Source organism: Lotus japonicus, chromosome 4, assembly GCF_012489685.1.
Source record: "Lotus japonicus ecotype B-129 chromosome 4, LjGifu_v1.2".
NCBI lineage: Eukaryota > Viridiplantae > Streptophyta > Magnoliopsida > Fabales > Fabaceae > Lotus > Lotus japonicus.
Genome location: NC_080044.1, coordinates 79,017,941 through 79,158,263, shown reverse-complemented (window position 1 = coordinate 79,158,263; position 140,323 = coordinate 79,017,941). Strand labels below are relative to the sequence as shown.

The 140,323-nt window shown below is 35.4% G+C and overlaps 14 protein-coding genes and 1 non-coding gene across 24 annotated transcripts; 10 read left to right on the top strand and 5 right to left on the bottom strand.

The window, feature by feature from the left end:
- Positions 1-4,130: 4,130 nt before the first annotated feature.
- On the bottom strand, positions 4,131-7,724 carry LOC130711457 (patellin-3-like). 3 transcript variants are annotated; one of them, XR_009010705.1, is made up of 5 exons: positions 6,196-7,724; positions 5,958-6,082; positions 5,709-5,844; positions 4,924-5,075; positions 4,553-4,691 (listed from the first exon to the last, which is right to left on the bottom strand). XR_009010705.1 is itself a non-coding variant. In XM_057561082.1 (4 exons), exons 1-4 carry the CDS (start codon positions 7,447-7,449, stop codon positions 4,434-4,436), a joined length of 1,773 nt encoding a protein of 590 aa, XP_057417065.1. In that variant the 5' UTR covers positions 7,450-7,627; the 3' UTR covers positions 4,131-4,433. The 3 variants fall into 3 exon arrangements, 1 of the variants encoding a protein (XP_057417065.1); XR_009010706.1 differs by having other exon boundaries at positions 4,924-5,070; positions 6,196-7,719; XM_057561082.1 differs by lacking the exon at positions 4,924-5,075 and having other exon boundaries at positions 4,131-4,691; positions 6,196-7,627.
- Positions 7,725-12,419: 4,695 nt separating this feature from the next.
- On the top strand, positions 12,420-17,016 carry LOC130711030 (serine/threonine-protein kinase SAPK7-like). The gene is made up of 9 exons (XM_057560464.1): positions 12,420-13,163; positions 13,711-13,785; positions 13,880-13,981; positions 14,147-14,200; positions 14,291-14,383; positions 14,471-14,563; positions 14,858-14,962; positions 15,045-15,143; positions 16,489-17,016. Exons 1-9 carry the CDS (start codon positions 13,044-13,046, stop codon positions 16,813-16,815), a joined length of 1,068 nt encoding a protein of 355 aa, XP_057416447.1. The 5' UTR covers positions 12,420-13,043; the 3' UTR covers positions 16,816-17,016.
- Positions 17,017-18,677: 1,661 nt separating this feature from the next.
- On the top strand, positions 18,678-24,618 carry LOC130712105 (ferrochelatase-2, chloroplastic-like). Of its 2 annotated transcripts, none has more exons than XM_057561945.1 (11): positions 18,678-18,837; positions 18,933-19,086; positions 19,998-20,325; positions 20,528-20,671; positions 21,272-21,373; positions 21,750-21,853; positions 21,948-22,074; positions 22,478-22,630; positions 23,427-23,527; positions 23,661-23,862; positions 24,038-24,618. In XM_057561945.1, the coding sequence occupies exons 2-11, from the start codon at positions 18,980-18,982 to the stop codon at positions 24,260-24,262; spliced, it is 1,593 nt and encodes a 530-aa protein (XP_057417928.1). In that variant the 5' UTR covers positions 18,678-18,837; positions 18,933-18,979; the 3' UTR covers positions 24,263-24,618. The 2 variants fall into 2 exon arrangements, with proteins under 2 accessions (XP_057417928.1, XP_057417929.1); XM_057561946.1 differs by having other exon boundaries at positions 18,695-18,842.
- A 1,090-nt stretch (positions 24,619-25,708) lies between these two features.
- On the bottom strand, positions 25,709-31,169 carry LOC130712037 (TOM1-like protein 5). Of its 2 annotated transcripts, XM_057561861.1 has the most exons (11): positions 30,731-31,169; positions 30,458-30,506; positions 29,813-29,925; positions 29,262-29,340; positions 28,924-29,022; positions 28,704-28,817; positions 28,298-28,455; positions 27,972-28,047; positions 27,521-27,606; positions 26,540-26,707; positions 25,709-26,308 (listed from the first exon to the last, which is right to left on the bottom strand). In XM_057561861.1, exons 3-11 carry the CDS (start codon positions 29,917-29,919, stop codon positions 25,945-25,947), a joined length of 1,251 nt encoding a protein of 416 aa, XP_057417844.1. In that variant the 5' UTR covers positions 29,920-29,925; positions 30,458-30,506; positions 30,731-31,169; the 3' UTR covers positions 25,709-25,944. The 2 variants fall into 2 exon arrangements, with proteins under 2 accessions (XP_057417844.1, XP_057417845.1); XM_057561862.1 differs by lacking the exon at positions 30,458-30,506 and having other exon boundaries at positions 29,813-29,927; positions 30,731-31,150.
- Positions 31,170-45,042: 13,873 nt separating this feature from the next.
- On the top strand, positions 45,043-50,008 carry LOC130711900 (uncharacterized). Its single transcript, XM_057561673.1, has 8 exons — positions 45,043-45,398; positions 45,634-45,769; positions 46,620-46,689; positions 46,770-46,863; positions 47,351-47,564; positions 48,149-48,290; positions 48,576-48,746; positions 49,624-50,008. Exons 1-8 carry the CDS (start codon positions 45,122-45,124, stop codon positions 49,810-49,812), a joined length of 1,293 nt encoding a protein of 430 aa, XP_057417656.1. The 5' UTR covers positions 45,043-45,121; the 3' UTR covers positions 49,813-50,008.
- A 3,287-nt stretch (positions 50,009-53,295) lies between these two features.
- Positions 53,296-59,757, bottom strand: LOC130714493 (uncharacterized). The gene is made up of 11 exons (XM_057564388.1): positions 59,650-59,757; positions 58,451-58,593; positions 58,105-58,277; positions 56,331-56,749; positions 56,092-56,161; positions 55,123-55,436; positions 54,549-54,997; positions 54,289-54,433; positions 54,050-54,211; positions 53,882-53,970; positions 53,296-53,693 (listed from the first exon to the last, which is right to left on the bottom strand). The coding sequence occupies exons 2-11, from the start codon at positions 58,561-58,563 to the stop codon at positions 53,543-53,545; spliced, it is 2,085 nt and encodes a 694-aa protein (XP_057420371.1). The 5' UTR covers positions 58,564-58,593; positions 59,650-59,757; the 3' UTR covers positions 53,296-53,542.
- A 4,249-nt stretch (positions 59,758-64,006) lies between these two features.
- On the top strand, positions 64,007-68,359 carry LOC130711734 (phosphatidylinositol 4-phosphate 5-kinase 2-like). The gene is made up of 7 exons (XM_057561455.1): positions 64,007-65,290; positions 65,443-65,607; positions 65,758-65,923; positions 66,093-66,203; positions 66,305-66,498; positions 66,596-66,748; positions 67,720-68,359. The coding sequence occupies exons 1-7, from the start codon at positions 64,203-64,205 to the stop codon at positions 68,003-68,005; spliced, it is 2,163 nt and encodes a 720-aa protein (XP_057417438.1). The 5' UTR covers positions 64,007-64,202; the 3' UTR covers positions 68,006-68,359.
- Positions 68,360-79,904: 11,545 nt separating this feature from the next.
- Positions 79,905-84,351, top strand: LOC130713712 (uncharacterized). 2 transcript variants are annotated; one of them, XM_057563511.1, is made up of 8 exons: positions 79,905-80,250; positions 80,490-80,581; positions 80,930-81,077; positions 81,267-81,398; positions 81,496-81,645; positions 82,111-83,601; positions 83,691-83,860; positions 83,953-84,351. In XM_057563511.1, the coding sequence occupies exons 1-8, from the start codon at positions 80,131-80,133 to the stop codon at positions 84,041-84,043; spliced, it is 2,394 nt and encodes a 797-aa protein (XP_057419494.1). In that variant the 5' UTR covers positions 79,905-80,130; the 3' UTR covers positions 84,044-84,351. The 2 variants fall into 2 exon arrangements, with proteins under 2 accessions (XP_057419494.1, XP_057419493.1); XM_057563510.1 differs by having other exon boundaries at positions 79,907-80,250; positions 83,949-84,351.
- A 4,731-nt stretch (positions 84,352-89,082) lies between these two features.
- Positions 89,083-95,246, top strand: LOC130710884 (MACPF domain-containing protein At4g24290-like). The gene is made up of 7 exons (XM_057560268.1): positions 89,083-89,541; positions 89,822-90,060; positions 90,157-90,358; positions 91,078-91,140; positions 91,508-91,700; positions 92,806-92,972; positions 94,122-95,246. The coding sequence occupies exons 1-7, from the start codon at positions 89,281-89,283 to the stop codon at positions 94,806-94,808; spliced, it is 1,812 nt and encodes a 603-aa protein (XP_057416251.1). The 5' UTR covers positions 89,083-89,280; the 3' UTR covers positions 94,809-95,246.
- Positions 95,247-97,443: 2,197 nt separating this feature from the next.
- LOC130711086 (protein PSK SIMULATOR 1-like) lies at positions 97,444-105,871 on the bottom strand. The gene is made up of 12 exons (XM_057560545.1): positions 105,095-105,871; positions 103,495-103,808; positions 103,268-103,360; positions 103,072-103,162; positions 102,170-102,263; positions 101,237-101,334; positions 100,944-101,013; positions 100,483-100,586; positions 99,988-100,104; positions 98,690-98,766; positions 98,506-98,550; positions 97,444-98,401 (listed from the first exon to the last, which is right to left on the bottom strand). The coding sequence occupies exons 1-12, from the start codon at positions 105,377-105,379 to the stop codon at positions 97,897-97,899; spliced, it is 1,893 nt and encodes a 630-aa protein (XP_057416528.1). The 5' UTR covers positions 105,380-105,871; the 3' UTR covers positions 97,444-97,896.
- Positions 105,872-107,443: 1,572 nt separating this feature from the next.
- LOC130713894 (DEAD-box ATP-dependent RNA helicase 27-like) lies at positions 107,444-112,236 on the bottom strand. The gene is made up of 12 exons (XM_057563719.1): positions 111,677-112,236; positions 111,273-111,458; positions 110,993-111,178; positions 110,652-110,735; positions 110,036-110,077; positions 109,643-109,714; positions 109,260-109,559; positions 108,997-109,035; positions 108,786-108,890; positions 108,482-108,550; positions 108,262-108,387; positions 107,444-107,893 (listed from the first exon to the last, which is right to left on the bottom strand). The coding sequence occupies exons 1-12, from the start codon at positions 112,019-112,021 to the stop codon at positions 107,717-107,719; spliced, it is 1,731 nt and encodes a 576-aa protein (XP_057419702.1). The 5' UTR covers positions 112,022-112,236; the 3' UTR covers positions 107,444-107,716.
- Positions 112,237-114,070: 1,834 nt separating this feature from the next.
- Positions 114,071-118,733, top strand: LOC130714494 (probable magnesium transporter NIPA6). Of its 4 annotated transcripts, none has more exons than XM_057564392.1 (9): positions 114,071-114,416; positions 114,511-114,547; positions 115,198-115,288; positions 115,400-115,560; positions 115,661-115,788; positions 115,897-116,034; positions 116,662-116,754; positions 116,856-116,973; positions 118,203-118,733. In XM_057564392.1, exons 2-9 carry the CDS (start codon positions 114,523-114,525, stop codon positions 118,331-118,333), a joined length of 885 nt encoding a protein of 294 aa, XP_057420375.1. In that variant the 5' UTR covers positions 114,071-114,416; positions 114,511-114,522; the 3' UTR covers positions 118,334-118,733. The 4 variants fall into 4 exon arrangements, with proteins under 4 accessions (XP_057420375.1, XP_057420373.1, XP_057420374.1 ...); XM_057564390.1 differs by having other exon boundaries at positions 114,511-114,567; XM_057564391.1 differs by having other exon boundaries at positions 114,071-114,428.
- Positions 118,734-119,228: 495 nt separating this feature from the next.
- TRNAH-GUG (transfer RNA histidin (anticodon GUG)) lies at positions 119,229-119,300 on the top strand. Its single transcript has one exon. It is a non-coding gene; the product is annotated as a tRNA-His (tRNA).
- A 2,592-nt stretch (positions 119,301-121,892) lies between these two features.
- Positions 121,893-125,977, top strand: LOC130715903 (ammonium transporter 3 member 1-like). The gene is made up of 3 exons (XM_057566053.1): positions 121,893-122,591; positions 123,927-124,212; positions 125,250-125,977. Exons 1-3 carry the CDS (start codon positions 121,938-121,940, stop codon positions 125,762-125,764), a joined length of 1,455 nt encoding a protein of 484 aa, XP_057422036.1. The 5' UTR covers positions 121,893-121,937; the 3' UTR covers positions 125,765-125,977.
- A 4,995-nt stretch (positions 125,978-130,972) lies between these two features.
- Positions 130,973-136,326, top strand: LOC130711796 (probable LRR receptor-like serine/threonine-protein kinase At5g63710). 2 transcript variants are annotated; one of them, XM_057561537.1, is made up of 11 exons: positions 130,976-131,177; positions 131,551-131,691; positions 132,001-132,133; positions 132,235-132,306; positions 132,878-133,021; positions 133,459-133,524; positions 133,622-133,692; positions 133,835-133,978; positions 134,220-134,561; positions 134,832-135,226; positions 135,754-136,326. In XM_057561537.1, exons 2-11 carry the CDS (start codon positions 131,583-131,585, stop codon positions 136,063-136,065), a joined length of 1,788 nt encoding a protein of 595 aa, XP_057417520.1. In that variant the 5' UTR covers positions 130,976-131,177; positions 131,551-131,582; the 3' UTR covers positions 136,066-136,326. The 2 variants fall into 2 exon arrangements, with proteins under 2 accessions (XP_057417521.1, XP_057417520.1); XM_057561538.1 differs by lacking the exon at positions 132,878-133,021 and having other exon boundaries at positions 130,973-131,177.
- Positions 136,327-140,323: the final 3,997 nt, after the last annotated feature.

Below are 140,323 nucleotides of genomic sequence, written 5' to 3'. Positions count from 1 at the left end.
AAAATGAGTGACACGTGTATATAGATCAAACAAAATGTAAACCTCTCAAGTGCAATAGATTATGAAAGAATTGAATCATTTCAAGTTCTTTCTTCTAAAAAATAGTTCCAACCTATGACTCTTTAAGTATGTTATTATCTTTAAATTTTACAATTAGTATCAAAGAGTCTTCGACTAATTGTCCCTCGGGCCAACCCGGTCCCGTCCTACATAGACCCGTCCTAAATTGGACCCGCATAATGTCGGGTTGCTTCGGGTCTAGAGACGGGTTAGGGTCTATAAATTGGTCCGGTCAATATTTAGGGTCGGATTATGGTTAACCAAAACCCGTCTCAACCCGTCACTTGTACACCCTACTTCTTGGCTTATTAAAAAAGAACTCATGCTTCTTGCAGCATTTTTTTTTTCGCTTTATCCAAAAAGATACCGATCCTTAGCCTAGCACAACGACAGTTAGATTAATCCATTAAAGGCCTGAATATTAAGTGTTGGCCCAAAGTCTTAAATATAAGAATGCGTTTTGTTTTTGTCAACACGGATGGGTATCTTGTTTTTTAGCCTAGCCCGTTAATGGATTAATCTACACATTTTGACCAAAAACAAAACCTAAAAATTTTTCTCTTTAACTATTGTTACTTACATTTTATCGAAACATATTGTTTGATATGAAGTGTTTCAATTTTTAATTATATGCCTAATGGCTATGGAAAAAAATATTTTTACATTTTTTTACATGGTTTATCGATGGACCACTTAGTACCATCATCGTTCAGGTCCATAATAGTTATCGTCTCATTTACAATAATTGAATTTGAGACCTTACATACAAGAAATCACACACTCCCCTATGAATATAACACAAGTTGGTGTCTTAATGTTCTCATTAAAAAAATGTTTAAAATTTATTTTAAAAGAAAAACAGATTGGTTAAAAATGGATATTTAATGAACCAAAAAGAAAAGGATTATGAACTACCATCACTCTCAAGCACCGGGAATGCTAATTAGTCAAGAAAGTGGCACCTTGTTGCTATCACTTTGTTGCTTTGCCTGCTCAGACAGGGACACTGCTCATAACATCTTTCATGATCTTGGGCAGGCATCTATGTATACACGCCTTTGGCTTTAGCACTTTACCTTCTCAACTTTCCTAATCATAGTGAATAATTCTTTATCATTTCATTAACCCTTGTGAATTGTGAACAGATAACTCTGACCCAAAAATAGTGATATTTTTGTTGTCACTTAACATAAATATAAGTAATGTAAGTAGATGCCAGGTAATGGGGAAATTAAATGATAGTTGCAAGGATTCCAAAAGGCTTCAATTGTTGTATCACAAACTCATGAGTTTATATAAGTGACGTATTCTTGATCTGACAATCCTGATCAATGATGAAAAAGTACTAAGATGTTTTATTATTTTAATTTTAACTAACTAAAGAAACATAAATATCTATAAAATTTGGTGCCTCCCTGGTCTAAATGATGGTCATCTGCATCCTCCTCGTCAAGCACTTGATGCCTTGAAAGGATCAAAAGTTTGTTCTAAAAATTAAAGAAACATAAAGCATATTTAAACAGATTAAAAGGTAGGAGTAGATAGCTAGGTTAGTAATCAGTGAGTGAGTGGGGTTTATGATGAAATTCGGTGCACAAAAAGTTAAAGTAGGTGCACCATGCTGCTGTGCTGGACAATCAATATATTTGGGGCCCCTGAACATGTCTTCATATTTGTCAATTTGTTATTGTTCTGCCATGGGCATGGCTATTGGCAGGCATATTATATGGAATGGAACTCTAAAATCCAATGGTCAAAAAAACTTGTATGGTACAATTTTAGGACCAACACACACATGTTCCCTCCCTCCCTTCGCAAAAGAGGACTTACTTATTATTCAATTTGATTTACGCAGCTGATATGAAGATTTATCTTCATGAATGATATGTACACTCTGCCTTAGTATAGTGACTAGAACCGAATACACCCAATATTTTATAAAAAAAAAATAGTCCAATTTTACTACTAAAAGCATGTGATAAGTGAAGAGCAAGATAAAGAAAAGATGGCTTAGAGCAACTCCAATGCTAAAGGGCTCTTAAACACTATCCTGCACTATTCATGTGGGCATGTACTGCCACATCAGACTTAAGAGCATGAAGCAAATTTTGTTCCAACTCATGAGCTCTTAAATTACTATTACAAGGATCCCACCTGTATCCCACCATACAACATTAATTTATAATATTTACTTTCACCCAATTTAGATTTAAAATTTAATATTAAATCAATACTATAATTAAATTTAATTATTTCCTTTTAATTTCCTTAATACTACAATTAAATATTAATGTTTGGGCTGAAAGTAAAAAAAAAATTGGGCCGAAAGTAAAAAAACAATTGGACTGAAAGTGAGATGACCGGGTAAACCGGTCAACTCATCCCTAAAGGGAAAAAACCGGCTCCAACCGGTCCACAACGGCTTGATGACCAGCTCAGCAGGTCACCCCATATATAAACCTCATTTCCTCTCCCTTCCTCACATTTTAACCTAGCCGCTCCTCTCTCTTTCTCTCTGATTCTTCATCTTCTTCCGCTTCTCTTCCTCTGATTTTTTCCTCTTCTTCTGGTCTTCTTCAAACCCTATTCTTCCTCTTCCTCTCCTCTTGCCCCCTCCACCATTTCCGCCCCCAACCGCCGCCAAAGCTTCAAACTAGACCCAACCCTACCCCAACGCCCCCAAGCAACGATTTTTTCACCAAATCGAAGTCAACAAGCACATGGATCGGAAATGCAACGATCTGATAATGAATTTTTTTAATGCAAATATCAATGTGCAGGGTAAAAGTTTGATTATTTATTGTAAAATTTTGAATTTTTGTTGTAAAGTTTGATTTTTATATGTAAAGTTTGAATTTTTATTCATAAAGTTTTGATTTTGTTTCTATTAATGGTGCTTCTTCCCATTCTGTTGTTGATTTAGCATTTAGTTCCTTCCCTCTAAAATCAGTTGATGAATAAGTGAGAGAAAAAAAATATTTTAACTAAGAGCCCAAAAAGCAAAGGCTCTTGCGCAAGAGCCTCTGCACTGTAGCTAAGGGCTTCTTCCTGCCAACTCAGCACTTTCCAATGCAGGAAAAAAATAAGAGCCGACTCTTAGCAACTTCAGCTGGGCTAAGAGCCCAGCGTTGGAGTTACTCTTATAGTCTTACACAATTGTCTTCTAATATGGATTTTTGGTTATTGATAAAATAAAAATAAAAAACTAGTAATTAATTGTCAATTGTGGTGATTGGTGACTAACCGTATCTTTGCTTGTGATTGCATAAAGCATTAAACAATTAACTATAAAATATATTAAATTGTTATGAGTGAGGATCAAATCCTCAATCTCACAATAAAGAAGGGGGGCATTCACCACACATTGGGTGATCCTTCTTAGTAAAATGAAATTAACTAAGGTTAATTTAGTCTGTGAGGCAATGTTGTCTCTCTCTCTCTTGCTTAAAACTTATGTATTTCAGTAGGAAGTGAAATCTTTTTGGGACTTGTTGGAGTCTTCTAATAGCAAAAGAACTTCATCACCGTTAACTTGAAACAAGTTATAATGATTTCAACTCTAGGATCTCATTTTATGAAAGTAAACAATGATTCCACACTCCTAAGTTTTTAATGAATGCCTACAACTCTTTCTATGATAAAATGGAAGGCAATTTTGGTCATCTCCCAAAATTGAAAAGTATTTTTAGTAAAGACATCCAACGCTTCCAATGTGCCAAACTTATTTTTGTTCTTAATTGAGATAGATAAAATGACAAATATGATCTAACTACAATGTGTTAGATAATTCACATCACCTTTCCCCCTGGTGGGAACATGCAACATGACATCTTTCTTTTAAAAACATTCAAACTTAAATGCAGACAGAGTAACAGGAACAGAGTTAGCCCCCAAAATTTACACTCACTAATATTGTCTCTAGTTCTTTGCGAATTCTTGGCTTTTAATTCTTATATTAAATGGTTTAAATCGATTCATAAAAAACTAAATTGGTCAAAAAAATTATTAGTCATTTTGCTGCTGCACTGCATATGCAGCTGGAGGAAGAAGATTCATATTCAAGATCAACATATATACCATCCTATACGGAAAAGGAAGCCTTGATATTTATCCTCAATAATAACAAACCACAATAAATAATAGCATGAAGAACACAGAAAGAGTATACATACTAAATGATTGAAAACAAAATAGTCATCAAAATTAAAAGGTCAAAAGAGAAAAAGAGAAAAACTTTATATTCATATATGAACAGCAGGGGAACTTAAGTCTGGTATCTTGGTGGTGAAAATGGATGCAAGAACTTAAGCAAACAATGCAGGTACTGGTCTTCTTCTTCTTCTTCCCACTCGCACATATACATGATGATATTCTCAGTCAGAGGGGGTAAGCTTAGTCTTCAAGCGGTACAAGAGCTTCTTCTTCTTAGAGCTAGTGTTGTTAATGGTGAGAACAACTTTCCCAGGTTCCTCAATTTTGAAACTGTTGAAAAGCACTGGTTCCTCCGAGGATGCAACCTTTCTATCTTTCTGGACAATTACAGTGTAGCTTCCTTCTGAGCTTGGCACAAATTCAGCACCATAGCTTATATCCCATCCTATTACTCTCAGCTCCCAAGAGAGTAAGCATTTCTGTAGGTTCCAATAAAAACAAACTTAAGAACTTTGATACTCTATCAACTCATTATACGTGGCTTCTGAAAATAATGAAAAGATGCATAGCTCATTTTTTGAAATTCTTCTATAATTAATTCTAAGATTAAAATTCAGGAGTGAAACTTATATCAGTAACTTTTACATATAAGAAATTAAGAATTGATTATGAGTTAAAAGCAGTTGATTCAAATTTATTCTATTTGAATACCCAGAATTGTTGGAAAGAGCTGGGAAGCTCCTAGACTATGGGGAAGGCCAAAGCTACTGACTTTCGCCTTGCAACTCGGCTCTGAGCCCGATGCCTTTAGCTGCTCTTCTGTCTTGCCTTGTCCTTCCGATTTTGAACAAAGAGAAGCTGCTCTAAACATGGCATGTGCATATGCATGTAATCATATAAATGAATCAAAACATCAACATCATTAGGTGTAGCTATACAGACTGTGAAAGGATTATAGGCTGTTGACTTCTATCTTTTATATGCTGCCTAGTCTTTTTCATGTTTCATATAAATCCCTGTTAAATGTTTATGCTTTTGAGATGAAGGTAATTTTCATCAATCATTACAAGGCAAAATGGAAATAGCTATGGAAATAGCTGACAAATTTTATATTCAAGGTTACTTTATAGGTTGAACAACCTAGCAAATAAAGCACCAAAGTGGTCCACACATGGTTTATTGGTTTGATAAAAGCAATAGAAATTTTTGGCTCTTAGCAATATCAAGAATCAAATTAAGTAAGATTCCATGCCCTCGTCCAAGCAACGGTAACAAACAGCTACAAAATAAGCTACTTTCTATGTTTACTTTGCTTTTACCCAACTATAGCATGTTCTTTGTGTTTATATTGTTTATTGTTTATTCCTAATTAACTAAGAAAACAATGAATTATACAATGTTGACAACAGTACTGGAATCCTATGAAAGATTCCCCATTTCAATGCTGCATTTTCCAATTAATTCAGACAAAAACAGAAGAAAAGTGGAAAACCAACCTCAGTTACAGGAAATTCCACAGTATGTTTTGCAGCTGGCCTTATTGTAATCTCAGTAACAGCTTCAGAATTTTCAAATTCCCCATCTTTGCTTAGTCCACCATACTTGACAGGGAGTTGCTCTGGAGCTATGTATCTGAAAGAAAACAAAAAAGGGTAAAATCTAAAATTATCCTAAAATCCAAAGGCAAATCAAACTGAAAGTTAAAGGAGAAAGCAAATTTTGAATTTGAATCTTTATGTCTTCACCTCAAAAGGGTCTCCACTGATTTGGAAGGACCTGCAAAGACAAACTTGCTTTTGGTTCTCTGGGTAAGAAAAGGGCTTATCATCCTATTCACTGCAAGGTACCACCATGGCACATTGATGAACACCTAACAAATTAGAATTAAAATTAGAATAAGATACTATTTGAATAACAACTGCATTACACATTTAAATTTTACCAGCACAGTCAATGAATTGAATGATGAAAATTGTATAGTACCTGTTTGAATACAAATTCAGGGTAATTGTCCTGAAACAACTGCAGGGCTTGATTGGTAGCTTGTCTTAGTTCCCATTTTCCAGGTCCAGGTGAATTCTTGAGATCATTGACCTGAACAATGGTGCATATGCCACCAGGGTTGAAATCCAGTTTCCTAATACTCTTCTCAAGAAACTGAATTCTCCATCTGAGGAAATTCTGCCTCTTCTCCTCATCAGAAAAGGCCTTCTTGTACAGCTCCTTGTCCTGGAATTCTCCATATATGTTGTAACACACAGGGTGACCTTCCTTGTCGAACCCCTGCATGTACACCACCTTCTCCAACTCATCACCAAGCTTCTCCTCCAGCAACTCATCCATTTTAAATTCCTTTCTCCAGCGGATTGTGTTCTGGATCATGGTGAATGCTTCCTTCACCTTGAAATCTCTGGCGCGCAGAAATTTCAAGAGAATCAGGTCGCTCCTCTCGTCAGCAAGGAGCGGTATCCCCCAGATGGATACTTCTTCCGGTGGAGATAATGTTAGCGAAGCTTCATCCTTGGCTTCAGCCTCTGCCACCTTCTCTGTTTCTCCCTGCTGCTCTGCCAAAACAGAGGAAACAGAGGAGGAAGAGACAGCAACAACTGTCTCTTCAATGGCCTCCACAGTTTTTGCTCCATCATCATCCACAGATGGAGCAGCAGCAGAAGCTACCTCAGCTTCCTCCACCTCTTCCTTCTTCTCTACTTCTCCTTCTCCTTCTCCTTTTTCCTCTTCCTTCTTCTCCCCTGTTTCCTCTGTTTTCTCTGCAACATGCTCCTCTGTTTTCTCTGCAACTGGCTCTTCTGTTTTCTCAGCAACAGGTTCAGAACCTTCTTTCTCAAGGGGTTTTTCCTTTTCTTCTGCAGCTACGGTGGGTGGTGGTTTAGCAGGGGTAGAGAACTCGTGCTTGTTGAGTGCCTCCTGAATGAGATTCTTAAGCTCATGCAGTGCTTTGTTCTCATTCTCAAGGGTTTTGTCAGAAGACAGGTTGGTGCTTTCTTCCTTGGACACCACTGTTTCAGGGTTCTTGTCATCACCGTTGTTGTTGTTGTTGTCACTGCTGTCAGTGTGTTTGGAGAGATGGGTCCCCAGAGTAACAGTTTCCTCAACATTGTCCTTCTTCTCTTCCTCCTCCTCAGGCTCAGGGTTTGGAACTTTCTCTGCAGGTTTTTCAGGCTGTGGTGGAACATCACTGACCACCACTTGCTTTGCAGCCTCCTCTACTTCAGCCATGTTAGATGATGAAGATGGTTGTAAACTAAGAAAAGATATAGACAACTTTGAATAAGAGAGGTGAATGTGAGAGATAGATATTGGGAGAGAGGAGTTATAAAGAGTAGTGGTGTGTCATGAGTGTTGGTTGAGGGAGAAGAGTAAGAGAAGATTGTGATTGTGATGAGCTGGAGTGTGTTGTGCCAGCTTGGAAGGTGGACCCTATATGCAGAAATGTAGGGCCTGTTTTGTTGAATATGAAACCATGAAGTTGTATGAGTGTGTATGTTCATTGGAATGAAACGGTTGTTTGCTGGAATTTGGAGAATCAGCGGCGGTTTTCCAGGGCAGAGGAATCAATTATGCAACGGAATGGCCTACTTTACAGATACTCAGTCAGTCCCAACTAGAGATGTTGATGGTATAGGTTGTGCTCAACTCAACTTTCTAAAATATCATGAGTTTTCTTTATTTTATAAGTTAAGGGTCTTATGGTTGTTGCAACTTGCAACTTTTTTATTTTTTATTTTTAAATAATTCGAAAATAAAATAGGTTCGACAAATGAATGACTTGTTTGATTAGAGTTATTGAAAATTGTTTTCTATTTTTTAAAACTGAAAATTTTAAAACCTATTTGTTTTTAAAAAAGTTCTCAATTTCGGTTTTTAAAATTAAGATACTATAATAGTTAAAAGATATTATTTGTTTCAATTTTAGTTTTCAAATAAAATTGCAATACATCTAACGGGGGGAGTTGCGCGAGATGCCACGGGTAGCTGGATTGTTGGGTATGTGGCGGGGAGCACGAGTGTGATCCGCTCTTTGGCTGAGATTAGAGCGTTAATGATGGGTTTGAATCTTTTGTGGGAGGGCTAATATTCGTTGTGCTGTGTGTGAAGTGGACTGCTGGGAGATAGTGAAGACCTTGCAGGATGGAAGGTTTCATTCCACGAGCTTGCGTATGAATTTGGAGACCTTCATGGTTTGATTCACCGGGCTTGGGATATTCAAGTTGTGCATATCTTTAGGACTGCGAATGATGCTGTTGATTGTCTTGTTGGGTTGGGAGTTGTTCGTCAGTGTGCACAGCTTCGGTTTGAGGACCCTCCTCCTGAGCTTATCCCAATTGGCTCGGGATCTTTTAGCCTTGTAGTTTCTTTTCTTTTTCTTGTACTTTTCTGATGTACAAAAAAACACTTTAGTTTTTAAAATAGTTTTTATAAACTGGAATCAAATTGGTCCGAAATGATTTTTTATTTAATTTTGAAACAATTTTATTCTAGTTTTTAAAACTGAAAATGTCTAACGATTTATTTTAAAGAAATTTTCATTCTAAGAGATTTCTTTTGCCAAAAAATAAAATAATAATCTCTATGGATCCTTCTTAAGGTTGTCTAGTGGGCTCATCATTCATGAACAATGGATCACTAAATGGCGCTCTTGGATTCGGCCTATAATAAGAAATAGCCAAAATATTCCATCAGATGGAAGACAAAAAAGGAAGACAAGGGACCAACTAAATGATACTATGCTTTGGGCATTATGGCATTCAAATGTTTTATTTGAGGCCCAATATTACATTTTTCAATGTTTAATTCTAATTTTGATTTGTTTTAAATTAAATTGTGTGTAATTTTGATTCTTTAATTTCTTAACTAATTTAGCTGTATTACTTTTTAAATTAAATACATTTTCCAATTTTAATTTACATACCCTTAAATATTTATTTTATTTTCATATATTTCAAGGATTTATGATGAAATTGAGATATAAAATAGTGAGAAAAAGTTTCATGTACTGACAGTGTAAACTTTTATTTTTACACCGTCAACCAATCGAATTTCGTAAATGAGGGAAAGATGATTTTTTTTATTTAATTAAATTGACTGACATGACAAATCTTAGAAATCTAATTGGTGAAACGATGACTAAAATCAAACAATATTCCACAATTAATAAATATGTTTTTAATTAATAATGCACATGTCATTCAACATGAATCCGCCCTGGGTCCAAGTCTTTGAAAGGAGGACTAAAATCAAACAATATTCCGCAATTATATGACCAAAATGCAATTTTGCTCATTGGTTATCACTAAATAGTATTCAATCTTGTATTCATACCCTTAAAAAAAATTATACTATCTTTCTTACTTAGTCATTCTTAACTTTATTTAATGTGTTAGGCTTTTGTTCCCCAATTCATATTTTATTGTTTCTGTCCCTTTTAAGAATACATGTAGCATGCAAGGAACTATACCTTTTTTTTTTTTTTTTTGATAATTTGGAGGGTCTGAGACCCAAAAAACAAAACTAAGATACTCTAAGGGAAGATTTCCCAATTACATCATCTAAGGGACCATACCTACTAGCAGGCTACTATTGATGGGGCATATAAGGACTTGATCCATTTAAGACCATATACAATGGTTAAACAAAAAATGTTTTGTTTAACCCTTTTCTACCCCACTTTTTCTCTTCCCAACACTCCACATCATCTTCTCTCTCTAATTCAACAAACTTTCAACAATTACCCACTCCAATGGTTTTGTTTAACTCTCAACACCCTACCCCACCACTCACCACTCACCCTACCCCACCACTTTTTTATTTCACATTTTTATTTAATTTTATATTTTTGTTTTTATAATTACATAAAATTTCAATTATCGATTTAAATTAAATTAAAACAATAAACACTTAACAATTTGTTTTTTTTTTAATATAGATTTTTTTTTAAAAAATATAGACTATAATTTTTTTTTCTTAACTTAAAATGCAAGACAACAAACTAAGCATACAACACTGTTTGTTCCGCAATTAATCCACCCACTAATTAGCACTAGATTTTGTGCAGTGTTTCATGCGGGTAAATGGGCTTTTTTGCTCTTAGGAGTGATTTCATTGACTTCATTATCAGCTGACCCGCCACCAAGATTGACTTGTGTTGAAAATTCCGAAAATTCCGCTACATCAACACTCGGAACATTTTCAGGAACCACTGGCATATAACCACTATACTGAGGTGTTTGAGATGAATATCTCACAGATCCATAAGATGGATGAGAGTTTGGAACAATTGATGACTGGTTAAAATTTTGTATGTTTTGAGGAGGTTGGTACGAATATTGATTCGGATCTGGATAATAGTTTGGATTTCGAGGACGTTGGTTGGAGAATTGATGGGGGACTTGATAATAGTTTGGATTTTGAGGACGTTGGTTGAACAATTGATGTGAGACTTGATAATTGGTGGGATTTTGAGGATGTTGGTAAGAAATTTGATTTGGATCTTCATAGTTGTTGTGGTTTTGGTTGTAAAATGGGTTGTTTGAAGAATTCTGGGTGTTGAAATGGGGATTGTTGGGATCCATTTCAATACAAATGCTAATAGATAGATAAATAAGATGGTGAGAGAGATAATAAGAGAGTGAAAAAACTTGGTTTTTTTTTTCTGTGTCCAAATCAAACGAACCAAGTCTCTATTTATAGAGAAAAAAAATCATGAATTTTGGTATAATTTTTTTTTTCAGAAATTTTTTTTTTTATGAAATAATTGAGTTCAAAAGATAAGGAAAAACGAAATCCGGACGGACCAACCAGAAGCAGCCACGTGGCAGGGCACGCGCCTTGTCTGGGCGTGCAGGCCACGCGCCTGCGGTGGCCACTGGCCTTGCGCCACGTGGCACACCGCAGGCTGTTTCAACATGTTTAATTTTTTCAACAAAATCACCCTCTCTCTCCCCTTTCAACCAATTTCAACAAACCACTAAACCTATTAAACACAATCAAACACATTTTAACAAAGGATTCAACCATCCATTGTGCATGGTCTAACATTGCTTATGAACCAAGGTCAAGACATGCATATATACTGGATATATGTCCAAGTCCCTTGTATCAACCTCAGTCCCAAAATGAAATCAAATGAATGGTAGAGATGAAGAAGAACTCAAAAGACAAAATAGAAAATATTGGTGAAGGCAATAAATGGGAGCAAATGATTGATTGATGATGATGAGTAGGATGAACATGAAAAATTGCAGAACCTGGCCATGCACATGACTACATGAGTCGCAGGTACAATACATGTGGCGTGAACTGCTGACAACACGTACTAACATTGCATTGAGAACAACAACAACAACAAGTTATTTATGGGCATTGATCAGTTACCATATAATTGTTTGAGGAAAATTAATGAGCCAATCGCTCTCACGCGACGGTGGTGACCGAGTGCTCCGTGTCGGCTGCGGCCAACAACGGGAGGAAAGTCCGGTTGGATCATATGATATTACGTCCCTACTGCCTCTTGGTCAACGCGTTTTCACCACATTCACATTCCACTTTCAATTTAATTAATACAAGACAAAACAGATATTTCTTGTCTAGTCATATGTTTATCAAGAATGTTAAGTTAACTCATCAAATTAGTTTTGAAATATCTCCTATCACTAAAATTAGATGGATTTTTTTAAAAATTTATTGACCTAATTATTCAATCCTCAAAAACATTTGACCGAAGTTGTGTAAATGGCATATGATTTTTTATATGTATTGCTCAAAAATCAAACGCTCGATCATACGTTTAATGAACATAGGTATCAATTTACCAATTGGGTTAGACTTTGTTAGTTTTGATGTGTTTTATTTTTTTGATATATACATCCGGAATTCGATCACCCTTTGGATGCCGCAAGATTCGAGATTTAATCACAATTATTACTTATTATCCCTACCTTTAGTAAGGACTAAATTCGATAATTTTTCTCACACACTCAACCTACGTTGTCAATTGAGTAAAGATTATTAAAGGAATAAAATCATATTGTTTCTAAAACGTCAAGTATCAAAACTATTCATGACTTATTTACGTATCATAAGATTTTTAGTAGAAGTAATGAATAATTAATCAAATAAATGATGGAGTGGTTGCTGAGTAAGGCAAAGACACCGTTAAATTAAAATTAAAGAAAAAGAAATTAAAAAAAGGAAGAAAGAAGATAGATTGTGAAGACGACAATGAAATTGATTGAGGAATGAAGAGAAAAAGGTGTGTGTCTCCTACAGCAACGGCGTTGTTCAAGATCCAATTCCAAAATTCCAATTCCCAATTCCAATCACAGTTTTGCAGAGAACTCAAAAACCTGATTCAAAATTCAATACAATACACTACACTGATCAATCAATCAATGGCAGTGAGTCATGAATAACTGGTTTCAACAAGCTTTCATTGATTTGATTTGATTGGATCTCCATTCTCCATACCCATTTGCTTCAATTTTCTAATGCTTTCTCTCTCACTCTCCCACGTGCTGCACTCTCTCCTCTTCTTCACTCTCTCCCACTCTTCAATCAAAACCTAAATTAATCTACCACCTTCTCTCTCTATCAATTTTCATTATTATATAAATCACAGATAGAACCGTTTTTTCAGTGAAAGCTGCCTCCTTTAAGATACCCTTTTGATCAGAGTACAATATGGTGTTTTGATTCTTAAAGGGTCTTGCCTGCATGCCCATTTCAGATTTTCAAGTTTTCAACAACCTTTTACCTTTTCCATTGATAAGCATAACTGGTTGTGTTGTTGTTGTTTGAGTTTTGAGGATTTGATCATGGATAAGTATGAGACCGTGAAGGATTTGGGAGCTGGGAATTTTGGGGTGGCCAGGCTCATGAGGAACAAGGAGACTAAGGAGCTTGTTGCCATGAAATACATCGAGCGTGGCCTTAAGGTTTCTTTCTTTCTTTTGGTCTTAATTAATTGATGTTTTCATTTATGTCTGTCTTTTGATTTTCAGATTTATCTCTATCATGTTTTGCATTTGGGATGAAATGAAGGAATGTAGGAGGGGGAGAGTTTGATCATTTTAGCTCTTCAATTTTTTAGACATGAAATAGTATTTTGTATGTTTGGGAATCCTTCTTTCATTGATCCTTGAAGTCAAAATCAATTATGGGGAGAAACTTATGTGAGTAGCTTCGGGTTTCAATATTGATTCTGATGAAGGAGAAGCGGATCCGAACATGTTAATAGCTCCTTGTGATTCCTGATCAGAATTTAGAATCTCATAAGTTATCACCTATACTTTGAGTTAGCAAATCCAACATATGACATATGGTTGAAACCTAAGCATGCTGGATAAAAAGGCTTATCCTCCTATTTTCTTTCCAGTTCCCCTGCTGTTTGTTGTTTCTATTTTTATTAAATGAAATTGAAAAGCTATTATATTTTGACATCTTTGATTTCAAGTTCTTTTACCTGCTTTCCCTCAATTCCAGATTGATGAGAATGTGGCTAGAGAGATTATCAACCACAGGTCCCTTCGGCACCCCAATATAATTCGCTTCAAGGAGGCAAGGACTTTGTTTACTTGTTGGATCACTTTGTGTTGAGTACTCTGTTTGATTAATTTGGAGCTCTTCATTTAATGGGGTTTTGATTTTACAGGTGGTTTTGACCCCCACACATTTGGCAATAGTAATGGAGTATGCAGCTGGAGGAGAACTCTTTGAGAGGATATGCAATGCTGGCAGGTTCAGTGAAGATGAGGTTAATAACTTAACATAATCTAAGGATTTTCTGCTTTTTTTTCTCACTTTTTCAGTGAGGTTAATAACTTAACATATTCTCATGATTTTCTGTGTTTTGTCTCACTTTTTCAGTGCCATTAGTTCTGTAACCATCTCTCATTTGTTTTCCCCTTTGATTGTTCAGGCTAGATATTTCTTTCAGCAGCTGATATCAGGTGTCCATTACTGTCATGCCCTGGTACAATCATGCTCAAGTTTTTGAAAATAGATAGGACTTTCTGTATTCAGAAATAGACAAAGAACTTATGCTTTTACACATCTTTCGCAGCAAATATGCCACCGAGATTTGAAGCTAGAAAATACCCTTTTAGATGGAAGCCCTGCACCCCGCTTGAAAATTTGTGACTTTGGTTACTCCAAGGTACTGTAATGAAACCATTACGTTTTTAAGTTATGATACTATTTGGTTTAGCATTCATATCTCTGAATGTTTCTTATTTTGGTGTAGTCATCTTTGCTTCATTCACGACCCAAATCAACTGTTGGAACTCCAGCGTATATAGCACCAGAGGTGCTTTCTAGGAGGGAGTATGATGGGAAGGTATGTACTCTCTACAGTACTGATTCTTCATAGTAACTTACATTTTGGCGTTAACTTCACTTTCCAGCCTACTGCATTTCAGAATCTCTTGTCTTTTTTTTGGGTCGAGTCGGGGGGTTGGATTTGTTTTAATTCCTCGATACACCTTGCAGGTCTCTAATTTTATAGCTTTATTCCTCTGGTCATGCTACCTGGAAAAGTCTTTTTGTATGAATCTAACGAATAAAGGATTTATACCCTTCTGAACCGATATATTAATGATTCCATAATGTTCTATTCTAAAAATTGTTTTAGCTGGCTGATGTGTGGTCATGTGGAGTGACTCTTTATGTCATGCTGGTTGGAGCATATCCCTTTGAGGATCATGATGACCCTCGGAATTTTAGGAAAACTATTCAGGTATCTTATCCTCCCTTTTAATCCTGATTTTCATGTTGTTTCATGTTATTATCTCATCCCCATTTCCTGTCCTCTTCTGCAGCGTATAATGGCTGTTCAATACAAAATCCCTGATTATGTTCACATATCTCAAGATTGCAGACACCTCCTTTCTCGTATATTTGTAGCAAATCCGTTAAGGGTATGTTATGATGTTTAAGTAACTTTTATTTGCGATGATTAGTTTATTACAATTTGGATAGATTGTCATGTCATTTCAGTTCATGTATGTCTTCTGTGTTATATTCCAGAAGTACACATCTGTTATTGTGTTCACTGGTTATTGTGGAAAACTATGGCAATGGATAGAAAAATAATCGAAAGAAATTTTGCTCGTAAAGTGAACCTTGTTGACTGAAAGCTATATCTATCGAGAAAATCTACATCCAACCCCTATTTTATATTCATATTTGGTACCCTCGTGTGTAGTTGATTTGTTATTTTTAGAAGCTGAACACTTGATTAAAGAACTAAGGATAGGAACTTATGCAGAGGATCATATAAAGTTTAATTGCTTGGCTCCATGAGTAAAGCTTTAGTGTGACAGAAAATTCAAATGCATCCTTTATTCTTAAGAATAACTACCATAATTTCAATCTTAAAAGTCATTCTGAAGACTAGAAACAGAAATAAGTTCTTACACTTGTGAGTTGTGGCATCTTGTTTTTGTGGATGATTAGTTTGGTTTTTTTCTTTTGCAATGAGGGAAAGGTGGAGAGACTTTATTGTTTATTGTTTTTGTTACTATCCTTGTTCTCACCACCATTATTGTTCTGGGGTTTGGCTTGAAAAGCACTCTCCATAGGTCATTCTTCTCTCATAAGCCTTCTTTATCTTGTGCCTACAATGCATTCGACACTTCTGTGAAAGTGATGCTTGACAGATCTTTTGACACTTCTAGAGATGAAATTGTAGCCTCAAATATTTCTGGAATTGTAGCTAGGGTTTTCTGAATTATTCAAGAATTAGAAAATTTAGTAGTACTGAGGAGTCTTGCACTGTTCAAAATGGCAAGGAGTTTGTCAGAGTATTCCTTGATTGATTTTGATTCTTTCAATTTCTGACTTCTGCAACGTGAACTCTCAAATCAAATTCATCACTTGTATGCCTTTGACCCTTTCATCTCCCTCATATTTTTGCTTCAGAAATCCCAATTCTCATTGGCTGCCTTCAATGTCATTATTCTACTGAAAATGATAGATGAAACAGCTGCAAACTTGGCTTGCTTTTGATTTTTTCTGCTTCATTTCCTTCTGCTTTCTTATTCGAGCAAGAGTTGGATTGGCTAGCAAACAGATGTAGCTAATGTGTCTTCACTCTTCAGTTCATTCTCCCCAGTTTTTTTAATGCAAAATTCAAGATTTTAAATGTAATTTATTTATGTAAAACAAGATGCTTTTGAAAATATACTTATTACATTGGATATTAGGAATTAAGTTCTTGTTTATATCAAGCTAACTTCCTGATCTTGTTCTTATTGTTTACAGAGAATCTCTCTTAAGGAAATCAAGAACCACCCATGGTTTTTAAAGAATCTTCCAAGGGAGCTAACTGAATCAGCTCAGGCTGTCTATTACCAGCGAGGAGGCAACCTGAGCTTTTCTGTTCAAAGCGTGGAAGAGATAATGAAGATTGTGGGAGAGGCAAGAGAACCGCCTCCAGTATCTAGGCCTGTCAAAGGTTTTGGGTGGGAAGGTGAAGAAGAAGATGAAGAAGATGTGGAAGAAGAGGTTGAGGAAGAGGAGGACGAAGAAGATGAGTATGACAAGAGGGTGAAAGAGGTTCATGCAAGTGGAGAATTTCAAATCAGTTAAGCAGTGTTATTGTTGTGTATTTGCTAAAGCTATTGTTTATTATTATGCTAGAACTCACCTATTTATGTGTACTATAATTTATTAGAACTCCTATAAACCAGTGAACTTATGGCACTGTTCATGTAATGTAATACCTGTATCACCATGGAAGCCGTGTATGAGAACAGTATTAGCTGTCTGATAATATTGTTAAATTACTCATCCTTTTTGTGACCAAGATAATTAAATGCATGTTTGGATACTTGGTAGAAAGCCATGGTGAGCCGAAATCATCACGGCCAAAAGGAACTTTCCTTTGCTTGTGTGGCTGTCTATATTGTGATTTTGGCTTCACAGTGATTTTTCATCGTGTATTCAAACATGCACTAATCCCCCCTTTTATATCCCCCTTTTATAGTAGATGAAGGAATGGGCAAACAAAAACACATGGTGTGAGTAAACACACATATTCTAGAATCACATTTGATTAGAAGTTACGAGTCTTAACTTTTTTTTTGTTGAACTTGGGTCTTAACTTGAGTAAACGTGCATTGAAACTATCTTCGTACTAAACCAACTCTTACAGGAGAGATGTAGCATTATCAAACGTTAACATGTGTATTTTCTGATTCTGACTATATTCATTCCAAGCTGGGACCAAAATATGGCCAATGGCCACAGGGTAAAGGAAAAAATGGAAATCAGATTGTGATGTGTCATGTTTTGCTTGATGTATTGTCAATTATGGTTTACCTAACAAATGCAACCTTCAGGATTTATGGCTCATGTTACATGACACCCGAGTGAGGTTGCCTCTATGAGAAATAACCATCAAAGTAAGAAATAATGTAGTATACAATTTTCAACAAAATAACAATTAACACACGATCAACGGAAGCTAAAAGAGTAAAAGACCTTGTACATCTTAATTTTATATTGATGATATTTTTTCTCAATTTTTATTTGCATTTTAAATGTGAATGTGATCCCATCATATTTTACAGAACATTTTAAAAATGCTATTTAATCACAAATTTTTTTTAGAAACCAAATTTAATCACAGCTTAGTTTATAGATATTTTTGTTATTAATATTATTATTAAAATAAATAATATTTTACTGATGCATATTTGTTTTTGAAAGTACTGATGCATATTTATAATCAATCAATGGTTTTTTTTAAATTAATTTTTTTATTTCCTATAGGAAAATTAAAATATTACTCTGAAATAAATCAATTTTAACTCGAATTTATTGTAAAATTTAAAACATGGATCGTTTTTAGTTAATTCAGTAAATTAATTGCAATTCATGAATCATTTTTAGTTAATTTGTAAATAAATTATAAAAATAAATATATACCATTTATCATTCATGGGCACAATGCTCATTTTGGTACAAACCAAAAATTTTCCACACATCACAAAAATAGCTTGTGAAAGTTAATTTTCAGAAATTGACTTTCAGAAAGTACAATGGGAGTTTTAGGGTAGCACCAAAAGTTACCCCCAATTAGAAACTTCCTTAATATAATTTTATTTATATATTTCTTTATTAATTTATTTGAAAGGTATGTATAACAAATACAAAAATTAGAACAAATAAGGCCAAAAAAAGTACATCCATCAAGGGAAAGGGTCAAATGAAAAACATTAATTTCTTTCAACATGCTTGTTCATATAATGACAAGGATCCAAAGATTATCATGAAAAATGGTGGGCAGTAAAAAATGTTGGAGATGACATGATAAACAAATAGAAAAGGAGAGGTGGTGTGGGCTTTTTCAACCCCACAAGTCACTCTCAACCTCAAGGGTCCCTCTCTTCATTTAGATTTAGATGCATAGACATTTATGACATTGATTTTTTCTACTTGTGCATCCAAACCAAACCAGTCCATTAGGCAAAACCCAAAAAAATAATAATAATAAGAAAAAAAATAAAAGAAAAAAAGAAAAGAAAAAATGAATATTTACATGGTCTTCATTCACAGTTCATCCTCTACTAGTGCTGGCTCCTTCTCTTCCAAGTTTATGGGAATTTGGTAAAGTTGGTTTCTTTTCTGTAAATTGAATTCTGGGTTGTGTTCTTTGAGGCTTGAATTTTCTTGCTAATGGCTTAAAACATGATTTAGTGCAGAACCAGAAGGACAAGTAAAGTTGTGAAAGTGCTTTTGCAAGCTAGCTATGAATTCTGCAATTCATGCACCGTCTTCGCCTTCATCTTCTTCTTGCTCCTACATTCGTCCTCTTCCATGCATCACTTGTGCTTCTCGTAATTTCAAGTTTCCTATGTAAGTGTTTGTTTTACAGTGATTATGTTCTGTTCTGGATTTTTCAGTAACTTGCTCTTATCTTAGTTTTTGAGAGAGAGAGAGAGAGAGAGAGAGAGAGAGGTTCAAGAGTGTGCTTATTTCTTGTTTGAGGTTTAGTTGTTTGGATTTGAAGATGGAGTTACTTAAGCACCATATTATGATTTCTAACATCTGAACTAGTGGCCTTAGCTATTATAAGATGGATTTTCAGCTTCAGGTGTTGATCATGAAAGTACAATTTTCTTCATTTTTTAATGGCATTAATGGGGGGGGGGGGGGGGTGAAAGCTGCATTCTATGGTCTGATATGCATTTCTATAAGGTTTTGGTTTTTATGACAAACTTCCAATTTTAGAATGAATTATTCATATGTTTTGAATTGTTGGTTGTGAATGCTATTTCAGGGAAACTATTCCTTTATTTTAAAAATATGTGAAGATTTTCCTAAATCTAAATCCAACTTTATTTTAGTAAACTGGAGTTATAATATTTCAACTACCCTTGGTTAGCTCTCAAGTTCTGGGACTGTAGATTTTGTATTTTAAGCGGACACGGGCAAACATGATCCAAACTTGTGTTCCACTCTTTTCCTTGTCTTCCTGTAGCTGTGAAGTGCTGCACTATCATCCAAGTGCTTTCATGTATCAATTTTCTTTCCAGTTGTGCATCCAAGCATTTGTCTTGTCTTTCTAAATTTGCATGTGATGTATGCAAAGATATGACTTCAATTTGCTTGTTCAAATTTGTTAATATTTATGGTTTCACCGTAATACAAAACATACACTTTACTTCTTCATCATGTTAAATTGTGTTTTTTCTTGTATCATGACTATTTTATCACAAAATTTTAGTGGAGTTTTCCAGTGCTTTTAACATCCTTTATTTTCGAAGGCTGTTGCCGCAGGCAACATGTACCACTCAAAAGATGCATCGCTGCTCTGGAGGCAACATGGAAGCTTCTACTAACCCTAGTCCATTGAAAAATTGTATAGTTGGCAAATATAATCCAGGATGGTCTGAAACACAACCCTTGTTTTCCAAGCAATCACTCAACAGACACTTGTTGCCAGTGGAAGCTCTAGTCACTCCAACTGCTCAAGATGTATCTGATACACCTTTTCTTGGTGATGATAAGATTGGAGTGTTACTGTTAAACCTTGGAGGTCCAGAGACTCTAGACGATGTGCAGCCTTTTTTGTTCAATCTTTTTGCTGATCCAGTAATTCTCTAGCTTTAGCTAACTGTTATCCTTTTTATCACTAACTTGTTTAGGTTTAGATAACCTTAAACTTTCAATTTCTGATTCTTATTTATGTCCAGTTATATTTTATGTACATTCCTGCCAGTTTTCTGGTTTATGAGGAAAACTTTGAATTTCTTATGCTTTGATTGTTACTTATGTTTTCCGTACAATTTTGCAGGATATTATTCGTTTGCCAAGGTTATTTGGTTTTCTTCAAAAGCCATTGGCCCAGTTTGTGTCTGTTTTAAGGGCACCAAAGAGCAAAGAAGGCTATGCTTCAATTGGTGGTGGTTCCCCCCTTAGACGTATGACTGATGCTCAGGCATGGCACTTCCTGTCCTGCTAACAGATATTATTGCATATATTTCACTTCCAACTGTTTGATAGTTCTTTAGAGACTTAAAATTTAAATTTATCAGATATTGAATTGGTTATGTATGAGATAGAGAGGTCTTGAGCTCTTTATATATGTATCTAGTGTATATAATTGATATCTTGTATCCATTTTAAGTTTTAGGAATAAAATAAGCAAATTGGTTGATGGCAAAGAAGTTATGGATCTCTTTGAGAAAGTCAGTCTTTTGCATAACAAATTTTCTGCACAATAGAAGTTAAGAAGTTAGAACTGTTTCATGTAGGCAGACATATTGTTTCAACAGGAAATTTAAAGTTACCAGATTGTAGAATTTTTATAGTCTTCTCATGTAATTAATGTTTTTCCAACCATTTCAAGCCAAATTTTAAAATTTTCACTAGTTCATTGAGATTTTACGATCAGCATGTTATATTTTTTCTAATGTTTTTAAATGCTTTTTAATGCTACACAATATGCTTTGGGGTACATAACATGTCCACTCCATAAAATTATTCCTTTTGTTGTTTTAACTCTCTTATTGTTCTTGCTCCGTTGATGATCTAACAGGCTGAAGAGTTGAGAAAATGTCTTTGGGAAAAAAATGTCCCAGCCAATGTGTATGTTGGAATGCGTTACTGGCATCCATTCACCGAAGAGGCTATTGAGCAGGTCTTGCATCATATTGTTCTTAGAATACAATGTGAAATTGGTTAGCATTTGATTAAGATGATGCCACTCGTAATGACATATTTTACAATTTTCAAGAGGATGTCATCTGATTTCTCTGATTAGTTGTATATAAATGCATGGCAGCCTTTAGAACTGTTTTGAAAATATAAAATCTGTTTTAAAGGGTGGTTTGCAAGAAACAGTTGCTATGTTACTTATCAAATATATGCAGTCTTACTGGTTATCTTATTGAAAAAACTTTTACCCTTGAACTAACTCGTGGGTGAACTAATTCTTTTGAAATTAGTTGATATAATTTTATATTCCATTTGTCTATCTGTGATTATTCATTTTTCCTTTGAAATATAACATGTAGATTAAAAGGGATGGAATCACAAAGCTTGTTGTGCTTCCACTTTATCCACAATTTTCAATTTCAACCAGCGGCTCAAGTCTGCGTCTCTTGGAGAGTATATTCCGGTGATTACTATAAAAATGAACTGTTATCACATCATTATGTTCCATTCTATCATCTAACATTCGGTAATGTTATGAATTGTTTTTGGTTCTTTAGAGAGGATGAGTATCTAGTCAACATGCAGCACACGGTAATACCTTCATGGTACCAGCGTGAAGGATACATAAAGGCCATGGTAAATTTAATTGAAAAAGAGCTAAAGGGTTTTGACTGCCCTGAGAAGGTACCACTTCTTTTTGTGTAAATGACAGAGATGGTTCTTAAACATTTTTATCTTATCATTGTTACTCTTCTTCTCCAAATGTTAGGATAATGCAATGGTGATGGTAAGAGTAACTTACTCGACTAACTAATGAGCATTGCAATGGTAACTTTAGTTTCAAAAAAAGAAATGGAAGGACTTACCTATATTGTGGGATTTAAATGCAAGTGAAGAATTATTTGGGGATCAAAATCACATATTAGCCATAGTGGAGGGGCTGAAAGTGCAATTAAAACTCATTTTCTCTTATTTTGGCATTGCTTATAAAGTTTTTCCTGAACTTTGAGTTCCCTTAAGATTGAGGTTGCAGGTCACGTTTCTGTAAATATATGTTCTTACTCCTAGTGACTGATGCACGTTGCAGGTCATGATATTCTTTAGTGCGCATGGGGTGCCACTTGCTTATGTAGAAGAGGCTGGTGATCCATACAAGGCAGAGATGGAGGAATGCGTAGATTTGATCATGGAAGAGCTTGAGAGAAGAAAGATAACTAATGCATACACCCTTGCTTATCAGGTAGTCTTTTTTTATAATAAAATTGCTCATCCTCGCTCTCTAGTTTAAAAGTATTAATACATGATATTGATTTATAAAAAAGGCACCAAGTACTGAGGTGTGTATGGTACAATCAGAGAGTTCTCTTTGAAAAATATGGATCCGAGTTTGAAGAAGGGGAAAGAGTCCTTGACCCGGAAAAGATATAGGAGGATTTATCCAATCACATAGTTTGGGCTCCTAGAATATGGTGCCCATAGGGCTTTCTATTTGATTTTATCGAAAGGCCCATTGAATTGGGATTTCCCTATTGGGCCAGGTCATTTCAGGGCAAGCGGATCATTTATGATAAAGAGTATGAGCTTCAAGAGAATGATTCGGAGTTCTTGCAGGGTGGAACCATGCAGTACAACATATATCAAGAGGGCAACTCTATCTTTCGAAAAGTGAACATTTTTGTCAAGAATGGGAATTTTCCAGCATAAGAAAGTCAATGTCTAGACTCTGGAGTGAGACTTCTTTTCAGCTTATGTATAAAGTACAGCCAGTATAGTCCTCACCAAAGTTACCATTGGGGTTTCTCTATCAACTAGGCAATAATATTCCTAACAGTTTGTGTGATTCACCTGTTATTGCATAAAGAAACCTCTTTGCAATAAAACGCTCCTCTTTGATAGGGATCTCAGGGAACCCCGCGGAGAACTGATCCCTATGCAATTAATCTGTACCAATCTCTTCCTACTTCCAAACCTGACTACTGCTTTTAGATACATCCTTTTACAAATTTTCTAACAATTGACCATGATTCTTGTTACAGAGTAGAGTTGGACCTGTGGAATGGTTAAAACCCTACACCGATGACACAATAGTTGAACTTGGGAAAAACGGAGTAAAAAGTCTGCTGGCTGTGCCAATTAGGTAACACCAGCCTTCCTTGTTAATGATTTTAGTTCACTTCTATCTGTTCAGTGGCTGCCTTCTTTCTCCCTATCTGTCTCAAACCAACACAGTGAACAAGTGAGACGAGCATTTTTTCCTATTCTCTTCACAGCTTTGTCAGCGAACATATTGAAACTCTTGAAGAAATTGATGTTGAATACAAAGAGTTGGCTCTAGAATCCGGTATAGAAAAATGGGGTCGTGTTCCTGCACTGGGATGTGAACCCACATTCATTTCAGATTTAGCAGATGCTGTAATTGAGAGCCTTCCATATGTTGGTGCAATGGCAGTTTCAAACCTTGAAGCTCGACAGGTATTCTTCTCAACTCATATGTATATTTTTCTATTCTAGAAGTACACACTTTCCAAGTCAGGGAACTGTTGATATCAAATTATAAATTGAGTCATATTAGTTTATATAGATACTGTATTCTGTAGTTTCATACTTTCTTTGTGTGATCTAACAGAAAGTTTTGGCTCTTTGGCAGTCTTTGGTTCCCCTTGGAAGTGTAGAAGAATTATTGGCGGCATATGACTCGCAGCGTAGGGAGTTGCCGCCACCAGTACTGGTGTGGGAATGGGGGTGGACAAAAAGTGCTGAAACTTGGAATGGAAGAGCAGCTATGCTTGCTGTGCTTCTTCTGTTGTTTTTAGAAGTCACCACTGGTGAAGGATTTTTGCACCAGTGGGGAATATTGCCCTTGTTTAGGTGAATGAGTCCTCCACTGCCCTCAATTGCAGTGGAATATAGTTTTGCATGTATATGTATACCATTAGCATCACATGTGCCCCTTAAGATATAAGGTTTGCACTCGGGAGTTCTCAAATTTAATACATGTTTGGAAACCCTTCTACTATTGATTCTGACGGCAGAATCAATTATGGGAAGAAGCTTTTGTGAGTAGCTTCTAGTCTGATGAAAAAGAAGCTAATCCAAACATGCTTTTAGTTTAGACATAGCATTTGTGGATGGAGTCGAGATAAAAATAATGTATAGTGACTTCCTCTTATGTGTATCTGAAGCATTTTTACTTGGGTTTCATTACACCTGATAGGTGTTACCTGAAAATAGCAGTTGTTCACATACCATGATACCAACATTCACACGCATAATAGTCTCCACTTCATTTCCACTTCCCTTTTCTCTTTCTCTTTCTTCTCTTTCAATCACATCACATATCACATTCTTTCTAAATCGGTGTTGTTCTTACACTTGGGTTTCATGCACATCACATATCACTATCTCATTTACAAACACGCTCTTGACAGAAGTTTTTTCAATATGAAAATATTAAATACTAATAATGGTAGTTTTCCAAGATAGGCTTAAGGTTTTCAAAAATAGTAAGAATTTGTAAAAAGTTGTGTTTTTTTAGTTGTACTTTTCAGTAAATAACTTCCATTGCATGATTTATTAGCTGGTGTCTTTAGATCATTCAAAATCGTCATTGAGTAATTTAAAAGAGGTAAATACTAAATAACCCCCCTCGATTGCTCATGTTGAATATGAATATCTTTCCAGTTGTAAACATGAACTAATGCAATTATTAGAGCATAATAATACTTTCCTATTCATGGTAAGTAGTTAGTTGATCAGTTAGGTAAAATACATTTATGCAGATTGGTTGACATAAATTATAATTAGCCTATGGAGCGAACTTTATTAGCCTTTTCTGTTTGTTAAACTTTAAATTTCATGGCAGATGAATCAATTGATGATTTTGCTTTCCAACATATCAAAACTCATCTTATGGCATTAGAGCCCCAAAGCATCACATAACTAATCATCCACTCTCTTTCGTCGTATTAAAGAGAATCTGAGCATTTTCTGGTTCACCTCCAATAGATGATACCAATTACCATTTATGGAGTAGATCTATGACAAGAGACTTGTTGTCCAAGAACTTCAAATTTATGATGTACGGAAAATGTTCAATTTTATGATGGTACCATGGATCACTCAAACCCTCTCTTATGAAATTGCTTAAGGCATAGTATACATTGAAAATGTTATGGAACTCTGGAAAGATCTTGCGGACCGTTTCTAAAACAACATCATTTTCAGATTTCAAATCTCTTACAAGAGATATATTCATTCAAGCAAGGTGATAGGAGCATTTCAGGTTTCTTTGGTGAAGATTCTTCGGAAAGAGCTTGAATCATTGCAAGAGGAGTATATATTAGACAGAAAAAGCATCACCACACTAGCACCTGGAACCTAAAAAACCTCAGGTCATGGCGCAAATGATGTCAAAAAGGAAAAGTTCCTTATTACATTAGCATGAAAAAAAAAGGTTTATATTCAAAGAAAAACAAATTTCATCAGCATCGACTTTAATTCTCAAAGGGAATGAAAAAAAAGGTTTAAATAAGATCCTTCTGTTAAGATATACTATCAATCACTAAAATCAAAGCTTCCACTGTGAGAGCTGCTGCCATTATAACTATGCAAGGAGAGGCCTCTCAAGTGTCCAGCCAAAGTTGTACCATCCTTCTTATTCTCCTGAAAATATCTCTCCCTCTCAATGTGCTTTGTAGGTGGTGGAGGAATCGCCAGATGAGAAAGCTCCCTGCCGTGATTTGAATTTGGAGGAGGAACTACAGCAGGCGCAGGACGAGCATTAGCTTCACGAGATGGCTCCGAAGCGAGTGGTCTGATTAGAGGACGGTTGAGTCGCTCTTCAAGCAAACCCAAGGAAGGGTACTCAGGTTTAGTCTCTTCATCTTGAGGCTTTGCACAAGCCTTTCCTTTGCGTAATCTAAGAGGCATTAGTCATACATACATCAATGAATACTCGAAATCCAGTTTGATGCTTCATAAATAGCTAATAACTCACATTGAAACTAGGTTCCTAGTGACCAAAACTGCTTTCATTGTATTGCACTATTTATTGGTAATCAAGACAAAAACGGAATGAATATCCAAGCTCCAGTTTCATCCTTCATAAAAAAGCGAATAAATTTAGCATGTTCAAGAACAGGAAAGGCACCTTCGGAACAACTGTTCAGCTTCCTCCTCCTCCTCCTCCCTTGCTTCTTCACGGTCAAAGTGTTTAGCAGTTGCTGTAGCTCTGCCAAAGAGAAGTTCATCATGTCTAGCAAGAACTTTCTGAAGCTGCTCATTCAATTCAATTGCTCGGGAAACAATCCGCTCATCTCTACAAACAACCAAAGAAAAAGCAGTTGAAAGCACAAGGTGACCATAGAATAATGCATTCATGAGCAAATTTTGTTCTTATTTATCTATTCAGAAGAGAGAATGAAAATTTTGTTCTTATTTATCTGTCCATGTAGTAGTTCAAGTTACAGTGATTGTCATTTTTCCATTTATACTCAGTTATCCAACATTGTAATTCTAAAGTACAATAAAAAAAGCACTTCCACAATTAAGTTGTCCAAATAAAGGGTTAAACATGAAGTCTACAAAAAATAATACCAACAAAATAATTGCATTCCTGGGTATCTGTGTTTTCTTCTCTCAGTAGGGAGTAAATTGCATTCCTGGGTATCCATGTTTTCTTCTCTCAGTGGAAAGATAAATAAGAATGGAGGGAGTAAATACTAGGGAATTTAGCAAGAACAAGTTTTCACAAATATATTCAATTTTAAGAATAATAACCACTAAATTAATCTATGGTATACAAATCATGATTAATCAGGAGCCACTTATTGCCATAATTGTTGCTAAACAAAGAAAACTATTTGCCAAGATTTTTTTGTGATTCACTTAAATTAGTATATTAATTTTTCCATTATACTATTAATTAATATAGTAAATAACATATTCATCTGCGATTCTGATTACATCTTAGAAAATAACAAGCAACATGGAAAAACTGAGTTATGCTTTTCTAGGCCCAATAGCAAAACTTCGTTGCACATTGGCTATTAACATACGAAAGATGAAGTATCAAAGCAAAATCTTATACCAACATCCCAGCTGGAATAAAAAACATTTAAAGCAGCCTTACCGAGAAGCCATCACAAGATGCATTACCCTCTGCTTCTGAAATGAACATTGTTCCACAAGATCGAGGGTGAACTCATCTCTTCCTGCCTAGAAAAGAAAAAAACGTAAATTCAGAAAAAGGTGGAAGTGATTATTTACATGTTTCATAAGTTCATCTCAGGGTATTAGGTTGACAAGATAAATAAATATTTAGTGGGCATCATCATCATTTGACAAATTCCTTCTTCAGCCTCATTGTTTCAAGTTTTCTGTACTATTTTGAAGAAGTTTGCGATGTTTCCATTTTGAGCCTGTCAATCTCAAACCCAGAAGCAAAACAAATTTGAGAGGCCTGTAACTTTGACTGGAGAAGCATCTCAAGACACATGAATGCAATTATGAATCAAGTTAAAGTGCAAATCAGGTTCTTGGAGTGTGAACTTCTAGTTTCAGTATGAAAGATCTTGGCTTACCTGAGGATTTTGGGCATCAACAGCATCAAGGACTTCTTTTAGAACTTCCAATGCATTACTAGCTTTTTGAATGATGCTGAAAAAAAAACAATTACAAAATAAGAAATGTTCTTAGCTAGATGAAAATGATAACTAGAGTGAATAAATACATAACAATTCTTATCATAATAAATCTAGGCAAAGAAGGCTTTCCAAAGATCATGTAAATAATATAAAAGAAACAATGAGATTTCCGTGAAGTGGAGGGAAAATGTGATTGCCACTAAAAAGGGTTTTGAAAGATCCTGTCAGCCATAAGTTTAATAAAAGTGAGAACCACAAATCACCTAGATTCTGGAACAGTTTGGGACTCTGGCTGAGCAAGCACTTCATGTCTAAGTGAGGGCTTCTCCCTGTTTGGTACATTATTAGCCCTATTAGGTTGTGATCTAGGACGATTGGATTGGACAACTTCAGCCCTTTGAGGAAATTGCACCCCAGCACTCTGCAAAAAGTAAAACACAATTTAGTATTGGCATTGAGCAGACAAATAATGAACTAGCATATACAAAGGGAACAGTAAAGTAATAGCTGTGATGTTTAGAAGCAAAAAGAACTTAGATTTTAAAAATCATAATGTATAAAGAACTTCACATCTTTTTACTCCGATAAGACAATACTCCAGCCATAGTATAGATCAGAACTAAAAAGAAAACCCAAGGGTTGTACTTCACATATCTGTACTGTACCTACCACCAATTCATAATATGCATTATAATACTGTGGAAACTTTCCAGAAGCACCACCAAGGGATGTCTGTGTTGCATCTAGTAGGAGAAATATCCGCTCCCTCACAGGCAAATCAGACTGAAAGCAAAGAAAAAGATCAGACAGAGAGAGAGAGGAAGAGATTGAGGAAAATTTAACAGTGCTAAAGAACAATAGTCTGTATAGTGTATGGAGAAAAACTCACCTTTTTCTTCACAATTTTCACAAGTATAGGAATAATTCCTGTATCAATCACCTGCTCATGAATACGATCTCCAATATTGTTCATCAACATTTCCAGTAACTAGAAAATCAGCAGATGAAACATGAGTTCCTAGGACTCCATATTACAGGAAAGCAAGCCATTTAAATATTCAAGAACAGGAAATCACATAACCAATGTCCTATGCTTCATGTACAGTGGAAACCATGTGGGACCAAACAGTCATCACATGAGTTGTGGTATACGTAAAATGCTTTAGAAAACTTAGCTTAAAAATTATAAACATGCAAATTTATAATAAGGTTATACTAATTACTCACCTTGACAGCATAAAGTTGAGTGTCGGGGTTTTTGTTACCCAGTCTCTTTTTTATACCTTTGACAACATCTCTAGCTTGCCTGAACACCAAAATAAAAAATGACTGTAATAACAGCATCGCTGGGTGCGTTAGGATAATATGGCACATTATTGAGTTCATAGTCAAGTGAAAGTGACCAGGCTCAAGTATCACGTGGGCATAGTGGTGAGCAAGTACCATAATTAACATAATTCCAATTGCTATTATCTTATCACCAAATATCAGTTTACCACATTACGGCTTCTAAATTCTAATTTAAATTTTCTTTCTGAAAAATAAAACAGAGTGACAAACAGACAATGTAATTGAAATGAAAAAGAAATACCCAATTTGGCGTGACAAATACGGAAAATTCAGTTAAAATCAAATTTGGAATGAGAGATAGAAGCATGGTTCATGAGGATTATCTTCCAATAATAAAGAAAGTAATGAAGTGCAATTAAAGATGAAAGAAAATAAATGATTTTAGTTTCATGAAACAATACCACATAAGAGAAGAATTTTGGGGGTACCTTGGACTTGGATCATGAGCAACTAATTCACAGATTTCAATATTTTTTATCCAATCAACTTCAGTCAGTTTCTCACTTGTTGCAGCATTGATAAACTCAGCTGCCATCTTTATCTACATAAAGATTTTTAATGGTCAAATAGATATAAAATCAAAATCAGAGTGAGAGCAACTATATATCAAAATCAAATAAGGTGGCTTTATCAACTTTCACTGACTAGATACAGAATGAGAGCAGCTAATGGAAAATAAGGGTCTGTTTTCCCTTCCTTGTTTTTGACTTTCACTTTCAATCACAAAAATGTCACTTTATTTCGTTTTCATATGCATCAAACAGCAAACCACAATATATGATTTCTCTAGGAAAGTGGAAGGTGATTAATGATTGATCCACAAAGTATAGAAAAGTTGCTATCACAAGAATCAGTAATTTGTATTATGTGAAACCATCTTCCACCATTAGACAAGTAGATTAACCTCAGTTAGAGATGAAATTTAGTACATGTTTGGAAATCCTTATTCAATTTATTGTAAAGCCAAAATCAATTAGAGAAGCTTCTGTGAGGAAAATGAAGCTGATCCAAGCATGCTATGACATGTTTGCAAAAGCAGAAGGGTAGTGCTGAATCAAATGCAGTGGTCTTACCTATCAGGGCAGCAATCAAAGTCTGAACTGCTAGGATGTCAAGAACGGCCTGTTGAAAAATCCATGTAATCAAATTCAGCTAAGAAATGGAATTTAGAAAAATAAGCAGAAATCAACAACACCCTTCGATCAATTCTCTATCTCCAGAAACCAAATGATCATCAGACATCAAATACATGTTCAGAACAGAAAACTTAAAAACCAAAACTTTCGTGCTTCTGATTCATGGGCAAGTGAAAATTACAGACAACAACAAAGAAAATGCATTTGTACCTGGAAAGATGGATAAAAAGATGGAGATCACGAGCAAGAAGCTGATGATGCACTGATAAACCCTAACAAGCTTCAGCATTTTTTATAGCTACCGACCCAGAACCCAAGATTAAATTTTTCCTCTTCTTCTTCTATCTCAGCGTGCTTTACTTTTACCCTGAACTTTAAAGTTTGAAGCTTTGTAGCATATGGCTATGAAATTGTTAATTGGGGAAAATTTGTGAGCTTGAACAGCTACTCACGGTGATGAGAGAGACATGATTGTTTGTTTTGAAAGTTGTTTTATAATGATTTGATAATTGAAAATAGGTGATTGTAAGAATCTAGTATAGGGTAGGATTGGATTGGGTTTGTAGATTGTTGTTAAGGTAAGCACCGCCCTGAGACCTGTCCTTGTCCAAGTCTACACACAGCTATGTAGGACTATATAGTAGCTTCTTTTCCAAGGAGAACTGGAATTTGTTAACTTTACCTACCTTTCATCTTCTTTTCATGCTTCATCCTTTTATCTATTGACACCTGTGTTTCAAGAATATCATCTTCATCCATCCATCAACAAGCCTTATGATACTAGGGACTCCTGACGGGTTAAGACGAGTTGAGTTTGTCTTTCATCCGACTTTAAATGTTGGTTGTGTAAATTTTTTTAACCAAAACTTATCTTGAATTTAATGAAACCCGATGAGGTGCGAGTTTAGCAAATATTGAGTTATAAGAGAGCGGGTTCGATTGGCCTCAAATGTAAATTTCACAAAAAAAAATGATTGTAGATATTTTCCATTTCTAATATAACTATATATTGAGATACATTTCTACAACAATATTTCATTATAAATACATGTTGGATTGTTGGATCTTGAAGCACTATAACATAAAGTTTTCTACGTCTCATGTTAATTTAGGAAATTGTAATCTTCGTACACATTTTCAAAAAAGTAATGTTTTTAAACTAGTAAGTAAGGAGTGTTTGTGGGATAGGTTGTGTTTATCTCTCACCTGACCATAAATATTGACCACATCAAATCGTTAAACCCGAACTCCTTCCTAAACTCGACGAAATCCAATAGAATGTGAGTTTGGTGGACTTGGATTAGAACAAGTTAAAAGAACAAGTCACGTCCTATCAACCCTACTAGATAGGCAACGCTTTCTCTCCTGTCTTGCGTTTCAGCCTTTCAGGTAATGCTTCTTAAGAGAAAATTAGGGGTTGGACGTTATGTTTGATTTAATTGATTTAGTCTACCAGTACCACTCACAATTTGCATTTAGACATCTCTCTCAAATTCCCATTTCTTCTTTTGATCTATTTCCGTTTCCTATTTGCCTATCGGTGTTCCAGAACCAGAAGTACTCCCCCTGGATTTGTAAGCTGCTCGGCAGACCCAATTTCTTTGCAAAGGCGGAAGTTTTGACTTGAGGACTTCGATTCCAAGCGGTGGTGGTTGAGGGTTTTGATTCCGAGCAGTGTGAGGAAGACTATCCAAAACATCAAAGGAGATCACGGATAATCACAGGGAATATGAGATCTATGCAATTCTCAATGACTGTTCCATGGATACCAACGAGACTGCACAGAAGCTCCTCCTTCAGGGTATAATCATTTCCTTATGTTTCTTTGCTGCCGGGTTATTTTGATCTTGATGTTGATTCTTTGTTTTATCGGTCAGATGCATGTTTATAATTTATATTGTTGTTCATTTTTCAGCTTCCAGTTTTGAAGATATTGTGAAGCCGTGTAAATCTTTGTTCCTCGAAAGTTAAGAATTTCTCACAGCAATGTGAGAGCAATTGTACAAATGATACTCAATATACTCTAAAGTCTAAAGTAAGAGGTACAACACCATATTTTTTTGCAGAGGTTCAATCAGCTTTTTGCTCTCTTCTACTGGCTTGGCATATTTCTACATGATAGCTACCTGACTACCTTTATTTTGTCTTAAAATTATCTCTGTGCCAGATTCTGCAATTAGAAAAAATACTAGAAGACCAATTTGAGGTTTGAAGCATGTTGGCACTTGGATAGAGACCCAAGGTTGGTACTTTTAATTTTAAGCATAGTTTTTATCTTTTCTCCAGTTGTGTGCAACTGTGCATGTTCCTATGAAATTTATTTACTTCAAAAGGTTATTATTTGATATATTGAGTGCTATATGTATAGGAGGTGGATGATACACCTGAAGTGAGAAAGGTAGATTACAGCTAGAAACTGTTGTTGCTCTAAATTTTTTTTTGTTACATCAAGCCCCGGAGAGGGAAGAAGGGAACAACCCATGCAAGCTCAACACGCCAGTTCCAACGGAGCATGTCATGAGTCTCAGTGTGAATGGAGAAATGAACATGATCATGTACTCACTCCATGCTCTAAAATTTATTAAATTCCCCTAAAGTTATTTTGGTGCTTAACTTTCGGTTAAAATTTGGATGTCATTTTGTGTTGTTATCTTTCGGCTATCCTTTTACTAAGTTTTATGTATTATATAATGTGTTAGAAAAAGTGTATATTTCTTTTCTAGAACACTTGAATTAATTCATTTAAAATTGCAGGGGCATGCTTGCAGAAACTGGCGTCTTCCCAGACCATGTATTGGTTAGGGTAAGTTTTAGTCTCTCTCTCTCTATCTCTCGGCATATTTGCATTTAGTTTTTCTTGATTGTCAGCAACTCTTCAGTGTGGGACTTACAAGTCACAAGTCCCCTTCTTTTGTCTTCTATGATTTTGCCTTGAATGTTGGTAGTTATTGATAGTTAATTTGTTGGAAGGTAAGTTGACTATGCATTAGGAGAATTTAAGAGTATACTAATTATTTTAGTTCTTTTGATTCACTTTTCTTCTATCCAGACTTGATCAGTCCTTCAAAGTTAGGAAATGGGCCAAATAACCAATTTGACCACTCATGAGCAAAGACATGCGTGAGATTAAACCATTAAGCATAATAATCAGACAAGGCAAATAATTATATCAATTGATGGCATGAAAGGTGAAATCAAGGAAACAGTGCAATCTATCTAAGGCCACATCTGATGTGGTGCCAGTTCAGAGACAAGGTGAATCGACTTCAGCTACTAAAATTGTTGATACATTGCATGAAATGAACCTGAAGAGCCACCAGGTTTCACTCTCCTACATAGTCATCTGAATAATAACAATCATGAGAAATAGGACAAAAGAAAGGCGTAGGTTCAGAGACAAGGATCCCTGCATAGAAGTTGAAAGATTCCCAGCCATCAGATGAAGCACCTGGTGGGGATGATAATAGCAATGTTCCTCCTGAACTATTAAGAGATGTGGAGAACAATGCACCATCTGATTGTAGTGATGAAGATCCTGATGTACCGCCTGGAGTTGGTTAATAAATTGGATGGTGTTTCAATTTTTGTCCTCAGGGCTGAAACATTTTAATGAAGTGTAATGCTTCAAATTGGATCCAATACTCACTATCACATCCCATTACAACTAATGAAGGGTTCTGATTCTCTCACATGATATGGTCATGTGGAATAGACACATGAGAGGATCCAAATCCCATGTGTCTATCTTACACGACAATGTCATGTGAGATGATCGAAACCTTTTATTTGTTTCAATGACATCTGATGATATGTATCTCTCCAAATTTAATATTCTCTTTCTCATGAATGTAACTACAATCTCCCTTAGTTTTCCCTCTTTTGAAGTTTTTCCCATTGAAGACGAAAATCAAAACAGTAGTGAGCAGAATGATTTCTTCTATCAATTGAATCATTTTAGAAGAAAATTTGAATTGTTCCACAACCACTTTCAAAAAGTTTTTCTTAATCTAGAGGTAGAGGAAAACTTCAAATAGAAAATTCACCGGGAAGATAACAAGATTAGCAAGTCCTCATTGTACTTGAATTATGTATTCACGAATTGATCCACATTCCATTAAATTCATTGAATCAGAACTCAGAACATTAAAACACAAGAATTATTTCACTAGCACTACACGGGTAATGTTTTCTATTCCTTTTATTATATGCTTTTTTTGAGCTACTTCAGTTTTACTTGAAATTCATGAAATAATTAAATAGGGAATCAAGATTGTTTTTAATCTTTATTTTTACGAAAATTTTGTTTGTTGTGTTTTTTTTATAAGAGGAAGACGCTTATTTTGTGTTTAGTTAATATTAGTTACTCCATACTAAATAAAAAATTTAATATTAGTTATACAACTCCATGGGACATGGTAAGTTATTTTTTATTTATAGAATATTTAATTAATACTAATCTTTAACAATTGAAGGTAGGAGTTTTAACATTAAATTTGATATGAATGTCAAAATAGACTAACCCTTTCACCTTCACCAATTTTTGTTTTTAAGATCATAGTTAATATCAGTTACACACTAAATAATGAGGTTAATATCGGTTACAGAATTACATAGGACACACACATAATTGATGTTGATTTATACTACCTCCGTTCCAAAATGTTTGTTGTTTTAGTTTCTTCGCATTTTCCTGCCTTTTGACTTCGTCATCCTGAACTCTCAACATTTTCTTGCGATGGTGTAGTTTCACAGAGGGGCTTAGGTTAATGGAAACATTGGCGAGAAAGGCTAAGCTCAGCGAACAGAGGGGGTTATGTTATTTGCTGCTCTACCATTTTAGTTTGAGCATTCTCTCTGTTTCTATCTCAAATATATCTTTTACATGCTGGCAACTTCATATAAATTTCTATTGCATTAACTTAACTTAATTGATTCTAATTTAGCTGTTTTTATTTTCAAATATATAATTAGTTTTGAATATTTTGTACCATATATATTTCCTTTAACCTTAATTTCCTTTTCTTTGAAGTAAATGATTTTCTTGATGAACCTAGAACAAACAAGTATGAACCTGAAATAGTTTCAAGAGACGCTTTGTTTGTGCTTTCAGCCGACTGAGTACATGGTTAGCTCTGTCTTCTAAGTTAAGTCGGTAGTCCAATCCACGCTTTGGTTTTACCATTTTTTTGCCCCATTGGGCATGGTAGTTCTGAGACTATTCATAGAGCTCTTCATCTTGGTGTTCATTTCAAGACGAATACTTGGCCAAAATAATTAAATACAAACCGCATAAAGTTCCACATGGATGAGATCTAATTGAGTCCATGTTGAGTGAACTTCAAGCAAGTATGAAGGAAACTGGAATTGATCGATGGGAAAAGAAAATGTGAGTCCTTATTGCCTATATTTCAAATTTCTCACAAAAAGAGCCCCTACATATTTGAAGCTGATTGCAAAATCGAAGAAGTTTGTACAGGTTATAGGGAAGGAGGGAAGGTTCAAGTAGCTGCAGTTTTTCAAAAATTTTGTGTGGTGGATTTTTTGTAGGTGAAGCGAGTTATTGATTCATTTTACTGGGCTATCATTGTTTTGGTGAGTTTTCACTTTTGATTTTAGTAGATGTATTATGAACTTTCTTGATGGGTTGTCCTCGAGATTTTTATCTATTAATAAATATTACTTTTGATTAAGAAAAGCATTGATATTTTCTGTTGTGGGGGTGTCGGAAGTCTAAGGAAAATTATAGAATGACCACTAATTTGAGGCAATTGATAGTATTAGTAAATCCTATCAAATACAAAGGAAACATAAACGTAATCAGAATTCTCCTCTCGGGCCAGGGTAAATTTGAGGCCCCTAATTACATATATCTTAAAGAATTAAGAAGAAAATGAGGTCTGCTAGGGTTTGCGTCTTTCACCCTAGGTTTCTGCGCCGCCTTTGCCTTTTTCAGACATAGACCAATCATTGCACACGCTCTGCCGTCGTGTCTCTAGCTTTGCGAGTACGAGGTTTCTAATTCTGCTCTCGTTTTCTCTACGGCTGGGGGTTGTTTTCTCACGAAAATCGCCCTATCTAGCCTTCCTTTCTACCACTTTCTGCATCTGGCACTACACCCTTTTGCTACAACCATGGCCGAAATGGCACTTGATGATCTGATCCCAGATTTTGAGTTAGAAGGAGATGAGCTGGTGGCTCTGGATATTGGAGAGGCTGAGTTGGACCCATCCCTGGGGGTAGACGTCTGGTTGGTGGGTAGAGTTCTATCACCAAACAAGATCGAACCGCGTGTGTTCCGTAGCGTCATGAAGAGATACTGGGAATCACGTAACTGCTTGGAGATCTGCAACGTTGGGTATAATCTCTTCTCCATCAAGTTTGGTTCAACGCGAGATCGCGACCTGGTTCTCAACGGAGGCCCATGGTTCTTCAGTCGACAGTTAATAGCGCTGAATACTTTTGATATCTCTGTCAACCCTACAACCATTCCCATCACTCGGGTACCTTTCTGGATCCAAGTGCATGGGCTGCCGTATACCCTCCGCACGGAGAAAATGGCACGGTCTATGGGTGAATCCCTTGGAGGCTTTATTGACTGGGACAGATACGAAACTAATAGGTATGGGGTGTGCTTGCGCGTCCGAGCATGGCTACAGATTGGTTCGCCTCTACGCCGGGGTCAGATGGTCACGGCAAAAGGTCGCCCTTCCTTGAAGGTTGCCTTCAAGTATGAAAAGCTGATAAACTTTTGCTATCGCTGTGGCAAACTTGATCATGTTTTTAAGGACTGTGACATGCCGGAGAATGGACAACCTAACAGATTCGGCAACTGGCTTAGGGCAGAGGGAGAAGGAGAGAGACGTCACGGTGTTCGCCGCGAGGAAGCTGGTTGCGAAGGGGATGAAGATCAGTTTGAAAAGGGGGAAAACGAGGCTCTCATTGATGGTGTAGATGAGGAGATAAACAAAGATGGCAGCAGCTCAAAAGCTTTCAGCACCGGTACTAGAACACAGGACAGAAGTAATATGGAGCGTGCCTTGGGTGGTGGATCACGAGTTGATGAGCGGGGCAAGGGCGTGAAACAGATAGCAACAGAGGGCCCCAATGACAAAAAGGCTTTTATTTTTGGAAGTCATACCAATGGTGATAAAACAGTGGCACAAGACTCAAGGTACAAGGCTAGAGGAGTGGTTATCAGAGAAGGAGCAGCGCATGAGAAGGGTACTAAAAGTAACACGACTCCAATGAAGCGCCCGAGTGGATCGTCTTCCTCCATCCTAGGGCCTTTGAGCACAGGTTTCTCACCACCTTTGAAGAAGACAAATACTGATGATGGATTGGGATTGGCGGCGGCTGCGGAGGAGCAGTCCCGCCCACCTCAATGAAGATCCTAGCGTGGAACTGTCGTGGGCTTGGGAACCTACAGACAGTTAGGGTCTTGAAAAGGCTCATCCACTCAAAAGATCCCGATGTGGTTTTTCTTATGGAAACAAAATTGTATACAGTTGAGGCCCTAAAACATAGGGGCATTTGTGGTTTGTCTAATATTTTTCCAGTGCAATGTGCAGGGACAGGTAAATCTAGAGCAGGAGGGTTGTGCCTATGGTGGCGTAGCGATGTCCAGTTGGAAGTTCTTAATGCATCTTTGCATCATTTTTTGTGCAGAATATTGCACCCGGACGAGCAGATCCCTATGACCATGATTTGTGTGTATGGCTTTCCAGATGTCAGGCGTAAAAAAGAAACTTGGAATCTTATTAAGCGTCTGATGCCAAGCACTCCTATGGCATGCGTGTGCATAGGCGACTTTAATGATATCCTATCACCCTTTGATAAATTGGGAGGGGATCCGCCTGATATGGGCCATATTCAGTGGGTTAATCAATTATGCTCTGACTGTGGTTTGTCTGATGTTGATTTTTCAGGAAAACGTTTCACTTGGGTTAATAATAGAACAGCTCCGGGAACTATTGAGGAGCGCCTTGATTTGGCTCTAGTAAATGAGGAGTGGAATGCTCTTTGGCCAGTGACTTCTTTAGTCCATTTCCAGAGGCACCAATCTGATCATAGCCCTATTCTCTTATCTTGTGGAGCTCGCAGAGGACGGAAAGAACTAAAGAGGACCCGCTTATTTAGATTTGAGGAGATGTGGCTGCGTGAAGGGGAGGAGTGTGCAGAAGTGGTTACGGAAAGTTGGTGCAATAGTGGAGAGGATCTCCTGTCCAGGCTTTCTTATGTTAGCTCTGCTCTTGATGGGTGGGGGAAAGCCAAGTTTGGTGACTTGCCTAAAAAGATTTCTGTTCAGCAAGCCTTACTCCAAGATCTCCAGAGGAAAACCCAAACGACACAAGTGCAGTTGGCTTCTCAGGAGGCGGCAAAGGAATTGGACTCTTTGTTAGAAGAGGAAGAGATATGGTGGAGCCAGAGATCTAGAGCAACTTGGCTTAAGCATGGGGACAGGAACTCGAAGTTCTTCCACCAAAAGGCGTGCCAGCGGCGGAAGAGAAACATGATTGAACTTATCCGAGATGATAGAGGAAGAAAGTTTGAGGATGACAAAGATATTTCGAGTGTCCTGATGGACTATTTTACTAATCTTTTTGCTACTTCCCACCCCTCAGGGGTGGAGGAGCTCTCCTCTCTGGTTGCAGGTAGAATCACACCAGCCCACTTGGGTACCCTTTCAGAGGCTTTTAGTAGGGAAGAGGTGGAGGAGGCGCTTTTTCAAATGCACCCTACTAAAGCTCCAGGTTTGGATGGGCTTCCAGCTCTTTTCTACCAGAAGTTTTGGCATGTTATTGGGAACGAGGTAGCGGACTTTTGCTTACAGATTCTTAATGGTGGCTTATCACCAGGTATTATTAATAATACTTTATTGGTTCTCATTCCCAAAATAAAGAAGTCTGAACATGCGACTCATTTTAGGCCAATTAGCTTGTGCAATGTTATCTTTAAAATAGTCACGAAGACTATTGCAAATAGACTTAAACTGATTCTGCCTGATTTAATTTGTCAAACTCAGAGTGCGTTTGTTCCCGGGCGCTTAATCACAGATAATGCCTTGATAGCATACGAATGTTTTCACTATATGAAAAAGAAAATTACTAGCCGGAATGGCATTATGGCACTTAAACTAGACATGTCCAAAGCATATGACCGTATTGAATGGTCCTTTCTGGAGGCTGTGCTTACAAAGATGGGTTTCCCGATATCCTGGGTAAGCCTCATCATGAACTGTGTGACATCGGTGTCCTTTTCTATCATGTTAAACGGAAACCCTCAGCCTAGCTTTGTCCCTGAGCGGGGGCTACGGCAAGGGGACCCGTTGTCACCATTTCTGTTTATCCTTTGTGGAGAAGTTTTCTCGGCTTTAATTGAAAAATCAATTCTATCTTCTGACCTGAGTGGTATTAAAATTAGTCGGCATGCTCCTGTCATTTCTCATTTGCTTTTTGCAGATGATAGTATTGTATTTGCTCGAGCTAGAGTGGAGGAGGCCCAATGTTTAAAGTCCATTCTGACATCTTATGAACGAGCTTCTGGGCAAATGATCAACCTTGACAAGTCTATGCTCTCGGTGAGCCGAAACGTACCTGAGAATTGTTTCTATGAGCTTAAGCAGCTATTGAATGTAAAGGCGGTTGAAGGCTATGACAAGTATCTGGGTCTACCTACCATCATTGGTAAGTCCAAGACTCAAATATTTAATTTTGTCAAGGAAAGGATTTGGAAGAAGCTTAAAGGGTGGAAGGAGAAATTCCTATCAAGGGCGGGTAGGGAGGTTTTGATAAAATCAGTAGTTCAGGCAATTCCATCTTATGTAATGTCTTGTTTTATCTTGCCTGATGGCTTGTGTGCAGATATTGACCGTATGATCTCAAAATTTTTCTGGGGCGGTGATCCAACTCGCCAAGGAATACATTGGACCAAGTGGGAAAACCTTTGTAAGGGAAAAATGGAAGGTGGCCTGGGATTCCGCGATTTTAAAGCTTTTAATCTGGCCCTGGTGGGCAAAAACTGGTGGCGTATCTATACAAATCCCGAGTGCTTAATGGCCCGTGTGTTCAAAGCAGTATACTTTAATAATTGTGACTTGCGGGGTGCCAAGAAAGGCTACCGTCCAAGCTATGCATGGACAAGTATTATGAAGACAAGTTGGGTCTTTGAAAGAGGTGGCATGTGGCGTATTGGCAATGGAGCTCAAGTGAATATTGTTACAGACAACTGGGTGCCGGGGGCTACCTCAATTATTTGTAGGCAGGACCTCCTTGAGGGTTTGGCTCTATCAAAAGTGGAGGATCTAGTGGACAGGGAGAGACTTTGTTGGAGGAAAGACTTGATTGAATATGTATTTAGTCCACGTACAGCAGCTTTGATACTTACTATTCCCTTGAGTTTGCATGGTGGCCGTGACTTATTTTACTGGCCAGGTAATTCTGATGGCAAGTATTCTTCCAAGGCAGGTTATTCCTTTGTGCGTGAGCTGCAATCCCGTGAGGTGCCATCCTCCTCAGCAGCTGCACGGCACGGTCCCAGGTTCTGGAAGCGTTTTTGGGCAACCTCAGCTTTGCCCCGTTGCAAAGAAACGTGCTGGCGTGCTGTTTCTGGTTTTCTGCCGCTGCGTGAGCGTCTCTTCCGTCGCCATGTTGATGTTGATCCTGGGTGTGGGCTATGTGCAGCCGTTAGCGAGACGGAGGACCACCTGTTCATGTCTTGTCCCTTCGCTCGCCAGGTTTGGTTTGCTTCCTCGATGTCCCTTCGCGTGGATTCTTTCCCCAACTTTGCAGAATTCTGGCTTGCGGTTTGTGAAATGGATGACAGTGAAAGCTTGGCTCTGGTTCAGACCTTTGTGTATGCTATCTGGGAAGCACGAAACCGGGTTGTGTTTCAGCAGGGAGAGACCTCTGTTGCGCTTGTTCTACGGCGAGTTGCAGATCTGCATGGTCACGTCCGAGAGCCAATGGAGGGCCAGCGAATGCGACAAGCACAACTCAAAGCCACTTGGTGTCGACCAGCTCGAGGTATCATCAAATGTAATTTCGATGCTTCTTTTCGTGATGGTGGAATTGCAGGCCTGGGCATGGTTGCCCGCAACTGTGATGGCGAGGTGATGGCTTCCGCTTGTTCATCCCCAGTTTCCATAAGCTCTCCTCTCCTAGCTGAAGCTTTGGGGTTGCGGTGGACAATGCAGCTAGCTACTGACTTGGGCTTTCGCCGGATTACTCTTGAAACAGATTGTTTGCAGCTTTTTAATACTTGGAGATCACAGGAGGAGGGACGCTCTTATTTGAGTTCCATTATTAGTGATTGTCGCATTTTAATTTCAGCATTTGACTATGTTTCAGTTTCTTTTGTTCGACGCACGGGTAATACTGTTGCGGATTTCCTAGCTAGGAACTCAGATACTTATGCCAATATGGTTTGGGTAGAAGAGGTTCCATTAGCAGTAGTTTCTTTGATTGATGCAGATGTAATGAACTCTTTGCCTTCTGGCTTTTAATAGATTTGATGTTGAATTTCAAAAAAAAAAAAAAAAAAAAGAAGAAAAGTTTTTTCTCTTCTTCCGTTATAAAGTGTATTGATAATTAGTCATTGTGGCTTCTATTGTGATTATTCAATTTAACAACATAAATGGGAGTTACTGTTAGAAGTAAAGTCACTTCTAACTAAAAAAAATGTAGGTTCCATAGTTATAAAAATGAACAGTCATTAGTTAGTATTCATTAAGGAGAACCAAATGTGTTTAAGGGTCATCATTATTTGTTATGTAACCATTAAGCATTAGTTTTATGTTTATTTAGTATTTTTAATTGAAGTGTTGAGTATGGTTATGAATTACTCTTGAATAAATGGAGTACCATATGAAGTTATGAGATAAGAGTTCTTGCTATCACTGTCAAATTGAATCCTAAAAAGATATGTTATGTGTTAATGTATTGTTTGATAATCAATATTTATATCCACTGAAGAAATCAAATGTAATATTTGAGGGCATCATTTTGCATTTTCGATGAGACTAGGCCTTCAGAATATTTTTTATTTTATGGAGGGTGGGTTTGAAATTTGCCAAGATGGAGGCGAGAAGTTGATCAGTCTCTTGGTAAATTTTATGATCTTATCTTATAATTTGTCAAGATTGAAAAATTGAAGGTTATTATGTTAAATTACCAACCATCAAACAGTTTTCCATTTTTTGAAATGAAGGATGCAGACTCAGACGATGATCTTGATCAAGAAATGAAGGATGTAGACGATGAGATCTATAAAGGTTTTTCAACTTTCAATATGCCTTTGAAGAAGGCGAGTCGAGAGCCATAATTCTTCTTACATTTCTGAAGGCAAAAAGGCAGCAAGAATGCAAATGGAACGGACAGTTGTGATTGAATTTACGAAAAAGAATTGAGCTTCTACAAAACTAACCATGGTGAAATATCAAATGCAGTGCAATGAATTATTTAATTATTGAACTACCCTTCCCTATTTATTCTTAGTTTATTTTCAATGTTCCAGATGAAAAAAATGAAAATCTTCTCAGTGTCGTCTATAATTATTAGCTCATATATATTACTTCAACTCTACAATAAACTATTAAATATTATATAAAAGATGCAACATTTAGATAAAATAATGAAAAAGACCACAAATAAAAAAGTTGTGCTTCAACAAAACAAAACAAAACAAAACAAAACAAACACATTTATGATGGAAAAAAAACTTACAAAATTATATTTTCCTATATCAAAAGTTAATTTTGTTCTCTTAGTTCATAAATTATCTATTAATAAACATAATAAAAATAACACAAATTTTAAAAAATTTACGTGATACACAAAAATGAATATCCCCGTGCATCGCACGGGTAAAAGGACTAGTAGAATATGAAAAAGGAGAAACAAAAATAAAGAGCAGCGTAAACGGTGAAATGATATAGTGCTGGAGCTGGACCAAGTCCAAAACCTTGATCCTGGTTAGCCCACGTGTTGGTGCCCAACACTTGTCTTTTTCTCTGTGGCTTACCTTTACCTTATGTTCATTTTCAACTAGTTCTATTCTATGAACTCAATGCAGATTAAATTAAGAGTTTAATGGATATGCACTGTCAGTGTAAAACAGTTTTACACTAACAACCAATCACAACATGCCACATAGGAGGAATAGTAAATATCATTTTAAATTCTAATTAAAACAAAGATATATTTTATGATGTGGCGGAATTCAATTGGGCGTCTGTGTAAAAAAAGTTTATACCGACGGTGTATTTCCATTAAACTCTTAAATTAAATGTATATATAAAATAAAAATACAACGTAGATGTCACTCATATACTCATTGTTACTTTAGGTTTCTTCATTATTGCGTCAGTGTATGGATTGATTAATCAGTCTTTCAATTCCTTTACTAACCTTTGCTTTTTCTTTTATCTATTATGGATGATGGAGGAAGGGTTGTTGAGGGATTAGGCGGAGGAATTGAAGTGGTGTGGTTGTTGCTCTCTTTGGTGGTGGTGGAGTCAAGATTGTGTCACAGAGGTTTCAATAAGATTTGAGGAAGAGAAACAAGGGGAATAGATGAGCACAAAATGGATGTAAATTTTGAAAGAGTCCCAACTAATAAAAAAATTCTGCATAAACACTCTTTCATCATGTTAGGTTCAATGAATTTACCACGTTGGCTGATGAATGAGGAAAAAATGGTTAAAGTCGTAGTTTTTTTTTTTTTTTTTTGTAAATCAGAGGTATAAATTGCACCCTTTAGAAACTTCTCTCAACCAACTCATATGTCCCTCAACTCTTACCATTTGAGCTAATACTCGAAACCGTTCAAGTTGTAGTTATAATGCTATGATGGACTTTTTTTAATAAAAAACTTTTAAAGGGATGAACCAATGTTAATTTGACTCTATTTTTACACGACCTAAATAATTATTATTTTTGTCAAAAGCTAAAAACAGATTTAACCCGTTACAATTTTGTTGGGCTAGGTTATGTTTTATGATTCAATCAAGCCCATTTGTTAATTTTTTTCAAAGATATTGATAAAGTATGTTTAAATTAAAATTGGACCAGGCCCAATAAAAAAAGATTTGGCAAATGAGGCCTAAACTCATCTCAAATTGTGATCTTTTTTTTCTAAGGTAAACTCTCACGGACGGCCGGCCGTCATGATATTATTTCTCCGAGACTTTTAGATCATATTAAGTGAGTAAGTCTCTCTCAACAAATGTTTTTCCACACGTACCGCTCAGGAATCGAACCCTGAACTAGATGCTTAAGGAGTCTAACTATCTACCAGTTGTGCTACACCTTGTCGGTGGATTGCTTTTCAATTATACATTTTATCAAAAACAAACTCAAAACAATATAAGTAATTATTTTGTTATAAAAACAAATATAAGTAATCTTTTTCTTAAAAAGTGATTATTTGATACTAATCCTTATCCAAATCCGTACATGCAATTGTAATAAAAAATGTTTTCCATTTTTGTTGTGTTTGAAAAAAAAAAACATCATAAGTCAATGTCTTACAAAGTCGCATAGTTCCCGCAGGTTGTTGCTCTGATCCACTCACTCACCCTCGCATTTTTCTCACTGAAATTCTCAAATGGCTTCTTCTCTGATTCGTAGGACCATCACCACCAACATCAAAAAGCTCCCATTGTTATCTTCTCCGATCTGCAATAACAACTGGGTATCTCACCATTCCTCCATCCACAAAGCTATGGCCGTTTCCTTTCATTCCGAAGCTGTTGCTGGTGGTGGCGCAGGGCTACCATCGTACATGCGTGGAGCTGTGTTTTGGGAACCCAACAAGCCTCTCACCATCGAAGAATTCCACATGCCTCGTCCCAAGGCTGGTGAAGTTCTCATCAAAACCAAGGGTACTCTTCTTCTGCTTCTTCAATTCCTCTGCAGCAACAATGATCTTCTAATGTTAATTTTTTATCCAATTATCCACTGCACCTTTGTCTTGATCAAATCTATTTAATGCAATTTTGACATATAGAAATATGATTCTGATTTTTGTGATTTGACCAAGTGAACTGAGACATGAAAATTACTATTAAACTTGCATGTCATGGATCTTCTCATGTGATGTTGTGATTATGAATGCAGCATGTGGAGTATGCCACTCTGATCTACATGTCATGAAAGGTGAAATTCCGTTTGCTAGTCCTTGTGTTGTGGGGCATGAGATTACTGGTGAAGTCGTTGAACATGGGGCTCTCTCTGATGGAACAATCATAGCAAGGTGAAAGTTATTAGAGCTACACAATTCTCTTATTACTTGTATGTTAATGTTCTAGTCAATTTTGCATTCAGTGAAAATGTAATGAGAAGTTAGAAATATTGAGACAAGCCTTGAATTCTCATGGCGTCTGCCTTAGTAGAAATAAAACAGTAAACGGTTTGCAAGTTTAGTAATAGGCACACTAATTTAAATACAGAGGTGAAACTTGAGCATAAAATTCCACATGTCTCAATGTAAACCTTGAGTCTATCATAAGATTCAAGCAGGGTGGTTGAAATGAAGGAATGCTTCCGGTGTGATATGTGATAAAAGATTACTCGAACTGAAAGGAAAATTTCACTGCATAGTTATAATACCTGCGATGCTACATGGGACTTAATTTCGGGTGATTAAGAGCCAACAGAAAAGTAAGCTTGGTGTTGTAAATGTGAGAAACTTATGTAGGATGAGAAGATATACAAGACAAGATATGCTTAAAAATACAATCACTATAGAGTTAGGGTAGCTCTGTTTGAAGAAAGAATGGTCTGTCTTAGATGTTTAGTTTATGTGTGGATAAAACCCATAGCAGCACTGATAAGGAGGATTGACCAGATGAAAGAGATGGAGGGTAGTCAAATAGTTAGAGGTAGAGGAAGATCAAGAAAAACAATGAACCAAATCATTGAGAGAGATTTAGAAATACAGGATTTATCTTTTAAATTTAATACATGATGGAAAATTGCGTTGTCATGCGATCCATGAAACTAACCCCACCTAGTGGCAAAAGGCTTAGTTGTAGCTGTTGAAAATATTATTGTTCTAGATGACCCCCAGATAGGAATATCAATTATGCATCTCCATGTTTCAGGCTGCCAGTTGGATCTCGAGTTATTGGAGCCTTCATCATGCCTTGTGGCAATTGCTCCTACTGTTCTAAGGTAACATTGTATTGGACACTCCCTATCTATGTCTACTGAATTCTTTTTCATTCTTGATGTTGTCTCCAAATGGTGTCCAGGGCCATGATGATCTATGTGAAGCTTTCTTTGCTCATAATCGGGCACATGGTACCCTCTACGATGGTGAAACACGGCTCTTTCTTCGGAGCAGTGGTTAGTACGAGTTACCTATTGTTTCAATCCTAACAATGGCTATTGCTTTCACCCAGTGTACTATTGTATACCAGCTACTGCAGCAATATTATGATATGCATGTTAATAAAGACTTGCATTTTAACTTATTTCAATATGTTCCTTTTCTATTTTGTTTATCAGCTGACTACAGGCCGCACCACCAAAAGCACCTGCGACACTTGTACTTGATTCACATATTACTGATATTACTAATCTGGATGAACAACAGATCAACATCTTTTTCCTGAAATAAATGCATGGTCTCAATATTCCCATCTAAACAAGCTTAATTGAAATGCATTTTAACTCCTTACCGCATGTATCTATTATTCCCTTTTTTCCCATGCTATGGCATTTCATGTCAGCTGATACAAATTCCATTTATTCCAATGTTCTTCAAGTGTATTTATCTCTAATAGTAGAATCCTTCTTCATTGGAAAACTGAAAATAGTTGTCAATTTATAGGAAAGCCAATATTCATGTATAGTATGGGAGGTCTTGCTGAATACTGTGTTGTGCCAGCAAATGCATTGGCTGTATTACCACACTCAATGCCATATATCGAGTCTTCAGTTCTAGGATGTGCTGTTTTTACTGCTTATGGTGCTATGGCTCATGGGGCTAACGTGCGTCCGGGTGATTCCGTTGCTGTTATTGGAACTGGGGGTGTTGGTTCTAGGTAAATAAAGCAATTCACCAATGAGAAATAATACACTGTTAAGTCTTCGACTAGCTGTGCCTGCTTCCTTTTGCAAATGTTTTTGTCTTCATAATGCTTGCTTGAGCTACATTAGGTTACATGGTATAGTTTGTAACTTCCTTCAAATAATCATGAAGTTACAAGTCAATAAAGCAAAAACAGATAGTTCTTGTTTGTGGTACAATACATTTTAACTTCAGCCATATGGGTGATGCTCAAGTGTTGGGGACTTTTGGTACCTATTTTGTTTACATCTGGTTATTAATACTCCGCCAGGATTGCTTTTCAAGTTTATTTTATGCATTGTTTATGAATACTTAAAAAAATTCTGGGAACTAGACATTAAGTGTCTGATATGATGCAAAACTTTATATACTTGAGGAGTATGAATTCTAGAAACCCCTTTGGAGGACAAGAATTTGGAGAAATCCTAGATTGTTTGATACTCTCATGTACATTACAATTGCGAAGCAGGAGATTTCCTAATTTAACCATGTTATACATTTGAGAAATTGGTTCTAATTGAATGCACTTGTACCTTTTAACTTTGTTATCTGTTCCAGTTGCTTGCAGATAGCTAGAGCATTTGGCGCTTCAGATATAATTGCTGTGGATATTCAGGATGAAAAGCTACAGAAAGCAAAGACGTTGGGTGCTACTCACACTATAAATTCAGCAAAGGAAGATCCCATTCAAAAGATAATTGTATATGCATTTCTCTTTTGCCTCAATCGCTTAACATCATGCTGTGCAGCACCGGCGATTGTTGCGCTAACTGCCATTTAAATTAATTAAGAAAATGTTTTTTTCATATATAGAAATTACCTGTCTACATTAACCTTTTCATACTTTCTGGTTTGTTTACTCTGCCAAATCACACTCTTCCTCTCTGCCTATTGGCGAACATGTTTGTTATCCACTCCAACGATCATGTCATCATTCTTTCACTCAAAAGACCCTTTGTTTAATTGTTTGCACTCATTCACACAGGAAATTACTGGTGGAAAGGGTGTTGACGTTGCTGTGGAAGCCTTGGGGAGATCACAGACATTTTCTCAGTGTGTACAGAGTGTGAAAGATGGAGGAAAAGCTGTGATGATTGGACTGGCACAAGCTGGTACCCTTGGAGAGGTGGATATAAATCGGCTTGTTCGTAGAAAGGTGTGTATGTATATATATGTAACGGTTGTTATTATAATTAACACCTCTGTTCCCACATTCAACCACTACCTCCATTCAGATTGGATTGGAAGTGTTTGTCATGGTTATAGCATATTAAACTGTGTTTTGTTAGAGATTTTTGTTCTCCTTTTTCCAATTTGTCCTTCTATTCTTCCTCTTCTAACAGCCCAGCCAAAGTTCAGATTTTAAGGATTATAGAAGTATATTTATTTGGCTTTACTTATAAAATGATTGAAGATAATATTTTGGCTTAAATTGTACATGCCAATGGCTTCTTTGAAACCTAACTCATTGCCAAGGATGAAACGTTTGAAGACTTTTTTTTTGTTGTATTTTTTTAGTGATGTTTGTTAATGACAATAGTTTTCCAACAAAAATGAATTCAGGTGAAGTACTAAAAAATATCAGTATGTATTTCTAAATGACAATAGTTTCTTCTAGTTCAGCCTTATTTATTTTACTATATATCAATAGCTTATGTTAATGGGAAAAGATCCTCTAAAGTGAGATTGTCACTATAGCTACAAAGGGAAGTTTATTGGGTTTGGATTATGATGGTCTTTAAATTAAATAAAAGGTTTATACACCCTTGCTCACTTTGGAGGGGACTTGTCCTATTTGAATACACCTTCAGTACATAAAATGAATATATTCAAACATTACAAAAATCTTCAGTTTTATTACACACTTGTGGTGTTTTGGGTTTTGTTAATGTGTGCCCTTAGAAAATAGGTTAAGAATTAAAAGAGAAGTTATTAGTGACAAAAGATCTTTTGACCATTGTATTTTCTTCTCACATATATTTAAAGACAAATGCTCTTTACATATAAACATATTAAATTTGTATTTTGGACAGATACAAGTTATTGGCTCCTATGGAGGCAGGGCGAGGCAAGATCTTCCTAAGTTGATTAGATTGGCAGAAACAGGTATCTTCAATCTTGACAATGCTGTTTCCAGAAGATACTCTTTTGAGGATGCAGGCAAAGCATTCCAAGATCTCAACGAAGGGAAAATTGTCGGCCGAGCTGTGATTGAGATATAGGTCTATAATCCAAGCAATGCTGTTCTGCGGTGACAACTCGGCTTCTCACACACCTTACAAGGTATATATGGTCTGGAGTTGCACCATGTTGGTGCCCTGAGAACACATGTAAAGGTCTTCTGATGAGTTATGTTGTCCTAATAAAAGAACTAATTGCAAGGACTTGTTCCAATAAAATCTTTCTTTTCTTTGTGCATGTCTGTGCTGTCAACTTTGCTTCTGGCTTTCCTTCTAAAAAAGAAAAAAAACCTACATGCTTCAAGAAAGGGAAAAAATCATTGATACTCCCAAAATAAGTTCATATTGCAGAATTCACGTCAGATGAGTAAGATTTTAAATAGTCTTGTTGCTCTGTGCCTTTTTGAAAAGGAGGCTTCTATGGTATTCTTAGTCACTACAGCTAACAGCATTGTTGATTTCTAGTTTTTTCTCAGAATCAGTTCTAATCTAGCCCGCAAAAGATACGCACAAAAGTTTCTCTCCGGAATTTATTTTGGTTCTAGAATCAATTGTAGAATGATTTTCAAACCTTCACTAAATATAAATTGCAGAATTCATCTTTGCTAAATGAAAAGTTATCTACACTATCAACTATCAAGTCAAAAATTATCTTCGGAGGCACCTTCTTCAACAGGTTTGTCGCTACACTGAATGAGCCATTGAGTTGTCAATGCTTCTTCAATACAAGCCAAAGGCATAGTTGATGTTGGTGTCCGTTTTATAAATAGTGCTCTTTATATTGGAGATGGTGCTTTGTTTTCTGTGTTCTAGTCACATGAGAGGTTTCTATCAAAAAATTGTTTTATCAGGCTTTTTTGCGCTCTATGAGGTGTCTCAATGTACTCTCTTGAGAAAGTTGTTTACTTCACCTATGAAATAAAATGTCATTTTGCTTAAAAAAAATAGCAATATCGCGTTGGTGCAAGTGCAAACGCTGATATAATTTCACATATCTCAGTAATGAATAAGCTCGAATTTATCATATTAAATTTAACGTGGATTGAAGTAGAATTTTATCACGTCGAATTTAACGTGGATCAACGTTGAGTACAACAGAAATCCTAACATCCGCATTAATATATAGTTATTTACTTTTTTTTTTGTCAAAATAGTTATTTACATTTACCTTGTGATAAAATCCACTGCTGGCAGAAGCAGGCCCATACTGTTTTAACTCGTTTCCTTTTCTTGGAAATTTGAGTCCAAATTCCCATGCAATGCATCACACAGATATGCTTCTGAATTTACTTGACTGAGGAGGCAAAAGATTAGAGGACAGAAGAGAGAAAAAGGTTAAGTCACATTACTTGTCCTTTATCCTTTCATCACCATGCACGCCCCTCCCTATAATATCACTTTGTTATCAAGTTACACTTCCTTCAAACTTACCACTTAATTTCTTTCCCGACATGCTCCTCGTTTTAACTACAAAAGAATCTCTCTCAAATGGCATCAAGCAGGTTCCAACCATCTTCATTGGCTTTCACTACAATGAATGGAGAATGAAGAAGCAAGAGAGGTAGGGTTTTGATGGCGATATCCTCACTGAGCTTATACTAAGTTTTTCATTCAAGTCTTAAAGTCTGTAGATTTAAAACTTTTGTTTTTCTTGACCTTGCAAGACTATTTTGTATTTAAGTATTTAGAATGATTTGTTTCTTAGTATTTCTTAAATTAAGTTTCTCTTCTCATGGTGTCAATCACTCCCATTTTATTAATTTTAAGCTATTCCTCCTGAGCTTGAATCTAGAGATAGGTTGATGTTTCTGTGTTGTATGTATTTCGAATTACTGTGTATAAAGTTTACATATTACAGATAAATCTCTCTTTTATGAGCATCCTCTATTGTTAAATTTATATATTTGAGCATTAGCTGCAGTATCTTAAAGATTTGACATATTTACATGATCTCTTGTTATGTGTATTTCTCAGTTAAATTCAAATTCATACTCTTTTACATTGTTTAAAGGAAAATAACTGATCTCTTGTTTACACTTTTTTACAAGAAATATGTAGCCTAAAATACTTATTTTATGGCAACAGTCATAAATTATTTGCTATTTCTATTTTAGGTTACAATTATGGCATGTTGCTAATATAAGTGTTGCTAGAAACATAAAATAGTGTAGTGTCTATATTTGGTTTCCATGGAAAAAAATGAGTTTACGCTTTCCAGCATTACAAATTTGGCATTATGATATGATGATGAAACCGATAATTTCCTAAAAATAAAGTTAGAAACTGTTAACGCTTTACTTACAGGGTTTCACATGATAATAATCAGTAAACAGAAAGAAAACAAAAAAACAGTAACACATTAACATGTATATGAAATGCATGTTTGGGGAAAAATTACAATTAATTCTGGAACTAGAATCAATTATGCACTGTATAAGATTTTTTTTCTTTCTAAAAAATTAGATTTATCATAAACCACTGGATTTTCGCTAGTTTTGAAAATTTTCAGCCTGCTGTTTACCTTGAACTAGCTTATTGATTGTCATTTGTAAATAAATGGCAATGAATCCTAACTTACAATAAAAGCAAGAAAGAAAAAAAATCCTAACTTACAACATGTTTGGTTACACACAGTTAAAGGCTCTAATCATTTTAAGTTTAAAGCTACAAGTCTTGACTTTTGAAAAAAAAAAGTTTAGATGCAAATTGTGAAACTAAACATACATTTATAAGTTTGCCTTGGTTTCATCTTTAGAAATTGCACAGTATGATGAAATTCCCAAAAAGAAATGTGGCGGCATGATTTCAAGTAGCAGCCTCGATCAAGACATGCATTGATCGTTTTTTGACTTGTTAACTGTACGATAGACTCTAGTGTCGTTTCAGTCTAGAAAATGGTTCAGGTGAGTCGAGTTTGGAGTAAGACAATTGAACGAATTGTCTTGGTGGGTAGAGTCAGTAACATTGCACCTAGAGAAACATTTTTGCCCATCCAAACATCACCATCGCACCATGTTTCAGGTCCACCACGCCCAACTACACCCTTCAAAGAGACGAAGGGGAAGGTGCGAATGCGCCATGAGAGGGAGTGAAAGAAATGAAGGAAGGAAGCGCTTGGCCAGAAAGGAAGTGATAGAAAGGAGAGAAGTGAGTATGGGACAAAGTTGTGCGGCAGGGTGGGAGGAGAAACAGAAAAGGAAGAAGGTGGAACCATTGGGCAAAATTGAAAATGGAAGAAATGAGAGGGGAGGGGATGCGGCTATGGGAGAAGTGAAAATGACACAAGATCAGTCAAGGCAAGTTCCCAACAGGGAAAAAAACTCCTCAGCCGCTGCACAAAACCATTTGGAGCTGATTTTCCACCTTTTCTTCCCCGATTACCGGGCATCACTCGCTTAAATGCCAAAACAAGATGTTGGCTAGCTCAGGGTTTGGTTGGTAAATGGTTTATGCTCACCATTTGCTTCCATAGCATGTCATAACGCCTGGGCAGTATCCCTACTATGGATTTTTCAAATAAAAAAGGGAGTAAAAGAAATCATATCTTCGACCAAAAATAGGCCTTACATTGTACCAGTTTCTACTATTTATCGAAGATTGGTAAAATTCGTACAAAATTTCAGAAACAAGCATATACATGCTTGTCCATCATCGAAAAATGGATCCAAAACCTACTTAATCCCTACTTCAAAATATGAACCAACTTGCTCTATTAAAAGTTATAGGTTTAATCAGGTTTAAGGTAAACGTTATTTATTCCTCCTCATATCACTCACTCTTCTTTCCACTTGTTAGCATATCTGAGGAAAGCATTGGCAGGATTTTGCCGAGGTGGAGCTCGAACACGAGTAGACCTTCGAAGCACGGATTCATCACTTGCAGTATTGGACATCAAATCCTTCGATCTTTTCCGGAGTTCTGAGCTGTATAGATGCAAAGGAAAGAAAAAAGAATTATAATTCAAAGTTGTCTGTTGGACTACAAGTTTAAAACCAAGCTTTTGTTGAGGTATCATGTATTCATCAAGTAGTATGGGAATAGAAAACAAGGGAAAAGAAAACTATCAAGACATTCCATGCAAGTCATATATTGAAAAGCAAATCTAACTTACCATATACTACTATAATACTTTTCCAGTTGTTTCTGCAGTGCTCTCTCTCGCACACCCTTGCAATTCAGTGAACCCATCAACGCATCAAGCTATTCAAACATGCCAACAGAAAATCAGAAAAGAAATACATACAGAATGCAAAGATAGCAAGCTATCTTCAACTAGTACCTCTTCCTTGCTGCTGTAGTATCCCCACACCGTGGAGTCTTTGTTTTCAACGAATATCCTCCAATCACGATGAAACCACCAATACCTATTGCGCTCTCTGTCCTGACCTAATGGGCTTCTACGAATCAATCGTTTCTCCATCTCCTTTTGAAAATATTCTTTCTGTATGAGACTAGAGAGAGTCAATAGAAGATCAATTAAAGAAAAGAAAGTAATTTAAGCAGGGAGATAGGCCGCACCTTCTGTTTACTATTTTTCTCTGATGGATCCTTGTCACCCTTTGACTGTTTCAATATATCTTTTCCATTTTCTACTGGTTCTTTCAGCTCAGAATTCAACTTCGTAGGAATTTTTTTAGAAGCAGAATTTGAATGCTTGGTCCCACTGCAAATTAATTTTTAAGACAAAAAAGTGAGATGCAATTACCACCAAACAAAAGAATGTAATCTGTACATATATAAGTAAGGCAAGCATAACAGTGCACTTGATGAATTCGAACCTCGCGCCCAATGGATTGTTTTGCCTGGAGGATTCTATCTTTCCATTACTTTTCTTTCCCACGTCTCCATTTTGTATCTCTCCATTACTTTTCTTTCCCACATCTCCATTTGCACTGTTTGGATGATGCCCATTCATAATTCCATTGCTTTCTAACTCAGCTTTCAACCGCTCCTTTTCTTCTCTTCTCCTCCTACCCTCCTCCAGTGCTTCTTCCCTTCTAGAGGCCCCAAGTGCCTGCCGCTGTTCCATTAACTCATCCATCGTTTCCCTGAAAGTTCCAGTTTCTAGTACTTGATTGACCAATTCAGATAAGATTCCTAATTTAACATTGGCATCTAACAGGCCATAATGTCCCCGCTTTATGGTTCCTTCATGTTGCCGGAGAGCAGGAATATTGATCATTTGTAGAAAATCACATAAATATTCTGTCCAATTAATCAGTGTAATCTGAAAATAAAAATGAGTGATATATTGTCATATCAAAATAACAATGGCATAAGCATTAAGCAGTCACAAGGATATAGACAAATTATCAATTGATGATACTAACAAATTGAAAGTTAGAAGGCAACCTTCCGTTTCTTAACAATAGAAGAGTATTCACCATCCTCTTTGATCAGAACACGAAAAAGTGCCGCGTGAGATTCCACAAGGAGGACCACATTGCTATCTTTATGGCAGATTGCATTTTCAAAATCTTCTAGAGAGTAGGGCCACAGGTTCAAAGGTTTACCAAAAGAAGCACAAAAATCCCAAACCATTAAGAGATCCCCTACACAAAACATTGGAACACTGAAGTCTCTTGTTGGAGAGGGACGATCGGTGAAAACAGGATCATCTGCACTACGCTTCACCAATAGATCATCAATGGGATATTTGATTGGTTCTGGGAAATTCAAGACAGAGACAGCATTTTAGATAAAACTAAAATCACAAGAGAAGGGAGTTTAAGTTTATTTTGTAAGATACAATACATAACATGAAATGCCTTAATTTCTAAACCATAAGATGAAATGCCTTCTATTTAGATACACAACAAGAGATACACCTAGTCCTCCACACACCCAATTACAACAAAACAGAAATAAGACTGGGGGAAAATGAATTTCAAAACTCAAGCTAATCAAAATGGTGTTTGATCAGTGTAAACCATCCCAAAAGTTTAAGTTATTGCATGAAGACACACATGAGTAGTTTTATATTATATTTCTAACATGCCACATGATGCAAGAGCCCATTGGGCTTGAAGTGTGAAGAAAGCACATACCCACCTATCTTGTGCTTAAATTGGAGTTTTTATTAGAATTATTGGGGAAAACAATAATCGAACTCCAGAGTCCAAACCACTTGGTCAAGGCTCTAATGTCATTTACCAACTATGCCAAAAGTTTAAGGGTGGAGGACTGAAGGTGCATGAATAGTTTTATATTATATATCTAGAAAACAATAAACATGTTATTTAAACAACTGCACAATAAAAGGTTATAATCATAAGATCAAATCCACATGCAGCCAAAAAGGGTTTAACCTCTAAAATCTACCTTTCTCTTCGGCAGAACCATTGACTAGTTTCCCATCCAACTTCTTCCTTTTAGAGTTTTCAGTTTCATCCTGAACATGATAAATTTGAGACAGAAAATAACATCATAAATTCATTTACCAAATAACGAATCAAATTAGGATTTGTTGTTGTACTGTTTCCCAGTTATCAATAATATTATTTTTTTGTAGGGAAGCGAAAAATAAACAGTAAATATTGTGTTTCTCTTCTTCTATCTACCTCATTTTTCCTTTTCTTGGAGCAAACAATAAGTCCGTCTTTGAAAAAAACCCTTTCTTTCAACTCCTGAGGAATTTCAGTTGAGATTCCATGATTTAGTGCCAGCTCTTCATTTAAAACCCAAGGGGCGTTGCGATATGTAGATTCCCGAATAAAGGACTTCAACGTATTTCTACTAAAAAGCGGCTTCTTTTGCACCAAATCTTCTGCACTGATTTCGGCTTTTTCACTTATATTCTTGTTTTTGTCGAGCCAAGCTACCTCATAACATAATTGGTCAACTCCTTTCTTGATGACTTTTAATATTTTGCATGGACATACTCCATCATCCTTTTTCCCATACACTTCAGCACCCACAAACAAACGTTCATTCAATTTTTCAGCAATTGAATCGGCAAGATCCTTCAAAGGGAGCATACCTACAATAACATAGATCACTAATCAGTCCAGTTAAGAATAAAAAGCAAATGTAATTGTATAACCAAACTTGAATTAAGAGCTAGCAGACATCCCAATAACGTTTGTATAAAGCAATTCTTCAACAGGTAGAGTTTTTGCAATTTCAAGTTTCTCAGAAACATTTCTATTACATTGCTTTCTAAAAAAACATTTCTATTACTATTTTTCCTAAGTGAACATAAACCTTTAAATCCAGATAAGCTACACCACCACTTAACCACTTCAACTTGAACTATGCAAGTGCTGTCAGCATTATTACCCTTATATAATTTCATCGAAGATATACCTCAGAAAGAAGACGAATCACCAAAGAATCAGCACTCATGACACCAAGGATTTCCTAAGAGTCCTTTAATATACATCCATAAGATGACTTAGAAAACATTCAATTTCTGTACAGCATTCTATGACCAAACGTGATGATCTCTATTGAGGTCTCACAATTTAAGCAATAAGTGGAAAATAAAAATATATTAAACCTTAATTCTGATGGTCTTCATGTCAACAGATGCAGACATAAATCATAAATGTTATGATGATTATCCTGATTGACATACATGAAGAGACTCAATGTAATTTATGATTTGTTTCACCAGCTGCAAAGTAATGTACTAATGCAATGAACTAGCATATAGTTAGCCACAGCCAACTCATCTTCAATCAGGTTCTGGTTCACAAAGGTCAGGAAACACGAGACCCATGACATGATATTATAATTTATAAAAGATCAACTGGAGGCACTATGTGCCCTGAAACATATGTAGCAAATTAATAAAATATTGTTCTGAGTCTGCTGATTATTAAATAAGAACAGAATGCTTAGTGTGAACCCTTTGATAGACACTAGACAATCACACATCCAAACAAAATAGGACCCCCCCCCCCAAAACTTTCGTGCAGCACATAAATCATAGCTACTTTAACTGCTCAATAATTGAATGCCAATATTGGATCAAAATAAAATCACATTTTGTTCCAGCCATTTAAGTTAGCAACACCACACAACTCACTAGCTCTGTGGGATTAAACATAAACATCAGATTCCATAAACAGATGCAACTTCACATGTACACACACACACACACACACACACATATATATATATATATATATATATATATATTAACCACCGTCTACATTGACTATCACGCATTCTTAGAGTCAGAAGATTCAACAGGAATTACTGAATTGCATAAATTAGAATTACTCACGTAGAACAAAAAGAAATTATCTGTAACAAGAGATGAAAAATAAAAAATGGATGCATCATTGTATCAACATATATTTCCTCATCTTAGAAGAAGGTAGTTCTTACTGTACTGAATGATTCTTAAAGCAGAAGCCATGAATTCTTTAGGAATCTGTTGGACTTTCTCATTGGCTCGTTGTTCTGACACCAAAGCTTCTTCATAAGTCAGGCCAGTTTTTCCAGTGAAATTACACGTCCAAACCCTCTGGCGGTATAGACTCAATCGTTTCAAATAATCACTACTCTATGTTAAGGCAAAACCAGCAATATCCTCTCCCTGCAGGAACTAATATGGAATACTACAGGTGGTCTAACATGCTAAGTTTTACATATTAATCACCTTTTAAACACTTTACCAGTTAAAGGCAATTAGAAAAATAAAACAACAAAAATATATGACTACAAAGGATACGGATAATCTCGAAATATTTCTTTTGTATACCGAATTGTGTAAACCTGCTCATCTAGCTTCAAATCCTCAGGAGGCTCAACCAAGGCAAAAGCCTTTCTCCTCAAAAGAGGCATTGTGAAAGAACCTCACCTCCCGTCTGCACCCTGCATTGAGAGTTTAACAGAACATAAACCTTTCAGCGGTATGATCTTAATAGTTCCATTCATGAAAATAAAAATATCAACAGTCCCTGAACAAAAACTATTAGCAGCCACAATTCAGAATCCAGAATGTGAATCATAATCTACCTTAGCCCAAAAATTTGTTTTGACAATTATGTAAGAAAACCATAAAATCTGTGAATTGTGATTCGAATGAAAAAAATAAAAATGACCTCGTTGTTTTCTACTTGCTCCCTCGCAAATCACAGCTAATTTAAAAACTACCCAAATGAAAATGCAAGTCAAGTTTAACACAAAATAAGCAGACACACTTTCAGTCGCTGAAGCATGTTTAGAACTGCCCCGCAGTCGCATGCCATTCAAATCCAATAATCAAAGTTATGTATCTCTTAAGCAGGAACCCTAAGAAACTCTCATCCCATTAATGCAAAGACAAACCCATCCATACAAAATTGAATAACACCCCATCACAAAAACCAAGTCTAAAACCAATGCCACTGAGGTAAAAATGCCAAACCAGATTCAGACGAAACCCCGAGATGTTCAGTTCCAACCCCCAAAAACAAAACAAAAGAATTTAACTACACACATGATTTTACTTTGAATAAATGCAAATTGAGCAAACCCCACCATTGAAAATCAAAACTCACAGCACCCCAGTGTCCACAGAAGAAACCCCAATACAACAAAACAAAAGGAAACCCTAAAATGCACCCATTTAGGGATTCAATAACGCACGAACTATTCAGGTACCAAAAAACCGCAAACGGCGCTGCAATTCTGCAGCACCGATGTCAAAAACTCGATCAGAGAACTGAACAGAGACGCAACGCCACATTCACAATGAAAATCGAAAAAGGGGATGCAAGAAAACCGCGCATCGCCGACGACGACGGCGAAAAACCTTGGTTCCCGCCACAACCGAATTGGCAACAGTGAAACAAAAATCAACAAATTCAAACTACGTAGATTGAGAAAATGCATGAATGTAGAGAGAGAGAGAGTGTGTGAGAGAGGAAGAGAGAGAGAGGATCTTACAGTGCAGAAGGTGGTGAATGTGTGCGGAGAAGCGAGAGAGAGAGAGAGAGGGGAAGGTGTGTATTCTGGTTTTGAGAACGAAGAAGTTTCTCACGTTTTTGCTTACTCCCTCTCCTTATGTGTGGGAAATAGAAAAACACACTATTTATTTTTTATTAATTTTTTTACATTTTAGAATATTCCTCCTTCTATTTTTTCCTCATTTCTATATCGCCGGTTTCGATAAGATTAATCTGCTCGTGACTCGGATTAATCTACTCGTGACTCGGATATGACGTTGAGTTGATAGGTCATTCTTATCAGAGTTTTCGTTAATGCGCTGCCGAGAAATTGAACAGTGACTAAATACTTAAGAAACTCAATTTTCTACCGAATGTCGGAATGTGCTAAAATTTAGTTTGTTACAATTTTATTTTGTCACACCTTCTCATTCAGTGCAACCTGTTTTTGTGTGGTTAGGGATGTAAATGGGTACATATTTAGATTCAATATTTTATGAACTACTATGGCCTATTATAGCAGGTATGGGAATAATCTCCTTGAGATTTTGATAATTCAATTAGAGGATAAGCTTACCCCAACTAAATATTCTTCATCTACATTTTTTATGTAAGTGGGTGCATACTTATATTCAATATTTTATGAGCTATTATGACCTATTATAGCAAGTATGAGAATAATCTCGTGAATTTTTTATAACTCAATTAGTGGATAAGCATACCCCAACAAAATATTTCTTATCTATATTTTTTATGAATTGAACTATCGACTAAATACTTAATGAACTCAATCATCTACATTACGACTTTTGATAACCACTATGGTCTATGGCCATGGCATACCTACCATTAGGGACATTACAGATCATATTTAGTGCAAATAAAACTCGTCCAATTTTTGTATTGAGATGGTTGATCTTTTTTTTGGTCGAAAGGTTGATTTTCATATTATGGTGTGTTTGTGTTAATTTTTGTATTTATGAAAGAAGAAGGAAAAAATGAGGATCAACAACATTGGTGCTGATATTTTTTGTTGCAAACTGGGCTAAGCCCAAAAACTCCTTCATGAAAGAGATACCTTAGTTTGCTCAAAAAAAAAAAAAAGAAGAAAGAGATACCCTAGGATCAACCTAAAGTAAATGCTGACATTTCTAGAGGAGGCGACATGCACAGTTGCACACAACAAAAGAGAGGTTCTGACAATCCCCCAAACTTGACTTAAAACAAGCACTGATTTTGATAACTATTAATTTTTTCTATACTTTTATATTTTAATCCATTGAAATTAAAGGTTTTGTTTGTTAAGTTGATTTACACTACAAAGATAAGCATTGGTATGATTTTGTGTTGATTATTTTGATTAAACACTCAAAGAATTGTTCCGTAACATTTCATGTCAGAATAAAATTCGAACGAGCAATACTACAATGCAAATAGATAAGTAAATTAAAAATAAGTGTGCTAATCACTCAAATCGATACATGAAGCGAAAGTCCTAAAATTAAAAGTCACACTAAAGTCCTTAAACCCCAGTATCAATAGAGAAACCGGCTGACTTTAGAGCGTAGATTTTTTTCCCCTTTTTAATTAGCGTTCAAATGATCTTAACAACTTAGTCGGGTTTGAGTGAGTTGCAATCTATGCAACCACTAGAGAAGCCAGTATATATTACGACTTTGTTGATAATCTACATTTGTGAAACATTTTCTTCTTCTTTTCTTAGCCTAAGATCAACAATTACTAATGATTTTTGAAAGCGGTCGCCACATAGAAATTACGGAAGAAGCCAATATACCCATGTGAGCTACACATCTCCAATGTGTAGTTTTCTGGTTTTTAATGTTGGGGGAGACATGGGAGCAGATGAGACGAGGAAGATGACACCAAGAGATAGAGATATCGATGCAACATTTTATCCCAAAATCTTAAGACATTAGATTTATGGGTCACATCTCTTATAAACTATTATTCTCACCTATAGTTAACCAATGTGAGACTCCAACTCCGCACTTGAATTATCAACATTTAAAACTGAAACTCTGAAAGATATGTGCAACTACTTTTAAGAACAATTTTTAAAAATTATTCATACAAATAAAGTTTTGTTTTTTCTTTTCTGATTTTAAAAATTAAAAACAGTTTAAAAAAAAAAGTAATCAAGCAGCGGGTCCCCAAACTACTCGTGTCACGTTTTTCCCAATCTTATATCATACCTACGCACTTACCATTGCGCTCTATTATATCATGACTCATAATTCATACCCTCCTTCAAATATGGCCAAAATATTAACATCAATTGTGTCCGAATCACAACAATATCTAAGTATGGATTACCAATGAATGAATCTCCACGTGTGTGATCATTCCTTTCCATTTAAGAATATGTAAGCATCATTTATAAGCTCCTTATAAATCATCAACTCGAGATTAATTAAAAAATGTAGATTCTTGTGTTTCATGTTTAGAAATCTGAAGTTTACACGTTTAGGAAAAAGACTATTATGACGAAGAAGCTACTAGAAATTAATAGGAGGAGAGGAATAATGTTGGAAGAATTTTTTTTTGGTAAATAATGTTGGAAGAATTAAACATAGATAGAAACACAAACACGTTATTGAAAAAGACCAAAATGCTTTTCCATTAACTTGTCTTGAAATAAGAAAAAAAGAAAAACATTCAAGCTTTCTTATGAGTTTAGCTTAGAAACTTTACATAATTTCAATAGGCTTAATTCCACTTTTCGTCCCTGATGTATCACGATTGTGCGATTTGGGTCCCCTTATTTTAAAACGAGCAATTTCCACCCCACATGTTTTTACCGTCAACACTTTTAGTCCTTCTGTCAATATTCCATCTAAATTGGATGATGTGGACTTCATTGATTGACATGACACCTAAAACATAGATCCACATACATAATTATTATCCAAATCACTTTTGTATTTCAATTAATAAATTAAAACAAAAAAAAATCCCAATCGCTTCTTCAGTTCTTCTTCCTCCTTTCTCAACCACCATCTTCTTCTTCCCTCTCACCGCCATCTCTCACCATCCCACTACCATCAGTCTTCTTCTTATTAGGCTAAAATCTGCTCATTCAACAACGTAACCAACCCAATTGATTCATCAAAGTTTCTTTTTTAACAAAAACATAACAAGAAGAGTGTGAAATTGAGTTGGTTTTTGAGTTACTTAGCCACCCAACAACACAATCAGTTTAGTTTTTGAGTTATTTGTTTATTGTTCAGTTTCTTCCCTCACTTTTAACTCAAAAAAACCCAGAAATCAAACCTCAGCCAAAAGCTTAAACACACAATTACTTTGCTTATTGTTCTGTTTTCTTCGCCTCCATCGATCTGCAAAACGCTGGGTCGCGGCCATACTCGGTGGCACAAGGTGGTTTGACTCGCGGTGTGAGGTGAGGAATTGAGGGGTTGTTAAGGGTCATTGAGATCGGAGCAAGTTGGGGATGAGGCTATGAAGGCGGAGGATGAGGGATTGTTGTGGTCTAGTTCGCCGTTTGGAGGGTTGGAGGGAGGGGGCATGGTGGCCGGAGGGGACGTTGTGGTGGTGGCATGCGAGTGGGGGGCTGGAGGTTGAAGATGGTGGTGGGGGCTGAAAGTTGAAGATGATAGGAATCAGGGTTTGGGGATTTTGTTTTTAATTTTTTTTGGGGTTATAATGTATTATTTGTAAAATAAAAATGATGTGTATACTAATTATCTACTTGGAATTTTTTTTTGGTGCCAACTAATTTAATAAAGTTCAAATCACTCATTTCTGTCAAATTTTGGACGGAACAGTAACAGAAGGACCAAAATTGTTGACGGTAAAAACATGTGGGATGCAAATCGCTCGTTTTAAAATGAGGGGACCAAAATCGCACAATAGTGATAAATCAAGGGCGAAAAGTGCAATTAAGCCATTTCAATAACTTTCACAATTTCATTATAGTTTCTGACATTAAAAGAATAATATTAACAACATTCATACAGTCCATACATACATGAATGATTATGACATTGAAGATTTGTTGCCTAGAAGAAAATACATATTGGTGGTACCAAAAATCACGTGGAATAAGAATTAGTACATAGTAATTGGGAGTGGTGGTGGAATTAAAAAAAAAAAAAAAAACACATACAGTCGGTTCAGTTGGTAACGATATACTATTTCGTCTCGGAAGATTATGTGTTCGATTTCCGCTACTAGTGTGAATGTTTGTATCGATGAACAATCTAAAAACCTATAAGTAACCTATAGTATCGGAAGCGTATCATGACTCGCGTGACCAATGACCGAAATCGAACTCGCCCAAATTTTTGGTAGAAAAAAAAACACCTTCCCTCTGCTTTTTCATTTGTCGAGCGCGCTCCTCTATCTCTGTGCCGCGCTCTTAAAATATTTCCAATTCCACCCAACCACTGTTTTCTACTTTCCTCTCTCTTCTTCACTCTCTCTCGTGTCTCTTCATTTCCGCCGGAGATGCAGCTACCACCGCCGTCGCTTCACTCTCCGGCAACACTACATCCCCGGTGAAGAATCACTCAAACCATGCAAGAGACGCTCCTCACACTCTCCGTCTCCCACCAAGACATTCTCCTTCACCCAAACCCCCAAGCACCCAAGAAGAAAAAATCCCAACCACGCCACAAGCACCGAGCAGGACCCACCGCCGACAACTACCTCATCGTCCCGTCTCCGTGTCCGGCGCCCTCACGGAACAGAACCCAACCTCGCCGCGTCAGCCCCGCCGTCTCACCTCCCTCCTCCGCCGCGGAGAAGGCCCTTCCGAACGGCGACATCTACACCGGAACGCTGTCGGGGAACGCGCCGCACGGTACCGGGAAGTACCTCTGGTCCGATGGGTGCATGTATGAGGGGGAGTGGAGGAAAGGGAAAGCGTGCGGGAAGGGGAGATTCTCGTGGCCTTCTGGAGCTACCTACGAGGGGGAGTTCAAATCGGGTCGGATGGAAGGGTTCGGGTCCTTCATCGGCGTCGACGGTGATATGTACCGTGGGTCGTGGCTTGCTGACCGGAAGCATGGGTTAGGGGAGAAGCGGTATGCTAATGGGGATGTGTATGAAGGGTGGTGGAGGTGCAACCTGCAAGATGGTGAAGGAAGGTATGTGTGGAAGAATGGGAATGAGTATGTAGGAGAGTGGAAGTGTGGTGCTATTTGGGGAAATGGGGTTTTGGTTTGGGCGAATGGGAATCGTTATGAAGGGTGTTGGGAGAATGGGGTGCCTAAAGGGAAGGGAGTTTTCACTTGGTGTGGTGGGGGTTTGGGGAAGGAGCTGGTGAATGTGGTGGAGGGGGAGGAGGAGAAGCAGTGTCAGGTGATGGCGGCGGCGAGGAAGAGGTCTTCGGTGGATGGTTCAAGGAGTGTGAGTTTTCCCAGGATTTGCATTTGGGAACTTGATGGAGAAGCTGGGGACATTGTCTGTGACATTGTTGACAATGTGGAAGCTTCTATGTTTTACAAGGATGGTAGTGAATCAGAAAACAGTGGAGAAGGTTATGGTGTGTTGCACAAGACTCCTTGTTGGTCTGTTGATGGTGATGTCAAGAAGCCAGGTCAAACTGTTTCCAAGGGACACAAGAACTATGATCTCATGCTCAGTCTCCAACAGGGTATCAGGTATTGCTTTTGGTTGCTTCCTAGGCATAATTGATTATAGCTTCTCCCAATAATTGATTATAGCTTTAGAATCAATTGTAGAAGAATTTCTAAACATGCTAATAAGACATTGATGTTTGATGCATTGTTTGCTGGGGTGTTTTTTCTTACAGGTTCACTGTTGGCAAGTATGTTTCTATTATGCGAGAGCTTAAGCCCGGGGATTTCGATCCCAGAGAGAAATTCTGGACAAGGTTGCCGCAGGAAGGTACCAAGTTTCCACCTCCATACCAGTCTTTGGACTTTAGGTGGAAGGATTACTGTCCCATGGTGTTCAGGTGTTAACAACTTGCTTTGTTGCATTGATTGATGTTTTTTCTTTCTTTTTCATTTCTAAGTAAGGAAAGATTTGGTTGTGTATACTAATACTAATTGTGTTGTGCCTGTATCTTGGTGGTTACTGGTTTGTTGCTGGGTTGGATATTTAGACATCTAAGGGAATTATTTGCCATAGATCCTACGGATTACATGCTTGCTATTTGTGGAAGTGACACACTCAGAGAAATGTCTTCTCCTGGCAAGAGTGGAAGCATCTTTTACCTCACTCAAGATGACCGGTTCATAATCAAGACAGTGAAGAAGTCTGAAGTCAAGGTTTGTTAGCTGTAACTTTTCTATCTTTCTAGACTTGGAAGTTAGAATGCATTAATTTTGAAGAGAAAATTATGAACATGGTAACAAGTAAGGTGAAATATCACTTTCAGCTTGGGCCACCATGTTCATTTCTGGGTACTCAATAATAATTAGTTGGTGTTCATGTCAGGTGCTGATCAGGATGCTTCCAAGCTACTACCAACATGTTTGTCAATACAAGAACACCTTGGTAACAGCATTCCTGGGGGTTCATTGTGTCAAGCCTGTTGGAGGTCAAAAGGTATGATTCTGAATTTGAGTCTTCCGCAAGTAAAGTGATTACCACCTAAATGCGGACTAAATGTAATGTAATCTTGTAATATCTTTTTTGGGGGAAAACAGACCAGGTTTATTGTGATGGGCAATGTGTTCTGTTCGGAGTATCGGATCCATAGGAGGTTCGACCTCAAAGGTTCTTCTCATGGTCGAACAACAGATAAACCCCAGGAGCAGATTGACGAGACCACCACTCTCAAAGACCTTGATCTTAATTTTGTCTTTCGCCTGGAACAGTCTTGGTTTCAAGAGCTTAAATGGTACAGAACTTACTAATTGGCATTACACATTTTTTTACTTACAATATTTTTCTCTCTGTTCTCAGAGAGTTGATCTTGTGTAATTGCTTATGCTCAGGCAACTTGATAGAGACTGCGAGTTCCTGGAAGCCGAGGGAATCATGGACTACAGTCTTCTGATTGGCCTTCATTTTCGTAATGATCACTCAGCTGACGGAATGAAAAGTTCAGGCAAGAGAGACTTGCATGATGATGAGATGCACTTATGCCGGTATGCTCTTTTCTCTCTGTTGTTGGTATTTGAGGTTCCTGCTTGTTGCAAATGTGCAATTAACCATTTCAAGATTGTTCTCAATCTCCTAGCATTTTTCATTCATTATTCATTAGAAAACATATTTGAAGATTTAGAAATCTTCCTGCGCTTCTATTAGTTCTTTTTCTAGCTTAAACTTTAAATTCTAGCCTAGCATTTCATGTAAAAATATAGTCTAATAGGAGAATTTGGATTCCTTTAATTGCACAACAATTTCTCAGTCACTAATTACCACTAAAATGACTTATAAAGGGATAGAATTTTTGTCTTTTGACACAATTCTCTTGTTTGTACCCGTCGGTGGCAATTGCTTCCACTTCTATGCATGTGCTGTGTCCTTGAGATTTAATGATTTATGGAGTGTAAACCCGGTTCTGAAACAAGCAGAGGCCAAATGCTTTCTATTTTGAAATAACAATATGGCCCATGATTTGCCATTTTCTAGTCCTATCCATCTATGATTTAGGGGTGACATAGTTATCTTGTTTGAGCATTGAGGTGCACCGAAAGTGACTTGAAACAAAATTGGAGGTTGTTGTGTTGACATTTTAAGTAGTGCTGGTGGGGTCATTTTGATTTTTTAGGTAAGGGCAGTGCTTTCTATGACAAGGATTTTGTTGTGCCAGTGGAGTTTACTGTGACTTTAAACTTGGAAGATGTATTTGAGTGCCAGTAATATGTGAATATTTTCATTGTCCGTAATCATTTTCAAACTCAAGTGCAAGTTTTACACTTTTAAGATCCAGTCACTAGAGCGAGTGTGTGTTTGGTTCTGTGGTTGAAAGTCTCATAATCATTACAGCAAAGAAGTATTAAGTGTAGCTTCTGGAGTTACCGTGCTTTGAATTATGCACACACTGTCAATCCAAACACGCCATAAATTATCTTGTTCCTAATTATGCAAATTCATGTGATTTTTGGTATTCCAGGGGACCTCTAATCAAGCTGGGAATGAACATGCCTGCCAGAGCTGAAAGAGTATCTGGTAGTGGAAGTGGCAATTCTACCCTTTCAGAGAATAGCAGTGAGATCTCTGATGTAATCCTCTACTTTGGTATCATTGACATTCTCCAAGGCTATGATATTGGCAAAAAGATAGAACATGCATACAAGTCACTACAAGTGGACCCCACCTCCATCTCAGCCGTTGATCCAAAGCTATACTCCAAAAGGTTCAGGGATTTCATACACAGAATCTTTGTAGAGGACAAATGAAGAAGCTTGGTGACAAAATACCATTGGAATTTGGAAGTGCTCCAGGACCAACTCTTTGGCGTTAAATTAAAGTCCACAAGAGTGGAACTTTGATGGCTAATTTTTCTCATAGCCATTAGAAAATTGAGACCAGATGCTAGTTTTTTGTTTCACCCCTTCTTTTTCAATTGCTTTTTGCTGTGAATGTGGACCATTGTGGGGTGTGGAAAAGGGGTATATAAGGTTATGGTGAGATTCAAATTGAGGGGTTAATAAGTGTACAGAGACAGTCAAAAGATTGAATAGTAGAATTGAATTGAACATACATCTTTGGTTGAATATGGTTTTGAACAAGAAAGAAAAAGTTCCCATAGAGGACCCCCACCTTGTCTCTTTGATGTTGCATTCAAATTGGGTGTTTTTTTCCCTTTCACTTTTGCAGTGAGTATGCCATGAAAAGAAGAGAAAAAGCACAAGAGAGGAAGAGGTGGGTGTTACGTTGGTTCATATCCCTGCTTTACCATATCATATTTGTATAAACAGGTTTAAAAAAGTAGTATATAACAATAATACAGTGGTAGAGTATGTTCCCTTTTTCTTCTTTTGAACACTACAGAGACTAAAAACGACAGGGCTATCACGTCAATGTGGACCAGAGAGGGTGGACCAATGTGGCATTATGAAAGCTATTGATGATGCATGTTATGCCTCGGCATTTAAATAATGAGAAAAATGATGGAACTAGACATAGTTGGCACCACCACCTCGTATCCCAATAGAAAAAGATGTGAGGTGGAAATGAGAAATTCAGAGAAAAAAAAATAGTGATATCAGTATGAGAAAGAGACTACTAGAGGGTTTTTGTGTTGGCAAACAGAGCATAATGAAACTGTTGTGCTTGCTGTTATTTGGCAGTTTTTGTAGCGTGACCTAATCCTATGCCAGATTCTAGAGGTATCATGCTGAATCTGGCACTGCAGATTTGATGTTCTTGGTCTTTTATTTTCTTATGAAAACACTAGATTTGATTTGAATCACCCATTCAAATTGTTTATTTTGATTTCAAGACCCACTCACTTTATTTTATTAGCTTAAAAATTGCAATGACAAGGATACCTTAACTTGTATACAAGACTAACATGTTAGACAAATAAGAAGATTACATATACTAATGGGACTAACGACTAATGGACGAGAAAACATGAAACCAAGTCCACACCTAAGCCAAAACTAAACTACGACCATAACTCTTTCCAAGATAGAGCAGGTTTCACAACCACCATGGCAGATGGGACAAGGAATAATTACTGAGTTCTAAGACAAAATTTTTATTAAACCAATTATCCCCTAAATGAGTAATTGATGCTCTCCCAATATCCCTCCACCACAATGACCATTTTTTAACACCTCGTCATCACCGAAATCACCTACAACACCATACCTTGCTCCTAACATGTTCCCCCTGAATGAGTAATTGATGCATGCTCCCTAATTGATGTTCCTACCATCTAATTTTATGGTTTTGATCCCTACATTTACATATAACTTTGGTTTCAATCAGTGACGGATTCAGAAAATTGATGTAGTGAGGGCAAAATATTCATACAAATTCGCAACAAAAAAAATTAACATATACTATTAGAAGTGATGAATTTTTTTACCTAAAGGGACACAAGTGAGAGCATTTTTTACCAAATGAGCCATAAAAAACCATATACTTTTACTACTTAAGTGAGGACATTTAGCAATGTGGGACATAAGTGAGTGCATTTAACAATGTGAGACATAAGTGATGACATTTTTAATCAAAGGGGCCATAAAAAATCACATACTTTTACTACTCAATTTTTTTTTCTAATGTTTTTTCAAAATTTAAGTAAGGGCAAGTGCCCTCGTAACACTACACAGGGATAGGTCCCTGGCAGAGGCGGACCTACATGGTGATGAGGGGTTCACTTGAACCCCTGGAAAAAAAAATAGAGCACACTTACCCCACTATATAAATTTTACCCCTTTATATAAATTCTTTTTTGAACCCCCTGAAAATTTTAAATTGTACTAATAGTTTAAATTTTGCACATATTTGCACCAAACTCAAACTCACTTATCCCACTTTCTCACACACATGTGTGTCTCAGTGTCTTTATTGCAGGAAGTGTGTTTGTAAGTACTGGGTAGTCACAACGTCAAACCCATAGCATTACAACAAAGCATCATTATTCTCTGCTTTTAATAAGGCAAATGTGTTGGAATTTGCAAGTTTTTATCAAAATGAATTCACTCCATTTAATTTAGTGGTGCTTGGTGTCTGGTGATGCACTAGATTCCTACATCATCGGTATGCGTAGGAATGATGAATTTACCTCTTTGAAAGGACTCCAACAGCTTTCGGAGAAGTTGGTTGAAAAAGGAAAACATGTTGTTTATCCACAAGTTTATCTTCTTTTGAAATTTGCGCTGATTTTGCTTGTTGCTATGAATATTGTGAAGAATAAGCTGCGTAACCGAATGAGAGATACATGGATGAACGATTGTTTAGTTACTTACATTGAGAGTTATGTATTAAATACCATTGACTTCGAGCTTATTAGTCAACGATTTCAGAATATGAAATCACGTAAAGGACAATTATGACTTGTATAATTTATTAGTATAAACATATTAAAGTTGTTTTTAATTATATTTTTATTGATGTGTTCGTTTGAAAATTTTAAACCCCCTGACCTCGGGTCCTGGATCCGCCACTGGTCCCTGGCTTCAACCCACACTTTATAAAAATTCACTATTAACTGGTGATATGATTAATAGATGACCAAGTCCCATTGTCACGTGCCCATAGTAACCTTATAATGCCTATTTTTCTGCCAAGTTAGATATATAGCTACTAGCTAGCACTTGTAGCAAAAAGTTCTTAAAGATCGAAAAACGATAACCTTCTATAGATCGATTTTTTTTTTTTTATAAAGACTTTGTAATTAGATCCAATTTGAAAGTAAAATATGTCATATATGATTAGTCTTGACATATGACAATGGTGACACAGTCTTTTTAGTCTCATCAATAGTCAACAATGAGATGATATAAAATGGAGGTTGAAACCAAAGTTACATGTAGAAAAATAGAGATCCAAACTAAACAAAATAGATGGTAGAGACCAATACTAAATCTAACTGTAGATTGAAGGAACTAAAATTAGTGAAATTAGTGTATTTATAATAAACTAGTCCTTTTACCCGTGCGATGCACGGGGATATTCATTTTTGTTTTTAGTATGATTCTTTTTTAATTTTGTGTTTTTAGAGTTATTTTATAGATTAATATAACTAAATTTATTTTAAATCATAAATTTGAATTTTATTTTACTGCGTGCACACATTAGTGACCCTTTAATGTGTAGAGCCCGTAGTTACAGATATAACCTCAAGAAATTGAAAATTGCTTTCAAATCTCTTCACCAAAAGCTTTCTTCACTGTAAAAAAAGGGAGATAGGTCATATTCCAATCTATAGGAGTTTAATCGACTTTAAATGAATAACACTGATGAAGATGACATTTAACTTACAATTAGAGACTCGCATTTTAATGGAAGAGTTGTTACTCCTTGATTTAATCACGAATAAAAGATAAAAATAAAATAAAATCATAAGAATGGGTCCCATTGTCGGATATTCTGCACTAAATATTGTACACAAACTTAAATAGCAATTATCATGTCTTTTAGTAGCCAGTTATTTGGCAGTTTAAAAAGTTCTAAAATATAAAAAACAAATAGTGAAAAGGGATAGGATAGGACACAATGATGATTTACATGCAAATTGGTTATTTGGTTACTTGATTTGCTTCATATGCCCATCATCTGAAGATACTCCAGATGCTAAGTCAGCATGACATCCAAAGCCTACATAATTTTTCTGCTTTTTAGTTTATGTGGCTGGCTAAGTTGTAACTGAAACTGCCTTCTTTTCAGTATGAAGGTAACTTCCTTGCATTTAGTCAAGAGCCATGTTGAGTGTATAGTCATAGGGATGCAAAAAGGAGGAGCACGCCAGAAATGGGGAAGGGGGATATCATATCATAAGATTTGTAGATTTGCTGAAACTGCACCTCACATTTGCTCCCTTGGTACTGAAACACAATAAAACACCAAAATCAATGTTTTTGTCTTCTAAAAAATAGCATCCCCCTCTCAGATTAATCCAATGATCAAATAACATCAAGCACTCAAATTTTAAAGAGACAAAGTAATCAGCTGCATTAGAGAAAAGAAAGGAGAGAATTTCATTAAATCATACTTAACCTCAGTCAAGTAAATGGAAAATGGAAAAGCAATCCAGGTGGGCATGGGAACAATAGTAAATATTAAAAGAACCCTCAGTCAACGAATATGCATAAAACCTGCAGAGTAAGGTGTCTAAAAGCATCCTTAACCTCAAATTGAGAGGCACTTGGTTGGACTCTTAATGTCCCAAATAATAAATCACCTAATTTACATCATCTATATTCTGTCTCCTTTTTTATAACCCCTACATAACCCAAGAATTAGATCACATACTGAGGTAGCCTAGCTACTTGGTAAAAAGTAGTCTAATTAACAGATACTAACAGAGAGATAATTTATAAAGCTAAAAAAAAATTTATATAACTTTTTTCACTGATTTTGTTCGGTTTAGACTTCTGAAAGTACTGCATAGTGCATAGTGAAAGTCACACCACAACACACATACAATGCACAAATAGACAACTAAGAATCAAACAACTATGAATAGGGATGAGGTCTATAACTGCATTACAGGGCTTACCTTTCAAAACTGTCACCGTCCTCAAAGCAATTGAACATAGTACCCACTAATTACCTGAAAATAGGATAGAATAATTATAAAGAAAAATTGAAAGACAAAAAGAGGCTAAAGAGAAATCAACAGAAGAGAAAGGACTCTGAAAGAAACAAATGAACTACAACATTAAAGAAAGTGTAGCACCAAAAACTAAAGCAAAGAACGAAAGGAAGTGAACAACATTAGAGTCACACATACTCAACAAAATGCAGAAAGCTTTGCATAAAAAGATTAAAAGAATGCTTTAAAGAAATTAGAATGCAAAAAATAAACCAAAGAAGGAACAAAATGTTTATCTGGAATCATATAAAGATTTTCTCTCCATCCATTATTCTTTATTTCCATTCTTAATCATTTTTACACATGACATAGCATTCCCCTCATATTCACTTCCTCCCATTCCAAGATCTACTTGTTCCCTTTTGAGCACCCAACTCTTGTATCATGACAAACCCTCATGCATAAAAAAATTCTGTGTTAAAGAGCAGTGTTTGCTTCCAAACATCTGAATCAAGTTTTCCAATGACATGGAGATGAGATTCTTGTATATTTCATCGAAATTAACTCCAAGAGCTGCTTCTTGTGCTTGTAAAGTAACCCCCAACATCTAAGGGACAAGATTATAACCATTATTAATTTTTGGCACTCCATTAATTTCCTAGATCATGCACATCTTACTTTGACGTAAAAACTGAGTGATAATACAAATAGTATTTAGCACTAATTCAGTAATTAGAGATACTGATGCTGACCTCCAAGTAATTGATCATATGAGAACACTGCCAGCCTAAAGGCCTCACATATTTTCTCACCTTTATGCTTCAAGAGAAGTATCTGTGATATCACAATATAGAAGCTTAGCCTTGAGATATGAATAAAAATGTTACAATAGCAGCAAAAGAGAAACAAAATTACAGTTGCAAATGGCTAAACGAAAAAGTCAAAATGATCCAGTTCACAAAATAGGCATAAAGATTAAGCATGATAGCAGGCTTCTGGCACTAAAATCCGTCTTGTTTGTTTTTCTTCACATTCACTTTTTAGGTAGATCTCAGGTCTAATATTAATTTGGTTATTTCATATCCATAAGTTTAATGTAATATAAATTGTAAGCAATATATCCATTATGATTACCTGGTTCAGGTCCTTCCAATGCTGCTCCATTATAGCAAATACGCTCTCTATCTCCAGGCTCAGCTGGAACTTGATCTGAACCTAATATCCCAACATGTGTTCTCATATCAGTCACTACCAACAATTGAACCATATACGGATGGTAATTTTGCTATTTCATATCCATAAGTTGAATGTAATCCAAATCCATGCTTTATTGTCATACATAAAGCATATTTTTCCTATACACAAATTTTTTAAGAAACTCATAAAAACAGAAATCAAGTTTTTATAAGAAAAACATGGGTGGTAGACAAAAATGTGAGAAGCCATGACCAACATACTCTCTCAATTCAGCCCAAAACCAAAATTGAGCAACTGGAAAATGTTTTGGCTGAGGCATGTGATCTAAGAAACCCACTTGAATCATGAAAGGTTGTGAGGATAGACATTTGGTATTTTGGTTAATGTGTCCTCTAACTGCACACTTTTGTGCCAAATGACATGCACCATAAAAAGTGAATTATTTCAAGAATGAATTTAGAAACAAACCTATATAAAAAACACTCAAGAAAATGAGGGGCTAGTGATGCCGAACTTTGGTTGGCACTTAACCGATGAGACGCGTGAGCATGATTGGGCTCTTCCACCTGTAGCATAATGTAACCCATGATAGAAATCAGGCTAAACCAACCCATTAAATCATATATGAGAACAAAATAAAAAATCAGAGATAACATTTACATGCATCAAGTACTCATGGATCCTAAATGGAGAAGCACATAAAACATGCTATTATCTTTCGATCAACAAACTTTCGTTCACAAAAAAAAGCGAAATGTATGGAGAAAATTCAATATTAACAATAATTGATAGTCCTAATTCTACTATTAGCCAGATAACAATAGCAGACAATCGTTCTACAATTAAGCTACCTAAGAACTAAGGGAATCAAATATCAGAGACAAAAAAATTTGGGACTTTCAGGGACAACAGAGAGAGAGAGAGAGAGAGAGAGAGAGAGAGAGAGAGAGAGAGAGAGAGAGAGAGAGAGAGAGAGAGAGAGAGAGAGAGAGAGAGAGAGAGAGAGAGAAAGAAATTTCAATACCACAATCAAGAACAATGTATTTATAGGCCTCAGCCAATGTAATTGGTGAGTGACTGAGTTCAATGCAAATTCAGTAGCAAGAAGATAATCTCAGAAGAACAATTGCAGAGAAAGAAGCCTTACACCATGATGAACCCAGCCGAGACGCAGAGCAGCGGCGGAGCCACATGGCTTGTTAAGGGCACAATTTTTTGTCTTCCCTCTGTGGTTCCAGAACTGCATACAACCATCACCAGTCATTTTTTATCAGAAGATAAAGGAGAAAGCTATAAATGGTGGGCTCAATTTAATATTCTATATCCTGATCACTATCAATGGGAACATATTTTTTTTTTAAAGATCAATGGGAACATAGACATAAGATGAATGTAACAAAAAAAAAATTAGACATAAGATGAAAGAAAATTTGATGTTGCAAGAAATCCCATTTATGCACAAAAGAGGAAGGAAGAAACAAAAGGAATTAAAACAGTTTGGAGCCTTCACACTGACCAATATGACGCACAGAATATGGTAAAAACTGTCATCAGCCAAAGAAATAATTCTGCTGTGAAAACAGGTGGTTGAAGTGGTGAGTATAGCTGCATAGACACTGCAAAAAGAAAAAGAAAAGAACAAAAAAAAAAGTAAGGATGTTGTGAGTGAAGGTATGAAAAACGGTAGAAAGGGGGGGTTTGAATAACGTTTTCAGTATAAAACTTCCACCTTAAAGATTTTGACAAATCTTTCGAGAACTTAAGTGCTAAAGATAAGAGATAGAAAAGCACACAAGGATTTTATCCTGGTTCACTTGATAAATCACTCAAGCTACTCCAGTCCACCCGTTAAGGTGATTTCTTCCTTCTTAGAATGAAGGCAATCCACTAATCAGGTAAGAGTTACAACTGCACTTGAAACCTACAAGTGACTAACAATTACACTGACTTAGCTCACACTAAGATTCACTCTCTTAGTCTTCTCTAGGATCCGATCAACCTTGATCTCCTAAAGGAACTAAACAAACTGTTTATCAAGGAATTGTTTACAAGAGATTTGCTTCTAAAAAGCTAATAGTAAACTCAATGAATTTCAGATGAAAGAAAACTTAGAAGATTTTGAATATGTCTTGCGTATGTGAATGCTTCTAGCCGTTTCTTTCAGTCTTCAGCCTCTTTATATACTCCAAGGATTAGGGTTGAGCGATGCATGGGAAATGCTACCGTTGGAGGGCAGTTCTGGAACATCCAGCTTCTGCTGTGGCTGAGAACGTTAGGTAGGTCGTCAGGAAGGTACAGTAGCTTTTGTACTTGGATAGCGACTTGACCTTTAAACCTAGGAGACTTCTGATCAGGGGATGCTTCATATTGGAACTTGTGAAGCCGGTTGATCAGAGTCAGAGGGAAAGCCCAGATCCTCTGACCATTGTTTCTTCTGATTCTGAACTCAGAGGGAAGGACATGGTCTTCAGAGTATCTTGCTTCTGGACATCAGAACTTCACTAATCAGCTTCTGGATCTTCAGAGTCTTCTACACCATCAGAATATCTGAGCCTTCAGTGTTTCTTGGTTATCAGACTTTCTGGATCTTCAGAGCTTCTAGTGACTGAGTCCTCATCATAGTTTGTATAACTTCAGAACTTCTGAAGCTTTTCCACTGTTCATACTGAACATGGTGAATGCGAAAGCGTTGCTTGGGTTGCTCTTTATACACAGTGCTTCTGATTTGTGTGAGATTGAGTTGAGGTCAGAGCCTGTAAATAGCACACTCAGAAAAACACGTTAGAGTACCACAATTGTTCATATCAAAAGGTTAACTTGTAATCATCAAAACATAGAGTTGTACTACTAGATCAAAACTTGATCTTACAGTGAGCATCGGTTAGCTCATTGTATTAAATAGAAACTATAGTAAGTCCACAAAATATGTCAAAGAGCCATCAAATTACATAAAGCTGGAACTAAACTCACCATATAAAGTAAATCGTCTGCATTTTTCAAGCCTTGAATGTGCATCTAGTGGGAACATGACAACATGTATGTGCATGTTTAAATTACATCATGTATGGGGGTATGTTCACATTAGTTGTATCAGAATCTGGAGACCATCTCGTAAAGTTGAGCAAACAAAAGAAGAAAAATTATCATGAAAAGATAAATAAAAGGTGACAAATAAAGAAGACCCAAAAACCAATTTTTCAAGGAAGGGGCACGAAATTGAAGGAGAACCTGCTCAATCGCTTGCTGGTCATCTTTGCAATTGGTTGCAAGTCGACGGCAGAACACCGTCATGTTGAATGTCGACGCTGGATTCCGTTGAATCTCTTCCATGGTGGTGGAGGTAGCCTTGAGGTACGTCATGGTGAACTCAAATCTGCGAGGCATATGTTGGGGGTTCTCTGTAGGAATCGAAGTGGGTGGGGGAAGTGGCGGTTCTCATGTGGGCGTAGAGGAGGAGGGCGTCAACGGGCATGTGGTTGCAGATGAAGCCGATGATGACGGTGTTCCAGACGGCGGTGGAAGGGCGAGGGAGGGTATCGAGGAGGTGCTGGAAATCAGAGGCAGACACGGAAGCAGCAAACACGGCTTCTCTGTAGAAGGTTTTAAACGATTTTGAAACCTAGAGAAACGCCTGAGAGAAGGTGAAAGGGGAAGCGTTTCTATTTTGTCGAAACTGAAAAGCCTTCCACATTGAATGAATAAAACTAAAAGGAGTGAAAATGATACAATTGTAAATCAACGGCTGAGATCAAATCTGAGTGAAATAAAATAGTTTTTTTACAAAAATATCCATGCCCAACTTTCATAGTTATTGAAATAAATTGTTGAAGGACTTTTTTGCCCCTAAGACTGCAAAACTTTGCTTTTATATATATTATAGATTATAGATAGAACATATAAATAATTTTTTAACTCATGCTTTCCAAACTATGATGAGAATTTGATTCATCTAATTATAACATATCTAAATGATGGAGTAGAAACTTTATTTTATCCTATTCCATTCAGTCCATTAGAAGATATCCACATACACAGTGTGTGTTTGGGTTGGATTGTAATAAGTGCTAATTGGGCCATAGGAAAATAAACGCCCTGGTGTGTTTAAATTTAGTGACAGAAAGTCTGTTCCGTTTTTTGTTTTTGGTAACAAGATTGTTAAAGTCCTGCCCGTAACTTTTTAAATAGAAAAAAAAAACCTAAACAAGAAAAAGGTTGGACATAATAAATAATGTTAATAATGACTGGATTTTAAAACAATTGAATACACATGAAAATAATTTAATTAGTTATGCAAGTATCCAATCTTAGATGAGTTTAATTTGATGCACCGACGGTGTAAAGTTTTTTTACACCGTCAACCAATCAGATTTCAAGGATGTGACATGTCAATTAAAGAAATTAAATAAAAATATAGATTTTCTCACATCCTTGAAATCTGATTGGTTGACGGTGTAAAAAATTTTTACACCATCGGTGCATCAAACTTTTTCTCATCTTAGATTAACCCACCGGGTGAAATCTAACTTATATTAACCCACTGGTTAATCTAATCAAACAGCTTTTTTTATAGGCATCTAATCAAACAGCTTGAATATATACAGTGGGTGAAATTTAATTAAATATTCATTTAAAACTTACCTATATTATTAATGAAACTTATATTAACCCACTGTATATATTCAAGCTCAAATCATGTTGTGCAAATTACCCAAGGATATTTTGACATTGACTAGCCGACATGGACATTGTATATGGCCAGATTTTGTATATTTTTCTCTCTGTCTTTTCGTAGGATTGAAACTTGGAAGGAAACTTCCAATGAGCCACAACCTTGACGTCCCATGCATTTTTTCCTATTATCTGATAGTATTTTATTTGTCTTATCAAATACTCGATCGAGACAAAAACAAAAATATGATGGATTTGTGACTTGTGAAGGACAAAAGAAGAACACAAGAGACAAGATTTGTGAATGGATGCGTCTAGGAAATGAACACGTAGTAACGCTATCTCGTGTGGGTCAATTGGTTTGTTATGGGAGCTGGATCGTGTCCACGTCTCATACCTCACTTCCCCATAAGGCCATAACCACACACATTGTTTCTTTGTTCTCGAAGGATAACTCAAGTGGTAAGAGTTTGAGATATAAGAGTTATGTGTGATGAAAGGTGAAAAGTCCAGAATTCACACACTAAGAATGACTAATTTACTAGCATTTATCTACGCACGCCGTTTCTTTCAATGAATACCATATACATTTACATAACACACACATCCTGCCAAACCCAAGAATGTTTTAATTTCACCGCAACTGCTACAAAATAGAAATGTTGATTTGCGTCGACGTTTCATAAGGCATTTATTTTTGTCTAAAGGACTTTGGTATTAATTTAGTATAAGTTCATCATGTATAGTATCACAGTAACATTTGCCATATATCCTGCTATATTGAATTATAAATGTCATAGAATGCCGTCTTAAAGTCTTACAATACTAACTCCTTAATTTATGGCATTTAACAAGCACATCATGTTACATGATCATGAAACTTTTTCTAATATAAATACTAGCACTTGAATGTTAATGAGATACATTAATTAGTGTCACTTCACATGTTGATAGGGTTAAAAGTGATTATTTAAATATTTAACTCACAAGTTTGGTTTTCAGGAGCATACTAAGTAAAAATTACAAGAGCAATTTAGTCAAATTTACATGTGGTAACAATTATTTTTGTTGGGACTAAAATATTCATTGTCGACAGTAATAATTAATTTCCTCATGTTGTGATTAATAAACTTGTGTATTGTGTAGACATTTATTTTTTGAGAGAGACAAGTAATATTAAAAAGAAGAATAAGGATGGAGAAGACACATGGCTATTCATATAATCCTACCTCATCAAGTCATGGCCACTGTTTCAATCTTTGTGTTCTGAATTCTGATGTACATACATACTGATAACTACAAGGACACAAAAAGGTTGGCAGAACAGAATCCCTGCTCTGTCTTTTTCTTACATCAACATTGTACCAGACCAGTACCATATATGGTTGAGGAGGTTGTCTAGTCTTGGAGCTTTCATTTTGGGGGGAGAAGAAGTTAAACAGAGTGATGGTTCATGATGAAGAATCTTCATCGGAGACTGCTACCTCTTCACAGCTACTCAGAACCGCTTCTACTGATTCCTCTGCTGAATCCAGCTTCCGTGAACTCGATGATGCATTCTTGCAGGTTAATTTACCACTCTCTCTTTCACTGTTGTTGGTTAATTCTGAAGGTTGCTTCTTCTTCTTGTGATAATTGTCACCGATCAAATTGTTTTGGTTTTTGAATTGGATACTGTTGAGTGTTGACTGATTGGTGAGTAGTTTGAGCTGAAAGGTTTAACAAGCTAGAGAATTTTAATTTTATCTTATCTTTTTCTTCATGATATCATTTGTTCATGATAGCAAAATTGTTTTCCATTTCAGACTCAAGCGAGAATTTGGCTTGGAGAAGTACTGCAGATTAGATTAGATGAGGAACTTATTATATCAGAACTACTTGCTGATGGAGAATTGCTGTAAGTATCTGGTTTTCAATAGATATAATCTTCATCTTCATCTTTTTTAGTTTTTACTTAATATAGGAATCTTAATCTTGATCTTCACCTTTCTGAAAACTTGATCTTCATCTTAATATATATAAAGGTTGAGATATTTTAAGAATAAGTTCAATAACTTATTATGTCTAATTTAGTCTGTCAGCTAATATATACTAGTCATACAAATAATGTTAATAAGAAGCAGATTAGATGATTTTCTTGTTCTGATTAGAATTTAACCCCAGAAGAAGGAGTTAAAAACAAGTAGCTTTTGCATTGGCATTGTTAATATGTTTGGAATCTAAATACAATTTGTTCTGTGTTTAGGTTTCAAGTGTCAGAAGTGGTGTGGAAAATGCTGCTTGCAAAACATAAGGAGCTAAGGCATGTAAAGGCATACAAAAGTAAGCCATTTACTTCAGAGAGGAACAGTGGGAGATATAGGCCTTATTCTAATGTTGATTCATTTCTTAAGGTAAATTATTTCATTATACATATCCTATAGTTATACTTTGGACAAATTAGGAAATCAGCTGTTACATTTTCCTTAATTTTAACCTGCAAAGGAATATGTCGGAAAATGATTTGTGGACATCCGCATAGTGCAGAAACTCTGTGGGTAGTGGATACTTAGTACACTCAATAAGCTTCTTTTAATATATAGATTTGCAAAGTTTTGGGATTGACTGGCGTGGACCTCTTCTCACCATCAGATGTAGTTGAGAAAAGAAACACTCGAAGAGTTTGTATGTGTATACGCTCATTCTCAAAGAAATCAAGGTCCATGAGTGTAAATGTAAGCAAGTTTCATGATATTCCTTACAATCTTCTAATTTACTTGCCCTTTATATTTTGTCCTGTGAATTTTGCTAAAGTAAAAGACATTGTGACAGGTTCCAGATTTTGATGTTGTCACTTGTAAGGTTGCCATGTCCAAGGATTTGGTTGGATGCATCCGTAAGAGCATAGAGCTTTCTCACAACAACCTTGCAGATTCTTGTAGCAATCACTTGCAGAATCATGGGAGAAGAAAATCTAGACAGGTGTGTCCTTGATTTCATTAATCAGTTAAAATAAATATTAGATTGCAATACAACAAGGTTGTAGCTCAATTTAGACCTATCTAATGATTTTTAAGACTTGGTTGTGATAATTAGGTCAGAGGTTAGATTCTCCACCAAACAAAAAATTAATGTAATATGAATTGCCAAGGGAAGGCTTCATAGTAAAAGTCATGTGTTGCCATAAGAGTGGTTGATTCAAGTGGTACATGTTTGATTTCACCTTAACTAATTTATGGGGTTCGTGTCTTGTGTGTGGAAAAACTCTGCTAGTAGAGTTAGCCCCACCAGAATGTGGAGTTCAACGCTCGAACAGGATTGGTTCCTGTGGAGGATACCTGCGTTGGAAAAAAAGAAAAAAAAAATCATGTGTTGCACCTTTTGCTCCTTAGTTCTAACTAACAACTCATTTTGCTACTTTTTAACTAAAACATGATGTTTTTGCAGGATTACTCAGTTGCAGTTTCCACTAGAGACTACAAGACACATTCAGAAAATTCAGATGACACCGAAATTTCATCTCCTGTTTTTCAATTTGAAGCCTTGCATACTGATGACATATATGATTGTACATCAGAGATAAACTACAATATGCCATCTCCAACGGTTGAAAGTGTTTTAATGCCAGAAGATTTAGATCAACAGGATATTCAAGACCAACAGAGAAATGAAATTTCTAATGACGAGTTTGAGTTGTCATGTTCAATGCACACATTGCAATGTCACTGCTCTGACAATTTAAAGCATCAACATGAAGGTGAGCTTGCTTGGTCATCATCCTCGTCTTGTGGAGATCTTGACTTGATTGGTATGACATCTCATTCAGATACTAGAGTTGAACAAGTTCAAGAAAGTAGAATTATGGACTTTGATTACTCTGAGAATTTGATGACGACACCAGTTAAATATGAGAAAAATGAAGTGGATCCTGATCTGTTTGATGAAGAAAATAGTACACCAAATTTACATCAAAGTGCTAGCTCTCATGGTTCAAACCCAACTCCACAAACTATTGAAAATGGTTGGTGTTTTGATATTTGTGAAAACATGAAGGTACATAAAGTAGCTGACATTAGTTGTTTGACAAGGGAAGCACTGAACTTGGGAGATCAATTTGATGCAGAGAACAATTTCAAGAACATTGAGTCCTTTAAATTTCTCAATGACAAGAATGATCAGCGGGAGATGGTAAAAGAACATGGATCTCAAGACATAATGAAATGTAAGGAAATGTCATATGGTATCGCATCCAACACAAGAAATTCACATTTTATAAAGAAACTTCAGGAAACTGAGCATTCATTATATTCTTACTTCTGCAATACTAATTCTTCAGACAGAGTTGTATCTCAGAACAATGACATCAGAGAATCTCAAGTTGATTTGAAGAGCTTGGATTATGCTGGTTGCAACAAATCGGATGTGCTTCTGTCCTTTCAGTCTTATGATTTGCCTGAGTTGTGTAAATGGGATCAGAAAGGGAAATGTGCTATGACTTTAATTCAAGCTAAAGATAACAGAAGTTCCTCATGCTTTTTGGAGGATGGCTCACATGAGGAAATAACACCTTGTAAACAAAAAACTTCTGAAGTCTTGATGTCCAAGGTTATGTTGTCTTATTATAGTGGAAATAATGATTGTCTGGCTCTCGCATCAAATGTTCTAGATGTAGATGATTGTGAAAAAAGTCCCACCAATGATACCAATACTTTATGTGGCAAAGGTGTCACAACTCAAGATATTGGAAACCAAGACCAGAGTGCACTAGATATAGTAATTGATGATGTTGTAGTTCATGCCAATTGTGATGAAGATGTATCTAACACAGTGTCTTACATAGCAAATAACACCTTAAAACTTGAATGCAATGATGGTGATCAAGCACGTCGGTGCGACGAGGATCCTGCTTCCCATTCAGAACATACTTGTGTGGTTAAAGTAAGTTCTTTTGATCCCTTTCTCAGCCATGATGTTGACAATTCATTTCCTCATGAAAATTAAGTCTGTCTTGCAATTTTGTTATGTAGGAAGATATAAAACCAGAATGTGAGAGCATCCACCACTTGGAAAATTTAGTTGTGAAAGAAGAAGGGGCTCTAGAAATACCAAAAGAAAAACCCCAAAAGAAGCTACTCCTAAGATCAGTCTTAGGTGGTGCAGCTGCTGCTGGTTTGTTGTTCATGTATTTGCACCTAAGGTTTGTGTTTGACACATTGTTTAGGCTTTCAGGCAATCTTGATTCTGGAAATCCCTTGATTTGACACTTTTTGTTTTTGTTTTGGTAGGAAGAATGGTGGAGAAAAAGCAGCACTACCACCGACTAAGGCATCTAGTCATAAAGATAAAGAGAAGATTCAGCAATATTCATCTCAGAAAGTAAAGATAAGCACAACAAAAGGGGTTTATCCAGCTGAACAGCTCCAGTTAAAGTGATTAGGATTTGGATCTCTTATATACAGATAGTGTATCAAAGTAAAGAAAAGAAAGTATTAGTTTCAAGCTATGAACCTCACTGGTTAGTGGATTTGTTAAATCTTTCAAGAGGTCAAGAACCTCCTCCTTTTGATTACTATTTATATCAAGTGGGGGCAACAAAGATAAACTTCAAAGTAATAAACTTCACTGCTTAAGTATGTAATGAAAAATTCAAAGTAGTCAACCTGGTATGCTTATAAGAAACTGGGAATATGGATGGGAACTGTGAAAATTTCATACAACATTTCATGTAAAATAGCTCTACATCTCATCCTATTTAAAAGGGGTATCAAATTTGCCCCGGAAAATGACAATGAGAGGCGTTTCCCTTACTTATTCTTCATATACATTATTTAACAAGACAATAGTATAATATAAGGATGATAGCTAGACTAAGGTAGCGTTTGGTGATAGAACGGAACAGGACAGGACAGAACGGAACAGGACAGAACAGGATGAAACAGGACAATAATGTTCTGTGTGTTGTGTTTGGTAACTCCAAGCCAATAGAACAGAACTATGATTTTAATTACATATACAACCCTGCATATTTGATTGAGGAAAACAAATTGAACTCAATTGAACATTTTGCATAGAAACCATTTGTTATTGCTTACTTCATGAAATAATCACTTATTTCTTTAAAATAATCACTTATATATTGTTTAAGTTGTTTCAGTATGCTATTGAAAAAAGCAGAAACCTAATTATCTATTTAAGCTATTTTAAGTGCGTTTGTTTAGATTAAAAATATTGATTTTTAACTATAATTTTATTTTATTTTAAGAGATTTTGAGAAAAGTATAAGTTGATTCGTGTTTGACTACTCTAATTAAAATCACTTTTTTTTATCTCCTCTCAACTATCATCATAGATTTTCATTATAAGTTAAAGTAACTGTTTCAAATAATCTGTTTTCAGCTTCAGCTAAAACAAACGCAAAAAGTGATTTTTTATTAAAAAGTGATTTTTCCAAAATAAGTTGAATCAAACGCACTCTAATTGGCTTGCTTATCATTCCTTACAAAAACTGATTTTACTTTTGAAAAAATAATTGATTTTATTATAATTAAGTTGATTCGTGTTTGACTATTCTAATTAAAATCACATTTTTATCTCCTCTCATCTATCATCATAGATTTTCATAATAAGCTAAAGTAACTGTTTCAAATAATCTGTTTTCAGCTTCACTTGAAACAAACACAAAAAGTTATATTTTCATTTAAAAAGTGATTTTTTTTATTTATTTTAAAAGTGATTTTTTAATTAAAAAGTGATTTTTCCAAAATAAGTTGAATCAAACGCACTCTAATTGGCTCGTTTATCATAGCTTCCAAAAAGTGATTTTACTTTTGAAAAAATAATTGATTTTATTTTAAGTGATTTTTTTGAAAAAGTAGATTTTCATTTAACTTCTACAAATATAATAAGTGATTTCAATTTTAGAAGTGATTTTAAACTGTTTAGATACATAAAATTTCAAATATAAATTAGGGGTATTTTTGAACTTGCAAAATTTTTAAGAGAGTGTTCCGTTCCGTTCCCTTCCGTTCCACCCTTTTTCAGGGAACCAAAGTGTCCTGTTCCTGGAGCCTTTTGTCCCGTTCCGTTCGATCTTAAAAACATGACAAACACAGAACGAAACTAATGTGTCATATTCCGTTCCCTTCCCACCTGTCTACCAAACGCTACATAAAGGACAACTAATACATGTAAAAATTACTTATTGGATAAAGATCAAATCGATATAAGTGAGTTAAACACCACATTTTTCACCTAAAATTTTAAGGCATTGGTTTTATGAGTCATCACACTGATAAACTGTTTAAAGTCATTATTATCTTCTTATGTGAGACTTACTCACACTTAATATTACAACAATTTCTTTTCGATCATTCGAGCTTTATTGAAATAAGGCTTAATTGCAACTTTGGTCCTTGACGTTTATCAATTCCACGATTTTAGTCCCCCACCTAATTTAATTACACAGATGGTCCCTGACTTTGCTGGCAGTCTGCAACGTCGGTCCTACCGTTTGTTTGTTAATAGAGGAGGTTTACGTGGATGGTCACTTAGCTGATGTGGAAGTTGAATTGGAGAGAGAAAGAGACCAGCAACTGATTCAACCTTCTTCCTCGTCTCTAGGGACTCGTTCGTTCTTTATCTCTCCCCTTTTCGCTAAATCTCAAGCTTAGAAACATCTTCCTCACAGTGCTCTGTTTTTTAAGGAGGAAGAGGGTAGAAGATGACCGTTGCAGGTCTCACGTGCAACTCATGTGCTTCCCTCTCTCTTCGGTCCTTCTTTCTCTCTCCAATTGGACATCCACGTAAGCCTCCTCCGTTAACAAATAAACGACATGACCAACATTGCAGACGGGCAGCAAAGTCAGGGACCATCCGTGTAATTAAATTAGGTGGGGGACTAAAATTGTAGAATTGGTAAATGTCAGGGACCAAAGTTGCAATTAAGCCTTGAAATAAATTTAATTTTGCGTATCCATACCAAAAAAAAAACAATAAGATTAAAAGAAAAAAAAATAGTATTTATACTAGTGTGTTGACACATGCATAGAAGATGAACAAAGAAATAAGAAGAGAAAGTATGTGAAATTAAGCTATTGGTTAGAACTTAGAAATCATTGGAGAGTAGAGTTGAATTGGAACACATTCTTATAAAAGAAAATTTTATTTCTGATATATTGGTCAAATTGAGTGTTCCCATAAGGAAGTTGAAAATCAAGTTTGTAAGGGGGAATAAGTTGTGTCCACATTAGATATTTTTCTTCTCTTTGTATTATTTCAACTTGGCAAAAACAAAAGCTTGACCTTACCACTGATCTAGTTTAGAACTATTATTATTATATATACTGATGAGTTTTATAAATAAAATGAAGGAACTATTCCATGCCATGCGACTGTGAGCCATATGGCCTGTAACAGCCGCCCTCGAACTTTGACTTTTTTTTACATCAACTTTGACTTTTTTCTAGAAACAAAATAATAATACCTACCCTTCACACGGACGGATATTTGCATATATGACTATTATTATTATTTAGAGTTTAATTACTATGTATAATGTAAAAAAAAAATTACATAGTCATCTAATAAGAATGCATTAGCCTGTTATGTCATAGTTAAATTTAAATTTAAAATGAAAAATTGAGAGATTTAATTAAATATATGTGTAAAACTCTTTATCGTGTCATCAGTGTAAGTGCACAGAAATTAAATCATATTTAAACCATATCATATTTAAACACACACAATGTCATTAAAACTATTATTTTGAGAGTGTACAATTTTTTCTTAGTAGAATTTATTTTCTAGTCATGTTTTTCTCAATTTTTTATTTGATCAAATAGATTTTGGTACGTTTTGAAATCAACTATAATGATGTTTTCTAATCTCGTTTCTTAATTCATTTTAATATTTGGCTGTTGTTCTTTGAAGATTTTTTTTTCTTAATTATGTTCAGTAGATGGCTGGAGCTAACTTGTATTTCAAGTTTTATTTAATACATATTTAGATTTATGTTAGATTCAAAGCAGATTAACACTTGAATAAATTTCAAAAAAAAAAACTTGAATAATTAAGGTGGTAAATTAAATTTTACTTCTCTATTTATATGTTGGATGTATATTTTCCTTTTGCAAAATCACCAAATTATATATTGTCCTTTTGAAAAACTATACCAATATTTTGAAATGGAAATAATGCGTAAGCATGCAATTAAGCGGCAATTTTTAGCCGTTATTAATATTTGCAATGGCAAAAAATTGTTAAAAAAGTGCATGACACTTAAATGTATGGAAAAAACTGAAGATCAATATGTCATTACTCATTACTCATTTTGAAATTTAACTCATTGATGCATCTGTCACAATCTCTCGAACACTTCGTGTAGAAAGCGTGGATTGACCTACATACTAACATTTGAAATAGAAGGGAAATCTCATTGGGTGCTATATATATAAAAATCTGTTGATGATTAATTCAAGCTATTTACTTTGCACTTTTAGGTAGGAGCTCAGGTGTTTATATAAATGCTTTCTCATTTCCATGTGATTTGTACGTATGCAAAGAAATTTTTAGAATTTCTTCTTTTATGCACATGTTTTTATATTCTATTGTCTATGATATGACCCCTTGTATATTCTCTAATTTCCATGTGAAGCTAGCCAATAAAAAAATGGAAATAATTTGTTAGTTAAAATCTATAGGATTTTATAATGACCAGGACAAGAATCATACAGCTTACCTTCTGGTTTTTCCATTCCAAGTTGATTTTCTCTAGCAGTTAACAACATGTGGAAAACTTTGTAGATACTATGAAATAATGTAATTTTTAGACTATTCACTATTGATAACAATAATTAATCAACTGTAAGTGCTCGCATTAAGAGTTAAATAAATAATTATGAAATGTGTTTTATTGTCATGGATCGAATTAATAACATGTTTAAGAATGATATAGTGATGGTTGAGATTCAAAATTAAGGTATATATGAAACGATTGAAATGCTGGAAGCAATTTATGGCAAATGGAGTGCTAACCGCTAAGCATGAAAAACTTGTTCCAACTTCATCAATTACTTAAAGCGGTGATGCATGAGTGAACCGCTTTCAGTGTTACAAAATCCACTTTGTGACCGTCTAAAACCCCATTAAAATTAGTGCAGCTGGTGTCACACACTGCTTAGCGATTTAAGATAGTTAATTATCAACAAACATCAACAACAACAACCTTTTTTTTTTTTCTTACAATGTTCAAGATGTACTATATTCTTTCATTTCATCATCTTTATTAATCTTGATCAATAAAGATACCAAAATGGTTGAAAATGAAAAACTCATGAAAAAAAAAACACAGAAAAAGGTGACCAGTTTGACCAGTCATATTAGAATAGAAAAAAAGCAAGTATAATAATGCTCTGTTTTCCTTTGACTACAGACATTAGACTTCTACAACTCCTCCTTCTCTTCTTCAATTCTCTCGTGAACTCTTCGCTTTTCGTTTTCTCTTCTCCTTCCCAAATTCGATTCATCTGAACCAAAATCACCAACCTCTGTTTCCCAACTCAGTTCATGAGCGAGCACTGATTGATTCTATACAAGAAGAACAAGAAGAAGATTACAGTGATGATGATGATGAACAACAACAACAACAAGAAGATGAAGCGGTTAGAAGCAGAAGATGGCATCAAGTGCATTGGTTTAGGTTTCGATCTCACCAACGATCTCAAGCTCAAATTCTGCAAAGCTGACTCCAACAGATTGATCACCATCGACGACGACAACAACCTCCCAGGTCACGTTTCCACCCCCAATGTCCCCAAATCCATCAAGTGTGATAAAGGTGACCGCATGAGATTAGGCTCTGATGTTCTCTCTTTTCAGCAGGTATATCAATCAATATATACAACAAATTAACCTCCTTTTTTTTCTGGGTCAAAGGGTATTTTTTTTTTTCAATTTCTCTTTTTGGGGGGTAATCATGTTTGTCATGTTACCAGAAAGTGTGTTCCTTTATTAGTTTTAGCTCAAGTATCTTATATGGGTAGAGGGAAGAAAATTGTGGAATTTTTGAAGTTAACTTGTAGTATGATGATGTTCTTGCTTTGTATAGTGGATTGTTTGGCTGACTAGTTATGTGTACCTTGGTTTATTTGCTGCTTTTTAGATGTCAGAGCAGTTTAACCAGGAGCTGTCACTGTCTGGAAAGATTCCGACGGGCCATTTCAATGCTGCATTTGATTTTTCTGGAGGTTGGCAAAAGGATGCTGCAAATACCAAAACTCTTGCTTTTGATGGTGTCTCCATCACACTCTACAGCATTGCACTTGAGAAAACTCAGGTTGGTCTTCGCGATCATGTCAGACAAGCTGTTCCTTCGTCCTGGGATCCGGCTGCGTTGGCGAGGTACTACTTCTGTGAATTCAGATAAATAAATGAGTCCTGTTGCAATGTTTTAGTTGTATGTAGCTTGTTGATAATCTTTTAATCTTATCATTTTAGGTTCATTGAGAAATATGGAACCCATGTTATAGTTGGGGTGAAATTAGGGGGGACAGATATAATTTATGCAAAGCAACAATACTCATCTCCTGTCCAACCTGTTGAAGTACGGAAATTATTGAAGGACATGGCGGACAACAACTTCTTAGGCCAGGCTGGACAGCATAACGCTCATGATGGGAAGTCTAATACCAAGGAAAAGGTTTGAACTTTAAAGTTTTTCATGTTCAGATTGCCCCATGTATGCTGATATTAAAACTAGTTTGTGAATACACGATGAGTTCATCAAGAATAACTATAGGATAACACCAGGTTAACTTTGAAACTTTATCTTTTTACCTTGGTTCCAGAAGTACACACTGAGCATATGCATTTATCTGTGATCCAAAGGTGCCTATCGGACTTGAAGGAAAATTTACTATGTAGCCATAAGGCCAATAATGCTTTATGTGCCTAAATGTTAGATGGCAAAGTGCCAACAAGAACATAAGCTAAGTGTTGCATAGATATAGATAAGAATCTTACATGGAAAAGTGGATACGAGGAAAGATAAAATAAGTAATGAAGGTGTTGGAGATAAAGTAAGAGCAGAACCTATTGTGCATGGTGATACAAAAAGGAATATATGGTGTTTCATTTCATATCCTCCATTGAATATTTAAAAAATTGGGACCAACAATGTAGGTATTAAATGTTTTCTATGGAATCTGAATAATGCTGTGAAGAAAATGAGAAGATCAGATGAAATAAAAATACTATGAAATAAATCAAGAGGACTTTCTTTGAGATATATGGGTAGATCTCATTCATTTGTCAAAAAGCCATTCTACTTATTAACATTTACTTTTTTCTAAAGAAAAGATTACATTACCGTATGCAAACTTCCAGCATGACTTACATTTCCCCCTCTTTTTCCCTCAGTTTATGATGGATAATGGGCTAGATTTCATGGGCATCCAACCTCGTTCCTACTATGAAGCAGAGGTAAGTACTTTATGTTTTTAAAATTTGATTTATGCCAGCTAAAGAATCCTTCTTATCACCTGTTGGGCTTTGACCTCTAGAATCAGTACTTGATTCACTTACCAGTCTTTTATAATTCAACTACTGTATCACATGAAAATAGCTGATTGAGTTGATTGTTAGGCTTTTAATTTGAAAAGTTCCTGTGTTGTGTACTTGTGTTGCAAATTATAACATTGAGCCTGTTTGGAAGGGGACCATCAAATTGTTTTTTTGTTGTTCAGTAGCAGCCTCTTTATTCCAACCAAAAGCAAAACAAATAAATGATACAAAGCGAAAAACACTTCAAGTATTCTTACTTTATTCCCCTTTTCATTATACATTTTAGGTGCAGGATATCAAGTTCATGTGCAAGAGAAAAGGTGGAAATCTGAAAAAATCTATGACCCACAATGATTGGTGCCAAACTGTTTTGTCTCAGCCTGATCTGATAGCAATGTCATTCATACCAATAACATCTCTACTTGGTGGAGTTAATGGGAGTGGGTATTTAACTCATGCCATAAATCTCTATCTACGATGTAAGCAACTAAGCATAACTCCCCTTAATCATTTACTTATTTACATTTGGCTTCAAAGCCTATGGTATCTATCTAATAAGTTGACCGTAAGATAGGATGATGTATTTTTTTGTTTTTTACATAAACTCTTTTGTCTTGGTTTAATAACATTTAACAAATAATCAAAGCAACTTCACTTAAAATGGAGGCCAGGGGCTGAAAATTAGTTACGTTCAGTGGTCTCTTACGGCCGCAGTGAAGGGGTTTCTTGGTACTTCCGTCTATGCATTTTGTAACTTTGAGCCTATTATTGACGTCACTATCACACTGATGATAGTAAGTTACACTATGAAGAAATTAACATCACAGTTGTAACTATCATCATCTCTGGTATTGCCAACAAACAACTTTCTGCCACTGAGATCACATCTTCACATTTTTCTATTATGAAAAGTGACATTGATTTTCTAATAACCATCCATCTAAATGCTAGTATGCAACCACTATCAATTCTGGTGTTATGCAACATTATTGTTATCCACATTTTACCATACTCAGGCTCAGATAGTCATGTTCTTTTATTTGAGAATCTTTATTCTTTAGGTACTTTGGTTAGTTGGTCTGGATTATTTTGAGCATTGCATAGAAATCAGCTCTTGTTCTGTTCTATATGTAATGTCTTTCTTTCTATGTTTGTAATTCATATCTATAAATTTCATGTGCATCACTTCTATATATACATTTGTATAATTCTTGTTATTCTTTAATTTATATGTTAGATAAGTCTATGCTTCAATGAGTTTAGGTTTTTCCCTTCCAGTCCTTTGGGTAGTTTGACAGTTGTGAGATAATGGAAATGAGATTTATGCTGGTAATACTTGCATTAGGTCCATCATTATTGTTTCACAGAAGATTTTCTATATTTTCTCATTTATTTTTTCTGAAAATTTGTTGAGATTTATTATGAAAAAGTTAATGTTGTAACTGTAGTTTTGAAGTTGTCAACCTATGAAGTTAATTCAACATGCTCTAGAATTTCAATTCTTAATCCTTGAACTGGAGGTTCAAAAGAAAAAATGTCTTGTAGTACAATTTAACCATCATCCGCTGTAACTTCTGACTGCAGATAAACCACCAATTGAAGAACTGCATCAGTTTTTGGAGTTCCAGCTTCCAAGGCAATGGGCCCCTGTATTTGGTGAGCTTGCCCTTGGTCCTGAAAGGAAGTCACAAAATACTGCATCGTTACAATTCAGTTTCTTGGGTCCTAAACTCTATGTAAACACAACCCCGGTAATGCTGCCTGTTTTATACGGACCTTCTTTTTATCCAGTTAGTTTGTTATCTTTGTTTATTTTGTTTGTATAGTTAATTCATGTGGACATCCATGTTAATACCTGTCTTACATGTTGGTCCCCCCCCCCCCCCAAATTATATAGCACTAAAAGGGGAAAATGGGTCTTTCAAAGAGGTGTTATGTAGCTTTGTCTCTTATATAATTGCAACTTAGATTATGAGGATATTAAAATCGTTGACCTAGAACATCAGTATAAATAGGAGTATGAGGTCAATTTTTGTATTATCACGGCGCTGTAGTTACAGCTGAAACCTATTGATAGAACATATTCTCTCCTTCCCCTTCTCTGTAATCCGTCAGCAGTCTTTTGAAACAGAAGGAAATAGCACCTGCAGTTTAGGATCATAGTTTGCTTTTGTAGTATGCATTTGTGCTTCATATGTTTGGATACTTGGTCATTTGTCACGGGCAGGGTAACTTAGTGCAATTATTCTCAACAAATGTGGAATAGGATATGTCCTCTGGTTTGTGCAGTTTCACATTTGTGGGTTTGAACTATTAGATTGGTCCATACTTTCTCTTTTTTAAAATTTCATGACTGTCTCCTTAAGAGATTTTTTAACCACTCATCCAGCATTGTGTTTTATTCTCAGTAAGACAGGAGATTCTTGATCTAGTCCAGCGATGGTAAGGGAGGGATGCACATCAATCACAGGCACCTATGTTATTATGAATTAACTATTTAACTCTGTAATCGTTGGCTCTTTTACTTAATTAGGTATTCAAGTTTGTGGCCCGTGAAAAATAGAAATAGTAATATCATATCATTTCTCCTGTTCCTGTCTCATTAATCATTATCGCATATTTCCAGGAAAATGAATGAATAGATGGATAAATTTCAAAACAAAGCCTTTATTTTTGTATAAAACTATTAAATTTTAGTGACCAGGTTTCATGTTTCTAGTCGCCGCAAGTCATTCTTGTATCATATTTACTTCTCTACCTAATATTCTGGTTTTTTTTTATACCAAAAGTCTAGTTAGAAATCTTTTATTGGCCCAATACTCAATAGTTGTTCGCGTAATAAAATCTTTTGTACATTATGTGAAAATGTGGTGATTAGACTAACCTTGAACTACTTACAGGTTGATGTAGGAAAGAAGCCCGTAACAGGCCTTCGATTGTATTTGGAAGGAAAGAAAAACAACTGCTTGGCAATCCACTTACAACACCTTTCCTCCCTGCCCAAGACATTCCAACTTATGGATGAGCCTAATGGGAATGTGCCTCACTCTTCTGAACGCAAATACTATGAAAAGGTCCAGTGGAAGAGTTTTTCTCATGTGTGTACAGCTCCTGTTGAATCTTACGATGAAAACTCTGTTGTGACCGGAGCTCGCTTCGAAGTTGGAGAATCTGGTCTGAAGAAAGTTCTGTTCCTAAGACTTCATTTCTCTAAAGTTGCGGGCGCAACGTCTTTGAAGGCAGAGTGGGATGGTTCACCTGGCTTGACCCAGAGATCCGGAATAATCTCAACTTTTATCAGCACTACCTTCTCAGGTCCCCAAAAACAACAACCGCCACCACCACGACCATCAGATGTGAACATCAACTCGGCTTTGTACCCTGGGGGGCCTCCTGTGGCGGCTCAGTCAACTAAACTCCTGAGGTTTGTTGACACAACAGAAATGACCAGAGGACCACAAGACTCACCTGGCTACTGGGTTGTGTCTGGGGCAAGGCTTTATGTGGAGAAGGGTAAAATATCACTCAAAGTAAAATACTCTCTTAAAACCGTGATTTTACCTGATGAAGAAACGTCAAGTTATTGAAAAAATATAATAGCATGTTTGAATCAACTTCTATTTCCTCAGAATCAATTCTGATACTCGAAAGCTACTCACGAAATCAATTCAGGTTTTAGAATCAATTGTGGAAGGGTTTCCAATCATGCTGTGAAAGATGCTCTCATCATATAAGTCCAAAGATACAGGCGTGTGTACATAATGTCCTATTTTTTTCCACTGTACATTTGCTCTATTCATTATAGGTTACTCCTTAATGTTGTAATTTTTTGTGCATACCCACACTTATGATCCTTTGGGGAATTCCTTGATGTAGTTTTGAGAAAAGCTTGTGTAATCATGCACATTACATCCTTTTGTCTGTATGTTTTGAATGTAGTTTTACATATGTATGTGGCGTGGGTTCTTCCATGTAGACATTGATGATAAGGGCATTCATGTCAAAATCCAGGAGAAGTTGTTTGCTATTTGGTGTCAGTCACACAATGATGATAGGGATCAATGTTATTTCACTCTATAACTGTTGATTGATTCACCTTGGTAGAAAAATAGAGAAACTAGTGGCAAAACCTGTTATTATAGCAAAATTCAGCAAAGTTCTCAATATCTATTTGAAGATATAACTATGTTATTACGTTAAGTTGTTTTAAATTCATCAAATCTTGACAAAGAAAAAGCAGATGCATAAAGGCCCAGTTTGGAAGAGCTTATTTGAGCTTATCTGACAGCATAAACTCTTATGCCAGTGTTTGGGAGGGCTTATGCAAACAGCTTATGACAGGCCATAAGCAATTTTCAGCTTATTTTCATAAGCTACTCAGGATAGCTTATGAAAAATAACTTATGCTTATATACAACTTATTTTTAATTTATTTCAATAAATTTTTAAAAATAGTTTATGAATAAGCGTTTATGTCATAAGAGCTTATGGTCATAAGCGCTTAATTAAGCTGTTTTTCCAAACGGGGCCAAAATCAAATTTAAATCTAGCCAGCTCTTAACATTGTGATTCATAAGAGCATCTCTAATGGTAGGAGCTTATTTTGGGATTTAACTCAATTTTTGTGGACCCAAATTGCCACATAGGATTTAAGACACTCATAAGGTTTTCATGCACATTTCACTATAGTGGTTGAGATCTTATTTTACTTTTGACTGGACTCACGGTACCCAATATACACTACTACAGAAAAGACCTTTTGCCACGCTTCAATTGCCACGGTTATAGGCGAAACCGTGGCAAAAGGTCAGTTACCACGGTTATTGCCACGGTTCCCCACTTGACCGTGGCAATAGATGTGGTATGACAGGATACTTATTGCCACGGTTCCCCACTTGACCGTGGCAATAGATGCAACATATTGCCACGGGTCCATGCTTGACCGTGGCAATAGAGCCCACATATTGTCACGGTTGCCCTTTTTCACCGTGGCAACAGGCGAAGCAATTGCCACGGTTTGCCCTTGAACCGTGGCAATTGAGCAATTGCCACGCAGGCTATCACCACGGTTTAACCGTGGCAAAAGGGCGTGCGGAACTATGGCGAAAAGCCTTTTCTGTAGTAGTGATATTTATATTATTTATTTCTCTCCCTAATTTTTACTTTGGTTATGGTATTGAAGGAGAGAGAAAAAATATTTTATTTAAGATCCCACATTTGAGAGTACCTGAGTTAAGGCACGGATCTTAGCTTTTGCTAAAATCTCATGTCATGTAGGATAGCTTCAATGGTGGGATCTAATAAGATCCGGATCTTATTTTGAGGTCCCAAAATAAGAACTCCGTTGGAGATGCTCTAAGGAACAGGAACCTCAGCAGATTTTTCTTTCTAATCTCATAAGCATTAAGATTCATGTTTAATTTGTTAGTCAAAATGCATTATCTCGTGTGAAAAGAAGGCCAAATGTACAACTAATCATTCATAACTGAGAAGATATTTTTCAGTGGGTCCTGCTTGTGATCCGACCAAATTTTTTTTTTCGTAGGTTGTAGTTGACTGAAATTCTTTGGTCAACGGAGACAAAACCGCGTTGCGGGCAGCAGTACATGTGCATGCATTATTAGCATTTAGCACCATTTTTGGTGGCATGTATCAAGGATTGTTCCCAGTTAGAAACGAAAACAAAAACGTTTTACTCAAGGAAATTCTTACTTTTTTCATTATTTTCTTGACATGGCATATGCACTCTTTTTATTATTATTAAGATTAAGAAACCACTATGTGCGTCTGCATGTTTGAAAAATAAAAGTAGAATCGCATATCACTGAAATCGCGTAGTGAATAAGCTACAGTAACTTATGAGGTTCAAACGCAGTGATAGAATCAGCCAAAAAAATTATTAATTATATCAACAACTGTAAGTGAATATATTACCCAAGGTGGGGTAATTGAGTACTCCATTGGAGTGTATATTACCCACATATTGATTTTACCTTCTTATTTATCAATATAACAATTATGCTAATTAAGAATAAAGGAAAAACAAATATGCTAGTATTCTACTTTTGTTTTCATCTGAGTTAACTAGCTTCCAAAGTTCCACCTATCTTAATGTATATGGATAGCACAATACCACCCTGAAAGACATCAAGCTCTTTTTGGTATCCAAACAATGATTTTACTTTCCCATTTACATGGACTAGGGACTATCACAACATGATCTACATTTGAGAAAATATAGATACTACATTCAGAAGTGTCAATGGGTATAGGCAAGGTAACCAAACCAATCATTTATACATACAGCCCAAAAAATACAATAGGTACCAAATCCTCATTGTCTATACACTCTTAAGGATGAAAAAACAGAAGAATCCACCCCTCTCCTCCAATAGCAGCAGGTGGGTACTGCAATAATATTGAAAAGAATGCCTATGGTCTTAACAACTCCCTTGGTTCCATACAAAGAAGATATCTACATAATGCAGAATCACCAGTTCACCAAAACCAAGCTCCCTAATGAAGTTAAGAAATCCATGGTGCCAAAATTTGGCATTCAACACTTGCAGCATGAAAATGATTTGCATATTTACACAAAGAAGTCCCATTCTTCTCATGTCTTGATACTAAGCTTTCATTCCAAAGGAACTCAATAATGGTTGCAATTGCAACACATTATCTGGCCACATCTAGTCTGTCAATCACATCCAATGTTCTCTTTTTGTCAATACCAAAATCAATCACAGGAAGCTTAGACGAAATTTTATTTAAAGATAGTTCCTTGCTTCTACTTGATGCTGAATAAGAATAACTGCTACTCTTGATCAGTATTCTGCTATCTGTCAACCCAGTGTTTACATTATCATAGTCCAAGCTTTTACTATTTCCTCTGATTCGAATTTTGTTACTAATTACACCCTTCAGCATGATCTGCTCTTCAACTGTTAGCGATGGTGGTAGGGCATTTGTAGACTCTGGATTTGTCTTTTGCAGAGCAGGGGACTTGTTGATGGTAGACCTAATTTCTCCAGCATCACTGCCAGGTTTACTTTTTACGGCCAAGTGGTGAAGCCACAAAAGAAGTTCAAGAATATAAATTTCAACTTTTTCTTTATCTGCGTGGTGAAATGTTTCGATCCGCATTACATCAGTCTTCGAGGTCTTCTTATTTAGCTCGGAGCTGCCAGAATCAAACAAGTAATTATAAATAGAAAGTATGAACAAAGAATAAGAAAAGATAAAAGTGGAAAAACATTAGTTTAGAAGTGGAAGATTGTTACTTACCCTGTGTTTGCCCATTCCCCTACCCAACCAAAACCATGATGCGCCCTGAAAGCAACCAACCAAAAGAAAAATAAAACAATAAATAGTTAGTCTATAATATATAGAAAATAAATGAACTAATGCTTAAAGAAAGCCTCTCTCTCTCTCTCTCTAACACACACACACACGCAGCCAGTCATCTTACTTGGCTGTGTTTGTAGCCATTGGAACCAGCCAATGCAATGTTTTCTCCATCTCATCTTTAATATCTGTCATAGTGAGCTGCAGGAAACAGAAAGCAACCACAGGGAAAAGGGACACATACAATAGAAAAGACTAAATTAATATAGGAATGAAAGTGGAAAGCTAAAAGCAGAAGAGAAATATTTAAAAACTTTGTTAACCATTTTTCTGGCATTCATATTGTATATGATGTTGCATTACATTCAAATCTATGAAGGTTGGAAGGTCAGTCCTATGCATAGTTTACAGAGGATAATCATCATCGAATTTAATCAGATGGCTATGATTGTGATATCATTTGTAACATATATATGTTGGATAGTATCCTTATTTAACAGATTCTAATACCTAAAGTTTAGAATTTGATATTAGATTAATTTCCTCAACCTTGTGTGTAAAAATTTCCCTGATCATTTGATAAATATGACAAACATTTTAAGGTTACTCTTATTCTTAAATGGAGCATATAGGTCATTGGCTCCTAACAACTGGGCGTATGATGACTTGGCTTATTACTTCAGGGTTGTAGTGCCTGATACTCGAATTCTCTCCTTCTTACCCTGAAAAAGCAGGGGAACCTTCTAATGGGGATGGTGGTGGCGGAAAAATGATTTTCAGTGCACCAAAAAGATGACATGACAGAGGATGTTGAAACCTTAAACGCAGGTTCGATGAAAAAAATTACCTGTGAGCAATGGCTCCACAGGGTACACACTTATTAAAGTTGCCTTTATTAGGCTCTAAATACCATGTGGAGAGTAAGAGAGGAAAAGAGGAAAGCGAGAGAGCATGCGTCTGTGTGGTGAGTCTCAATTATACAACAAAGTTAAATTTTAAATACACTAAAAGTAAAAAGTAATAAGTCCATGGTTCTACCTACTAAATACAATGTACTTACTACTTATATACACTTGTTACATATATTCCAACATATATAATAGTATACTTTTTCCCTCTGGTCAAGTGTGGGCTAGAGGCCACGAGTTCTTCATTTCAACCTAAAGGCTTTCCTTTTGTCTCTATCTCTAAGTTTTGAGCCTTGCTATGTAGGCCGAATCGAAAAGTACGAATGAATGTGTGATAAGGTAAATAATCACCAATTCAAGTGATTTTTGTTAATATATGAAAAACACATACACGTCGTTTGATATTCAATTAGTACTATTTACCATTTCTCCTAAGTTTTTCACACCATATGTTCTCTCTCTAATTTTTCAACAGTATGGAAGTTGGAGAAAGAACAGGCAGACAAGATCATACCTCTTTTACAACATGAAAGGTTGGCAATTTGGAACGCAAAGTTAATTTTATATTAGGAGGCAAGCTCTGATATAATGTATCCCTTGTATTTGCAGGCATATAACTGGATCTAGCGACCTGAAAGCGTGAATACAGGCTAAGTACAATGCTCTTCAGTGCATAAGCTTAATCACTCATGGTAGTTAGCAGACATTATATAAAGTACAATGAACTAGTATAATTACACCTGATACAGACCAGGAACTACAAAGTTATTCAGCAACACACAAATCATATACTAATCGCAGAATCATCAGGTGATCAAGAATAAATGAATAACCTGATCAAAGCTTAAGAGTTTTCAATTAAAAAAATTAGCAGCCTATTTCCTTATTCTTTTTTTGAAGTTCAGTTCCCTATTCTTTTAATTAATTTTTTAACTAAAAGATAAAGATAAAGCATACTGTTGGTCTTAACCATGTTATGAAGTAAATACAATAAAGAAGAAACACTTACCAGAGTATCAATTTGGAGCACTATATTTGCATAATGCAAAGCAAGTCCTGCAGGACCCAATCTTTGGTGGTTGCTGCTTGTTTGAGTTAATGGTTTACCGGAATCTGCAGGCACCAATGGACAAAAATCATTGCAGTTTTGAAGCAAATCAAGCTTTCATTCTGAATTGAGTTGAAGAGTAATTTGATGAGAATGAAATCAGATAACTTTCCCTCCTAGCCTCCTCTCATCTAGTACTCCACCCCATCCCTCTTTCCATCCTTTCTTTTTCTTTATTTCAAATTAAAAAATTCTCTAAAAACTACAAAAGTTAACAAGGTTGAAATTTGCACTGTGGCTATCATTGATGTCAACTAATTTGCTATATAGATAACTGATAGTGATTACACTAGGCAGCACTAGAAGAGTATAACATGCCAGCAAAGCAAGTATAATCTGAATGCCTTTAGTGGGGAACATACCTGCACTGCCAAAGGCATTGTTAATCTCCAAATGCAAATAATGTACTATGTCCACAAGCTTCTCCATAACCTGTAATCCATTAGATTATAAATTATAATCAGCTTATCTCAATTCTCGACATGTGTTACGCACAAAGTGAACCTACCTCTACCAATAAAAAGCATGTCGGAGTCTATGTACTACTACTGGAAATATACATGGATAGAATATCATGAAAGGATAAAACATGTAAAGTGGAGGAGAATAAGAGATGAGAAAACCACATTCATGTAAAGCAGTAATCTGAAGTTACCTCCTCCAAACTTCTGGACCAAAGTGACTTTTTCTTCAAATGCTTAACTTGCTTCTTTTGACTTTTAAGTTCTCCCTTCAAGATTGAAAGGCTATCACCTATTCGACGATGAGAGATACACAAGATTATATATAAGAAATTTCTTAGAGAACTACTGCTCTATATGCTGTGATTTAACTTCCAGGTCAGAGTGCTGTTTTTTTCTTTTGAATAGTGTTATATAATAACCAACCATTGTACCATAATACACTTGTTCAAAAAGAATATGCAGTTCAGGCTCCACAAAATTCAAATAACATATCAATGAAAAATAAAAGAATGTCATCTTGGGCAACGGTTTGTTTAATGCGAATGGCTTATGATGAGACTACTCGAAGTGTATAACAAAGAAAACACAGCTTAAGCAGATCCTACCTATTTTCTATAGTCCTATCAGGGTCCATGATGAATCACTTTACTCCTTAAAATTTATGTTTAGTTTGATCATAACCATAGTTCACATAAAAGTAATGACAATCCATAAAAATTATCTTGATGTGAATCAGCCAGAAACATTGTTCTTTACGACAATAACTTGAAGTCAATGTAATTTTCAGTTTCACTAGAAGTCTGAACAATGGAACAAGTAAATCAATCAGTATAATTACAATGAGTGGATCTTAAACCTTGGAATCAATTAATCCTTTTCAGTATAGCACAACACAAACAGTAGATAGTGCCACAATACACCTTTTCAAAATCAGGTTTATTGAGTTTTTCCCAGTTTCACACATACTCTCTACCCTTCCAATGGTTATTTTATCAAAACCAAAATTAATCATCTCTTCCAAATTACATCTCTACAGAGAATTCGGATTTTAGTTTTTAAAAAGTCAATAATTAATTGCCAGTTGCCAGAAACAATAGTAGCATATTATGTCATGAGTTAATTACCACTTTGAGCTGTGCCTGAATTATCATCCTCTTCACGCTTGTGCTGATAATCTAGTGCAAATCTATCCAAAGCATGTAACTCATGGTATAACTCCTGAGGCCGTAAAAAAAAATTCCAATTTATTTTAGACAAATCCCACAAAAATAAAAGATGAAGTTGAATAAAATGCAAATGCAGCTAAACAAAATTACTGTATAAAATACTTTATGAAGCTTTCACTTGGTTAACCACAAGAAAAGATAGTAGAAAACAATGAAGATAATTTTTAGCCAAAAAATATGAGCAAGTACAGGTGAGCAGATACCACACAATGAGCAATAAATACAATTCCTGCCACCTCAAATTATTTAATAAAAACTATCAATTGTATATATAATACTTTTGAAATTATTTATGATACTATATTCCTTCCATAAGAATCAAGTGGCACATATTCAAACATCACATGAAGAAAGTACAGCAAAGAATCACAGTTGTTTCATTCGAAAAGATTCATGTCATTATGATCAATGTCAAGTTTATTGGATGACAAGCTCCATAAATTACAATACAACAGATTATAACAGAACTATAAGTTGTGGAACTTGAATAGAATAATTCCAATTAGCTTTGGGCAGTCAAGACTCAAGATGCATATAAAAGATATCAAGTAGGAGATATAGAGAAAATAGAGAAGAGAAAGATAACCCTCTCTGCAATTGATATGCAACATAAGTAAAAGGGAAATAGACAAACATCTTTCAATTGAGTGCCTCAACAGTACTTAATTGAAAGCATGAATAATGAGTAATCACTTAACAAATCAATTTTAAAAAACAGCACTGCATTTTTTTCAGCTTCAAAAGTAACTATAGTTTCTGGAGTAACAGCAAATTTTTGTTTAGTAAAGGAATACACTCACAGCTGTATATTGAACATAACTCATTAATTGCTGCATTAATAATTCTGCCTCTTCCTTCGTTTGTCTTTGAGAATTAAGTTCTCTGCTAATTCTAAAATTTTACAATAAAAAGAATGGTCAGAATGAAAACATGAAAGACTACATTTTCCTTAAAAATAAAAACTGAGACAAATTGAGTGAATACAATTTACATTACTTCTCAAAGTAACGGTCCAAGTTGTGCCACTGAGGATCCTTTGAACGATTTCCAAAACGAATCACCTCGTCAGAAAAGACTTTCAACTCATCCCTGAAAACATTACAAAAAGTCACACATAGTCGGCATTTCATATAGTCATTATAAACTAAATCAGTGGAATGTTTGATTCTTGATGGAACATAACTACAGAAGCCACTTTCTAGGAATTTGATCTAATTCATTACCTCTTGTCTGCAGCAACAATCCTTAGAAGTTCATCCATATCCTTTGATACTAAATCTTGCACAGCCTCTAACTTCAGCACCTCTTCTTTTAAATGCTTAATGTTATTTGTTGAAAGAGATTCCATAAGACTAAAACCCTTGACAATAGTGTTTGCAACCTCAAATGCTAAAATACCAATTTCATTCCCCTTCATTGCAGCTCCAGATACAAACCCACTGCTAGCGTTTAAATTTGTCATGCTACTTCCAAGAGTGTCCAATACGTCAACTGCCTTCTCAAAACCTCTGCCCAGGCGGAAGCTCACCTCTGAGACCTGAAACAGAAAGATTAACAACTCAGCACCTTAATACTACCTCCGCGCTACAATTATAAGAACCAAGTTGAAGAAAAGAGATATGAGAGGGTCTCTTGTGAGTGAGATTGTTATTATTCCTTGTAACTCTTGAGTGAGGGGATCGGATGGTAACTTCTTAGGGTTGGTTTTCAAATTTATCCAGAAAACTAATCATCATTATTTGAGATAGTGAATATGTTCTGTTAAGGAGTTTCCGTCGATGTAGTTAAGAGTTTCCGAAACATGTTAAATTTGTATCTTCTGCTGTTTCTCCTTGTGGTGTACTTTGCATTGTGTTTTTGTCTTCAATCCTGTGTGTGTAGAGCAAGTGTTTTCCCGGGTGCCAGAGTAGTGTGTAAAGGTTTTTCCCAACAGTGGAGTTAGAGATATCAGATGTGTGGATTTTTTCCCAAGAACTCCCCAATGATGATAAAGAATTGTTGAGGACTATCCTCTATAAGTTACAGGTGCTTCAATTTTGTGGAATATTTCTCCAAAAGAAACTAAATAATGTACTTTAGACATCATCTGTAAATAAGCTCAACCTTTTCGGATATCTTCAATATTGATATCTATACATCTACAAACTACAATGGAGAAAAAGTTCTTTTTCGAACCACATGGATGATGAGCATTCAGTCATGGAAAAATACACATAAAAAATGTCACACTAAAGCTTGTCACAGATAGTGAGATAGAAATTCCTTATATGTCCATTTAGTTGTTACAACGAAAATCACCATGTAAGTATGTAAATATGATTTTGATAAAGATAGCATGTATGTCAGATCTCTAACCACTAAATCTTTTTAGTCACTTCACCTATTCGAATATCTTAAATCCGATCTCCTTTCTGCAACCTATTTGATTCAAATCTTCACTAAGCACATCCATTAAACAGAATGTTTAGAATTCTTCATCACACAACCAAATATATTGCCTCCATAGCATAACCTCAAAAGTGATCCTAGCACAAATTTCATTCCCTAGTATGATAATATCCATCCTCTCAAACTGAATTAAATGTGTAGCAGAACCTAACCAAAACATCACTTTCAACACTACTATCTTTGTCATTACACCAATTCATCGCCCTCGATCTATCTAACCCAATTCATCATCACTGATTGCAACAAGTTTCACAGGCATACAATACAGGGTTGTCTTAATCAATTCATAGATTAAGCACAGAAAGTAATGTTGTAAAACAAAAATGAATGGTGAAACTGAACAAAGAGGGGGGTGAGATGAGACAATTAACCAACCTTTGCCACAGCAGCTTTACTTGATTTGACTGACCTAGACTTGTGAGGAAAAGAATCATTATAGCGTGGGATTCCATCATAAAAATCATCATCTGGTCTAGTCCCTGCAGCATCATGTTCTTGCTTCTGCTTTTTCTCTTCCATTCCCTCTCCTGCAGTTGTCAAATCACTTACCATGGTTGGCTTGTAGTTCTTACCACCAGATTTGTGGTTATCATATTGTCCTCTAGACTTGGCAACAAGCACCTTTTCACCTTTGGCAGACTTGGAACAAAGACCCCCCATCTCAAAATTCAATCTTTACACAGAAAAAACTCCAGTGGCAGCTCAAACAAATCAGAAATTGATATAGAACACACCCCTTTTGATTTTTTGCACTCAATGAAATACTAATACCAAAAAGTTTGCAACTTTGAGTTAGAAAAAAGCATTAGAGGGAGGAAACTACAGAGTTCCAAGAGGGAAGTTTGTTCTGGGAAAAAGACAAAGATTGGAAATTGGAGAAGAAAAAGTCCACACTGAAAACCTCATTGGTTGCCCAGAACATAGAATAAAATAATGAAACAGTTGAATATCATTCATATGTAGTTTTGTGAGAATACAAGGAGAATGACAATCAAAGAAACATGAGGCGGCGCTTGTTGTAGTTGTAGGTATGCTGGTCTTGCTTAAGCAGTAAATGAGCTACGAGGACTCATCAAATCAAATGCTCTTCTCTCTCTCTCTCTAACTGGTCTTGTTCAACCTTCTACACTGCGCACCAAACCAAACATGTTCAACATTTTTGTACCTTTATTGATCCAAAGAAAGGATAAAATATTGTGTAATTAGTGTTTATTAGCACATAGTACTTTCATTATTAAATTTTTGTAAGAAGAAGAAACAAATAAAAAAGCAACACTCTATGATGTCATGATACGACATACCGGCTCGCCAAGCGGCTCAAGATGGTTTGCACCGGCGGATTTGGATGCAACTCTCGTCTAGTTTGATTGTATCATTGTATCATGACACGAGTAATTTTTTTTTTCTTCTGCTTCTTCTTTATGTAACCAAAAACTTTTAATATTGTGTCATTTCTAAATTATTTATTAAATAAAATCAATATTTTTATTAGAGTTTAATTAACATCTAAATCATGGAGGGGGAAGTTTTTTCCATTTAAAATACTTAAATCTGAGACTTTATATAAAAAAATTAAACATGTATCACTTGAATAAATCAATTTCTTTATGAAGTAATTGTGTTATTTATATATGTTTTATTTTATTTCTCTTAGAAATATTTAGCAAAACAAAAGTAACATGGATAATTCATTTTATTTTAAATAATCTAAACATATTTTTTACTTTATTAAAATTACTTGTATCAATCTACAAAGAGAAACTGAAAAATGTGTGTTTGTTTTCTTTGTTGATATTGCGGGTCAACCAAGCAGACATGGCAGTGGTTACTGACTAGGCAAGGCAAAACGCATTGATTGGCTCTCTGATTCTGACACATGAAATCAAATGTGCGTTTCAAACGACACCGTCCAACCAACGAAAATTGACCATTCCCGTGTGAAAATAAATACTATAAGGATATGCTTTTGATAATTTGAATGATTTTTACTTGAAAAGTTTCTTACCAAAATGCTTCATAAACATTTCATGATCCGTAGACATACCATACTTTATTAGCCACCATATATTACATGCTAAAAAGCTCTGTCAGGTTGTTATCATTATTATTTCCATTTCTATAGTGTTACTTGCATGTACGTATAATATTCCATGAACAAATTATTTTCATGTTTTTCTCTATTCATATTGAAAAATCAGATCGGTGACAATGTGAAAGAAAGGAAAATCTAGAAGTAGAACGCCAGGTCAACAATTGCCTACCCAGCCAACCTTACAAACAGTCTTGTTTAGCTAACAAACAGAAGTACATGTGTGGCAGCTAGAGTTTATTGTACATTAAGAAAAGTGTTGCATGTTATGCCACCAAATAGTTGAAAGTATAATAGGAATTTCACTAACATCTAACTTATTGGAATCACTCTTGGCCACCTCAGCTCCGCCTCTACCACCACATGCGCCACCAGTCATGACACCATCAGAACCACAAACACTTAGCCATGACAGTCCCCCCACAACCTCTATGCCTTCACTCAACCACTCAAGGCCGTATATGAATAAAATTATATTCATGCTCAAATCTTAGTAAGTATGGTCACGTACGTTTGTGGATAGGAAATAAAATTATATATATATACTCAAATCTTTATAACTACAGCAGGAATCATTCTCGTGGAGGATAAGCACCTTAGACCAAAGAATATCTTTGTAACGGCAACAGCACACATTATAAACAAAATTAATATATTTCAAACATATCTCAAGTTTAATCTTATCTTTATACTATATAATGTCTCCAGTTCTCCACCATTTCTTTTCAAACGCTATTTCTGAAGATTAATTAATGAGTGAGCTTACAACAACAAAATAGTTAACTTATTGTTTGATTAATGTGACTAAAGAGACAAATAAACAAAATCTGACTCAAAAATTGGGGGTGCTATTTGCTGGTGCATGAAATAACACCCGTTGTGTATTCTAATAAGTGGCATGTCCACTGCTAATACCTCACAAACTGCCGCTGATCGTCAGCATTTCCCCTGCTTCCATAAGGATTGTTGTGGCCGAATCCATGTTTACTTCCATCAACTTGACGCATTTTCTTCCTTTTCTTACTGCCGTTAATGTTCAGACTCACTTTTGGTGGGTTTGAAAAACAGAATGAAGCAGCAACGGCCTGCACAAGTACAGAAAATGGTTTTGTCATAGTGTATACATGCTTTACTATTCAAATCAAACATAAAAACCCTTTTTTGTTTTCCTATTAAGAACATTTTCTCTCCTCTGAAACAGAAAAAGTAGAACTTAGTTCCATTTTCAAAACAGAGATTCTTGTTCCATGTTTATTCCTATTAACCAACCATTTCAATTTGCCCCTATCCTAAAGCTTATAATCAAAATGAAAAGAAAAGATAAGAAATAGGAATCCCCGAATAATAGATTTATATTAGTTAAAATGTCAGATATGATATTAGGGCACAAGTGCATAAGATTATTTAAAGTAGTTCTAGAGAAACTCATCAAAACATGCTCTGAAAATTATACCTGCAAATCAAGACTGTGAACGTTGAATATATCCTTCATGGAATGTGAATCGTATGCTAATATGTATGATCTATAAGCTTCTTTGGCCATCTTGTTCAAATAATAATTGTTGGCTACCAAATTCTCCTGCCCAATCCAGACAGTCCTTTATAAGATAAGCTGTTGTTGGTTACAATATTAAATAAAACTTTAGTTAAAACACTAGAAAGAAGGACTGTACCATGTGAGACTGTACATTTGCCACCTTCTTTTCATCATATGCATATTCTTTCACTGGGACCTTAGCTTCCTGAAATAAGCATAAATATAAAATTAATGATTTGAGATAACCTGAGAATAATTTCTTACAAATTTGGGGTTAGAGATCCTGCTTCAATTGTATTCTCAGCATGATATTCAAATCAAGTAATCTATTTTGGAGCTCTACTTTATAAAGTAAATGCATAAGCTAGGAACACTTAATAAATTATAATTCAGTATCAGCGAGCTTACTATTCTCTCCAGATAAATGCAGTAGAACTAACCTTCAGGTAGCGAAGAAATTGCAGCTCTTCAGGAATCAGGAAAAGCAAGGCATTTCCTTTTCCACCTTCCCCACGAGCTGTTCTACCAACCCTGTGGATATATTCCTGGTGGCAATAAAGAACATATCTTATACCGTACATCAAGTTATAAGATTGCCACGAAACAAATAGATAAAGGATATTGATTCACCAATAGAACAACAGAAAGTACCTTTGGTTCATCGGGTGGGTCATATTGCACAATCCAGTCCTAAGACATAAATAATGAAGAAAAAAGATTAAAAACAAAAGGCACTTCATCTTAGGTACCCCCAATTTTGCATCCTTCGATAATATTTACTCTCTCTTATACTTCTTTTATCTTTAGGTAGCTATTAGATTGACTGATTGCATGCTAAATAATTGGGGGTAAAAATTTAGTCTCATTCAAAATACCATTTAGAAATATTGAGTTGATAAGAAAAATGAACATACCACGGCAGGTATGTCAAGTCCACGAGCGGCAACATCAGTACATAGCAAGATCCCTGTTTCTGCTTTGCAGAAGTCAAAAAATGTAGTTGTCCGGGCCTGCTGCTTTTGTTTTCCATGAATACTTGAGCAATTCATATGAATGAGATTAAGAAGGTCCGCATGGAATTTCACAGAGTTGCATGAAGATAAAAAGACCATCACTTTTTTCGACTTATTCCTTTTCAAGAAGGAATAGAGAACGGTAAATCGTTTGGCACAGGGAACAACAACATAGCCCTGCTGCAATCCTTCATTTGTGACCTGCATTGATGAGGAACCTTTCAGGTATGATGATAATGCTGATGTATAAGTTCAAATAATATGATAAAGTCAACAGACATCACCTTGTTTCTCCCATCATCTACATCAATATAGATAGGAGTGGTCTGAAAGGACAAACGGGCAAGATCCTCAACCTGTATTTTAAGGAGGGAATATTATTCTGAGCCAAAAACCATGAGCAATCAATATTCTTTCGTCTCCCCTATGCTTACTTTCAAGTAAACAGTTCATCATCAAGTATAAAATCTAGTATATTGAGCAATAGCTATAAATATACAAGAAGAAATATAAAATTGAGAGGAGAACCAGACTCACTTTCAAGTTTCAAGTAATGTATTGTCTAGTGTTTCCAAAGTAAACAAAAGGTAATTATATAATAATTATAAAAAATTAAAAAGAGATTAAAAAAATTTCCAGGAAAGAAGTTGGCGAGGGATGGAAAATGAAGAACATACCTTCTTTGTTTGTGTAGCTGAAAATAAAGCTGTTTGCCTGTTCTGTTGAATGAGAAACAGATCAATTAGCCAAGCCCATAGATATATTTAAAACCACCATAACTTATAACTGTTGGAATTATAGGATTTACTCTTTTAGATTATGAAGAGAGAAATAAGTGGTATTCTAAATAACAGTTGAAACTTGATTGATACTACCAGCAGCTGCTGATATTCAAAGTCAATAGACACTTAGGCAGAATTCATGATTGAACTTCGCCTCTAGTTAAGAAAGAGATAATACTTCTAAATTTACAATGTCCCTGAGGGTTAGCTCAAGTGGTAAGAGCCAGAGGACATAAGGGTTCGGTGGGACGAAGGGTGAAGGGTCCAGGGTTCGAACCCTGAGGAGGGACTAATTTACTAACATTACTAACAACTAACATTTGCCTTTCAAAAAAAAAACTTTCAAATTTACAATAATTGAACTCCTTTTTTCAGTGTTTTACAGTTCAATGATCCAATCACATATGGCAATTGGGCTGGAAAAAAAGTAATTCCAAGACACTACTATAATTTTACAGGCTCAAGCATGACTGCAAGGGAGAGGAGAAAAGGAGAAACAAATTATAGATACCTTTGGGAGGATCTTAATAATCTGCTTCATTTCATCCTCAAAGTTTGCTTCTAATATCCTGTCAGCTTCATCAATCATAAGGCACTGCCAAAACAAGCAAGAATTCAGAGTAAGATAACACCTTGAATCTACACTTACATATACATCCATGCACTTTTAATATACCAGATATCTGAAAAGACGCTAAGTTCTAGTTCCTTCACTATACAGAAATGCTTAGATTATGAATAACCATCAAACACTCAAACTATTATGTTAAGGTAACCTGAAGACATTATCAGAAATATTCGCAATGAAGCAAAAAAGAGCGAGAGAGAGTTGTATAAACAATCCATATTCACCTTCAAGTTATTATGTATGAACCTCTTTGTATTTTGAAGGTGATCTAGAAGCCGACCAGGAGTTGCTATCAATAGGTTTACCCCTCTGGCGATGGTTTCAGCTTCAGCTCTTCTAGCTGAACCTCCCATAACAATTCCATGAGTTAGTGAATGATACTTGAGAAGCTCCATGGCCACCGCATGTGTCTAAGGGAAATGGCCAATCAAAGAGTAAGAAGAACTACATAAAACAAAACCAGTAAGAATCACAAAACAACAAAAAGACAGCATATCTACATACCTGCATTGCAAGCTCTCTAGTTGGGCATATCACAACGACACCAGCTCCATCACGAGGCGTGAACTTAAGCTTGTACAAAAGCTCCACAGCAGGAATTAAAAATGCAAGAGTTTTTCCAGAACCGGTCCTTGCAGCCCCAAGAACATCTTTTCCAGTAAGAAGTGGTGGAATTGCTCTAGCTTGAATCTGCATTGATAATACTCATATAAGGTCAATTCTAATACAATGCTTCAATGGGCTGCTTCTTGAATCAATGAATGAGTGACGGAATGATATAAACAGATTTTTCATACATAATCAACAATTATGAGTGGAATTGAAACTAATTAAGGCTGGTAAGCATGAAAGAGTTATGATCATTCAAATTTCAACACACAAAGGTTGTCAATATTGTTGAATTTTACCTGAGTCATGAACTGAAATCCCATGTCTGCAATGGCCTTAGAAGTAGGTTCAGACAACTCCAGAGAAGCAAAGGATTCAGTGCTCATAATTCCAGACCCAGAATTGTTCTTCTCCTTTCTCTCTTCCACTTCCACTTTATGCTTCTTCTTCTTCTTCTTCTTTGACGATTCTCCATCCCTGTCACTGTTATTCCCAATCTGCTCCTCTTCTTCTTCTGCGTGCTCCTCGTTAGCAACATCTCGAGGTCTTTTCTTGTCGTGCTTGTTCTTCTTCTCCTTCTTCTTTTTGTTGTTCTCTGTTTCAACCATAGGTGAGGATTGAAGGTTGTCTTCTGGTTCTGCCATGATTAGATTTTGCACAGCCTCAGCCACAGTCTCGTAAGCTTCGTTCAACGGAGATGGCAGAACACCGGTAATAGAGGGTGGTGCACGACGAGCTTCCGGTGGCTGTGATCGCCGCCTATGAATGAATGGTGCGTTTTTTTCTTTCTCCGGTGCGGCTGCTCCTCCGACTAGAGGGAGATAACTTGAGTGTTGAAGGAATGAGCTAGGGCTTTTTGTGGGCTTCTTATTGGGCTTTCATTTTTATGAAGCCTGTGTACTTTAATTTAGGGTCCTCATTCTTGGGAGTGAGGGTACTCTAACTCTAAACATACTCTTTTGACAAAAAAAAACAAAAACAAACTCTACTCCACGAGCCGGGATCCTCTCAAGTGTAAAAAAACTTGAGAGTGTCAAGTTTTACCATCTCACCATTAACTTTTGTGTAGATAATAAATGAAAAATAAAATAAAATTAATGGTGAGATGATGAAACTTGACACTCTCAAGTTTTTTTACACATGAGAGGATCCAAACCCCTTCTCCACCTATTCTTCCTTCTCGTGCCCCCCTAGTTCAAGAGAATTCCTCTTATTTGAGATATCTCATACATTAATCAGTTTCCTTCATAGTTTCGTTGTCATATAGAAAACGTGATAAATGTTGTCGCAGATGGTGATTGTGGTTATAGAGTTGTTGCTGAATTATTAGGTAAACATGAGGAGAATTGCGATCATGTTAGGATTGAGTTCTTGAACGAGCTTCAACAACATACCCAATAATATCGCCAACTGTATGGGACCCTAAAAGGTTCAAGATCATAAAAATCCCTTTGCATCCTTCATGGACAGATTGTCATCCTAAATAAATTGATGAGTGATGACTTTAATAGGTATGAGGTACTTCGCTCAGGAGCGAAACACTATTACTAAATTTTCAAACCCAAAATTAACATCCTAAATAATACTATTGTGTTTTAAAATACGACATTGTGAACAAACTATATCAAGGTTTTCAACTTCTCGGTATTGTTTGAGTTTGTATCTTGAGTTTTCCTATATCCAAAACATAACAAAGGAGATGTGCATCACAAGGTTTTTAGACTCCTAGAACATGTGTTTCAAATTAGTTTTTAGGATTAAGAACTCAGAAGCAATATGCATTTTACTGTACTATATTTTAAATTATATATCACAAATGTGAGTGTCGGTAAATATTTAATGTGACAACATTATAGGAAGATGAGTGCTAACAACACTCATTTGATTTTGTTGAAATTCATGTAAGTGTCACTACATTATAAGTATGCTTCATATTTTTAGTGCACCAATCACGATATTTAACCAATCAATAAGAGAGGGTTTAAAAAGGCATTAAAGTGAGTGTTGCAAACATGTTTTATTTTTACAAATTTACTAAAGGTGACAATAGTGGGGTGTCAAAATGAACACCGAGTTAGAAAACGTTTTGAGCCTAGGTTTCTTGCCTTTATTTTCTTTGTCGTAATACACAATTTTTGTAACTCAAAGTATTAACTGTTGACAGCAATGACTAATCCTCTCCCTGTGGGTGCTAGCATTAAACAGTAAGTTCCTTGACCATAATATATGTCCAATTCTCATGGACGAGGATCACACGTGGACCACAGTATGTGTTTAATAAAGTCCTTTGCTGGTTTAGCAGAGGCTTTGTGCTTGAGATGGGCCATGCGTTTAGCTATTGATCTTGGTTTTAAGAGGATGTGCTTTGAGACTGATTCTTTGCAACTTTTTCAGTGGTGGAGGTGTCGCTCTAGAGGCAACTCTTATCTTGATTTAATTTTTTACAGTTGGATGTTTCATTCGTTCGTAGATCCGACAATTATGTCGCATACTTCTTGACTATGAATGCTTCCTCCTTTATGGTTTGGATAGAGGAGGGGCCTTATGGTCTTGATGCTTTGGCTTCTATGTCGGCTTAATTAATATATTAAGAAATTTGAATAAATCTGAATTGTGAAAATTTATAACTCCCCGCCTGACTCAACCAACCAACCACGTAAATAGGGAGTTCGAACAGCCAATTATTTTATTAGCGCCAGACTTTAATTCCCAACAAAAATAAAAAAAAACCAAAGTGGTGTCGTGTAGCGTTCGTTTTCCGTTCGAACTTCAGTAGCGTTCTCCGTAGCACTATTATCAGAATCGCAATCTTAGGGTTCCAACTCCAATTCATGACTTCAATCCAATTCACAACCTTCTGCTACCTCTCTCCTTGTTCTTCCCACCCAATGTGAATGAAACAACAACACTCACACAACACCACAAGGTAGATGACCTCAACCAATTTCACCGGTTTCATCTTGGCCGTGGTTTCCAGTGCTTTCATCGGCTCCAGCTTCATCATCAAGAAAAAGGGTCTTCAACTCGCCGGTGTTAACGGTCCTCGTGCCAGTCTGTCACCTTAAATCCCTTCCTTTTCATTTTCCCCCAAAATTGCTAATCATTCATTCATACTGTGTATTGCATTGTACAGGTGTTGGTGGCTATGGTTACTTGCTTCAACCTCTCTGGTGGGTCGGAATGATTACCAGTATGTACTTATTGTGTTTCCATTTATGTTTGGGAAAACAGCTTAATTAAGCGCTTATGGTTATAATCGTTTAGGCCCCGTTTGAAAAAACAACTTAATTAAGCACTTATGGTCATAAGCCACCATAAGCGCTTATGACATAATCACTTATTCATAAGCTATTTTAATTTTTTTATTGAAATAAATTGAAAATAAGCTGTATATAAGCATAAACTCTTTTTCATAAGCTATCCCGAGTAGTTTATGAAAATAAGCTCAAAACAACTTATGGTAGCCGGTAGGCCATAAGCTGTTTGTATAAGCTCTGCCAAACACTTACACAAGCGCTTATGCTATCAAATAAGCTCTCCCAAATGGGGCCTTATTCATAAGCTATTTAAAATAAATTATTGAAATAAATTGAAAATAAGCTATATATAAGCATAAGCTCTTTTTAATAAGCTAACCTGAGTAGCTTATGAAAATAAGCTCAAAACAGCTTATGGTAGGCTATAAGCTATTTGCATAAGCTCTCCCAAACACTGACATAAGCGTTTATGCTATCAGATAAACTAAAATAGGCTCTCCCAAACAGGGCCTTAGTCTTTACTTCAATGTTTTCCGAATTTTTAATTATTTGTCTTGTTCCAGTGATTGTTGGAGAGATAGCGAATTTCGTTGCATACATTTACGCCCCGGCTGTGCTTGTTACTCCACTTGGTGCTTTGAGTATTATTGTTAGGTAAGCATTCACTAAATCACTTATGTTCTTTATGTAAGGATGCTTTGTTTACTTTGTTTCGAATTTCGATTACCTTTCTGCTGAGCTAAGAGTTGCTATGAACTTGGTTAGTGCTGTCTTAGCGCATTTCCTCTTGGAGGAGAAGCTGCAGAAAATGGGCATGCTGGGGTGTCTTCTATGCATTGTGGGATCTACTGTTATTGTGCTCCATGCTCCTGAAGAGATGTCTCTTAGTTCTGTGCAAGAAATTTGGGAACTGGCCGTTCAACCCGGTATTCTATCAGGGTTTGATTTACTTTCCATTGTGAAATGCCCTGTGGCTATGTGGTTAATGGGTGTTTCCTGATTTTTGCTTTCTATTTTGGGTTACAGCGTTCCTCTCGTACACGGCCGCAGCCATTGCCGTGACATTGGCTCTTGTTTTGTATATTGCGCCCCGCTTTGGCCAGACTAATATTTTGGTTTATGTTGGAATATGCTCTGTAATTGGGTCCTTAACTGTAGGTGACTCTATCCAATTAACCTTGTCAGTTATCACTACTTAATATGTGATAATTTTTTATCATTTTGGATAGTCCTGTTTTTCTGATAAAAATCTTACTTCTCAGGTCATGAGTGTGAAAGCAATTGGCATTGCAATGAAACTTACATTAGAAGGCGCAAACCAGTTTTTCTACTTTCAGACATGGATTTTTTCTACGGTTGCTATTACCTGCATCATTATCCAGCTAAATTACCTTAATATGGTAAGTATCACTTATTTTATTGTGAAAAGTAGTTTTTGCATCGTGACATGAAGTGTTAAAATTCTCTGGCTTCTTTTAGGTATTTCATTGAATTCTTTTGCTTTTTTCTTTCTGCTAGAGATATTTATTATGCAGGGTTAATTTGATTCTTTTAATCTTTTTAAAAACAAGTCAGTGTTCTCTACTAATTAAGCTGGCTCTTTAAAAGTGACTGGTGTATTTTTCATACTGCTGTGAACTGTTCATCCTACAACTTGGTCCATTTGTCTAGACTGAAGAATTTTAACTTTTAGGTTCTGATCATACTTCTATCAGTTTCATCTTTACTTTCCTTTTCTTTGGTTGTTAACTATCATTATGGTCGTATTGTGTTTTCCTTGCCATTCTTTTCACTCCATGTGTCCATTGAAGTTTTGTTCAACCTTCTTGAAGGCTATGAAGTAATCTAGAAGTCCAAGATGTAAACCTCTAATTCAAATAACATCCATGTAATGCTTGAGCTGAAGCCCACCATAAGAACTTTTATTTACTGGAGTGTTGTTTCCATACCTTTTAATTGTTATCATTTTCTTGCCATGGGATCTTCAATCTGGGCTTCTGTGCTAACCAATTCTTGCACGGTTGCAGGCACTGGATAACTTTAATGCAGCAGTTGTTTCTCCAATCTATTATGCATTGTTCACAGCTTTTACAATATTAGCCAGTTTAATCATGTTTAAGGTTGGTATTCTTCAGAAACATAATAAGAAAATTTGTTTGCAGAAGGAGACATTTTATGATTCAACTATTATAATCCTTCCTCTCCTGCTTTTCTTATTCAGGACTATTCTGGTCAAAGTATAAGCAGTATTGTGTCAGAGTTATGTGGTTTCATCACTGTTTTATCTGGAACAACTGTATTGCACAGTACAAGAGAACCGGATCCTCCAGCCATTACAGGTAATATCTCATGCACCATAGTCTACCGTGGAGAACTTGGATAAGATAGACTTCTTACCGCGGACAGAACTAGGAAAAATATACCGTAAATTAAACACATATTTAGTAAAATCAGCAATAGCTCATTGGAGTAGATATTATAAACAAAACTTAGGGGGCGAATACACTATTTGAATACCATTCTATTAAGAATTTTTCCTCTTTGTGGGGGGGGGGGGGGTGCGATTGCCCCATTTTTTTAAAAAAAACTTAGTCTGTCCCCTGCTTCTTACGAATTATATGTGGTAATAGAGAGTATCTAGCTTTGCTTGACCTATTGGGTTACTTGACCTTATTAATTGTTTAACCTGTTAAATAGTATGTTTACACCAAAGGCTAAACATAATACAAATTTTAGATAACTTGAAATAGATGCTCATGTTTCCTTGTTGCTGACTACTAGCTCCAGTTTTTACTTGTTAGTAGTCATGCAACTAAATGATTGATGATTTTTTTTCTTACATTAAATATTGGAGGAAAAAAATATAGGGAAGATTTATGAATACATGTCATGTAAGATTCGTGAGATAGCTACATCTTGGATCTAAATATTAATATGGATTACCTAGACGTTGACAATTGCTAGAAAATAATGAAGCTGTCCTGACCCATTTGAATACCAAAGTCGTTCAGTATGCTATTTCCTTAAGGTTTTAGCTTTTGGTGCTAAGCACTGAATATTACTACATCTTGGATCTAAATATTAATATGGATTACCTAGACGTTGACAATTGCTAGAAAATAATGAAGCTGTCCTGACCCATGTGAATACCAAAGTCGTTCAGTATGCTATTTCCTTAAGGTTTTAGCTTTTGGTGATTAAGCCAAAATTGTAGTAATATTCAGTGCTTAGCAGCAAAAAATAAGGGAATTATTATGTTATGGGGTCAGTTCACTGCTGAGAAGTTTGAACTATCTAGATAAATGAGGGTGGGAAATCTTCCTAAATAGAAAAAACAAGCAGAGTACAGTGAACTAAAGTGGCTCAAAAGTACAATAAAGCGATCGAGTTTCATTACATATCAATATTACCACCACCATTGTCTAATTTGTGTATTGTAAATCTTGCCCTAATAGGATTTCAATATTTAAGGGCAGACTCTGATTTCTTAGCATAATTGGATGTGTTGAGTGTTGAGACGCTTCCTAGTGATCTTAAATCTGATTAAGTGATTGTTCTTCACATGCAGATTTATATACACCATTGTCTCCTAGAGTATCATGGTATATCCAAGGCAATGGTGAACCCTGGAAACAGAAAGAGGAAGATGTTCCACCCATTAATTTAATCACAATTATACGGCAAGATCATTTCAAGTGACAGAGGTGCCCTAAATCATTGAGCTATGGTATCTGTACATTTCATGTTGATTAAGCAACAGAAATTTGCCAGCACAATGGGGTTTGGCTCTGCTATATTCTATCACATTGTGCAGTCAGAGGAGATATTGTTTCCTTTTTTCCAGAAATGATGGCTTGATTTCCAATGTTTCAAAGGGGTGATTATTTGCCTACTTTTCTTTTCTTTTTTGTAATCATCCTGTATCCCTTTTTCCCCATGTATTTCTTATTAATCTTTTCAGAGCACCCAGTCTTTTTGTTTTTTTTTTTCTTTTTGTAAAATTGAAGAATGCTTCCTTGTTTTGGCAGATGGTAGAAGGTGATCCGTGTATATTGTAAAATACAGTTATTTTAGTAATTAACATTGAATTTGTCATTCATTGATAGTTTCCCTAAATTATGTTTAACTCATTTTTTTTTTCAATTGCCTTTGGTAATAGGAGAGTGGAGGGAGAGAGAGTTCCATTGATATACAACTATTCATTGAGAATGAAAAATGTTGGATAATTAACTAAAGGTTTTTTTGTCAAAAAAAAAGTTAATACAACGCAGAATTTAAGTTGCTACTTATAGAGGATCAAATTATACTTTTAATTTGATTCTTATGAAAAGGGTCGAATATAGTATGAGTTAAGCATGCTCGGTCAAGTTACATGACAATGAGTTAACCATGTTTGAAAATTTAAGTTTGTAATTAAATACAATTTTCATACATAAAGATGTAAGAAATATGATCTCTCCTTTCCAAAAAAAAATGATATCGTTGGCCATATTATGGGAATGGAAGAACAAATCCTGAGGCAAGTTGAAAATATTGAGCGCAGTGTTACAAAAACATGTAATATATTAAATTATTGGCATCGTAATACCATCTAGTGGCTGTAGTTTAGTGGTGAGAATTCCACGTTGTGGCCGTGGAGACCTGGGCTCGAATCCCAGCAGCCACACTTTTTTAATAAAGTATTGATTCCCTTTTCACTCACTACGAAATTGGCGTTTTTGCGACGGAAAACTCATCCGTCACAAATTCCCTGGTTTGTTGTGGAACTAGCGACGGGATTTTTATGGGGAAATTCCGTTCCGTCACTGTACAAACAACCAGCTCAACAATGAATGGATTTTGCGACTGAAAATATTCCGTCGCTAAATTCACTTCGTTTAAAGGATCTTGTAACGGATTTGTTTCCGTCGCAAGTACACTACTGATAAGGAATTTGCGACGGATACTGTATCTGTCACAACTAGAGTGACGGATTTCTCCGTCGCAAACCCGCTGACTTTGGGGTTGTGACGGATCTGTTCTTCGCGGCAAGATGTCGTGACAGATTTAGTTTCCAACACAAACACTCTGGCAAAGATTTTGTGACGTATTTTTATCCGTCGTGAGCGATCAATTTCACCCTGCTAAAGTCCTAAACTACCCCATATTGATAAATTGTTTCTAAACAACTTGTTTTTCTGGTAAATAGTTTTATTTTTTGTTCTAGTTTGATAGGATCATCCATGAAAAAGGTTTATTTTTTTGACAGCATCCATGAAAAATGTTGAACCAATCAAAACTTCCCTAACTCAAGGACAAAACAGGGGAATAGAAAGGTTTCCGCCAATGTGACAAATTCATGTATTAATGTCCATTCTGTATTTTCTAAATTAAACAATTAACTTATTCTCATTTTAAATAACATTTAACCTAATATTAGAAAAAAATATCGTTTAATTATATTTTCTCCTTTTATATGAATTTCATAAATTAGCTAGATTGAAGAAAAGTTAGATATCTATCTATCTATATATATTAGAAAAGAACAACTTCTAGCATGACGTGTCGCTCCCAGATTAATTCTCATAAAAATTATTCCACGTGTCAATTTGTTAGAGGATATAATTTTCAATTGATATATATTTTAATTTTATATATTCTAACCTAATTAATTGATATTATTTTAGAAGATATAATTTTTAATTGATATATGTTTTAATTTTATATTTTCTAAAATAATTGATTGATATTATTTTAAAAGATAAGATTTGGTCTTTTAATTTATTTTAAATTTATTTTTAGAATAAATTGATTAATTTTTATTGAATTTTCGAATTTTTTATTAATTCGAGATTTTATGAGTTTTTATTGTGATTTGCTAGATTTTGTTAGTTTTTATCTATCTTTATTTAATACCATTTTTAATATTAGATTTGATTGGGATTTAGGTTGTTAATTTCTTAATTTTATTTTAATTTATCTTATCATTTATTTTAAATCCAGAAAATACTTTATTTTATTTTAGATTCACTTTTATCTTTTTAGAGTATTAATTAATATATCCCAAACTTTTTTTTTAAATAGTGAGTTTGAAAGCTATAGCTTAAGTTAATTTGTTAATATATTCCCAAAAAATAATAATAATAATAATAATAATAATAATAATAATAATAATAATAATAATAATAATAACATGTGTGTGCGGATATGGGCCGGTTGGGTACTATAGTACCCATACCCGCACCCATACCCTCTATTTTTTGCGGGTAATTATCTATACTCAACCTCATACCCATTTAGCGGTTTTTTACCCTATCTATAGTGTATAGTTTTTGCGGGTACCCTATGATTTTGAGACCCATTGTCATCCATAGATTTAGATTTTGGCAAAGATGGATAGCTTCCTATAATGACATTGAATTGTCTAAAGGTGGAGAACTTCGAGTTGCTACCCACGTGAGTATGGAGACGGGTACATGTAATTTTTAAAAACGCGGGTATGGAGATGGTACTATAGTATCTACCCATTGTCATCCCTACTTAGTTGGAATAAACACAATAATGTTATACTTTATGATATATCTTACACAATCCTGATTTGTGCTACTATCACATTAATTTTATTTTTAAGATTAATATGTTGATAATTCCTTATATCTATGATTTGATTTGTGTTATCGTCTTCATATTTACAAAGAATGTGAAACGAGTTCCTCTTGGTCTCAATCGGGCTTAGAAGAGAAGACTTTATGTCCACTTTACTCATCAATTCTGACTTTTCTATTTCATTCGTTGTTTAATATATTTTTAATAATCAAAGTATTAATTAATATATCAAATACAATAGATATATTTCCCGTGCAACGCGCGGGTAAAAAACACTAGTATTTTATGAAAATAATTACATATATGAATAAAATTAAAGTGAATCATGTTACAGGTTGCATTTACCTTTTTTTTTTTATATGTATTTGAGTTAATTTACACATAACCTGTTTGATCAGATTAGCTTATACAATAAACACAATTAAATTATTTAACCAAACGCATGTTCATTATATGTATTTATTTGGCGTGTTACAATCTGTCCTCGAGCTATAAAAATTATTTCGCTAAAAAAAAGAGAATATGTAAGAATATTCAGAGGTCTCGTTAAAAAAAAAAGAATATTCAGAGGTCACTTTCAAAAATAAAAATAAAAATTCAGAGGTCAACCCTAGCTCTCTCTTACAACCTCGCATCATGTATACTACCCACTACGCACTAGCAATATATAAAGCCAACTTCATACTTACAAATTTCACACACTGACACAGCAATAACCATGGCTTCTCCTCCTTTGCCGGTAGCATACCAAGCATGGACAAGTCTTGCAGTGCCGGACTGGCTCAACAAAGGAGACAACGCATGGCAAATGATAGCAGCCACCCTCGTCGGCATTCAAAGCATGCCCGGTCTCGTCATCCTCTACGGAAGCATCGTGAAGAAGAAATGGGCCGTCAACTCCGCCTTCATGGCCCTCTACGCGTTCGCGGCTGTCATTATCTGCTGGGTCTCGTGGGCTTACAAGATGTCCTTCGGGGAGAAGCTCCTGCCCTTTTGGGGAAAGGCTGGCCCTGCTCTGGGCCAGCGCTTTCTCTTGAAGCAGGCTGCGCTGCCCGCTACCCCACATTACTACAATGACGGGCGACTGGAGACCGCTGAGATCGAGCCATTTTACCCGATGGCGACCATGGTGTGGTTCCAGTGTGTTTTTGCCGCCATTGCGCTTGTCATCCTGGCCGGATCTGTTCTGGCCAGGATGAGCTTCAAGGCGTGGATGATGTTTGTGCCACTGTGGCTGACTTTTTCTTACACCATTGGTGCGTTTAGTTTGTGGGGTGGCGGATTCTTGTTCCAATGGGGTGTTATGGATTACTCTGGTGGTTATGTCATTCACCTTTCTTCTGGAATTGCTGGCTTCACAGCTGCTTATTGGGTTTGTTACTCTAATTTCTCTTTATCTTTTAGCTTGTCTATCCTAGACCAAAATATTTTAATTCATGAATGAATCAGTTTTTTTTTTTGGAATAAAGAATATTCCACAAATAAAATATTCAATCAAGCAAAATTAGTCAAACCATTGGAAGCAAATCTCAATAACTGCAGGTATTGATTCATGGAATCAAATCATAATTAACCACCATAAATTCTCTTAATACCATTTCCATATATAAATTATTACCGTTACCATGTAATGCTATATATGTATTTTATTTTTTGATTGGACACACAAGATACATAACCAGAATTCTTCAACACCACATTAATCTCTCCTACGTCGTCTCTTTCTTTTTTCATTATTTTTAACATAGTGCATCTAGAATTTCCCTTTATCTGATAAATTTATGACATCAACAAGAAGAAAAAATGTATCTATATATATGTCTATTTAGTCAACACCAGAGACCCATTCTGTAAAATAAAGAAAAAAAAACATATGAACCTGTCTAGCTAAGAACTCATGATTATGTCCTTGTGACGATTGTTGTGACTGGTATATCACACATCCTGTTTTAGTTATTAATTAATTATATTTTTCTTTTCAAATTAACTGTGATTTACATATTCCCTAAATCTAGCAAGCCAAAGTTAGAAAGTAAGATGAAATGAGTATCATTTTACTGGCATGCAGAGAATCTCTGGGGGAATTCCTTTGTCCACATGTATTGAGTTGGTAGCTTGAAATCCAAAAATATCATTGCTCATCATCTTGTTACTTGTTATTTAAATTTTCAATGATAGAAGGGAATTGTTTGATAGTGTTTGTAATCTATGCCAAGTTTTCCCATATATAGCTCCATTTAATGTCCTATATTACGGCCAATTGTTATATATCAAATAATTTACTTATATAGGTTATCCATGCTTTCACCTTCCATTCAAATGTGAACCTTTTCTAGGTGATGTTATCGATCACAAGTTAACATATTGAAAAGAGGGGAAATCAATCAAATATGTATAATTTAAAATGTGAATATTAATATGTAAAAGTTAATTTAGAAATCTCTAGATGAGATGTGCACGGTAGATAGGGTAGGACAATGAATTTGTTTTTATGAGTTATGATTTATAAAGCTTAACGAACATTTTACACACTCTTAAATTTTCTCTCAATATCATTCTTCTTATTATATTATATCACATCATATACTGTATCAATTACTTTTCTCTATTTTCTTCATTTTTGGACTCCATGTGCTTACATTCATTAGGTGTTTACAGGACATGATTCTTTTTATTTTATATAATGACATGCAATACTTTGAAATAGGTGGGCCCAAGATCGAAGAAGGACAGGGAGAGGTTCCCACCAAACAATGTGTTACTAACGTTGGCAGGGGCAGGGTTACTGTGGTTGGGATGGGCAGGTTTCAACGGAGGAGATCCATACTCAGCCAACACAGACTCTTCCATGGCGGTGCTCAACACCAATATTTGTGCTGCCACCAGCCTCCTCGTGTGGACATGTCTTGATGTTATTTTCTTCAAGAAACCTTCTGTTATTGGAGCCGTTCAGGGCATGATCACTGGTCTTGTATGCATCACTCCTGGCGCTGGTACGTATATGTATATAACTTATTATCTTTCATAATATGTTTGGTTCTGCGGTGAAAAAAACTAAAAATAATCATGTATAGAAGTGATAGAGTATAGTTTTTGAAGTCAAGGTGCTACGAATTATTATGTGTTCTTGACTAATGATTCTACCAATTAAGGTTTCTTCATAATGCGCCACAATGAATCTAGTCAATCTACTATATTAATAAGTAATCTTCCTTTTAATATTTTTGGGTATGAAACCAGCTAGCTTAGGAGATTCCTTTCTTGACTTTGGGATCCCAAAAATCGAATGCTTAATATATGGGACATCTAATTTTGTAGATTAATTATTTTCTTATATGTTTAGTTTGTCTTCATTGGTCTTTCCCTCCTTCAATGGTGTCGGGTTTTACGTATTTGAGGCGTGGGGAATTAGAAAATAGAGTTGAAGTAAGAAATATTCAATATTAGAGGACTCAGTCTCAAACTAACATTTTATACCAAGGACCAATTGAGAAGTTACTACTTATAATTGTTTAGAATTTCATTAAAATTTAATGCATTAGTTATATGATAACCCGAATTTATAATCTAATACAGAGAATCTTTACTCAGATTCCAACGACTTGATCCCTTACAGCATATTCACTATATACATATCCAATATTTTATAAAATCAATGAATCAATATTAAGGGTTTATATTTCTGATTTTGGTGAAAAATATGAGTTCATTGATTTTGATGACTTGATCATATAAGTCAATTTTTGTGAATGTGTAAATATAGGGATTTTTGGAAGTATGAAGTCCAAATTCATCCCATATTCAATATTATGACTCATTGTAGATGACTTTTGATTTTTTTTTTTTGAAATGGACTTTTGAATATAAGTCTACTGCATTCAAAGTGTGACTAATGCTACATTTCCGATGTAAAAAAAAAAGTGACTAATGCAAGTGTTCACTATTCACCTACATTATTGAAATTTACCATCTCATGAACGAACTATACATGAATCCATAATCACAATATTGGTATATATTTTGTGAACAGGTCTTGTTCAAGGGTGGGCTGCCATAGTTATGGGAGTGCTTTCAGGCAGTGTCCCATGGTACACCATGATGGTATTAGGCAAGAAGTTGAAAATATTCCAAATGGTCGATGACACCCTTGCCGTGTTCCACACACACGCCGTGGCGGGCATTCTTGGCGGCGTACTCACCGGCCTCTTCGCCGAGCCACGCCTAAGCACACTCTTCCTCCCCGTCACAAATTCCAAAGGAGGAGTCTACGGAGGCTCGGGTGGAGTCCAAATCCTGAAACAGATCGTGGGGGCTCTGTTCATCATTGGATGGAACATTGTGGCCACTTCAATCATCTGTTTTGTTATAAGTTTCATAGTTCCGTTGAGAATGACAGAAGAAGAGTTGTTGATTGGGGATGATGCGGTTCATGGGGAAGAAGCTTATGCATTGTGGGGTGATGGAGAGAAACTTAGCCTCTACAAAGATGATACCACCCACCATAATGTTGTGATGGCGTCAAGTGGTGCCACTCAAGATGTGTAGATATAATTGACACATGAAGATGAAAATGCTTGGATACACAATAAAAATCACGACGAGTTAAAATCACAGGCTTTTGTCTGCGGTGATTTTAGTTTTATCATTTTCCGATTTTCGTACAGTTTTTTTTATGACTCTGTTCAATGATTTCTTCATGTTAACTACTGATTGGTATTTCAGCTATAAATGTATGAAGCTATGCAATTATGTGTACTATTGTTATATTGTTATCTAAGCAATTATTTTTTTTTGAAAGTTATCTAAGCACTTCTTAATTGGGATATTGGGGCTTTGTTATTGTATTTAATACCGATGTTTATCAAATGAAGTTTGTCCCCGTAGTGTAATGTTGTTTACTTGTTAAGCATCGAGTTGAATTTTAATTTTATGTTTTCAAATTTTCAAAAATCAAAATTAGTATTTAGTTTTATAAATCTAGTATCGTTGGATCAAGTGTTACATATTTGATTTATCTCAAGTAAGGTCTCGAGTTTAGTGGATGAAAAAACCCTACAAACCCCACCATGAAAATTCTCTAATGTGTCCTTTATTTGGCTCCTTTTTATGCTACATCAAATATCATATCACTAATTTCTCTTTATATTTATTAAGGTAGAGGTGGATAAGAAGTGATAAAAAAAATATTATTCTTTAAAATATACTTGATGAGTTTAGATAATTATTTTCTGGTGGAATATTTAGATTTTTTTTGAACTGGATCAGTATATTAACGGGCCTGGCTTGTTCACCCATATCGCTTTAGAAGGCTAGCCCATGAGTTAGCAATTCCATTTAGTGGCCACTAATTAATTAATTTGTCCCTGTCTCACCTTCTCCATCCCACTCTCTCTTGCCTCTCAACCTCCATAAACAATCTGAGTTTTCACCTTCCTCTCTCTCCTTCCTTTTTAATTTCTCTTTCGATCGTGATTTTCCTTCCATTTCTTTTTTGAAAAGAACAAAGCACAAAGCAATATATCATATCATCAACAAAAAATCAACATTTTCCAATAGCAAATAGGCTGAGGCTTCCAGAACCAGAGATGACATTCCTCAATACTCAGTAAAAAAGATAGGATAATTTAGTGAAATCGCATAAAAAATGGACTTATACAAAATCAAATTACTTACTACTCCATCATTTATTATTTAAAGTATTACATTGAAAATCATTGCCAGACTTTCCAATTCAATTTTCCCCAGTAGACAAAGAACGCTGATTTTCCCCATCATCAACAACAGAACACAGAAAAATTGAAAAGAGATTAAAAAAAATCAGATTTTTAGAAGGGAAAAACACCAGTCTCCGATCACTTTCTCTCACAACCGACTCAGACTCCACCGATTCCGATGATCCACTTCTCTACGCCTACAACGGTTTCACCGCTTCCCTTAACGACCAACAAGCCCAGACCCTGCTCCGATCTGACGTTGTTCTGGGTCTCTATGAGGACACTGTCTACCATCTTCACACCACGCGTACTCCCCAGTTTCTGGGGCAGGAGACCCAAACAGGGTTGTGGGAAGGACACAGGACTCTGGAACTTGACCACAAAATGATAAAGATCGAAACTTTGTGGGAGCTCAGTCAAGATTTCAACCATTGGTGGAGACTCAGGATCGGCTAGGGTTTCTATTTCTCCAGATCGGCTTGCTCGCCGTGATCTAAAACCCACCATCACAGCCCAGTTCTGGTTCTACAACGGCTCTACAGTGATGGCAGTGGGGTTGCAACAACTTCTGTTGGTTGAAGGAGGGGTGATCCATTTTCTTATTCATTCAATCTTAGCCATTCACTTGAATAATATTCTAGGAATCTTAGATCCAATGATATTTACTTAATGGTCCACCGGTGGACCAATTTTAAAGTTGCCCACTCTAGTGGGCACCATTAATTTGTGCTTAAATTTTCATCAAATTCCACTCCCTTTTGCTTTGACAGAGTGGCTGTCATTCCACACACCCAAAGAATTATGCTTAAGACTTGATGTATAGACTCACACAAAGAGACAAACGTTATTTCTTTAAAAAATGAAGACATATGGTAAACGTGAAAAATGAAGATTGTGGAAGTACAATAAGTGGGTGAGATTTTAAGTAATGAATGAATGTTAACCGAGTGAATAGTCAAATGTTTTCGGAAACTGTTGGACATTGCAAACTTGGTGTTAAAAATTTTAATTGTGTAAAATGTCGGTTAAATTAATCTTTATCATCAAATAAAGTTAGTTCCTACATGGATTAGTTTGATAGACTTTTATACAATTAGAAATCGTAATGAGTATTTCATTTTTTAGTGACAAACTTGTCAGCGTTCAATACTTTCAGAAACCAATTTAATCATTCACTTAATGTTAGCTGGTTGTGTTAATGACTATCATTCTCTAAGATTTCCTCGCCTGTTCTATTTCACAACTCATGAGAAGGATGTGGGTGGACACGAAGAAGGGGAAAGAAAAAGGACGAGAGGGAGGAAGAGATTGGAAGCTAGAAGAGGGGTAAGGAGAAGAATGAAGCGATAAGCTTACTCTCTTCAGATTAAGAATTAGGGTCAAAGAAAAAATTAGGTTAGCTTAATTTGGGAATATATATTAGGGTTGGTTTAGTTAATTAAGGGACTAAATTATTTACTTAGGCGATGTGTAGTTCATCAAAACAAATGTCAATGTCACATAAGCTCACTTAAACACGAGAACGAGGTTAAATAAGCGCTCACCAGACGCACAAACAGATTTAGATAAGAATTAAAATCAAACATTTACTGAATCGCAAGGATCAAAATGAAACTTTGCTCCAGCAAAAGACTATAATTATACGACTTTATATTTACGAGGTCACATGAACGCTCACCGAACACACAAGCAACTCAGATTCAGGCCAGAACCAAAATCAGACATTTCTCAAATCATGAGATCAAATTGCAACTTTGCTCCGATAAGAGGCTAAAATGAAACAACTCTATAATTATGGGAGTAAAATTATATTTAACCTTAAGAGAATTACTAGCAACACACTCTTTTAAAAACACACCAACTTTTTAAGTAGGAATAAATATACTGATTTTCTATAAAATAAACCAATCATAATAAATGTACTGAAATGAAATATGCAATTAAAAGAATATCATTTCACTTAAAAAAATTTGAATTTTATTCCGGGTTCATGTTTAGTGGTGCGAGACTCCTGTAGTTGGTGGAATTCAACCAATTTAAAAATATTCCAGATCTCATGATTGTTGATATTTGTATTCATTATCCATTATTCTATATTCTCGTTGACACAAATTTTATCACTAATCATATATTCCGGAGTAGAAACCAAATGATAAACTTTGGAATAGAAAGGGGATGAAGTGGGAGGTAGTGCACTCACAACTTTGCAAGTATAGGTGCTTGAAGTAAAAGATAATTCGATTATCATATTGAATTCGATGGATTATTTTTTAGTTTTTAATTTTCTCGGTGAAATTAAAGCAAATCAATTATAAAAAGATGATTAATGAGATCGCTAGATTTCTCTAGCCTCATGTGGTGGTGCGCTGTTTTGTTCGGCTTTACGTATGAGGGAGCTACGTGTTTAACTGTATATGATGAGAGTCTTAATGAATAAAGTGTTTTAAATGAACGATTACACATACATTTATAAACTTGAGATTCGCTGTCATCGTCTTTGTAAGTTTGTAACAAGCCTTCATGATGAGTTTTTCAAGTGCGAGGTTGACTCTAGACTTTCTTACTTATTCATTGTCTACTAAGTCGTCGTCAGACCGATGGACCTTGGTTATAACTAGTTATTTCTTGGCTTAGTCAACTAGTTCACTCTTATAATGCTCATTTAATTTTGAGACCTTTTAGGCCGACTAAAATGCAATCAGACTGGTCAAATCAGTTCGGATTATGAACAAATAGTTTGATTGAATTTACACGTTAAACTTAAAGTGTGTAATCCCTGAACCTTTGTTAGCTTCAGCCGCCGTACAAGTGTCACAACCCCACCACACCATAATGCGTATTTAGTATTTACACGTTAAACTTAAAGTAAATGTATTTTTTTCCTAATTCATAGAGATATTTCTTCACTTTTTATCTCAAATTGAACGCTACATCTAGATTATAGCAGGTATCAAAGGAAAATGCTAAATGACACTACCCAATAACCACACGACATGCACTTGTTAGGAAATAACACAGCTGAAGAAGTAAAATAAACCAGGAGCGCAATCAACAACATAAGAATATAACGTGGAAACTCCAAAACCGGAGAAAAAATCACGGCCGTTGTCAAAACCGACAACCAGAGAATAAACACTATGTGAAAATTGTTACAACACATAGACTTCACTCTCAACCACCCCATAACCCCAGTACACCCACACTCTCCAAAGTAAATATTTGAACTACATCTCACAATACTCTAAAAACAAGAGCATAAGAGAAAAAGAAAACACAAATATAAACTTAAAGTGTTTTCAGGTGCTACATGTTCGGTGTTTTGGTGTGTTGAAACAAGGAGTCTGAGATCCCTATATATAGTCTTGAACCCTCCCACCCCTCACTAATCTAAGCGATGTGAGACTTCTCCAAGATGCATAACTTGATCTTTTTTCTCCTTCATTAGCAATGTGGGACTTACATTGCAATCAACCCCAACAGTACTACCCAGTGTTTTCTGAACTTCCCTTTATTATTTGCTGATTTTTTTTTAATTTTTTTTGTTGTTATTTCAAAACAACTGAATTAACCCATGTCGTGTGGGTAGTGCATGACCAGGTCGTGCAATATAAAACATAGTTATAGGCTGATAGTTATTTATGTGTGCCTCATGGGGATGCAATAATCATCCACAATTCCTTATCCTAAAAGTTTTGTAGCGAGTCTTCCCCTTCTCCCACCAGGGTCCAAGCATTTTCCCAAATTATTGTAATTAATGGTGCCTTTTAAAATCAAAAGTGGATCCTTTTTTTCATCCACCTTTTAAAAAATGAATTATTATTTTCTTTTTATGAATTGGCAATGTCATTGAAACATAAGAATATATAATCAAATCATTTTTAGTGGAAGCTTCATTGGTGCCACAAAGATGAGAATGAGATATATGCTTAAAAAGAGAGATAAAGGGGTGATGAACACGCCAATAATAATATCAACAAAGTGAAAATCCCAGCTTAGTGGGATTCTCATTCTCTCCCCACCACTGACACTACCCAAGTAGCTCTCATATTCTTATAGTATTGTCCTCGTTCTTTCCCTTTTAAGCCCTGTTCCTCATTGCCAAAGTGGGTCCCTTGCACTACCTCATCATCACTCAATTCATTTGGTCTTGACACAAGTTTTTGTGACAACAATAAAGTTCTACCTCTCTCTCTCTCTCTCTCTCTTTCAGTGTTCATGGTGATCTTCAGCTCCCTAAGCTACTAGTAAGTTTTTGTTGTTGTTCCTTAACTGCAACTCATGTCCCTTGTTGAACACTAGTTAATTTCTTGTGTAGATAAAACACAAACATGAAACTCTATGCATGTGATGTCATAAAATGTTCTGTTTTGGTTTCTTAAGCTGTTATGTTTATTCTTCTTGTGTTATGGCATTCTCTGAAGCATGCATCTTTGAAACAAGTAGTTATTATTTTTATATCCATTATCCAGCTATATGATATTGCTACTTGGAATAAATAGTCTGTAAATTTCTGGGATGATTTATTTTTGCATATTCTTTTGTTGTTGAAATGTTATTGAACTGAACACCTGTTTGGTTTTTGTCCCCTGTGAAAAATCTGAAAATGGACTTGTCTAGGTGACTTTTCTTTGGAGATCAAAGAGGTTTACATGTGTCAACTAAATTTCAGAAGGGGTCCTGTCAAAACATTGACAACATGGCTCATTTTCCTTTTTGTCTTCAAATTCAGTTATGCAGTCCAAGATCCTGATGTAGAAGGTGTGGTGAAATTTTCTGTTATTCCTTTCTTACAGGGTTGAATTTGAGTTTGATTTTCTGTGTAATGAATTTTAAGCTATCAATCATTCACATGATCATACATGCTTGAAAAAACAGTTTTTCACTGCAAGTGAAAAACCCTATAATGAGGTGGCACTTACTTGATTGTTTGTAAGAAATCAGTATGCTAAAGTTTCATACTGGTATAGGATCAAGATTTTAAAGTACTGTTTTCCCCTATGATACAATTTCTTATAATAAATTGACACTCTTAATTGTATTATTCTGAAGTATTTGCCTAATTTTCAGGTGAAGCTTTGCTTGATGTTTTGAAAGACCTCAATGATTCCAATAATCGAATAACAGACTGGGACAAATTTTTAGTGAGCCCTTGCTTCAGTTGGTCTCATGTGAATTGTAAAAACGGACATGTCATATCTTTGTAAGTCCATCAACATAGAAAGTACCAAATGTTTCTGACTCCTGTTTTCTTAATCTAATTTTTTATCCTTTTTCTCTATCACTTTCTTAATCAATCTACAGGTCCCTGGCTTCACTTGAATTTGCTGGAACACTTTCTCCCTCAATTGCCAAATTGAAATATTTGGTTAGCTTGTAAGTTGTCATCATGATAACTTGACATTCATAAGATTTGCAACTTCTGATACTGTAATAATCCAGCTAGTCAACTATCATCATTTATCTGAAGTAAATTTTCCCAGAATTGGGAGTATGGTGCCATAAAATTTGAAGTAGTGTTTGGATTACGTTTGAAAATATAGAATGAATTCAGCAAATTCATATTGTTAGAGTCCTCATTCCCTCATTCTCTGTTAAAAACTTGAAAAGTCATTTGGGCTATTCAATTATTTATTAGTGCTGAGTTTATCCCAAATAATATATTTTACTAGGAATGACCTTTGTCTTTAAAAATCATCCTCAATTTGTAAGGCAAACCATCTCTTATTTTCGCAAACTATATGAAATCAAGTTAAATGTGGAAAACCACGATAAGGCCAAAACCATAGTGGAAGTCGCAAAAGTTAAGGGAAGTTGCCTCTGTCCACGATGGTTTTGGCTTCACCTTGGTTTTCCGGCGTGTATCTAAACATGTCAACTTGGTTAATGATGTGGTTTTTCCTTCCATGATTGTGACCTGTTTTCCACCACTATAATCTTCATACAGGGAATTGCAGAACAACCATCTTTCAGGCCCCTTACCTGATTCCATTTCCAACTTGACTTACCTACAATATCTAAATCTTGCTGGCAATAATTTTAATGGTTCTTTACCTGCTACATGGGGTCAACTAACCAGTCTAAAGAATTTGTAAGGCTTCACTTTCTATTTCCTACATGGTTCCTCTATCCTTATATGCATGAAAAAAATTATAAACAATCTTCTTGGAGGAATAAACAGTTTCGAATTGAAGGTGACCACATCATGGTCCCATATGGAAGATCTTATTTGAGCTAATCTTATAGCATAAACGCGTATGCATATGTTTTGTAAGAGTTTATGTAAATAACTTATGACATACATATAAGCTGTTTTGAGCTTATTTGCATAAGTTGTTCAGATTAGCTTATTAATAAACGCTTATTGCTTATGTTCTTGATGCTATTGTAAATCTTAGAGGATTGGAAAAAATGTCTAAATTGAGACTCTTTTTCTTTTCATGACTCCAGGTTCTACCATTAATGCTTTCCCTATGCTTGCTATCCTAATCTTGAATGCTATAGGTGATTTGTGTTTTCATTTAACAGGGATCTTTCATCTAATGCTCTTAGTGGAAGCGTCCCAGTACAACTCTTTTCAGTTCCAATGTTCAAGTATTTGAACTTTATTTTCACTTGAGTATTTTCATTTAGTAACAAATATTTCTGTAATTTCTTAACTTATGGACTATTGTTTGCATTTTACTCTCAGCTTTTCGAATACGGACCTTCATTGCGACTCTAACTTGGAGCAGCCTTGTGTTTCCAAATCTGAACATCCAGGTTTGATTACTTAACCCGAGAAAGTTATGTAATTGTTTTTCAGTTCATGTGAAAGAAAATATAATTTAGCTTGAAGAATATGAACTACAAAAAAACAAGGTTAGCTAGCAGCAACCTAAAGTTTAATTACCTCTCCCTGCAGCTACAACAAACAGATCGAAGGTAGCCAAAGCTATACGTTTTGCAAGTTGCGGTGTATTTGCAATTCTGTTTCTCGGGGCTATCTTTTCATATAGATATCATAAAATGCAGAGGCGAAAAAATGAAGTCTTTGTTGATGTCTCAGGTAATTTTCCTTTTTTATCAAACCTTTTGCCTTAGCATAATGTAATAATGCCTAGTAGAAAATAGCTTTCTCATGTTTTATAAAACAGAAAACATTTCCCTATAGGTTTAGTAAGCAATGGCTTTGGTATATGATAATTCATTTGCACTTCCTTTTATGATTCATTTTAAGAGCTTCAAGTACTGCATATGCCATACTTCTGCAAGACTCTTTTGAAAAATAATACCTGATAAACTTACAGGTGAAGATGAGAGCAAAATTTCATTTGGGCAATTGAGAAGATTTTCTTGGCGCGAACTCCAACTTGCAACTAGAAATTTCAGTGAAAGCAATGTAATTGGCCAGGGTGGCTTTGGAAAAGTGTACAAAGGAGTTCTCCCAGATAACACAAAAATTGCGGTGAAACGCCTCACTGATTATAATAATCCTGGTGGAGAGGCTGCATTCGAGAGAGAAGTTCTTCTTATAAGTGTTGCGGTTCACAGAAACCTCCTAAGATTAATTGGATTCTGTACAACTTTAACTGAAAGAATCCTCGTATACCCTTTCATGGAAAATCTTAGTGTAGGATATAGACTGAGAGGTAAAAGTGAAATTTTTTCCATTCTTAATTTTCTTTTCCCTTTAATGTTTATACTAGATTGCAATTTTTAACATTTTGACCTTGCTTCAAGCTTCAGTTTCAGAGTTAAACAACTCAAAATCCTTGAGAACATAGAGTTTGTATATGCTAGGAGTTTTTAATAGAATCTTAAGGAGCATAGAAAGTTGAAGAGATATCAGATTAGTGAAACTAAGAGTAATAAAGGAATTGGTTCTAATTGCTTAACATTATTTCTCTTTGCTGCTTTAGATTTGAAACCTGATGAGAAAGGCTTGGACTGGCCAACAAGGAAGCGTGTGGCTTTTGGTACAGCCCATGGTTTGGAGTATCTACATGAGCAATGCAATCCAAAGATAATACACCGCGACCTAAAGGCTGCGAATATTCTACTAGATGATGATTTTGAAGCTGTTCTAGGTGACTTTGGGCTAGCCAAGCTGGTTGATGCAAGGATGACTCATGTTACTACTCAAGTGAGGGGCACCATGGGTCATATTGCCCCTGAATATTTGTCAACTGGAAAATCATCTGAGAAGACAGATGTATTTGGATATGGCATCACACTTCTTGAACTAGTCACCGGTCAGCGCGCAATAGACCTCTCTCGGCTTGAAGAGGACGAGGATGTTCTTCTGATTGATCATGTAAAATCTTCTATCTGCTTCTCCCAATTACTTGATTATGTCACATAAATGCTACTTGATGGTGATTCATGGGTGATCTCTTGTTGATTTGGATGCTGTTATTAGCTTGTTCCAATGCTTAATTGTACTTTTTTTGTCCTTCATTGCTCTAACCCCTGAAAATTTTAATTTCACCTTGTACTGTTTCATTGTTACTTGGTTATCCTTTCAGCTTTTGAACCAGTTTGGATACGGACTAAATAGCATTTATTAGAGCTTATCTACTACAAATAAAACCATTGTAAGCTCCAATAAGTGCTATTTGGTTTGCATCCAAATGAGCTCTTTGTAATAATTCTTATAGCGCGTTTGACTGACTTTTTTGTCCTCAGAATCAATTCTAGCATCCAATAGCTACTTACAATGGCTTCTCCCCAAAATTGATTTTGGCTTCAAGATCAATTGTAGGAGTATTTCCAAACATGATGTTAATGTTGATTCTTATTAGAAGTGATATTGATTTATATATATGAATCTTGCATAAACAGGCCAAAAAGCTAATGAGACAAAGCAGGCTAGAAGACATTGTGGATAGAAATTTGGAGACTTATGATACCAAAGAAGTTGAGACTATTCTTCAGGTTGCTTTGCTTTGCACTCAAGGCTCTCCAGAGGATCGTCCGAGCATGTCGGAGGTGGTGAAGATGCTGCAGGGAGTAGGCTTGGCTGATAAATGGGCTGACTGGCAGCAACTTGAAGAGGCTAGGAATGAAGAATTATCACTCATGACTCACCAATTTGCTTGGAGTGATGAATCCACACTTGATCAAGAAGCTATGCAGCTTTCCACAGCAAGATAGCGAGAGAAAGGTGGAGTCAATTTTGAAATATGGTTTGCTTGTTATCATAGGATATACATAGATTTATATATGTACTTCACTGTGCTCTAAAGATAAAGGCATAAGTATCCTAAAGTCTGTATTATATAATAGTCATGGGTATAGAATTAAAAAAAAGGAGTGAGAGAGTTAGCATAGCAAAGACAATTTGCTGCATTTGAATAGAGGTGAATATTATTGAGATGACTGGTTGCAATATGTGTATAATATCATAATTGCTCATTTACTTGTGCCTTTGTTTCCTGTGATTAGTATTTGCTTGTAACAGTTGCTACGATCTTTCTTTTTGTAGTATTTTTTGGTTTTCTGGGCAAACGGCAAACTGTGGAAGTTCTTTACAATCAAATTAAAAGATGTTACAATCTTTTTGGCGTTAAAAAGGTTATAATTACAAACAAGTATCAAGTCTCATCATAGTTGATAAGTAGGTAGGTTACTTAAGCATTTAGTCAAGAGTTCAATTTCTGGACGGTGTGTATGGTGAATTATTTGTTGAAAGATGTCTATTAACTTAATGTGATCTCCGAGTTTCAAGAGGATTAATTTCATGATTGTCGGTTGTGGGGTTACCTTGGTAATACATAAAATAAATTATTATTCTTATGTGCTTTTTTGGAAATGAAAGTCATTTTTATTTTATAACTAGATATTACACCCGTGCGTTGCACGGGTTTACTTACAATATTTTTTAACATTTATTATAGTTTAACTAAATTAAAATTAAAATATTTTTTAATTATAATTAAAAAAATTGTGTTAAGTATTTTTGAATTGTTATAGAAACTTTTTATGGCAGCATGAGGTTATGTATTTGCTGTTGTTATTACATATTGGTTGCTCGCTTGTGTTTTGAATACTCTTTTTTCTTCCCTAGGGTTTTTCCCACTGGATTTTTCCTATGAATGTTTTAATGAGGCTTAAGCATAAGTTGTTTTAAGCACCAAAATATTTAATGAATTGGCTGCAGGGGACATTCTTGTATTGATTTAACCCCTATTTTTCATGAGAGTATTGTTCTCATGTACATCTATCTTTTAATAATAATATAATTTCTTTTGTATAAATAATTAATATTGCTCCAATTTAAATATTATCATAGAAATCATTTTAACAATTAAATTATTTATTTATTTATTTAATAATATGAAAAATAATTAATTTAATTTGAAATATTTAAATTTCTTAAGAAATGTTAAGTAATAAATGTTTAATTTCATAAAATAAGTTTTAAATCATTTTTTATATTTTTTACCTGAAAAATCATTTACTCTGACATGTCAAGACCAAGAAGTGATAACTTAAATAGCCTTTTGATAAAAAAAAATAGCCTAAAATATTATCTTATGAATTTAATTTTTTTCAACTTATTTAGTTTGCGAATGTTTTCTCACAGCCAATAGCCATGATACTAATCCTTGAGGCTCTACGATCACGTTAAGTGAATATGCCAGATCTCTCACAACAAACATTTATTCGACTTTGACCATTATTATTTTTCTCTATTATGCTTCCTCGAGTAATTTTTACTAATATATCATATATATAAATTAAAATATATTTAATTTTTTAATAATGCAGATATATGTTATAGTTAATATTAAATATCTTTTAGCGGCATTTGTTTTTCAATTTTAAATTTTTTATCCATATTATTTATTATTAAATAATTTTTATTTTTAATATTTGTCAAATTAAAACCTAATTAAAGATAATCTCATGTTTTTTTAAGTTGTTAAATGTTGCTATTTAATGTAAGTAGTTGAATATTTTTTTACAATATAATTTTTTTTCAGTTTTTAATTATTTTTCATATATTAATACAAAGAAAATTCATGATTTCTTAATGTATTTTAATACAAAGGTATGAGATTTTTATGATTTAATGTAAAACTCAAGTCTCCTTTACATATAAATATAAATTTTTAAACTATTTTTTCTAAATTATCTATTAGTAAGTATTATTTTCTTATTGAATTTAATTTTTAATATTTGTGAAATACAAAAGTCAAGTAAATTTTAAGTTTATGAATGTTGTTATTTAATATAGGTAGTTGAATAGTTTTTAATTATATAATTTTTTTTTTCAGTTTTTAATATATTTAATGTTTTATGATATTTTTTAATGTATTTAATATAAATGTATGGGAGCTTTATGGTTTAATGCATTTAATACATGCAAAACCTCAAGTCTCCTTTACATATATACTAGAAATTAAACCCGTGCATTGCACGGGTTCGTTTTTTATTTGTATTTTTTAATTGTAATATTTAAATTTGCAGAAAGGTAAGAAAGCTATTATTTAGAAGAATATTTAGAATATATGTATAATTAAATATAATTGAGTTATGATATTCTCACACTTTCTTTCTCTAATAAGGGAAAAAAGGATCAAACAGGTAGATTTCTTTTTTTTTTTTGCTTCATCGGAAGAAAAATTAGGTAGATTTCTATTGATATTGAAATGAGAGTAGTTTTTTTTTTGATATAAAATAAATTTAATTACTTAATTAGATTAGTATTGAAATGAACGTGGTAGTCTACTATTTTTTTTTTCTAATATTGTTTTAGTCGTTACAATGATGTTATCAGTTGTGCTAATTTTTTTTTATCAAGATTGATGTGGTTGTTTACCATTGCTGGTGGCATAGAAGTTCTTTTAAAATCACTTTCACGAACATAAAAATAGATTCTATCTAACTGCAAGATGGACGTCATTTGTTCCCTTTGAATGATTACGTTGCTATTTTTTTCCATAATATGACAATATTGAGGAGTGAAAGATTCCTATTTCTTATCAAGAATATAGTGAGAACTACATTTTACACTTATCTTTCTAGTGCAGTATATAAATTTATGTGGCTCACACTTTGTTACTGATTTGTGTCATATAAATATAGAAATGATGATATATTTGTATGATTTCAATTGAATGAGAAGAATTGTTTAGTAAATTACCATATATGTGAAACTCACAATTTTATTTTCCAATCATCTGCAACGGGGATATATCACTAAGTAATGTGTGTTTCTTGTTGTTGTTGATGATCTTTCTCCTGCAATAAAGAAATAAGAATGAGTAATTTAAAAAAGCAATTTTGAAATTAACTAAAATAATTAAAAATGACATACTTGTTAAAGTAGTTAGAGACAATTGTCATTTTTTTCCCACCAGCAGCTGAAGTCTAAGAAATATGAATAATTTGAGTTTGTGAGCGATTTCACTGGTTTGTTTATATAGAGATATAATAGATGCATGGTTCAATATAATACATTTCATTTTTTATTTATTTAATGTAGATAGTTGAATAGCCTCCTGACATTAACAATTTTATTCAGTTTTTGACACTGGTATTGCCATCATGCTACTATTTTTTATTTAATGTTAGTTTTTCTTCGGAGTTACTATGTTAAGGAATTCTAAGAGTTTGTGAGTTTAAGAAAAATATACATATATTCGTGTAGAAAATTGGACAGCAAACTAAGACCATTGCATATCAAGATTAATTTTGGCGGAAGTATGCTTTATTGTTAATATTTTTTTTCTTGGATTAAATTGATATTAGTTTAAAATTAACATTAAATTTGATTTTAATTTAAGGTACTGTGCTAAAACCATTTGCAGATATAACTTTGTGGTCTGTTACACTTTTGGCATGGATGTTACTCTTTTGCTTATACATTTGATATTTATTAAGTTTAAAACTGAAATCATTAGTGCACAAGTTTCCACTACCCGTTTATTCACTCACTAAGCTATCTCATTAAAACACCAATTTTTTTTACTAATGTATGTAGGTTCTCACGTGTATTTGTACTTAATACTTAGCTCAAGTGAGCTTTACTAATATATATAGATAGATAGATATTTTTTTTTGGAAAAACCAAATATATATATATATATAAATAATTACTTTGGAAAATAAGAGTCCCCCAAGTACAATATAGATAGATATATATTGATAGAAATTTTTTTATTTTAAAAGTATTTTATCTAAATTATTTATTAATAAATATTATTTTGTTTTTTATTTTGATTTTTTAAATTTGTCAAATGCAAAGCTCAAGTCAATTTTAAATCTATGAATGTTGTTATTTAATATAAGTAGTTGAATAGGTTTTTATAATACAATTTTTTTTTCAGTTTTTAGTTTATTAAATTTTTTATTTTTTAATGTATTTAATATAAAGGTATGTGAGCTTTTATGGTTTAATACATAT

Bases quoted from the DNA above. Each gene is read 5' to 3' on its own strand.
- LOC130711457 (XM_057561082.1), bottom strand. From the start codon at position 7,449: ATGGCTGAAGTAGAGGAGGCTGCAAAGCAAGTGGTGGTCAGTGATGTT. The intron at 5,845-5,957 runs GTGAAGACATAA...GTTTTCTTTCAG, and splicing joins TCAGTGGAGACCCTTTTGAG to ATACATAGCTCCAGAGCAAC. The intron at 4,692-5,708 runs GTTGGTTTTCCA...TGGAACCTACAG, and splicing joins TGGAATTTCCTGTAACTGAG to AAATGCTTACTCTCTTGGGA.
- LOC130711030 (XM_057560464.1), top strand. From the start codon at position 13,044: ATGGATAAGTATGAGACCGTGAAGGATTTGGGAGCTGGGAATTTTGGG. The intron at 13,786-13,879 runs GCAAGGACTTTG...TTGATTTTACAG, and splicing joins ATATAATTCGCTTCAAGGAG to GTGGTTTTGACCCCCACACA. The intron at 15,144-16,488 runs GTATGTTATGAT...TATTGTTTACAG, and splicing joins TTGTAGCAAATCCGTTAAGG to AGAATCTCTCTTAAGGAAAT.
- LOC130712105 (XM_057561945.1), top strand. From the start codon at position 18,980: ATGAATTCTGCAATTCATGCACCGTCTTCGCCTTCATCTTCTTCTTGC. The intron at 20,326-20,527 runs GTAATTCTCTAG...ACAATTTTGCAG, and splicing joins TCAATCTTTTTGCTGATCCA to GATATTATTCGTTTGCCAAG. The intron at 20,672-21,271 runs GCATGGCACTTC...ATGATCTAACAG, and splicing joins GACGTATGACTGATGCTCAG to GCTGAAGAGTTGAGAAAATG.
- LOC130712037 (XM_057561862.1), bottom strand. From the start codon at position 30,809: ATGCTGAAGCTTGTTAGGGTTTATCAGTGCATCATCAGCTTCTTGCTC. The intron at 29,341-29,812 runs GTACCCCCAAAA...TTTGGTGTTCAG, and splicing joins GCTCATGATCCAAGTCCAAG to GCAAGCTAGAGATGTTGTCA. The intron at 29,023-29,261 runs GTGAGTAATTAG...CTGATTTTCTAG, and splicing joins CTCAACTTTATGCTGTCAAG to TTACTGGAAATGTTGATGAA.
- LOC130711900 (XM_057561673.1), top strand. From the start codon at position 45,122: ATGGCTTCTTCTCTGATTCGTAGGACCATCACCACCAACATCAAAAAG. The intron at 45,399-45,633 runs GTACTCTTCTTC...TTATGAATGCAG, and splicing joins AGTTCTCATCAAAACCAAGG to CATGTGGAGTATGCCACTCT. The intron at 47,565-48,148 runs GTAAATAAAGCA...TATCTGTTCCAG, and splicing joins ACTGGGGGTGTTGGTTCTAG to TTGCTTGCAGATAGCTAGAG.
- LOC130714493 (XM_057564388.1), bottom strand. From the start codon at position 58,563: ATGCCTCTTTTGAGGAGAAAGGCTTTTGCCTTGGTTGAGCCTCCTGAG. The intron at 55,437-56,091 runs GTAGATTTTAGA...TGAATTTCCCAG, and splicing joins TGGTTCTGCCGAAGAGAAAG to AACCAATCAAATATCCCATT. The intron at 54,212-54,288 runs GTGCGGCCTATC...AGTCTCATACAG, and splicing joins AGAAAAATAGTAAACAGAAG to AAAGAATATTTTCAAAAGGA.
- LOC130711734 (XM_057561455.1), top strand. From the start codon at position 64,203: ATGCAAGAGACGCTCCTCACACTCTCCGTCTCCCACCAAGACATTCTC. The intron at 65,291-65,442 runs GTATTGCTTTTG...TTTTTCTTACAG, and splicing joins AGTCTCCAACAGGGTATCAG to GTTCACTGTTGGCAAGTATG. The intron at 66,499-66,595 runs GTACAGAACTTA...GCTTATGCTCAG, and splicing joins TGGTTTCAAGAGCTTAAATG to GCAACTTGATAGAGACTGCG.
- LOC130713712 (XM_057563510.1), top strand. From the start codon at position 80,131: ATGGTTCATGATGAAGAATCTTCATCGGAGACTGCTACCTCTTCACAG. The intron at 81,078-81,266 runs GTAAATTATTTC...TTTAATATATAG, and splicing joins ATGTTGATTCATTTCTTAAG to ATTTGCAAAGTTTTGGGATT. The intron at 83,602-83,690 runs GTAAGTTCTTTT...TTTGTTATGTAG, and splicing joins AACATACTTGTGTGGTTAAA to GAAGATATAAAACCAGAATG.
- LOC130710884 (XM_057560268.1), top strand. From the start codon at position 89,281: ATGATGATGATGAACAACAACAACAACAAGAAGATGAAGCGGTTAGAA. The intron at 91,141-91,507 runs GTAAGTACTTTA...TATACATTTTAG, and splicing joins GTTCCTACTATGAAGCAGAG to GTGCAGGATATCAAGTTCAT. The intron at 92,973-94,121 runs GTAATGCTGCCT...AACTACTTACAG, and splicing joins TCTATGTAAACACAACCCCG to GTTGATGTAGGAAAGAAGCC.
- LOC130711086 (XM_057560545.1), bottom strand. From the start codon at position 105,379: ATGGGGGGTCTTTGTTCCAAGTCTGCCAAAGGTGAAAAGGTGCTTGTT. The intron at 103,809-105,094 runs GTTGGTTAATTG...TTTCTGTTTCAG, and splicing joins GTAAAGCTGCTGTGGCAAAG to GTCTCAGAGGTGAGCTTCCG. The intron at 98,402-98,505 runs GTAAGTAACAAT...TGATTCTGGCAG, and splicing joins GGGGAATGGGCAAACACAGG to CTCCGAGCTAAATAAGAAGA.
- LOC130713894 (XM_057563719.1), bottom strand. From the start codon at position 112,021: ATGGCAGAACCAGAAGACAACCTTCAATCCTCACCTATGGTTGAAACA. The intron at 109,715-110,035 runs GTATGTTCTTCA...CTTAAAATACAG, and splicing joins CAGCTACACAAACAAAGAAG to GTTGAGGATCTTGCCCGTTT. The intron at 108,388-108,481 runs GTACAGTCCTTC...TGGATTGGGCAG, and splicing joins CAAATGTACAGTCTCACATG to GAGAATTTGGTAGCCAACAA.
- LOC130714494 (XM_057564389.1), top strand. From the start codon at position 114,308: ATGACCTCAACCAATTTCACCGGTTTCATCTTGGCCGTGGTTTCCAGT. The intron at 114,429-114,510 runs GTCTGTCACCTT...TGCATTGTACAG, and splicing joins TGTTAACGGTCCTCGTGCCA to GTGTTGGTGGCTATGGTTAC. The intron at 115,561-115,660 runs GTATTCTATCAG...TTTGGGTTACAG, and splicing joins GGAACTGGCCGTTCAACCCG to CGTTCCTCTCGTACACGGCC.
- LOC130715903 (XM_057566053.1), top strand. From the start codon at position 121,938: ATGGCTTCTCCTCCTTTGCCGGTAGCATACCAAGCATGGACAAGTCTT. The intron at 122,592-123,926 runs GTTTGTTACTCT...ACTTTGAAATAG, and splicing joins GCTTCACAGCTGCTTATTGG to GTGGGCCCAAGATCGAAGAA. The intron at 124,213-125,249 runs GTACGTATATGT...TTTTGTGAACAG, and splicing joins ATGCATCACTCCTGGCGCTG to GTCTTGTTCAAGGGTGGGCT.
- LOC130711796 (XM_057561537.1), top strand. From the start codon at position 131,583: ATGTGTCAACTAAATTTCAGAAGGGGTCCTGTCAAAACATTGACAACA. The intron at 131,692-132,000 runs GTGTGGTGAAAT...CCTAATTTTCAG, and splicing joins CCAAGATCCTGATGTAGAAG to GTGAAGCTTTGCTTGATGTT. The intron at 132,134-132,234 runs GTAAGTCCATCA...ATCAATCTACAG, and splicing joins AACGGACATGTCATATCTTT to GTCCCTGGCTTCACTTGAAT.